This window comes from Platalea leucorodia, assembly GCF_965183815.1.
Source record: "Platalea leucorodia genome assembly, chromosome: Z".
In the NCBI taxonomy this organism is placed as follows: Eukaryota; Metazoa; Chordata; class Aves; order Pelecaniformes; family Threskiornithidae; genus Platalea; species Platalea leucorodia.
Genome location: NC_138858.1, coordinates 56782911 through 56906976, shown reverse-complemented (window position 1 = coordinate 56906976; position 124066 = coordinate 56782911). Strand labels below are relative to the sequence as shown.

Here is a 124066-nt window from a genome sequence, read left to right as displayed (position 1 = left end):
CTCCATGGGTTTTGTGACCTGAAGGATTAAGTGACTTGAGATACGAGTTGTATAACCAGAGGTAATTTAGCCATGGTCAAACCAAGTGTTTGCAGGGTGGAGGTTTTCTGAACTGTTTGATGCCCAGTTCCCTGGATACCGACAGGAAATAGCTGGTTGCTTAAGCACTGGAAAACCTAGCTCTTGGATAAGGTATAGCTGAACACTGCTGGAAATATTCATATGGAAAGACACACACCACGAAAGATTCAGGGGACCAAAGGCAGGAGCCTTAATTCTCTGCCTAGACCATAGGTATCTTCAGAGTATAAATGCTAGATGGCCGTTTCTATCCTGAACCACAGGAAACACCCAGCCATACTGTGTGCTTCTAATTTTATTGCATTTAACCCATTCAGTCTAGCTGTGGCCTGCTTGCAGGCAGGAGTGTTAATATAGGGTGACAAGAGATTTTTTCTAGCCGATTTTTTCTAGTGTTTTCTCGATATGGACAAACCTGCACCATAGCAGGACTGTGATCTTGAAAGGTAAAATAATTTCAGGATCAGACCAGACTTCAATAAACCTCATGGGTATTCATTGTTGGTAGTCTGGATGAAAGAGAGTAGAAGGGTAGAAAATGGTAATCAGTTTCACCACGGATATAACAAGATCACCTTTTCTTTTATTAATTTTCACGGCTTAGATTTTATTTTTTGTGATAAAGGGTAAATGACGTGTTTGGTCCACATTTTCTAGACAACAAGCCACTGGAGAAACACATCTTCTAAAGCACATTCCCTGGTTATCTAAGTAAGAGATTTCAGCCTGATTTCTACATGCTGACTAGGTCACAGTGTTTTAAATAGCTGATCAAAAGGGGCCGTACAACCCACTGAACTATACTAGCTTGTTATATTAGTTATGGAGTAATTGCAGCTTCAGCTCCACTGGGAAGAGAACAGACCAGCCAGAAGACTACCCTCGTGTTTGAAGAGAGGGCTCTGCTCTTTTGGTGCCTGGCTCTTTTTTTCACCAGTTGAAGAGCACCATATCTTACCCTGAAGCCTTGTTGCAGAGTGTACAAAAGGAGCACAGAGGAAAAAAGAAACAAAATGCTTAGATATCTTAATTTCTATTTATTTACCTGCTTTCTGTAACTCCAGCACTTTTCCCTTCTTATCTGTTTTAGAAGTATAATTGTGCTATATGAATGGTTAAAAACAGAAAAAACATCCTCTTTCCAAAGTTTGACAGTGAAAGGAAAGAAATGTGAATCACCGAGCAAGGTTATTTGCATTACTCTGTGTTCTTTTACGCTACTGCACCTGTAAAATAATAAAACCGTGCAAGGTCCTTAAGTGTGTCAGAGGTTACAGTGAGGTAATCTGCACCGTTTATGCATCCCCCCACACATCGTTATAATTATTGCTTAGGAAGAATGTGTACATTTTTAGACCCTATCTGAAGAACGAGATTTTTTTTTTTTTTCTTTCAGTAATTTTATTTTTCCCATCCTAATCTTGAAAGGGTTTGAAAGTAAACCAGCACTGGATCCCCAGCTCACTAAGGGGCATTCACAGTTCACAGAAAAGCTGTGTCAGATAAGAGCACGTTACTGTGTATCAAAGCACATTGAGTGAAGTCATGCCTCCTGCAATGCCTTGCAAGAAATCCCAGTTGCTAACCAAATGTCATATCAGAAAATAAAGCTTCAATGCGTTAAAAGTGACCAGCAGTAGAAAGGAAAAGCTGAAATTGCAGAGGTAGCTGTTGGAAGGTCAACGAAGTTCAAAATAAATGGTGACTAACACCTGGTCCATTTCATCAGCAAATAGAAATAAAGTGCAAGTGCTGACTATCTCAGGAAACAGAGATTTATGAGCAAGCCCTTTTCCCAAGGAGGATGTTTGTCTGCCTTTTCTTCCTAGCTATATACATAAATGTGAAGTTTTATAATAATTAAAAAGCATATATGTAATAACACAGTAGTCCACTAGCAAAGCTTAGTCAAGCAACAAATATTCACAAGAACTCACAATACACTGCTGAACATCAGTCATGGTTATAACCCGTATTCTTCAACATTACTATTTAATACAGGGTGTGTGTGGAATTATCAAACCACTACATTTTGAAGTGGGTAGGTTTTTAATTTCTGCTAACAACTTTGCAAATATCAGCCTGCCAACAGAGAAAGAGAACTCTTGACCACGAGGAACCCATGTTCTGGAACTAGGGAGAAACAATCCGACACAAACCTAGTACTCCCAGTGGTCACTGTAAAAAGCTGAGTACCATTTGCAGCTGGAGTAAGGCTCTGCTCTCCATACCAGCCAGAGTTTCAAGACCTTGGTGTCCCATGGCCAGCCAGCAATGAGTGGTCTGGAAGAAAAAGTGGTGGGTAGGAACCACCAGTTTAGTTCACAGGTATCAAGCCAAGCCCATGAGACCCTCAAAAATACCTTGAAAGAATTTGATTACTTTGCAGAAAGACTCCCAGGATGCAGCCTCTGTAGGCACACAAACTGTCACAGTTTAAGGACATCTCTATTTCCCTGACAGCCAGGCCCTTGGAAACAGGCTACAAAACAAGTTACACCACCAAAACTGAATTATCCATAGTGCTACTTCAGCTATTATTCCTGAGTGGTTTATAATTAGTCTTCCCTCATGTCAACCTAAGAAAAATATTGGTGGCTGTTCCACTTGACTCAGCTCCCCTCACAGAGATGAAGCTCAGGAGCAACCATGGAGGATGGAACAAAGGGAAAAGTCAGCCTGAGGCTATTTTACACAGCAGCTTTAATCTTAAGCTTTCTCTCTTTAATGGAGAAAAGAAATGGAAGCTCTGCCTCAGCCCCTTCTCCCAGTGCTTCTGGAGCCCTTTGGACTTGTGCCCCACCTCATCATGCACTTCTGAAGGACAGAGGGAGGAAAAGCAATACCAATGCATAGGCTAGCAAGTGGTAGAACACACTCTGATGTAATGTTTTTGGTGGTCGTCTTAGATGCACTGGTAAATACACAAGTATGTGCTGAGTTTGTCAGGCCTGCAGTGCATCTTTGTAACTAAACTATACCCCATCTGATCTGCTCCCCTCAGGTCATATTCAGGCCAAGGAAAATAGCTCTGGACCCAGCAGGTCTATGACAGTTTATACCAGTGAAAGATCAACCAGAAAGAGAGTGAGAGACGGGGGGAGCATATCACCAGCCTGGCTGCTGTCTAATGCCAAGCAAGCCAGAACGCATTTGGGACCCTGAGGTATTGTAATATTCCCTATAAGAAGGAATATACCATGACATGGTGCCATCTTCTACCCCAGCCCAGACAGATTTCGTTCCCCACAGTGCTGCTGCAAACTGCAATATTTAGGCTCTCCTTTCTCTGTTTTCCTCAGCGAACTGAGGTTTTGTTCAGGTTCAGTCCTTCTGAAGGGGGACTGAAATTTGAGATCAAGAGATGAAAAGCCTGTCAGGAAAGCTGGAATCATTTGCTTGTCCTCCCCCAATGTGCAGTAGAAGGACAAGAAAAAGAGGTACTTTTTATAGGCAATGAAAAAAGTAGCGAAGCATGTGTACATGCACAGGAAGGGAAACCTGAGGGTTTGTTGTCTCACTGGGGCAGGTGGCTGCTGTGTTTCCAAGGTACCAGGCTCAGCACACTGGCTCCAAGCCCTCCCATGGATGAATCTTATGAGATCTTTTCAGGCAATGAAACCCTCCTAAGAGGAGGAAGGGATATGTTGCTCACAAAATGAGTCTGTGATCACAAGAGGATGTCCTGTACAAACACAGAAAACCATACATCACCACTTCCAAGCTTCCTACATCCAACAGTCAACAGCATGTCCATTTTAAGTAGACAGCAAAAGACTTAAATCAATTTGGGAAGTCTGATAATTTCCATTGAAATTGGTAGAAAACTTGCAAGGATTGCTAACAATGAAGTCTAACTGTGCAGAAAAGGAAAAGAAAGGCCTTTCTCCCCAACAGGGAATCCAGCTACAAAATAACAATATATTCGTGATTTACAAAGAGAGGGAAAACCTGCATCTGGGCTTCTCAAATCACCTCTTGAGAACTTCTTATTTTGGAAGCATCCAACCGTATGATTGTGAAGCTCCCCAGGCAATTTTTTTTTTCTTAAATGTACATTAGTTTTTGCTTACAAGACTTGGTCTGGCCATGGGAGGTTCAGGTGTACCCATCTTACAACAGCACCAAACAGATGGCAGAAACATTCTGTTCACAAGCTTTACTGTTTTATTCTATTGTAGAAGGTGTTGTCATGAACTTCTATATGTAATCTGGAGCCCTAACAAGCAAGAATGAAAAGCATTACCAGTACAGACATAAAATACAAACCTCTCTTTCCCAGTTGTGCTCATATGACCAAAATATTCTGTTCTAATAAACAAGTTAGCGGTGTGTAAATCTTCTTACAAGGCACTGAAGGTGAAAAAAATGTAATTTAGTTGGACTCATACAGCTAAACAACAGCTATGTTATAGCGGCATTAAAATTTCCCCAAAGCATTATGGGATAACATGAAATCATTCTTCTGCAAGAGAAGGATAAATAACACTTTCATTAAAATATCTTCTCCTGTATTGGGCAGGTCAAACCAGTTAATAGTGTTAATGATCCAGATTCAGGAAAAGGAGGCAGTTTAAGAACACCCCAAAGAACAGGTGTCCCACTCAGTCTTCTATTTTTGTTTTTTCCCATCAGTTTCTTTTTTGCTTTTTAAGGCAAGAGCCCTGCAGCTTGGCTCCCTCTGTGTTTCAATGCAGCCTTATGATATGCAAAGTCAAAGTCACTAGCGAGAGGAAGAGTGAACAGGAAAGCTGGTGAGCGCTGCTGGTATCTGCGCAAGCATGACTAGACCGTCCGTGGCCCCGGGGCTGGGGTTCAACCGTGATGTAGCCATTAATGATGCGGATCCTGGGAGCAGGGTCGGTAGCACTGCAAGACAAGAGAACAACATCAGTCCAGACCCAGCCCAGCACCGCCTGATGCCCACAGAGCAGGAGGTGGTCAGCCTCTGTGCCTCACTGTCAGTCTTCTGGGCTCCTGGGAATGGTCTCTCATACTGGTTCCATGCTCACCAATGGACTGTGTCTCCAAATGGCAGAGTGCTGCCTTGTCCCTTCCTCACGGTGTGGGCAGCTCCCATGCCACCCCACACGGATGAGGGCGCTGCCCAGCTAAACTGCAAAGCAGTCTTGAGGGGGAACAGGGAAGAGATTGGAGAGGGTGGAGACAGCACCAGAACACCTGTCCTGCACTCAGGTCTACCCAGACAGCCTGCCCATTGCTCCCACACAGTCAGTCAGGTGGGTAAGACAACTGTATTCCTAGTGCCCTCCAGCCACCCTTTCAGCTAAGCAGAAAATAGGTAAGATGAACAAAACAAGCTGTTGCAGAGGAGTGTCACTGCAGAGACACTTGCTGTGCACAGCAGGAGTGAGGCACCCGCTTTCAGCTGAATCCACCTTCCCCAGCCATGCTTCTGTATGTGCATCTTAGTGTGGACCAAACTTGTTCCTATACTGCCTGTTTGCTTCAACAGGTCAGGAATTACAAAGGGCTTACATGATGTGCTTTAAGGAGAGGAAGAACCCCTTCCAGAAACACATGCTAGAGTCACTGGGAAAAGATCACCACATCCTAGAGTATCTCCCAGTGGCAGTGAGGACTCTGAGGTGGTGATGAACAAGAACTGACTCAGAGCCTACATGATGCTGAACTTCCATTATGGCAACATGTGATGGAGGAGAGAAATTTGTATGCTCCAGGCTGCTAAAACCAACTGTGCTGAACTGGGGGAGCTCCCACAGCATGGCAGGTCAACTCAGGAGGGTCAGATACTACACAGATGTTGTTCTTGTCAGCTATGGATTGAAAGCCATGCTTGACCCCACAGCTGTAAGGCTGACATACACCCCAGGGCCTCATGGTGCTGTGTGGAACCAGAAGACAAATTCAGAGAAAATTAAATGCAAGTCTACCTGCCAAATACAAAAGCAGAGTAATTTCTCCTGCACCCACTCCCCACCTGCTGTGCACCATTCTCGCCTTATTTTGGCCAGCTGCATTAAGCAAAAATGCTTTGGGAAACTGAAGGCAATTAGCATCCTTTTAAAAACCTCCTACCCTTCCATACCCAAAGGCCCCCTTAGACAGTCTGAACAGTAATTGTAGAGAAGCCACCTTGCAGCACATCAAAGAAATACAGGTGACAGCTGATGCATACAGGAGCATGAAGCAAAGCAATTCTGCCAAGCCCACTACATGACTATATTAAATCACTTGAGCTGCACCTTTCACATTTCCAGGCTCACAGGAGGAAAGCTGTGAATGGCCCGTGCACAGGAAACCTGACAGCTTTACCTGTGCCTGGGCACCCCGGGGAATGCTTATAGCAAGGGCTGAGACTCCCAGAGAGACGTGCTCTGCAAACGTAAGCTTGAGCCCAGAGGGGCTGGATTTCCGTGGGGACACATCACGGCTGTGCCACGAGGTGGGGCTGCCAGCTCAGCCCACGCCGGCCCCGGCAGCCCGCAGCGGCACAGACTGCTTGCACAGGCGAGTGTCTGGGCAGAGAGGGTGGTGATCCTCCCTGCTTTAGGAAGACTAGACCCAGAGCACGGGTGGGGGCTGTATGTGAATGACAGCTGCCTCTCTGACACTCGTGGCTTTCCCTCTGCAGTAAGGGCAGAGCCATCTCCCAGGCAGCAATAAGCATCACTTGTCTTTCCCAGTACTGTCATGCAACAGCTCCATTTCCAGATGTTCAAGCTCTCTGCTACTAAGGTCTCAACCCTAAAAAGAATTTGTCACCTAGCACCTGGGTAAGTTTCTAGCACAAAGGATGACTTAATTAGTATGGGAAGAAAGGAAACATTACAAAAGAAGAAAGGAAAGGAGACATTTGCTGCTCCCATATTTATGCAGTAGTTTCCTAAGCTGTCACCATTAGCTTTGCTTTTAGCTCACTATTGCCTTGCAGTACTTGCAATCCAGTGTGTTGCCCTAATGTACCTCCAATTTAGTCACATCCTCCCATCTTCCCTCTTCTTCTGAAGGCACTGATGCTGCAAGTGCACGTGTATCTCACATCAGGGTGCCCACTGACTTCCCTGAGCTTCATGGGAACAACCGCGTGTGAAACACTGAACATGTCAGTTTGCAGGCAGGATGGGAGCTTGAGATCATAAAGACTCCAAATCATTCATTAGTGTTTCAACTAAACAGACTGTCAACAGAAGCTCCCAAAACTCATTCACAAACAGCTGGTATCAACTACAATAACAGAAAGTAAATGATACACTAAAATACAAAATCAATTGTGATCAATATAAGGATTTGTTGTACTGGTGAATCTTGGACTGTATGTAGATCTGTCAGTGGGCATGCAAACTTCCATGTGCATTTGTCTCCTTCCAAACTACTTGCACTTAGGTTGGAAGGAGGAGCAGAGAGAGAGCACAAAACTACTCTAGAAAAGAGGAAAAGGAGTCTGGTCTAAAAAGTTTGCCAATGGCTGAATGCTTGGAACAGAGCAACAGCTGCTGTACCCACTTGCAGCCAGCCTGAGCAATGTATTACTCAAAGCAGTGGTACAGCTGGCACTCAAAGCAGTGGTACAGCTGTGATAGGAGAGGCATAGGAGAACCCTGATATACTCAGTACCTTGGGGAGCAGGAAGAAACACTCTTCAGAGGGAAAAAAAAATAGAATGTCGAGGCTTTATTTCAAGAACTGCTGGACTTTCTCCATCATTCTGACCTGTCTGGTTATTTACAGCACCACAAAAATAAAATGCTTTCAACCTGAGTATGTCAGAGATACAAATAGAGACACAAAGTAAAAAAGAGAGCAGACTCAGGTCTGTGCGTTATCTGACAGGAGGGAAACGTTAAGCTACACATTCAGCCACAGGCCTAAGTATAGCTAGTGAGGGAGAAGTTGGCTTTTTTTGCAGGCTGCTGTAGTTGTTGTAGGTGAGTAAGCTCTTCTGGGTGAAAACTAGGGGGTATGGGTGAACCTTTGCCCCACAACACACTCCATATTTTATATTATTTGTTATTTAATTATTTATATTCAGGAGTTGGACTTGATGATCCTTGTGGGTCCCTTCCAGCTCAGGATATTCTACGATTCTATGATTAATTCCATCATCCATTAGGTTGTCATCCCTCTTTCCGGATCTCCAGTAATGCCATGGGTCTCACATGCTTTTTAAGACTGGAAGAATACAGAAACTGGAAATACTGCATAAATATTGTCCAAATGCAAGGACCACATATGCCAGATATGACCGTTTCCACATATGCAGCAGCTCGGATAAAGTTCCAAGGTTTGATCTGTACCATCTACCACTGGACCCAGCCTTCTGTGATAAAGAGGACTATCATATGCTCACAATCCCTCAAGCCCAAATGCAAAATGGTCTAGACAAGGCTTCCACTCATATTATGCCCAATTTTCCACAAACCTAACCATACAGAAGCAGCTATTTTGTCACTAAAAGCACAAAGAAGCCTTGAGTAAATGTTTCAGCAACAATCACGGTGAGGGAGAAGGTCAGATCTGCCCTCAGCAACTATCTCCCCCCTGAAGAAGTTTGGTGTACCAGGTTAAGCAGTCTAAGTTAAAGACCAGTTTGCATGACAAACCCTCCTCCCTCCCCAGCCATTAGCTACCTTTCTTCAAGGCGAACCCAGAGGTCGTTAAACTGTCGCAGTCTTTGCTTCTTCTGCTGCTTCTTCTTCTTCTTTTTGTACTTCTTGTCTACTTTCTCCAGCACATCAATGACATCAGGGACCAGCAGGTGAGGCAGGAGCTCTTCCTCCTCCTTCGAGGGGTGCAATGGCCGTGGGAGCTCCCGGGATGCGACATAGGGGCTGTGTGCCGGTGATGATGACGAAAAGACTAACAAGGTTTTGGAGGGTTTTCTGCTGAAAGGAGGAGGGAACACAGATAATATTTGAAAGGGCTTTGAGGCAGAATTCTGGTACAGATACCATCAACGCACATATAAAACAGGTATTTCTCCCTGATATATTGGCTGAATGCTTATTTCTCTGCCTTCTGTTCCTGCTCCCTCTTCTGTATGTCAATATTCTGATCAAAGTAGTTCTCTTCAATGAAAAAAGCTTTGGAAAAAGAGGTAATCTGGAACTGAGGAAAGAATGCAGTCTGGCTCAGGGTGGAATAACTTTTGGGAATAACTTTGTGTATCTAGAAAGAGGCAAAAAAGGAATCACCCTCAAAGTCAGAGGAGGTCAAACCACAGTCCTCTAGTCTGACATACTGCAGAACACAGAACAGATTATTCCTTTAGGGCAATTACTGCCCAGACCCAACTAACTTGGGGGGCATGGGGAAGGGGCAGGGACAGGATGACTAAGCCAAACTAGCTGAAGGAGCCAGTCCTAGATCAACAGCTCTCACTGGTGGAGAAGTTAAGTAATGAGCTAGTCACTCAGAGTGACTGTGGTCACGGCTGCAGAAATGTGTCTTGCAAATTATCATCTTTGAAGGGAATGGCTCAGTATACCATTAAGCAATCCTCTGGGCCATCTAGTCTGCAGCAACTGGAAGCAGACTAGCTGCAGCAGTGCCAAGTTCACCATCATCTCATTTTCTCTTTCATGAAGCCAGATGGTACAGCGAAGTGAATGCATAGCCTTTATAAAACATCAGGTCAAGGGACATGTCTTACACATAAGAGATCAGAGCTCAAATCACTATTGTGGCATTGACTTCTAGGGTAAGCATTTACTGCCTCCATGCTGATCTGCAAAAGGAGATAATGCTGTCCTGCCACTCAGATAAGCACCACAAGGAGGATGAATGGTGGTTTTAAAGGGTTGTATCAAACAAATATGGAGGTACACATGGAGGGGAGAAGGCTGAGCAATCACAGCTCTCCCACAACACAGAAGTGAGCTTTGCACATATTTATAGCAAGTAATGAGGGAGCAGGAGTCAGGCCTTCAGCTTTCTGGCTGCACAGATCCTGTATTAGGCTGGCAGTATTATCTGGAATTTCAAAGCAGCTTCAGCATGTGAGATAGCGCAGCGAGACTATGTGCATGCACGAACTCTCTCACAGGCAAATCTTCGAAGCCCAAAGGACCACTCAGTTGACCCCAGAAAAAGCTCTAACGCCTATGCTTATTCAGCTTCATGCGAAGGTGATATATTGAAGACACAAACAATCAGCTCCACCCTGATTACTCAAGCTCTGTTTCATTATACTTAGAGCAAGCAACGTCTCCTCATCCTCCTCCAAGGCAGGCAGACTGCAGCCTCCTATCCACTCGTGGCTTTGCTGGCCCACACTTCTCCTCGCTGTTTGGAACAAAGCGATTCCCACTCTTTACTTGTTCATAAGCATCTTGGACAAACTCACAAACTCAATCCACTCTGTGGATACACAGAGCACAACACAAATATTTTACTGATCTTTATGGCTATTTCACAAAGAGAAGAGATGCAGCAGTTTTCTGTAACAAGACAAAATTGGAGACTGGCTTGGGCTGAAATTCAGAAATGTAACAGAAGATCACAGACCACTGCACAGAAACCTGGTTTCAATCAGTGAAACCCTCCCAGAACTACAGTATGCTTCCTTTCTGCCTTGCAATGGCATCAAAAGGAGGAGGTCTAGAAGGAGACATGCTTCAGCATGGCTGCAGTTTTCAAGCTAGCCTATTACTGTGGCCATATATCTTTGATGGAGAATAAAGAAGGTCCATCCTGGAGAAGGAGAAATGAAGTTGCGGACTGGAACACGAGGGAGAGAGTAGATGGAAAATGAAGAGAATTGGATCTTATTTCCTGCAAGAAAAATCACAGACTGATTATGTGGTGAACTTTATGTGACAGAGACTAGTGCAGAATGGGTCTTGGCCTATCGATCTCTTTCAAAATCCTTGTGATTGTCACACTCTCACTTTATCACCTCTTAAGTGTCATGACCCTTTGTCTCTCCTCTACAACATCTTCACATCACCCACTCTTTAACTCTGCCTTACAGAGTGACCCCCCCCAGTTGTCTCCAGTGACCTGATTTGATCTCTCTGAAGGTCCTTTGCTTATGGTTCCCTTTTCCCCAATTTATCTTGACTGTGTCTATTCCTTAATTGTGAAAGTCAGAGCTGGCACCAGCCCTTCCCTGTAGATTAGACTGTCTTGCTGCCTCCAGCCTCCCCTACCAAACTCATGACCATACCATGCTGGAGCTCAGCATTGCTACAGGCACAGCCAGAACGACCTCCATCCTGCATGGCGAGCCATTTATTCTGATACCTGCAGCCTCAGAACACTATTAACAACAGACACTCATATACATAACCTCCTTTGCAACACTTCCTGCAAGTAATTCTTCCAGGGATTGACTGAGCAACCACAGGAAAAGGCACACAACTGCAAAATGTCCTTCTTCCCCAAGGCCAGTTCCCTCTCCCAACACAGCAGCAACGGGAGGTGTCAGGAAGCACCTTAATTACGGCTGTGATTATATGATGAATATTTTTATATATATATATATATATATATATATATACATATATATATATATATACATGCATTCTAAAATCAGGAACAACAGTTAAAGCCCAAAATAAGACAGTAGGAGCTTGATTGAACTTGTGGCACTATTTATAAACTGTCCTTTGTGCTGCTGTGTGGTTGGAGCACCTCTTTTGCCTTCCTTGCTTTGGTGACACCATGAAGAAGGAGCCCTCTGTGATGGATGCACTCCTTCTGTTTGAACTAACTGAACTTTGGCGCAGGCAGATGCTCAGCAAGTAGGCCTAACTGAAGTTAATTCTATTGTGTGAGGCTATCAGTGAGAACTCAGCACCAACCCCCCCCCCCCCCCCCCAAAATGGTTTGGCTGGAGACTGGGCAGATAAGTGGCCAAAACTGCATTAACACAGCAGAAAATCTGACTACAAATCGACCACCTTACGCTACAAATGACTGCAGCTGTCAGGGCCCATTGAGCTCTCCTTCCATAGCAGATGGCTTTGCAGTGGTGATCTCCCCTTGAGTAGTGACGCCTCTCAAGGTTACCCCTAGAGGCTGAGAGATCCCTTACCTGACACCAGACATCGATGCATTGGTAAGTGACATTTTTTGCAGACATGTAACATTCAAGATACGTCTAGTAAGCTTAAGTGATAATCTTTGTATCGCATACTAACTCTAGGTGTAGTAGAATAACAGTATTGTGGAGTATTGTAATAGTAGAATATTGTAGTAAAGTAATAGTAGAGCATTGACCGCTAGTGCATCTGTAGTTACTATTTTACATACCTAAATTTACTGATTAGAACTCAATAAACTAACTACTAGATCAGATCTGTCTGAGTGATCTCCGACTCTTCTCCTGCGACACCCTCCTGCCTCCACACTCCACTACAGGCATTCATCCCCTTCCCCCTGCAGATGGTCAGGACACCTCTGGCAGCCCTGTCTGCAGATGAAGTTGTGTGAGCACTCAGCAGTTTGCCTGTTACAGGAAAACATGTTACAGAAAATCCTGCAACTTTCTGTGTTCCTACATGCAGATACCTACAAGATACCTCAGAAGGGACTTTCTGTTTTGCCAGGGCACAGGAAGCAGCAGTCTGTGCTGCTACTCCACAATGTCATGTTGCAGGGAAGGGAGACAATTACAGACTTCCTCATCCTCTTGTTTTAGGACCGCTCAGCTAATATCCCCTACTGTATCTGTATATATAGTAGAAGAGCCATTTGAATGCTCTGGCTCACTTGAACCACTTGCCAGTCTTTTCCTCTCTCAAATTTGTCCTCTGAAATAGTCTACGGGTACTGATTGGACTGTGTGCAGCACTGTAATCTATGACAGTAGCTGGATATAGTTCCACATTTATGTGGGCCGGACTGGTTTTATTGACACAGACTGCCCTGGTATTTGCTCCTAGAACAAGCCCAGGATAGGAATCAAGTTAAACCCTCCGTCACCTTTCCCCCAGGACTCTTGCACAGGTCTTTGCCTCACCTCAAACGCTTTTCTCCTTCAGAACTCACATTTTTCTTGAAACTTATTTCATATTTTTAAATCTGTTTCAAAGTCATCCAGAAATGTTAACACCTCTTCTCAAAGAAAACACTAAACTACCATCTTCTTTAGCTTCTTCATTCAGCTTTAAAATCAAGACTCCAGGAAAGATGTTCTGTCCAGTAGGGCTTTCAAAGGCACAAGAGTCACTGCTGGGCACTGAACTCCCATGATGTGGTCAGAGAACTGGGTGCCCAGCTACCCTGAGTATCATTGATACCTACCTTCTGATGGGTGAAGACCTAGCCCTTGTTTCCACAGTTGTCTGCCCTTGATTTCCTCACAGCTACACTTTTACAGAGCAGTATCAGATTTTGGTTATTCTGGTTATATTTGGTTATACATATTAAGCTCTCTTTCTTTAAGCTTTAAGAAGCTGCTATGGCTGTTTTCAGGAATACCTAAGCTAAGAATGTTCTGGGGCAGGGAGGGCGGGGGGGAACCAACACAAAAATATCAGTGCAGGCAGGTTTTTGATTATCCCCGTAAACACTGATACCCTGCATTGCCTAGCATGACTTAAGTGTTACAGGATCATTAAGTCTTGAGCTTAAGCATAAGAGGCTTCTTCATGTCAGACCACCTGCCCATTGGTGGCAACAGGGTTAGGGGTTGCATTCATGTACTCAAGGGCATGAGTCTTCATTCAGTTTGTTTCAGTGCAAGTAGAATTAATGATGTATGCCCATGTCAAGAATCACAGCAAAACCTTGACCTGCCAGAGTTTGAATTTCATGGCCTGAAAAAGGCAGCAAAAGTGGTGCAAAGAGAAAGGTGAAGCAACCAGAGTATGAGAAAAGCTTATTATTATTTTGCACCACATCTGTGGAGCCCCTGGCACAGACCAAGACTCTGCACTGTGCCCCCTGCACAAAAGGTGATTGTCCTGCCTGCCAGCCCCATAGCAGAAATGTGGGGGAGGATGAACATGTAAGCTGTGAGGGACAGCATGCCTGACACACAGGATAAAAGGGAAACGGTACCATAATTGGGATCAAACCTTTTTTCCACTGTGGTCTTTTAGCAGTGACTATAAGGAAGAGTGAGGATATCTGAGAGATATAAAAGCACATGATTGACAAGAGTCTGGAGAAGGGGGAGACAAGGATTGCAGAGCCTAAGCTGGTGGCAAGAAGTCCAGGAAGAGGTGAGTCAAAAGCACATGTAATTCTTGGCAGAGTGTGGAGGAGGAGATTATTTGGTGTTCTGTAGTTACTGAAACTATGGAGATGGATAAAGGCACCCAGTGAGAGATAAAAAGAGGCAGTAAGGGTATATTTCAAAGGACAGCTGCAAGATGAACCAGAACAGCAAGTACTTTGTGTTAGAAATGCAGAGGAGAGCAGGGGACATGAGGGCAATCAGTCATGGGGACGGCTTGCAAAGAGGCTGGGTCGACTCTGGGCAGTCAGATTCCAGGCTGAGAGAGAGAGAGTAATCAGAAAGAATCAAAAAATAGCAGCGTAAGAGGAGAGTGTTAAATGGCAGGACAGTCAAACACTTAAAAGGGAGGAAGGAGGAGCCTGGAAGCCTATGCAGTATGAGACAGCATCCAGATCTGATGAACCAAGCATGCATACTCTATGGCTGTTAGTTTAAGAGTTAAAAACTTACAGGGGGGGAAATATTTTTATTTTATAAAAAAAGAAAACAAAACCAAAAAACCAAAACCCAAAACCAAACCAAATAAAATCCTGTTTCCAAACTGGCTCATGGAAAAGATGAGCAAACTGCTAGGGAGGAGAGAGGGAGCCCAACTCACTGTTAGGTATAGTTCAGCTGCCACTACCTCTTCATGATTGTTTACAAACCCACCCTCCCAATGGCTGCTCAGCTAGATAAAAGCATGCATTACTTGTTGATGGCTTGTCCAGCTGGAGTGTGTTCTACCTCGTACCCTTCTCTCCTCAAAACATCAATGACTGTGTTGTTGCCCATGAAGTGACCTGCAGTTAAGAGAAAAACGACATCAGAACTCAAGGAACACAGGGAAAGAGAGAGAAGAACAACAAAGTCCCTCCTCATCACAGGAGGCGTGCCACACTCAGGGCAGGCAGTGCTTTATCACTCCCCACCAGCATGTCCCAGAAACACAGGATCTCTAACAAACGACTGCTGAACTTTCCCAAGGTCACTTCAGTTACCACATTCTGCCTTTCTAAAATGCAGATGTGATTGAAATGGCTCTGATCCTGCAGGTTGTTGCGTTATCAGGCCACTGTGAATTTCTTGGGGCAATAAGAGATGAAGTTGGGAGACACCTGTTCAGGAGCAGCAGCAAGTCTACAGCTGGTGGTGGTGCAAACCAGATCAGAATCTGGACACAGTGTGCGCATCATTTTAACATACTCTAGCATCATAAAGGCACTATCTGAGATGTTAGTCAACATCATTAACAATTTTTTAATGATTAAGAATCATCCAACTGTAGAGAACGGAAAATAGCTCTGAAAGCCAATGACTTAGATCAACCCCTTTCATTCCTTCCGTATAAGCCACTGGGGACAGAAACTCTAGTTCAGTTGTGTTGACAGAAGTTTTGGAAGGACTTAGCTAGCTCTGCCCTAATTCTGTGATTTCTGTCTCCACTCCATTTTTACAGATGTCGTGGCTGGTCAGCCCATAATTTGGCATCATAGTGAATAAATGACTACTCAAAGGGTGCAGGAGTTATTCCTGAAGCAATACTCTTCCTAAGTACCTGGGAATAAAACCACCAGAATGATTCTAGTAGCCTGGAAAAGCAGGAGATAGAAAGGGAAGTCCAACGATGATGAGATAACAGGGGATGAAACCCAGGGGATTTATCATTTTTCACTCCAAAATGGCTTCAATGAATTGGAGCACAAAATTCCAGTTTCTCATGCCACAAGAGCAAAGGGCTCATGACTACCAGCTTAAGGCATGACAATTGGATGGTATCATTTGAATTTAGGCATTCATCAGATGAAGTTTCCCCAAGAGCCTAAGAACACAAACAGATCTAGCTGAAATGAAACTTTTTCACCAAACACTGCAACACACATCCATTGAGTACCGTATTTTCTCACCTAGGAAATGGGTTTTCCCCCAACTCCTCAGGCTAACTTTTGCCTTCAGAAACAGTAAAGCTTGACCATTAGGTGGACCTGACCTAATACTGTTGGTATCTGTTGCTTACCAATGATTCGGCCCCAGATGCAGTTAACTGAGAATTTTCTCATGTTAGCAAAAAGACCAGATGCAGCAGGGAACAGGAATGACTGTAATTAAACACTGTAATTGAGTAAAATTAGCCACTGGAAGGCTAACATTAGGTATGTAAGATGCCAGACCTAGTTGCTATCTCTCACCTGTAACACAGAAGAGAGGAATGGGCAAAGGGAAGGGGAGAGGGGATTCACTCCTCCTCCCCTGCCTCCAGACAGCAGAGAAAGGGGTGCTTCCAAAGAGTGATCCAGCCCTTGTAAGTGAGAGTGAGGTAGGACAACTCAGACTTTTAGAGCAGCACCTCTCTATTGATGAGGATAGGGACAGTGTATAGAGCAAGTTCAGACTAGCTATCCATCTCATGCGGGCAACGTTGGATGGGCTGAGTCCCATCCTCAGCAGTGAAATGAAGTGCCAAGGCTCTGAACTCGTATTTTCCTAATCTAAGTCCTTCAGGAGGAAAGGGACAAGACATAAAGATAAGCAATCTATAGGGCAATCTATAGTGTTAAAATAATTTTCCTCGTGCCAGTTTAAGAGCTTACAGTCTCACGCATTTCAAGAGTGAGCTAGTGAACAGCTGCTCACATCACACCATCAAACACACTACCCCCTGTCGATCTTCAGTTACCCTTGCTCAGAGCAGTGATTTAGACTGGTGTGTAGGAAACTACTGTAGCACATGCATGAATCCCATTTCAATCAGTCAACCTGCTCGAGTGATTTCCTGAAGCTGGGCCTTAATCTTCTTTTTCATTTGATGGAGTGATAAGAGTATGTTTTATATCACAGTCCCATGTACAGGCCTTCACAGATAGCCTTTGCTCATTGTTGCCGATGCAATGACTTATGTCTGCATGTGACAGAAAAATGGTGTGCTAATATTGTGCAAAGGAGAACAGACCAAATGAATAGATATGTGTAAAACAGATGCATACAAAGAGGCATGTGATATTAGATTGTTCACAAGATGTGATCAATCAGGAGCCATTCAGGCTAGGTACATAAAAGGATTAGGAGATGTCAGTGTTTGCTATCCAAAAGGTGGGCCATGCGTGCTCCATGTGACAGAGCTAGTCTGGGGCCCAAAGGACCTACAGGCTCAACCTGGGCTAGCTGCAAAATGAAAAAAAGACAGAAAGGTGAGGATTCGAGGTACAAGACCCCACCAGGACCCTCTCTACAGTCAGCAGTTTTGCCTCTTTTCTGGGAACTGTCACAGAAAGTGCTTGGTGGTGTGTGAGAGACCTGATCACTAAAAGCAACTGTAAGAAACATAAGAAAGATTAACTCTCCAAGGTTTAAGATCAAGCAGCTATGCTGAAAGGAGACTTAGCCCAAAGTCATATGACAAGGAGTAGGCCTCTTTCACCTGTTTTCTATTTTAGCCTAACACACTTGAATACCCCCCAAAAGAAAAGCCCTGTGCCCTGTCCCATCGGAACGCCTGCTCTTTCCTTTCTGTACACAGCCCTGCATTATCCTCACACCACTAAGTGAAGAGATGCCTCTGAGAGAGGTCAATTTACTCTGGCAGGGGGTGGGGAGCCATGAATCTCTATTCTTCTGTGTTCAAACTCAAAGAGAAACTAAGAAGCTGTTGTGTGCACCAGCTCAGCCATGCACTCTGCTGGAGAGTAAATAAGACCCCAGCCTTTAATCTGTACTGAAAGGAGATGGCATGCAGGGACTGCAACAGGCAATACGCTCAAACAACAATGCTGTTTGACTGATGTGCACTTGCAGACCAGTCCATGCACATGGACATGCATTGAGCAGTCCTGACCTTCCTCAGTAGCAAACCCAATCTTGAAGAACACAGGCTACTACTATTGCCATGAAATCCATGTCTCCTGTTTGCAGCTTTTACTGCCAGTGCATGTAGAGGTATTTTCATCTAGGTAACTGTGCTAGGACTGTGGGTTTCAGCAAAGGCTCCTGAACCAAAATCTGAGCAATTGCGAGGCTGAAAATTTTCTGCATCTAGCAAATGAACAAGGAAATACTGCACAGCAGAACTTCTGATTCTGTTCCTTAATTTTTATTTTTCATATGAAACAAGATTATAAGACTGAAGAAATCTATGTTCCTCTCTGAATTTTAACAAAATCCACAATTCCAAGCTGATACACAAATTTCTTTCACCACTTCTTAGAATCATGTAAAAGGAAACCCCCAAGCCCACATAATTCTTTGTGTCTGCTGTGTTTTCCTTAGTAGAAAGACAGCACTTCCCATCTGCCCCAGAAACACGCCAGGACTTCGCCATCTACAAATATCCCAAGACAATGAATCATTGGACGTACATGTAAAGAAACAAAAATGTTTGTTAGGAAACCTGATCTTGACTGCTGACCTCCAAGAAGTGGTGGGAATAACTACAGCACATGATCGTAACAGTACAACCACAAAATGGCACAAACAATTCTAGCCACTGAGGACATCATAAAGCAGGATATTTATCTCTGACTGGGCTGGGAGTCCTCAGATGGGCTTTTGGTGCCAGAGACTCTATGGTCACTGGAACAAATATTTTCAAGAACATTTTAGAGGTACAGATCTTACAATTATTTTAGAAACTTCCTGGAAACGCCCACGGCAATGATCATCTGCTATCATTCTTCTTAGACTGTTTCCAAGAATTATTTAGATAAATTCATATAACATGCGCCAGACGTGTGAACAGGACACCTGTAGGTGACTGGATTAGAGTTACTGGCCTGTGAAAAAGGCATGACACGATGCTGCTGACTGTGAACAAAGAGAGAGAAACTTTGGCAAAAATTATCACTTAACTGTGAGGCACGAAGGACAGCTCATCCCTCTCTATATGCCTCCCATGGCAGAGTTCTTGTCCTACCCTTTCAGTAATCAAAGTATCCTCCAGTAGCAGTCTGTGACCCAATAAACCCGTGGAGAAGGGTTCAAAGCTGTCAGTGCTCCCTCAAAGGATGCAAACACAAGCAAAGGAGAATTCCTAATGGCCTGGAGAGCAGGGACATGGATGGCCCAAGTCAGTCCGACAGGTATCTGCAGCGAAAAGCTGAAAGTTCAGTGTGGGACAGATCCAGCCAATGACCTAGCAAATGCAGAGTACTGTCTTAAATCATTTCACTGGATGGAAGCCAAATTGTAAAACAGACATCCTACTCCTCCTACAGGTCCAGATCACTTTAGCGTTCATCAGCCCATAGGGTGGACAAAGTGATCCTTATTGATATCAGGTACCTGACGAAGCTAAAATGAGTTCCTGGAAGACAGGTCTTAGGACACAATGACTAAAAAAGGAGACACAGAAAGTAGCTGTGTGGTACCCACACCCACAGTGTCCTCACAGGCAAGAACCCTTACAGAGGAATTTTATTCATCCCACTCCATTGTCTGTAATTCCCTGAAAGGAGCTGAAATGAGTGAAACAGAAGCAAACTTGTGGAAATAAAAGGATGCTCCTCCCTATCCCCAAATCTCTACTTAGTTTAACCTTTTGGCACAAGGACAAGGGAGGGCTCATGCTCTGTGAGTGACAGGCAAAGTCCATTTTTCACACATATCGCAAAATGACCACACTCTGTTCCCATATAGTACTAAATGAGCAGAGAAAGATAACCCTAACCATGTCACACTAGCAGAGCTTGGCAAGCCATATTGGAGGCAGTCATATCATAGCAAGCACAGAGAGAGCCCTCGGCTTTGTGTAACCAAGTTACTGCCAAACTGTTTTTGCAAAAGATCCTGTGCAAAACTGCAGGGGACTTCCTATATGGGCTGACAACACCAGCAGTGGCAAACATTCCCAGCTGAGCACCCGTGAAGAAACCTGTACTTGGTGCTCAAAAATGCAGGGGCAAATTTCATGACTTTGCCTCACGCGTACACACAGTTACACTTTTTAAGTACATGTTGGGATGCAGAACTTGGAGTCATTTTAACGCAGTTAGCAAAATTATGGAGGAAAAAAAGCTAGACAAAATATTTAATATGCTAAAGAACGAAAGTGAGTGATGTGATCAACTAAGTTACAGATTAGTTTCCTTTAGATGCATGCTTTCTGCACACACTGTTCAAGAGGAAGACACTGCTTTCAAGCATGAGCACTGTGCATCCAGATGAGGTGAGCTCGCACTTCACTTCTCCCAGAATCAGAGGAAGTCCTGTGCAGTCACAGTAGATAATCCAAACAACATATGGAAAATAGGGGTCATTGATAAAGTAGCTGGGTTTCCTGATTTGCCACCTAAGTTAAAACAGTTTCTCAAACAGAAAATATGTAACACTAAATCTAATAAAACCTTCTTGCCTCTAACGATATTTTCAAGTCAGGAAAAGCTCAGGTACCAGAACACAAATCAAAGAACCAAGAGCATGGTACTCTCACAAATTTAATGCTGGTGGGAGAAGGAAATGACAAAAATTGAAGGGGATGAGGGCGGCCCTAGGGTATCGTACGTCAACTTAAAGATTCCCCAAATTCACGTTAAGTGCAGGAGTATAAGGATGTTGCATTACAATACTTCTGCATACATGTAGGTCAAATCCCCTTCAAGCAGCCCTCCCATGCCCTCCAATCTTTTTGAGACGGCATACTCCTTCCTATGATTACCTGTAAGATGAAATATTACTCCATAAACATCAAACTTGAAGTTTTACTCTCCTGAGGCCAGGACAAGTGTTTGTCTTCAAAAAACATGATTTCCTTCAAGTCTCTTTTTTAGTATAAAATCTTAGTGGATCATACTTCACCACTCTGAAACCAAAGGGGAAAATCTGGTGGGCAGGACCGTGGAACAGTGGCATTCTCTGTGCCCAAGAAAATATTTTCACTGGACCTAGAGAGACTTAAAGAAAGTGCCTCAAACCTTCATTCATTCAGGACGAAACAAAAAATAACTTTCCATTTCTTTAGAAGTGATGTGCTTTGCTAATTAACTCACCTGCATGGAATTAATAGGATTCATTTTCCACATTTACTTGTAACAGAATCACGTAAACATGAAATCCTTCTCAAAATAGTTGATGATGAAGGCCTTGTGCAACATGGGAAAAATTGCCTAATACCACAGTAAAGAGCCATATGAAGTTACAATTTGCATGAGTCAAAATGAAGGCATTTTTCTTGTGAGAGACAACAAGAAACTCTTAACTTCCAGGTTCTGTCAAAAACTAGGTCTCTTAAATGTATGACCTGAGTATATTTTGGTCCCAGGGATTCCCATTTTTACCTTTGGGTAAGGTCAAACATCCTGATAACTACACAGATTGAAGCTAGAAAAAGTTTTCCACTGATTATAAGGCCAAACTTACAGCAAAGTTAACATAAGGAAAAAGTTTACACCACCATATCGCTTATTTTGTAAAAACTGAGTTAAAAGAAACAGCTTTAGCCACTGGGACTCCATCTGCACTGGCATTTACTGGGAGTTTTCCACTGTTGAAGCCCTAGGCTCATTAGGCAAAGAGACCCTCATGTAGGTGAGTGACTATGCTAGCAGCTAGCGTTACACTACCAGTAAGGGAAGGAAGTACCAGTGCTATTTCTGAGCTGCAGTACTCACAGCCACCTCTGCCGCTGGACCTGCTCCCACTCCACACCTCTGCTTCCTTTCCAGAAAAAAGGTATTAAGGACTTGAAATCCCACTAGCTTAAAACATACATTACAAGACGAAAGTTTTCCTATTGCTGCCCAATAAAGGTAGCAATGGGTAAACCCAAGCACAGATAAGAAGCTGATGGTCACCAGACTGTCAGTCCCTGAGCAGAAACAGCACACAGTTGTTTGATCTGGCTGATTTTGACAGTTGCACTAATACGTTAGAACAGAGTTTTCTGCCTCTAGTGCAGAAATGCAAAGCTTTCCTCATTTCATGTGTCAGAGATGTCAGGAGGAGTGCCCTTCATGTGAACACTGGGGTTTTGGATGTGGGTCCTGCCTCCACACAAGATTATCTATCCGCTTCAGGGGTTGTTGTTCTAATAAACCCTGCCATTAGTATTCTGCAGACTCAAAGAGGCTACTAAGGACAACAGTCTCAAAGCTGCTGGGTTGTGTCTGGCATTCTCAGATTACAAAGGTACAGGCACACCTTCAGGGACTCAGCCTTTCCTCCTACCCGAAGGGGCTAAAATGATGCTGTGTTCCAGAGTCAGAAGAAGCAAGCAGGCAATCAGCAAGCCCTTTGTGCCTAGGGAGAAGCAAGGTGGCCCCACAAGACTCATTTAATCTGTTTTATCATTAGGTTACCTTCCTGCCTCCCCCCACCTTTTGTCTTCTTCCAGGATTTGCCAAGATTCAGCTTCTTGTGGATTTTTCCTCATTACACATTTCAAATCATTTATATAAGGCATAGATAAATTTACACTCCCTGTGCACACCCACATCTCCAGTTCCAAATGTGCTGATGGCAGGTTCAAAATTTCCGTGCCGGGTTCTGAATTCCTGGTGAATTTCAATTTGATATCCCATTTACTTGGGCAACTTTCATCTTCTCATGGCAGGTTCTTGTTTGGTTGGTTTTGTTTTACAGGTATAAACACCTACACAAGATGGACAGAGACATCCTGGCTTAGCACTGTTAATTGTTTTTACGAACACCAGTGAGAGGTCCTTTCTCCAATCTTTTCTTTTCCAGAGATGATAAATCTTGTTCCTCTGGCATAATTTCCCATCCAAAAATGCAGATGGAATAGCAAATTTCAAGAAGTAACAGCAAACAGCTCTACATGGAAACACCACCACCTGATGCACCATTCAGGACAGAGACTCAGCACAATTCCAGTTTCCCCTGGAAATCTCTTGGGTTTTTTTGCTTTTTATGATGTAAGGGGCAAGGGAAAAGGCATCAGACATGCCTGTGGATCCAATGCACTTCGCACCTGCAGCTGACATGTAACTGACTAGTCCCTCACATCCCAAGGACTGCCTCAAAACCTAGAGAAGTTGGAGGAAGCCATCTGGCAGACTATGCCAGACTCTCGGGTAACCATAGGTGGTAGCAAGTTCTCTCTTTTCCTTGTCCAGGTGGCTAAGACAATAGGTTACACACCCATCTTCAGCTCAGACAGGGTCAATTATGCTTCTACAATGATGTCCAAATCCTCCTTCTGTGTGTTGTTGGATCACATGTCAACCACCCAAGAGTTAATTTTAGCTTAGCAAGTATCAGTTGACTCAGCTGCTGGGAGGAAGACAACTAAGATCTGGAGCTCTTAGATGAATTGCTAATTTGGATATTAATTCATCAGTCTGCTCATAACAATTCTTCTTTCTGGGAGGTCTTGCAGGGGGTGGGGGGGTAAAGACTAGGAAAAAACCAGCCAGTCCCTAGAAGTTTGAATCCATACAGTCTCAGTAATGCTAAATAAACACATTCATTATTTCCTTTAGTAATTAGAAGAAATAGTAGCTGATGGTGGCTTGCCAACATGCACTATACTTTAAAGCCTCAGAATGATGCTGGAGCAGCAAAGAAAAAAGAGCTCTGAGAGAAAAAGGAATTTGCCAGTGTTTACAAGATTAAGAGGACCAACTTCTGAAGTTGTCACATCAGCCAGCATCTCTCAGTGATGTCAGTCATTTTGTCCACATGGATATAAAGCATATTAGATCCCTCTATACTTCCTATTCATGAGCTGGCACTTCTGGAGTTTCTCAGCTGTTCAAAAAGGCAGGAGAGACCAGGGGGAATTTAAACTTGGCTCCTAGAATCTCTGGCTTCGCCTGAGGCCTTGCCTATCATAATAAAGTCAGAATCTCATGCCACTAAGTATGCTTCATCTTGCATAAAAAAAACCCCAAACACTCTTTTTTCCCCCTCTCTTATTCTTTAGCCCCTTCAACAGAAACTGTAAGTAAGCTAAAGAAAACAAGCCATGCTCATCCTGGAATAAAAGCGACCATGCAGAAGGAAAGCCCATCTAGAGTTGAATCTGGTGAGAAACATCAAGGGAAACAAGGAATGGTTCTACTGATACCTCAGCAGTAAAATAGATAAATGTCAGCCCAGGGCTGAAGGAGGCAGGAGATCTAGTTACAAAGAATACGGAAAAGGCCAAGGTAGTCAGTGCCGTTGTCACCTTCTTTACTGGTAAAACCAGCCTTCAGGAATCTCAGGTTCCTATGACTAGAGCAAAAGACCAGGACAAAGAAGGTTCATCCTGGGTGGAGAAGGATCAGGTTAAGGAACATTCCTTATCCAATAAGATACACCCACAGGAACTGTGGGACCTTGCCAATGTCACTGTGAGGCCACTCTCAATTATCTTTAATAGGTCGTGGCAATTGGGGAGGGTCCCTGAGGACTGGAAGAAAGCAAGTATCGCTCCTATCTTCAAGAATGGCAGGAAGAAGTATCTGGGGAACTACAAACTGGTCAGCCACACCTGTTCCTGGGGAAGGTGATGGAGCAAATTATCCTGCAAACCATTTCCAAATGTATTAGGGATAAGCAGATGACTGGTCAGTATGGATTTTTATGATGAGGGCTCATGAAGTTCAGCAAACCAAGTCCTGCACCTGGGCAGGAATAACTCGAGGCAGCAGCATAGGCTGGGCACCAACTGGCTGAAGAGCAGCTTGGCAGAAAAGGATGTAGCATCCTGGTGGACATCAAGTTGACCCTGAGCCAGCAACATGCCCTTGTGGCAAAGAAGGCCAATGGCCTCCTGGGCTGTTAGGAGGAGTGTTGCCAGCAGACTGAGGGAGGTGATCTTTCCCTGCTTCTCAGCCCTGGTCCAGTGTCTAGCTCTGGCCTCCCCAGTTTAAAAGAGATGTGGACGTACTGGAGAGCGTCCAGCAAAATGGCCACAAAGATGATGAACTAGAGCATCTGTCATACGTGGAGAGGCTGAGAGAGCTGGGACTGCCTGGAGAAGAGAAGGCTCAGGGGGGTATAATTGATGTACAAATACCCGAGAGGAGGCTGTAAAACAGATGGAGCAGAACTTTTCTCAGTGGTGCCCCATGAAAGGAAAAGGGGCAACAAATACACATTGATATACAGGAAATCCCACTTAAACATAAGAAAAAGCTTCTTTACTGTTGTTCTTTACCTAGAATAGGTTGCCCAGAGAGGTTCTGGAGTCTCCATCCTTGCAGATAGTCAGAACCTGACCAGACTCAGTCCTAGGCAAACTGCTCTGTATGATCCTGCTCTGAGCAGGGGGGGCATCTCCAGAGGTGCCTGTCAGCCTCAACTATCCCATGATACTGTGAAGGTTCAGCCTGTACGCAAGCACCCTAGTAAGACCTATACAAGTGGTAAAACTCTCGGCAGCACAGTAGGACAATGCAGCCCTCTCTACGTCAATGTGCACCTCCTAGACAAACCAGAAACCTATAGTGTTATCTAGCTGGGTGTCTATGGAATCACATGTGCCATCACTTACTTTGGCTTAGCATTCAGATCCTGAACGCTCCACTTACAGTTCAGAGAAATTAAAAATGCATATAGAAGGAACACTGCTTGTGAAAGATTATAGCTGGCTTTGCTTCACAAGTTCTTCCACTGGCAACAGGAAGTAGGTCTGGCTTGTAACTCTAGTGCTGCCACACAAAAAGGCCTGTCCATAATTAAGATAAAATCCTTCCTGAACTTAGTGGAATGCTGCTGGCATTACCATCTTTCTCTTCCCATACTTTCCTCTAATACCCTCAAACAGACTTATTTTGGCTTGAAACTTTCCCTATTTGTACTTTTTCCAGAAGCAAAGCTTTTTGGATAGTTTCAGCAAAATCTGTTATTTTTTCCTCTCCACTTTTGTGCAAGCTTAAATTACTTCCAAACAAAAACAGTTCCAGAAATGAGCTCTGATTGTGAAATGTTTTCAACAGAATATAGAGAGACTTTGTCTGATCTGTTAAAATGTAGTAAAAGCATAAAATACACTGGATCTAATGATCAAATCTATTACAGTCCAAATTATGATGTCATTCCATGTGAACCAACATTCCATGTGAATCAACATCTATAGACATGCAGCTGTATTAAGAACAGGAAAGAGATATGAGCTTTTTTTGCACAATGTATTACACATCTCTAAACCACATCAATCCACTTGGGATATAAAATAAATTATCAATCTTTTCTGATTTTCCCCCATTCAAAATAAAAATACAAAGAGTAGTTTAAATAACAAGAGGTGGTATTTGTAATACCACAGTCACCCACAGACCATGACCTTGTTTGGATATAATTGATGATAAAAGTGTTTTTTTCAATGGTGTTTGGTTAATGGAAAAAATTGAACTTTCCTTACAAAAAGCCTAGCCCTTTTAAAAATAAAAAGCACAGGGTAAAAAAATCTGGAAAGAAACAACTAAAAGTCTTCTTCCCCTTCTAACCTGGAGATCCTTCAATATCCTACTACCATTTTAACACAACCTCATCCTGCAGTTTATCAGCCACTGCTGGGAGATACTTTTTTCACTGGTGGCCAGAAGAAGGAAAACCACAATGCAGTGATGATTTAGTCCCCTTCCTATAGCCTTTCTTTTTCTCCTCTTCTTCTACCTTCTACTGCAGCTCTTTCTAACTTGCTTTGTGTGAGCAGTTTCCTGGAACCCTTTTCCAGTAATTAACAACAGTACAATACTCAAGCAATGCTCAAAACTGAACACGAGACATTTGTTCATCTTCACTGCTTGCTGGCATAAAAATAAATCTTCCACATAATTATCTATCACATACAGCATTCTGGATAAGCAAAAGGTTAAATTAGATTGCTGGAAAACAATAAAAGCCCGCACTCATATTTGTAATGTGCACTCAGAAAACCTCAGAACTGTGTAGAAATGGATGTTTTCTGCATTATATCCTGTGATGTTACTTATCTCATTTAGACAATTAATATGAAACAAATTAAAGAAAAAAGAAACCCCCATGCAGTCAAACAAGGGGATAATGAGGAATTATGCTGCTAAAAGTGGGAAGCTGGCACTGTCCTTTCAGAAGAGTTATTTGGAAGAGCAGATGAGAACAGAGGCCGGACCGGTATCAAAGCCAGGGTGTAATTAGAGACAATTTCAAAGCCAATCTAGAGTCCCCAGAGAAGATAAGGAACCTGTCTGGATTCAAAAGTGTGACGGAAAAGCATGGGAAGAGCATACCTGGTGCTTGGAGATCAAGCCATGTGCACATACACCACACATCAAGGGTGTTCATAGAGGGCCGAGGCTCCAGGCAGTGCCGCAGTATAGCAGTGCCAGGTGAATCCTAACTCTGCTGTACTGGAAGAGGCAATCAAGGGACAAAGAAGGGGGCAACTGGAAAAAGGGAAATCAGAGGAAGGAGGAAAGCAAGAGCTCAGAAAGCCGCAAAGGGTTTTAGGACAGTCATGAAGGTTCAGGACAAGAGAGACTGGGAAGGACAGAGATCTGTACTGCTCCCGCAGTGCTTCTGGGCTCTGGGGCAGAGCTGTGCTCAGTAATGACAATGAAGACATTCTGGGGCAGAAGAGTGGGAAGAGAAGGAAATTGATGGGAGGGAAGACAAATGACACAAAAGCATCTTAAAGACATGTGATTTGCCAGTGCAGCTGCTGGGATGCAGGGTGTGTGTGCAAGGAGAATAAGAGGCTCTCTTCTCTCAAAGGATCCTGCTCCTGGAACAGGGCAGATTCAGAGCAACACTTGCATGCACATCTGTCCATTTGCATGGGCTGCTCATCGCTCAGTTGTGACTCATTTACTGGAGCCCCATATCTGTGACTAGCTCCTGAGAGAAGACTAGTTACCTGCAACTGACGCAACTGGCATTCAGGGCTGACATACCTGCTGGTCAGGAACATCAGTCCAGCAGGGACAAGTGTGATCAGAACATCAGCAGCAGTGGAGTACAGCAAAGCCCTGGTCTTAGTTTACAGACAGACATGACCAAAATCTACATAACCCATGCCTGCTTCACTGTCCTTCATGACAAGGAGTTGCACAGAGCAGCGATACTACAGGAAGACAGCATGTTACAACCTTCACGCATGCCTGCACAGACATTATCAGCCTTTCATTACCTCCCTGCCCTCACATGCAGGACCCTTGTTATGCTAAGTTTGTAACCACAGCTCCCTGCTGCAAGTGAGGAGATTCTCACAGACTTTGAATACCAATGCTTTTAGAGTGTTTAAGTAAATGCTTTCCTTGCCTTGTCTAGATCTTCCATCCTCACTAAAGCAGTAGCCACTGAGACAGGAAACCATCACTTCGATCCTGACACCAGTTTCAGTTCTCCCCCTTTCCCAAGACCCATATGGTTCATGGTAGTGGGGATGTGATACTTCTCTGACAATTAGCACCTGTCGTTTCAAACACCAATCCTCACTTCTTCCCTTCCCTGGAGTTAGAACAAAGGACAGGAGTCATGGCAAACCAATCCTGTTTACACCCTCCACCCAGCCCTAGTCTGAAGTGTGGGTGTTAACCTGACTGAGTTGGATGTGCTGCTGGATGTGCCTATGGATTCCTGCTGCCTGCTAAGAGGCAGAAAATGGAGTAGGGTTTCCCCATCTGTGCCCAATGTTCTCCAAAACAGTGGCAGATAAAATTTCCTTGTAGTTGTGGAAGCGCAGTGGAAGAGGTAAGGAGCTGCAGCAGCAAGAAAAAGGTGAAAGTATGCCTTGCTTCTCCCCTTGCATTTGTTGAGCGCCTTGATTCACACAATTTGGCATGTTATTCTTTTGGATGTGTTCTTGAGAGGTTTACTCAAGCACTGGTGCAACCTCTGACTTGCTTGACCTTTCATCTCACCTCCCTATTTCTCCTACTCTTCTGCGTTGGTTGGCCAGAGCATAAACATGTATGCCTAAGAGCTGTTTCTTTGTGTATGCGCTGTAGTTGGTTCAGTATCTTTGGCTATGCGTATAACAAGTCTGTAACTAATAACACTGTGAGCTCTTTGCATACTGAAGAAAAACACTCTCCTACACTGAAAAAGTTTTCCTACTAGGGTACAACTATCAGGGTAAAGTTGTGTTCTGTGTCCACCATGGCAAAAGTACTGACCCTTCTTTAAACTGAGGCAACCATTTGTAAAAAGATTCTAACAGATGTGGGAAGAATGTGTTCAGGTTGAAGGGCACTTCAATCACATACCAGCTCCAAATGCAAAGAAGAAACTCTTGTCTGGGTACTCTTCCAGCAGGTCCTTCACCCTCCTGCCCATTCGCTCATTTCGCTTGTAGATGAGCTCCTGACGGAAGTAGCTGTCTATCTCTTGGGCAGTAATGCGTTCATGGGCCAGAAGTGTAGCATTAATGAAATTCGGGACCTAAGGTAGAAAAAAAAATGTCTTCATGAAAGGGGCATTTATTTCACAAGAAGCCATCATGCACAGGCATTTTGCTCCATCATTGATTGTGGCAATCGCCTTGTCCCTCAAGGCACATCCAGTAGGACAAAACCCAAAGAAAGCTAAAAAAATGACTCAGCGAACTTCTAATAATGCATAGTGGTTCATTTCTCTCAACATACCATTTCATAAGCCAGCCAACTGATTTTCTTTTGATGCAAAGTCAACAAATACTCTCAGTTTGCCACACCATACATCCCAAATCCTGATTGCTCAGCTGAAGAAAGTAAATATTTGCCCCTGGCTATCTTTAGCTACACACCTCTTCCTTAAATTGCCACAGGTATGACATAACTGTAATGATAATTACACTCTTCTAAGAGAGTTTGACTGGTACCAGACCCCTCAGGCTATCAAAGAATAGCTGTGGAATTTGAACTAGTTAACAAAAACATCCCCAAACTTTCCAAAAGAAAGAGGGCCAGATTTTGTCAGGAAAGAAAGTATTACCACCTCCAGTTCCCCTGTCCTTAAGGTATCTTTTAAAATACTGGCTTCCTCCCCTGGGGCCCCCAAGACAGCTGTGGCTGCACACCACTCTGACCTCTTGCTAGTAGAAAGAAATGTGGGTCTCCAGTTGCAGCCATCCTGGCTTCTTGACAAGTAGCTTTGGGCATTGCAGCTATGGGAACTGCTAAGGAAAGGGCCTGCAAGCAGTGGTTTCTGGGGAGCAGAGCCATTAAGCCAGGTGCTTTCCCTTGCAAGCCTGCAGCTCTAGAGCCACTCAGAGACTATCACCAACTGTTTCCAAAGGGTTCTTAGCCCACAGTGGGTCATTTATTGGGCAAGCATGGGGTCAAATACAATTTACAGAAAAGTTCGGCTTAAAAACATAAGATGATAGTGTTGCAGGCTATTACTACTCAGCTCCACTGTGAGGGAGAGTGCCATGCGGTGGAGCCCCTCATGTAGGTAAAGCACACTTGCTCCATCAGAGACGTGCATGTCTCAGCAAGAGTTGTCCCCTCCAAGGACCTCAAGGCAATGCCATCTGTCTGCTGCCTGTAACACCTCAGCAGAACAGTGATGCAGCTTCTGTACACTCTTACAGTGCTGGCCTCTTTTGAGAAGCTCTTTGAAATCTATGAAAGAAGTGCACTGTGTAAGAGCTGAGCAGTGTTAACAACCAGGTTGCCTGCACCTGCAGGCTGAAGGGTGTACATGACAGGAAGGTAACAACATGCGCAGAAAGCTTGGTGCTGGAGAAGAAAGGGTTAGTATGACAGTATTTCCAGCTCTGCAGCACTACACCATATATATCAAAAGGCCATAGGAAAATGGTTATTCAGCAGGAAAAGCCCAGGTACCAACACGCACTTGTTCAGTACTGCGAGGCTAGAGCCTACATTTTCATTGATGTGCACGGATTGCCAGGCAGTACCTCCCAGACAAGAATAGAGAGGCCTGATGTCTCAGTCTGAGGTTAGCTAATCTAACAGCCCAAACAGGCCAAATTGGTCCCTGCTGGGCATTTTCTCGTGGTTTAAAGATCAGAGCATTGCATTCCACTGTGCTGCTTAGGAAACCGTCTCCATAAACCAAGTCTGTGAGGCCTCAGAAGGTTTTCTTTTCCTTAACATTCAGTCTAAATCTATCTTTTCTTTGTTTCACTCCATTTTGCTTCTTTGGACCTTGCCCACAGTACACAATCATTCTGAAAGGGGACATTAAAAAGCTTGCAACTTGCTCAGCCTTACACACAAGCATCCAAGTCACGACTACATTTCTCTGTCGCTATTTGCACAAAAGAGCCTGCTGCTGCTCTCTGTCGGTGCTAAATTCGCTCATACCTAAACTAGCATAATTCCAAAGAATCTTTAAGAAAATAGAGGATTAACTCATAGAGCTGTGACACTAAAGCAAACACAGCACTCGCCCAAAAGGGAAAGCCAGGTGTGCCTTCACTGCTTGCATGCAGCAAGACAGGGGTGAGATGGTGCAAACTCCTGGGACAGGAAGCACTGGAAAGTGGATGCGCCAGGGAGTCAGCAACGTGCGCTTGGCGTCACCTGCAAAGCGCCTGGTTGAGGAGAGACGAGTGTGAGTGAGACAGGGGTTAGCACTATGGGGACATGTGCGTAGTGCAAGGGCTGCAGTGGCAAGACTCACTTGAGAAGTGTCATGGTTGAAGATGATGGAGCTGAGGTCCCCACAGTTGTAATGCTTGATAAGGTCTTCTGTCGTATAGGGGATCTGGAAACTGCCTGCTCGGAGGCTCTCCTGCTGCAAGAGAGTCTGATTCAAAGCAAAGACCACCTGAGGGAGGGGGAGAGGGAGGAAAAGTGAGTTCTCATCTCGCCCCTTGAGAAGGTCACATACAGCTGCCCGCCAAGGGGTCTCTGAAGCTGATCCCGCTCCAAGTGCGCCAGTCATGCGCCGCCAACCCGCGCCTCCTCCAGGTCTGCAGACACTCACACTTCAGGTCGCACAAGCCTGCTCACAGGGAACTGACTCACCACGCATAACTCCAGGAGGTTTTGCCCATGACAAGATTAATACAGAAGATACAAAGGGGCAGACTGAAATAGGAACAATCTTGTTCCCCTAGATCGTAGTTTGCCTGATCACCATAAAGCCCTAGGGCCTGATGGCTCCTATCCCCACGGATCCTCAGTCACCTACCTAAATTAAGCATGGCCTCTCCTTGTTTGCCCTTTCTTCCTCATCCACAAGGAACATTAATGCTGTTGTTTCCTGCTTCATGACTCCTTCTCTCATATACCCCATTTATTTCAGGCAGGAATGGCTCTTTGGAGCAGGCCAGGGAAGGACGGCGGCTGCCAGGGGATGCAGTCTGAGGGCAGCGGCCCCACAGCAGCCCAGCACTCTCCCCCAGCTGACTGCCTCTGCAGGCATGGGGCCTGCCACTGCCCACGCTCCCTCCTCCTCCTCCTCCATGTTCACCTGGGAATTGCAAACACTCCCATTCCCTTTGCCTCAAGCTGAACCATCATGGCTGCCACAGCTCCAACCCCCAGGGAGACTCTCCCTTGACTGGAAAGGGAGAAGATCAGCAGAGGTCTCCTCCAGGTGTTGCTGCTTCCCCACCTCCAGTACAGCATGGCCCTTCCCAGGGTGGTGGACTCAGGGACTGACCCAGAGAGAGCTGCCGCTCGAGCTGCCTCCCGGCTAGGGCAATGCACACCCCATGAGGATAACTGCTACTTAAAAGACACAGGAGAGCAGTTTGGAGGAACAGTTGAGAAGGGCCTCTGGAGCCAAACAGACCATGCAGCACCTCTGTACGCCTCCCTCACTGCTCCAGCTGCTGCAGCAGGCAGCCACCAAGCCCTGGAAAGGCAGGGAGCCAAGGAAGGACTTGGGGCAGAAACTTCCCCAGCTAAGCAACAGATGCCACTGAGCACAGTGGCAGGGTGCAGAACTGGTTACTCGCCCACGCAGACAGCAGCTCTCTATGAGCATATGGCAAGTAAAACACTGCCATCTCTCCTGAACACAGTGCTTACACAAGCTACCGCTGATTTGCACACCAAGACTAGACAACTGTAACAAGCCTTCCTTGTACCTACTGGCTTATTTTTTTATTTCTAAAGGAAGTAAGCTGAGAGATATTGCTGAGGTCTTAAAACACATTTCAAAAGTTACTTCTGGGAGGGTTATTTTCCAAGCTCTGGTGACTCTCTGCAGCCTGATGAGGGCTCTGTGTAATTAACTCCTCCTGGATATTTGTCTCGAACACCATCAAAAGCACCCTGGAACTGGAGGTATTCACCAATACCATGAAAATCACACATACTCATGCGTATGTGTAAGCGTACCCTTAATGTACTGAGATTATGTGAACCAAATCTTGGGACTACAGGACAGGACACATGTGAGAACGAACAGATGCAGTTTGCCCTCCCCCAGCACAACAATCCGTCTCCTACAGAAAAGCGCAAGTCCCACCAAACTTGAAATCACGCTGTCCCCAACACAGCTAGAGCTGCCTGTCTGGACCCAAACCACCGTGTATTTAACTGAATATGAAAGCACATAACTTAGCATTAGTTCTGGAACAGTGTTCATGAATAGCAACATTCACTCCCATTTCACGTTTTTAAAAAGGGCAAGAATTCATGTTGTTGGTAGAAACTGCACCTGATTAAAAGAATACCTGCAGGTAGACACTCAAGAAAGTTACATCAAACTAACCAGTGGCCATCTTGCAAAGGACCTCTGTTTAATTTGGAAGTAAATTAAACCAAAACAAATTGAAACCACTTTATGTCTGAACAAAAGTTTGCATGCAGGCTGGGGTTTATTGCACTCTGAAGCCATCGTTTTCCATTTGTTTGGCTTCACTCCCCACACAGAGAAGCCCTAATTGATGTTAATGACCAGGCAATATTCACTGAGAGACAAGCTAAATCCATGCTGAAAATGTGGGGCTTCTACAGCCAGGACCACTAGGTCATGCCAGGAAAATCTCATATGTACAATCAGTCCAGCCAAAAGCACTTCCATGGGAATGGCTTATTTTGTAAGTTATTTGACTACCATAGCAGTATCCACTTGGACAACTTACCGTTAAACCAATATGTCCCTTTCTAGACTCTGGAGCCTCTGAAACAATGACCAGACAGTCCCTGTCCACAGAGCACAAACAAGACCTGTGACAGTCTCCTGAGCTGGTCAGGTAGCTCTGCCTCAATGTAGAGTAAGAACATCAAAGAGCTTTTGCAATCTTTACCGTTTGATTTTCATCCGAACCCAAACCAGTGGAGGGTAACTGGCTTTTGTGGAGAAAACACCAGCCTGCTGGGCAAGACGTGAGAACAAAGCAAACCTTCCTCTCTCCACTATACTCCCACAGCCTGCACTCCTGCTGTTGCCTACTCTGCATGCTACCCTCTGCTCCATGCACATCTCTTCCCTCCTCCCTTGCCATGTGCTTCAGATGAAACAGATTCAGTCTCTGCCCCAAACAGACCATAGCAGCCAGGTCAAGCCACACAGGCATCTTGCTTCCTCGTGCCCACCCACTAGGCCATAAGAAACTAGCACACAGTAAACTGCAAACAGCTAAATAAATCTGTCTCAAGACCACAGTTTAAAACCGCAATGACTGCCTGCAGTTATGGAGGATTGCTGCACACGTCTACACAGGAATAGAGGCAACTCACACACACCCCGCCCCCGCCCCCCCCTCCCCCCCCCCCTATATTTCTAAGCTTACTGCTGGCATGACACAAAGCTGTCCTGATGAGGCAGCTTTGGCAGCTCTCTGGTCTTTGCTAAGAGTACATCTTTCTGATGTGGAGGTGAGAGAGTTGATACTGGACACGTGAAGAAATCTCAGGATGGCAGCAGCTGAAAGGGTTTTCCTGCCTAGCTGAGGAAGCACAAAAGACCTTTCAACACGAGGTGGTTCATGCTTTACCTCAAAGAACAAACAAAGTGTCCAAGCTCAAGTGCCCAAGACTTCTACACCCCATCCCGACCGTGACTCCCTGGGGATGGAGCATCCAGCGGGCTGCCACGGACCCTACAGCCCAGTCGGTGGGTTTGCATGGCACTGCACGGGCTGTTTTTCTTTGGCATGGAGGACTACAGAGGGCTGTTCCCTGCCAGGTCAGACTTCACCATGAGCAACGTCTTTCCCCATTTGGATCTAGATGTGCAACCTATCACTGTGCATAGCACCCAAGAGAGGAGTCACACAACCACGTGAAGCTCACCCAGAGACACAACTTTCACCTTTGCGTCGTGAGGGACAGAGGTGGTCTCAGCTCCCTTGATGACAGCAGCAGCACCCGAAGTCCCTCTGCACCATTCTCAACCACAGCCCAAGCATTGGGAGCAAGAAAAGTCAAGATATGACAAATGGGCAGAAACCAAAAGACCACCAACATCCTTGACAATTAGCCCTCCCTAATGAGTCATGGTAACTTGTGTCATCAGGCTTTGCAAAAATACTCTCCACATCAGCTGGTCTGAACAGAAAGGTGGCATCTGCTCAAGGGGGCTCATGGCACACCTTCTAAACAACTACACAGGATTATGATTTGGCATCAGTTGTGTGTGTAGAGTTTCTCAAAGGAATGTAATAGCTTCTCTCCATTTCTGTATCACTTACACCTTGTTGGGGGAAGTGTAACTCCCCAGCAGAAACAAAAGGGGGGTGGGGGTAAAGAGGGAGGAGCTGTTTGCAGTACCAGGTGTTGCTTAAAGCTATGCCATAGTGAGAAGCTTATCTTCAGTAAATAGCAATGTCTAAACACTGTCAGGATCTCAAGAGAAGGAAGATTCCTGAACCTACTGTTCTTAAAGGATTTAATTTGCTGAGGTAGGTCTTGCTCAGAGGCTGATAACTCTTATCTGTCATTATTTCTCAAAGAAAACATTAGACTAGGTGCAAAGTGATACTTAAGGGAGACCACAGCCATCAAACGTTGCAGACTGGATCCCAGTCTTGTTTACCAGATGTGAAAAGCTGAAGAAAGTTGACAGAGCATGAGAAGCAGGGACCAGATCAGCAGCTGATTTGCAACTGCTATACTTGCTTAGCACAAATACTGCTTGCCTTCCCAGCTCCCCATTCAGTCCTGCAGTACTTTCATTTCTAATAAGTCCAAGGAGTTAAGAAGACAACAGAAAAGAAGGAAAGGTTGAAAAGAAATTTTCAATTTTGCTTAGAAATCAAAACCAAGAATTTGTGCTGAGCTGAGCTCCTCCAGCAAGTGGTACAGAAAGCATGCATCTGTCTTCCAGGTATCTCTTGCATTGCACTGTGTTTTACTAATCCCCAAATCTTTCCTGTGTTGGAATCCACAGAGATCACTCCACATTCATCCTCCTTGCAAAACTATTCCTCCTTATTTCACACCTTCCCCCCAGCAACTCTACCCTACTCTGCTCCATTAAGTGTATTCATACTAGCATCAAAGTATCTCCTGAAAAGATGTATTCCCAGAACAAAAGTAACAAGTTTATTAGAGAGGGATTTTTTTTTTCCTCCCACCTCCCATTTCCACTGTGATCCAACTCCCACCTCCCATTTCCACTATCTTACCCCAACGCTCTCAATTTTTGTACTGTGGAAAAAATCGATTAAGCTCTCTGGTATACATATTGCTGCAAGCCTCATTCTCCTCCTGGAGATTTCTTCAGCTGTCAGGAGACACTTGTCCCCTTTGCTAGCATTGTTGGAGTGGCCTTCTAGGCTAAGGGGGTGGAGAAAAGGGGGTTAGAGCCCAGCAGATGCCTTTTTTCTCAAAGACAAAAGACCCCCTGCTATCCTCTCCACTTTTCAGCACTTTCATCCACACTGGATCAAAGTGCTATTCTGCATATGAAAGGAACCTGGCATTATGCGCCTCAAATTAGCCTATCGCCATCCCCGCTAGCCTCCAAGTCTTCCCAACAAAAGCGCTCACATCTGTTCCATCATTTGCCTCATCTTCTGTTTTTTTTCTCTCTGCTCTCAGTTTTTGAGGGCCATTCAGCCCCTTGAATTATAGTCTGAGGGAGCATCTTCCTTGCTCTGGGATCACTCAGCCAGACAATTTGCTTTTAATTGTCTTAAGGAATCATGGGCTGCTTTTGGGCCCTTCCCAGCGACGAACTGCATCCATTATGGCTTCCATTCAGCTTCTTCAGCCAATTCTTTCCCTCTTCCTCCTCCTTCTCAAAAGCGTGTCTTTTTTCCTTGCTCTTCACCTGGAGGAGACCATTGCTTCTCTGGGCCAGCAAATACTACTGCCCCAAATCAAAGCAAGCCTCAAATCAAAGGCATCATTGCTGTGAAAGTCAATAATCCTCCTTTGTCATGGTAATGGTCCAGCAAGCCAAGTGCTGAGAAGAAAGCGAGATTCTTCACTCCAATGTGACGCAGCTCCTTAGATGTCTGGTGCCCATGCCCCAGTTGCCTTTGAGGCAGAAAGCTGGGACTGGCCTTCTCAGAGCCTGGAAACCTGAACCCACCTGCCATGAGGAGCCCTGCAAACACCAGCCTGCGTGCACAGGCAGGAGAAGTCTGATTTTGGCAGGGGCTGAGGATACCAATAGGACATTTAACCCACCATCTGCAGCCTTCAGAGGAGCCTAAGTCACTTCCAGGGCTATGGCCTGTGCAACAAGCTTTTGTAAAGAAGAGAGAAAAAGGAAGCAACTTCCCAAACCTGGACTGCTTTTGTGAGAAAGACTGGATTCAGGTGACTAGAAGAGACAGGTTATCTGAGGAACTCACCGAACTCACCTAAAGGACAAGAGATGAACAGTACAACAAGCCAATGAACCAAAAGGAAATGGAAACTATTCTAGGTTACCTATAAGCTACAAGTTTCCCGTGGGCTTTGTTTTATTTATGGCTTTTGTTCTCAGAAGCCAGCATAGCGAGCAGAGGGAGCACCTCTTCTCTAGCACGATCATCCAAGGCACTTAGATGACATTCTGTTTGCCTCAAATCAGACACACTGGCAGAGGTAATAGCTGTGAAGAATTTGGTCTTTGGTCTGCTGACAACAAACTCACACTGGCACATCTGGTGCTAGATTCTTGCAGTGTGTCTTTCCAGAACTGAACAAAAAGACACTCTGAAGGTTTTGGTTGTTATCTGAGATTTATATGGGAATGCACAAGCCAACCCTTCTCCAACTGGAGCTATAAAACCAAGGCACTTCCATTAATTTATCAGGCACTTTCGAAGCAGTGAATGAATTTATCATCCTCCTCTTGATGCAGGAGGATGGTAGATAATGCTGAATCAGAGGAATGCTGCTTACAGCACTGCTGGAAGAAGTGCAACTCACATACTTGTAACAGACTGCATTAATACATAGCCTTTTGTCTGAGTAATTTACACTGATTTACAGGCTTTTATGTTTCCACTGACAGCAGGAGAAATAAACACCCCACTACGTGCTGTATGTGGAATAAGACCAGCAGTGGAATAGATTGTTCCAATTTCACAGGTCAGCTTGCAGTTCACAGCGGGACACCTTCATGACCTTGCTGGGACTTGCTCCCATCTTTCTATAAGGCTAATAGTGTGGCTATGAACCTGCTGGTGCACCTCATCCCTGAGAGCTCTCCACCTAAGTGCTCACTGGGGTTCATCCTCGTGCTGCAGGAATGCCTCAAGCCTTCGTGAAGTTCATCCTCGTGTAGAAAATCTGTGCTCCGTGCTGGAAATGAACTGGTGATGCACGTTACTAGAGAAAGATTAAACTTTTTTTTTTAATTATGTCTTTGTTAAGGATTTTGTAAACACTAGCAAAGTTTGTTTTTAAAGCCTTCACAAATCAAACCTTCATCACATACATTTTTACCTCATCGAACAGAACTAGGGACTAGGCCTCTGTATAATTTTCAGTTTTTTACAGTCCTGAACCAAAGTTCAAAGAAAAAAAATGGACTTTCAACACATTACACTTAGAACTCCTGCCTGTCTCCTACTCAGCATTTCTTCAGTTAGTAATGTCCAGCTTGTTTTGGATTAGCATTGCCATGTAGCTCCTAAACTCAGGTCTAGATCAGACTTGAAAACAATTAACGAAATGAAAAGGACTTACTAGCAATCCAGATTTCTCTTAGGGTATGCCCACTTTCCAATTTACGGGACTATCTAACCAGTATGCTAGTAGTAAGGGTTTCTTTCTTTTGCATAATTATTTATTTTACAAGACACTTAAGACAGCCATCTCAAAATTCTATTAAAAGAATAACAGAGTTGCAAAGCAAAAAATCCGAAACAAGGATTCCTTGGGCTTAGACTGACTATACTTTTAAAATTCAACACCTGCAATAAATTACTTTTAAAATTCAACACCTGCAATAAATTACTTTTAAAATTCAACACCTGCAATTAATGTTTTGTTTCTTTGTTTTGTTTTGTTTTGTTTTAAAAAAAAGCTTCTACTAAAATAGGAGTTGCCACCTCCTCTTCCTTCTTTTCCACTGGATACTCTTAAATGTAGTGGAAGCAAAACTCCAATACTGAGGTTAACAAAGCAAATTACTTTTTAAAAAAAATTTATTTTTAAACAACTTTCCAGGAAAATTCCCTTAGAAAGGAAACAATTTGGCTTTCCAAACTGTAGAAATGATGTAAAAAAATGTAGAAATTATGAGAACATCATTGTGTCTGCAACTGTAAGGAATAAGCTAGCAACACAGCCAAAGCCCAACCTACCTCCACAGCTTCAAGGGCAACATTTAGTAGTACTTTTTATCTTCCTAAAATGCAATCAATGACACTGAACGAACTTGCTATTGATGACCCGGAATTTGGCCTCCAGTTTTCTTTCACTCAACCACAGATGCTCTTTGGAGTGCTGCTAGATGAAAGAAAAAGTCTCTCAAGTCCCCTCCTACCTGCACTGATTATTTTTTCACTTGTCCTCTGTAGCACAGGCCATGAATAGCTTAGGACTAAACTTCACAGTGGTTTGGAATGTTGCTAGAAGTAGCATGTCTTAGAAATGCAGAATACTGAAGCTTGAAACAACTCTCACCAGCTCTTGTGTACTGTTTTTGGTGGAATGGAATAATTCAGAAAAGAAACCTTTCATTGGGTTGAGTGCTTCCCCCGCTTTCTGCAAAATTGATGTATATTACTTGCATAATTCATGTAAGCATGAGAAAATCAATACAATAAAGTTAACAGAGTAAACGATCTAGCCTTGCAATGTGATGAACAAGCTGAGACAGTTATCGTATGCTTTCTGGTAACCATGCAACAAGATACTTTGGATGTTCTTGAAGTTCTGCCAGCTAGGAAAGCATGTTCCGTATAAAACACTCAGCAATGGTAAAACATTTTTCCACTCAACAGCACAATTAGGCCAGCACTCTGGCTGCTGTTCCAAACAGAACAACAACTTTGAACCAGTGTTTATGTCAAAACCAAGTCAGAGCATCTTTAAGACAGGCTTCTGGCTTCCAAATGGAGCACAGCAGAGCAAGATGACCTTTTCTAGGTACAGGGGTGAAAAGGAGAGTTTATGTTAGTGGTAGACTTGCCAAGAAAAACCTCAAACAAGAACTGCTGAAATGGTCCCTAGCTGGTTTCAGGCAGATCAGAGGCTGGAAGTTCTCAGTGCAAAAGCTTTCCAAGAGGAATAGCTGACAAAATTTTCACATAGTGAAACACAGGCCTAAAGCTGTGTTCTTCATAGTAACTGTGAGCTCAGCCACATAGAAAAATTATTGTATCCCAAGGTAGGGTGTGAATTTACAAGCCACCAGCTGTGCTGTGCAAATTCCCTAAGAGGATGTTCTTGGAATAAGCCAGCTGGCTGCACTGCCAGACAGCACCTCCCCTCACCTCTTTGGCTGTCCGTATTAGGACATGACCAGTGGTCCCACTTTAGTCAACACACCAAGCTGCCATTGTGGCAAAATCTAAAATACTCTGATTTTCAGACTCATGAAAACCCACCTGCTGCCAATGCAATCAGGGGACTGCTGGGCATTTGGCACTTCTGAAAGATAGGCTGTTTATTGTTAAAAAGTATCTGGGTGTTTTTGAATTTTTTTTTTTCCCTCTTTCTGTTTTGTTCTTGAAAGAGATTACTGCACACCAACAAGGACCCCTCAGGAATTTTAAGTGACTGTCCAAGTTTAACTGATTTGCAAGAAATCTCACAGATCAGGTAAGCTATTGCTCTCAAAGTATGGAAGATTTTAACCTGTGGACTTCTGTGCCAGTTTCAATGCATCCGAAGCCAGAAGAAAGCATAGTTATTTCCCCTGCTAACCCCAAGACTTATCCACTGTACAACAGGCCTTTATTATTTTCCTTCCCCTGCTGACTACATTTTAAAAACATGTTAAATCACCAAAAAGTAACTGCAGCCCATCAAAACATTAAGTCAGAAAGATGTCAGCTCAAACTGGATCACAGTAGCTTTGTAATAGGCATCTACCAACACTCATTTGGAATGGATTGGAACAAAAAGCATCACAGAAAAATTATCTGAAGATTTTGTCAGGCAAGAAAGCCACGGAGTATCTCTGAACTCATATCCTTCAGACAAACTGAACACAGATTTTTTTAATCACCTCAGTGAACAGGGTAGACAGCAATCCCAACAAACTGTTAATCCAGACTTCTTTAGCCCTTTTGCAGCTCAGACAGTCAAATTATTTTGGTAAAGGCAGGTCACCTTGCCCACAGCAGTTCCAGTACATGGTCACACACGCTCACTGTCAAGGTAAGTGTCCTGGATGAACATTTGCTCAAGGATCCCTGAGAAAAGCAGAGGTATCTGCCAAGAGCTCATCATTTTCACAAAGTCACCAAGATTACAAAAGTCTGCCTGTTAAGATTAAGATGGCGTAACATAAGCAGGAAGGCCCTGGGGTGTGATGAAATGTGGTAGTAAAACAAGAACAAAGCATGGCAAGATTTACCTCACGGGTATGTTGTACTTTGGCCTTGGAAGAGAACACTTGAGTAGCTTTCCTGGGCTAGGGAGGGCAATGCTTTTCCAGAAGTTATGTGGAAAAGCTGCAATGCAACTGGTAGCAACTCAACCAGCAACTCCATGTATGGAAAAAATGCAAGAATATATTGGCTTGAGGTCTGTAACTTTCAGCACCAAAGCAAAAAGCTCTGGTGCACTCAGAATTGTGCAAAGGATTTTAAAGGCATAATGGGATATGAATTATCATTCTCCAATAACAGACAAACAATATTGTACAACAGCAGTTGCTTGGCGAATACCTGCTAAAACTGCGACAGAAACAAAAAAATAAGCAGGTAATTGGGGCAACCAAATTCAAGTGGCTGAACTGTTCATCCTCCCCAAGCTGGGTAAGTTCTGACAAGCTATCCTTTTAGACTAACGGGATCTTTCCCCAGGACTCCGAAGTGATTTAATTCAATTTTTTGGACAACAAACCCTCAAGAAGGCCTGCACAGCACAGGCATGAAGCTTGTACTCCAAACGACTAGTCTGAAAACTTAAGTTTGAATGAGAACACATCATATACAAAGTCTTGGGTTAAGCTTCATTACTACTATCCACCCCAAATATCTGCAGAAAGATGCCTCCCTCCTGCATCATTACACATTTACACTTCATTACTAATGTGCATCTTCTCTATGTCAGGCAACATCTACTGGAACTCCTTCTGCTCATGTCTCCAGTTAAAATGTGAGATGCAGGTCCACAAGCCATGTGTCTATGCAGTATTGTGACACTGGATTAAAGATAAAAGAATTTAGAGATTACCTCACTCTTGATTGTGACACAGAATAGATAACACAAAGAAGCTATCCATTCCTTCAAATACACTATGTATCCCCCACCATAAAGCTCCTACAGGTTTTTTTTAAACATTCATATACATGAAAGGATTAAAATGCTACCCCCAAACTCATATACAAGGAAAATAAAGTTGGCATTGAGAAATTTGTGTCAAAATCCAACAGACAGGAGAAACAATCTCTTGTAATTGAAGAACTTCTACAAATTCTTCATTTTATCATCTTGGAAAAAATGCTGCCCTGTTGGTATTTCTGATCAGTCTTCATCTTGAACCTTTCTAACTAGAAACAATTCTTGAGACAAAGTTGCCTCCTTAAAAATTTGTGCTCATTCGCCCTTCAAAGCAACCCTAGCTCAAAACCTCCCCTTCCTTTCTAGTAGCTACTCTTTTCCCAGGGACATTAGCTTGCTTTTTTACTCCATCTCATCTTTGGTGTTTTTTGCCTCCTAACACATGAGCGGGACAGAGAACTCACTGAAGACAGAGAAATATCAATATTACCTCTTCCCTAATTTTTCCAGACACAGCAATATTTCAGCCTGGAAGAAAAGCCCGTAAGAGCCCTGCTGGCGTAGGAATCTTCCCAGACATTGCTCTAAGAACACTCATCCAAAAACACTCATCAACAAACACCAGACATTAATTGCTCTCAATGATGCCAGTTTTTCAGGCTCTGCATCACTCATGAGTAAATACAACTAAATACAAACCTGCCAGGACAACAGAGATTTCCTGTTCAGAACATGTCATACTTACTATGTTGTTAAACACCCCTGGTGTTGAAAAGTAAATTCACATCAAACAAACATTTCGTTAGGGAACCTTACATAGCAGAACATCTGTTTGTGACAGATAAAACAAAGAATGAAATCACCATCCCTCAGAACAGCATTTAAAACACTTGTATAAATCCAAAAAAACTGAAATGGGGTCAAACCTCCAAAATCTGCTGAGCAATTTGGAATTCATGCAAAAAGGAAATTTAAATTTCCCAAGAGGTTCCAGAAGCCTCTGGAAGTTTTGCACATCAACCCCACCGTGATCTCTGAGAGCCCAGTGGAGATCTGCAAACTACTGCTGGTACACACATGAATTCCAAGGATAGAGGACACTAAAGCCTTTTGTCATGTGCATGCACACTACTGTCCAAAAAATTCAGTCCTAACGAGCTATAGTCTTCCAGCTGAGCTGTGCTGCAAATTAAGTGTAACAGTCTTGCTAGTGTCTCACTTCACAGTTTCTACACTCCTTCTCACACTCAGAAATAGGATTTCGCACTATATGAGCACACAGAGCTGGTGCTGATATATTGGTTGAAGCCCCTCTTCCTATTGCACAAATCTGAGCTCTACACAAATTCCCTTCCTTTACCATTCCAAGCCCCCTCTTCTAAACTTAATCTTCCCCTTCTGCTTGTTTGTGTGAGACCTCCTGGCATTCAACTTGACTGTGTGACTATCCAAATCATCCCCAGAATCAGTGAAAGTGCCCTTGGTGAGCTGGAGACGTGACAAGCTCATCCATAACTCACTCAATTCAATGCTCTCAGATTTTGCTGCTCCAAAGGTGGGGGGAGAGAAGGGTAGGGTCCATTCCTGATGGTCACACGCTCAGTGCTCGACCTCATATACTAACTGCTGTCACATTTGCTTTTTATAATCAGGCTGTCCATACCTCCCAGACTCAAGGGCAATAGGTGTCAATGTTTCAGTTTCAGGAAATATGAGTTGCAACGCTGATGTATCAGATTCTTCTAACAAGACAGTATTGCTGCTCTGCCATGTGACAAGAAGCATTGCGGAATGAAGTTCTTCCGCACCCATCCTTAAATGGTGACAGTGAGATCCAAGGGAGACTACTCACTCCCTTGGTATGTCCTCTGGTCAGCATCAAAGCTTAGTACTAAACCCAGAACCCCAATCCTTTGCAGCCCCTACTGCAACCCCCTTGTACAACCCCTTTCAGGAGACCTTTCAGATGAAGCGGACAGCGCTGCTCCCAGACAAATGTCTTGCTTATCTCATGTGCACATCAGGAAAGGGTGAGGTCACAAACATAAAAATAGCAGCACCACTGGTTAAGAGGTGCAAACCTGAGTCATACACCAGGCTCACAGCTAGTATGACCAATTGCATATATGTTCCTTAACATTTCAAACCAAGTAAAACACAACTTCAGGGCTGTACACCCTGGTAAATAACTCCCTCATTCCCTATCCCTGGCTATAGAAACTGACAAGCCATCCCAGCTCTGGGACATGAGACTTCTCCCAAGTTCTCTTTTTGCAAGAAAGATAATCAAATGAATGTAAATCCAAATCATAATTCCCTTCTGAGTCTGTCTGCTACAGATATCCAGCCTCTGCTGGCACTATATCATCCCTCTGCAGAAGCCCTTAAAAAATATTATTAGCACCTTTATTTTGCATCCAGGAAGGAACATACAGACAAATTTACTTATGGTCCACTTAATCCAGCCCCATGTTTTCAGTTTACTCAGTGATCACATAATTCTGCTCTAGAGGCTGTCAAGGTTTTGTCAGCACAATCTTTTACCTTGAGTGACCTCATGATACTCAAAAGCCACTGGGGCCACTCTCAGTACATTGAGTCAAGGATGTATTTGGTGCAGCTCAGTGTTTATTTAAATTCTGGGCAGACAGACCAGTCATCCAAGGACATCAGACGATGGTCCATGAAATGACTGCATATTTTAAAAGCCATCATCAAAAAACAGACCCAAGCAATCATGAAATAAAAATAATTAACACTTTAATCCTAGCATAATTTTTCTCTGCTGATGGAATCATTGCAACAGCACTACACAAGATGGCCTGCAATTCTCCACCACCAGAAAGGACTAATTCAATTTCAATTTAAAATAGCTGAAAAACACTGTTTGGTGTAAGTGCTGCCATGTTTGACCTTTTGTTACATTTCAAAATGGTATTAATTCAAACTGTCTGCTTAACGATTTCCAAGGACATGCTTTTATATTGTTAAAGGCTGTTACTACATTTGCCAAGTCCAGTTTTCTTGGATCTCACTTGTTCTCCATGAATGTTCAAAAAGGCTGGCTAGCAGTTCATGGTATCCTGTGCTAGTTCCTTTAGAAGCAGTGGCTGTGTGTCATCTGGTTCTGCTGGTTTTGAAATGGCTAGTTTTACCAGGTATCCTCTCACCCTCCCCCCATCAATAACTTGCTGGCTAAACCAATATCAGTTCTATTCTTTTCCTGATGGTCCATAACAGCACTGTTTCTTCACTAAAATATTTGCTTGCTTCAGCTTTTCCTCCATCCTCAGATACTCCAAAGCTGTTCTTTGAAGCTGTTCTTCTCTCTTTTTATTTTCCTTTCCTACCCTCACAGCTTTTGCCCCCCTGCTGCAAAACTGGTGCAGTGAATATTTCTGAATCACAAGGGTCTTTGCACCAGTGGAGGCCTGCTGGTGGAGAGTTTTCAAAAAATCTGGCCACCAGAAAATCCATTTTAAAACACTTCTTGCTTCTGCCCACTCCATTTTCGTATCACACTCATTAGATTGCATGGCTTTATGTACCAGAGAAGCAAATTCTTCGTTTAACAACTCAAGTAAAAAGTGCTGGCTTTAAATAAGCACAAATCTGTTCAGTCAGTTTGCTTCATTTGGAAGGGAACATAAGCAACAAAGCATCAGCTGCAGCAATAACTGTTTTGGTTAAACCCAAAAAGTCCTCTGAAACTTTTCCACGGTTTTGAGTGGCAGCCAGACATTTACAGGCTACTCGAGAGGGGCAGGAGGGGGCAGTAAAAGGGAAGTCCCATGTCTGCTTCTTTAAAGTTTTTTTACAGTCTTTTAAATTCCTAACTGCTGCCACAAGAAAATACCTCTGCTTTTGTCATGAGGGACTTCATCTTCAGTGCTGTTCTCTTTAAAAAACCCGTAATGGACAATGGGGTGTCCTTCCAAGGTGTTGGCAAGCACTACAGTGAACACACAAACGAAGCTTTTGCAGAAAGCACATGCTCTAGAGGGGAAAAACCCCAAACAGCCCATTAGGTTCGCCTTTCACAAAGAGTGACTGGACAGATGCACCAAGCCTGCTGAAACAGCTCACCAGGAACTACCAGAAACTTGCACCATGGGCTGGCTGCTGGCACTAACGCTTCTAACTGCAAAGGTCCTCCTCTGCAGATGTGAAATATCATGATCTCGGACACACTGCTACAGCTGTTTAGGATAGAGCTCCCAAAACATTTGCTGCTCCTCTTTTCATGTAGCAATGCACACCAAACACAGACTTAGCTACAGTGCACACACCACCCTGTGCTACTAGCCATGGCTGTACCACAGCTTGGGGAGTCCACAGTCTCACACAGCTTGTGACCCATGCAGCACTGTGGAAAGCCAGATACCATGATCCAAACACTCTGTCCAGGATCAATGCACAGCTGAGTGCACTAAAATATCATAATCCTTCCATGTTTCATTCTATTCTTGATACGTCCTAACACTATTTAATAAGGATTTCCTATCCACAAAAGCTTATGGGATTTACTACATTAATGGAACAAATGTGTAAGTACAATTCAGTTGCAACATTTCTGACAAATTTGGGTCTCAAGTCTGCCACATCTCTTGAGCTTCCAAATGAAAAGGGCACTGAAACCAAAGGACTTTTCATACTTACAAGCAGGCAACATGTTTAAGTGAGCTATTTCATGAGGTCTTCCCAGGACAGGGGCTCTCACTGCAAACTGAATGTGCCTTTCTGTAATAGGCTAAGGAGCTCAAAATAACAAAATTGATTGTGAACTCCTGGCTCTCTATCTCAGTACATGGAGATTTATTATGACAAATACATTTTTTGGGTTTTGTTTTTTGTTATTGTTGTTGTTGTTAATTCCAAGGTCAAAAAGGTCCTCAGAACTTCTTTGGAAACAGAGCAATGTTTCACAACAGTTATGGTAAAAGGAAAGGATAATCTCAGATGGATCAAATGAAAATATGGGAAGAAAAAATAAAAACTGATACACAAATAAACGTGAGGAATTATTGGGAAGGTAGCCATACTATCACACAGGATCTGTGGGTGGCAGGGCACTTATGAGTCAACAACAGGATGCTTTTGCAAAAGGCAGTTTCCAAGAGCACAATAGGCAAATGTTGGGAAGTAATTAGCCTGTCCTATCCAGCCCTGTTGAGGCCTCTGCCAGAGTCTTGCATCCAGTTTTGGACGCTGCTGAGACAGAAACAAATTCAGAGTCAGAAGAGAAAAGAAAGACTGTTCAGAGGTTTGGAAAATGAACTACAGGGAAGGGTGAAAAAAGTGGCTTAATTAATTTAGAAAAGAGAAGCCTGACAAAGGAGACTGGCATCACCACAGTCCACCCTGCCTATAAAAGGTGGTTAACAAAGGAAAAGGCCATCAAGTTGTGTTCCACAGCTTGGGGACAACAAGAAGACATCAGTTCAGCTCGCAACAGTGAGTTTTTTAGGTACAGGGGGAAGCTAAGATGGAAAGGACTGAAGCAGGGATGGATTCTCCAGGGTCACTGTACAGTCTCCACCACTGGATTTAAGACACCTCATTTCCCAGGCATCATTTTGGTGTACTTCTGCCTTGGGATAAGAAGCTGAATTTGGTCTCCACAGCTTCAGCAAGTCTTTTTAGCTTTTTAGCCAAATGCCCACAAGCTAGAAGTGTGAGTATTGTCTTCAGGTAGGAAGACAACAACTGGAGACAGAAAGACACACTGATGTTAGGAAAGGCTGAGTGTGCTCAGCAGAGCCTGGATGCAAAGCACACCTGGTCCTCTTGCCACCAAGCTCTCACCATACCTTTTAACTCCCTGTGAGCCACTTGAATGGTTTTTCCCTGATAGCCGTGAGGTTAAGGTTCCTGGTTGTCTCCTGTCTTTAGGACCCAGTGCATAGGGGATGCCTTGATGTGGTCTGCTCATGTTTTTGACTGCATATTTCTGTGTTGCAATGCACATGTGATAGTTTTTCAGCCTTTGACACCTAAACCATCATCTGCTTACCATCCTCCTCAGGCTATATTCTTAAGGAAAGAACACTCAAAAAATGGCTCATTTCAAACAGAAAAGTAAGTAAAATACTAGGTACTACCTGTGTCCAGCCAATCAAAGGCAAAAAGGAAGCAAGCTCTGCCTTTATAAACTGTATTAGAAAGAACGGACAGAGGCAAGCAAGGTGCCTCAAACTGGCATTTCCTACTACCATAGTATTAATTGAATTGTTCAAGCCTGTCTCCATTTTGAACTGACATAATACTTGAGAATTTTCTTTTTTTAAATGTTTGTTGCCTTATTTTCCCAGTTATCTCTGCAATGTTTCCCATCTTCTAGGCCTAGCTACTTTGCCCAGAACTTTCGTGTTTCAAGTGATACTAGAACATTGGATCTTTCCAGCACTGGAAAATTGAGCACTGAAACGAAGCCAACAGTCATATTGACTGACAGGTTGTTCCAATATCTAGTCTTTATTGTGTATTTGTGTCTCCTTATTTAAAAAGTTCCAGATGCTGCTGTAATATGAAACTGAAATTGGCTAAAGAACTGAATAATGTATGCACAATAATTAATTAAGAGCCATCTAGTAGGGGGAAACAAATGTATGCAGAGAGAAAGTCAGTGTCCAAAATAATAAGGTATCTTCCCAAAGATTAATTTCTGAGAAGACAGGGTAAGGAAAAGCATACTTTTCCTGGTAAATTCCTTAAACTCGGTAAACCCGCAAGATCTGAAATGTTTCTGTTTGTTACATGACAGAATAATTTCATCTTGGAGATTGTCCACATAGTGGTGGTTAGGATTTTCTCTGAATCATGACACCTGATGACAATAAAATCATCCACATCATATGAGCTCAGTACCCACAGAAGTGGTCTGCAAACCAGCTCAGTCAGGAATTTTAATAACTGCCAACTGCAGGCAGTTAATTGGTCCTTCAATTTCAATTTTATTTAATTAATTAAATAAATCAGTTTATTTATAAACCTACTTAACACACCAAGTGCTGTTGTTAAATTAGCTGTTAATTTAGTTACTGAACAGAAACCATTCATGCACTGCCACAGAGCTCACAGGCCACTCAACTTTTCGTATATCAGAGACAGATTCACAACGTATTCCTAGCAACCAGGAAAGGTTGCTGAAAGTGTGACTGCAGCCAAGGGACTGCATCAGTCTCTGCCATGCATGAGTCCTATCCACATGTCTTTATGGCAAAGGAAAAAAAAAAAAACCAAAAAACAAGTGCGACCAGAAAACTTATGATTTCTCAGTACTCCAATCCTTCTCGATAAATCACCTCTGCCAAACCCTGTCCCTTGACTCTGTCTTTCTCAGATCCTCTTCACACATCTGACCTCCCACTGTACTGCTGCTTCCCCTTAGCATGCTCATGGGCACACACATGCTCCACTCGCACACAAACCTGTACCACCAACAGAAGTCTGAATGCAATTTCAGAGCAGTGCTATGGAGCAGCTGAGACTGCTCCCCAGCACAGGACAGCTCCAAGACAGATAGATATAGCACGTTCATTCTCTTAGACTCAGACACGGTAGGCAACACACCCAGCACTCATAGCCAGTCTTAATGCTAAGGCAGAACAGCAGCTGCAAGACTTCACCCACACTAGGAAGCTTACACTTACATGCACACACAAAAAGCCACAGCTGCAGCAGCATCAGCAGCACCTGAAGCTGCATCCCTAGCACAGACTGCCTGAGGTTTTTACTTGGAGACACCTGAAAAGCAGAATAAGAATGTGTGCATCATGCAAGCACCTGGATGTCAGTTTTGCCATGCAGCGTGGAACCTGGGCAGCAGGTTCAATAGCGCAAGGAATAATGGTAACCAGCACTTTGCCCATACTTTGCCATGTGCCACAAAGCCAGCTCCCACACATGAGAAGCTCAGTGGCCAGAAGCTTGACACTGTACCAGCAACAATCAGCAGGCTGCAGGAGGAAAGGCTTCTACTGGAGAGGACTGGCAGGAGAGGCTGCAGAGTGGAAGTAAAAATGAAGTTTAAATCTTGGTAGCAGAAGGGATTTGCTGCCAAGGTGTTGTAGCATGCCTAGCCTTACAACATGTGCATGTTTCCTTTGACTGGAATGGCACCATCCGCTCTTACCTTCCCCTGAATCATAGAAGTTCACGTAATTATGGGAGAGAAAAGCAGGTAGAAAAGGATTCTGTGCTGTAGCATTTACACAGACCTCAAATTCTCCACAAAATTGCTTGCAACTTCCAAATATATCCAGAAGTCTTCTTTCAGTGTAGAAGATAAATGGCATATCACCTTCCTTAGTACTGACTTCAGAGCAATCCACAGGCAGACACTTCTAGTCTTTCCCTACTGCCTTACATAACCAATGACTTGAAAGCCCAGAAAAAATTTGCGTACAACAGCTGGATCTTTTAATGACTGCCAAGACAGCAAGCAAACAGGCGCTCTGGGAAATGCTGGGCAGAAGGAAATTGTCCTGGTTTCAGCTGGGATAGAGTTAATTTTCTTCCTAGTAGCTGTATAGTGCTGTGTTTTGGATTTAGTGTGACAATAATGTTGATAATACACTGATGGTTTAGTTGTTGCTAAGCAGTGCTTACACTGGTCAAGGACTTTTCAGCTTCCCATGCTCTGCCAAGTGCACAAGAAGCTGGAAGGGGGCACAGCCAGGACAGCTGACCCAGACTGGCCAAAGGGCTATTCCATACCACATGACGTCATGCTCAGTATATAAACTGAGGGAGTCGGCCTGGGGGCAGCAATCGCTGCTCGGGAATGTGCTGGGCATTGGTTGGTGGGTGGTGAGCAATTGTATAGTGTATCACTTGCTTTGTATATTATTATTGTATTATATTATTATTATTACTATTCTATTTTATTTTATTTCAATTATTAAACTGTTCTTAACCCACAAGGTTTCTCGCTTTCACCCTTCCCCCACCCCACCGGGGGCAGGGGTAGTGAGCCAGCAGCAGTCTGGTGCTTAGTTGCTGGCTGGGGTTAAACCACAACAGAAATCAAAGCTGTTAAGTGTTGCAGAACAAGCCCAGGAAGTCAGCACAAGGCATATCCAGCCAGCTTTCTGAAAGTCATAGTGAGGTTTTTCAAAACTGTTTCTCTGAAGTCAACCTATGTTTAAGTTTCTGTATATAAAGAGACTGCACTTCAAAAATCTGTGTCTTTTTCAGCCCAATTCAAATCACTGGGAATCAGTACCTCTAAATCAAAATTTAACTTTTACAAACAAATATAATGGGATAACAATTTAAAAATAAGTCATTTTGGAGATACCAAAAGGATTTTCAGCTAAGTCAAAGTCTTTCTAGGTCTCCAGTTCTCATAAACATGAGATTACAGCCATACACTGCAATTCAAAAAAAAGACATCTTTCCATAGCCTGGAAAATTCTAATGGAAAAAGAAACCCTTTCCCACCCACTTTTACATGTAACATTAAAAGCCATAGCTGAGAAAATATGATTCCTCGGCTTGGGGCTATGAACAATCCAGTGGGGAGAGAGAATAAGCATCAGCTACCAGGACTGTGCTGAAGGACCATTTAAGCTGCAGAACTCAAGGACATGGCTTGTCTTCTCCATTTGAGGCTCACTCCCTCCTGTTTTATTTCCTGTAAGGACAATGCTACATCCTAACAAAAAGCGTGAACTGTATGTGCAAAAGGTCCAAATTTCCCATGATCTGAGTTACACCAAGGCCATGTCTTCAAAAAGCCAAAAAAAAACCCCACCCAGGATCACTGGAAGATGTGTGCTTGTACCTATCTTTGCCTATCCTGCTGTCTCTGCTGGAAGCATAATCCATGGAAAAGATACTCACCTTGGAAAGCAAGCCACAGCCTTCACCTCTGCTCTAGGCCAAAAAGCATGCTGATGCTTTTCCTTTGCATCCTTGTTACATAGCAACACAGCTGAGAGCTAAGCCAAACCAACAAGAAGCAGAGAGTCTTCTCACCCCCAGAAAGCTGAGCAGATACATTGCACTTTCCTAACAGCTGGAAAAATCACTTGTTCACAGCTCCTTCTGCAGTGACACTGATGATGGGGCTGTCACAACACAGGCAAGGCAACTGTGAGGAGATTCAGACCCAACATCCTCTTACAAAATGTGTCACTGAAAAGAACAAGGGTGCTTTAAATAGCTCCTTCAAAATCCAGTACTACCCAGATTTTGGTCTATCCCAGGCAGCCCAAATGAGCAAAGATTTTCAGACGCAGACAGAAGACATAGGAGCCCAGATCCCTTTGAGACTAACAGGACTTGTTCTTCTAATCCATTTAGCACTTTCCAGAATCCGCTTCAGTGAACACCTATTTACTTATATGGCAAATATCACATCCAGGAGCAAAGGGTATGCTCTGCCTTCACACTGCAAGAAGCCTATAGGAAAATGTACAGGCATTTCAGAAGCACTTTCAAGTTACTTCTCAGGTGACTTCTGCACTGATTTGCCAGCTGGTGTTCAGCACACATTGTCAAATGCTCCTCTCTTCAGCTTTGCATCTGCTACAGCACCAGCAGTCACTGGGCATCACTCCCTGCACTAAGCACAAACCCACCAACATGACCCATAGGCTTGAACTAAAAGTACCATGACCCAGCATCACTCATTTAACCATGTGAGACAAAGCACTGGGGAACATGCCATGTAGAAGCATCTGCCAGAAACCTCCCCTAACTTTCATAATCTGAAGGGACTTACCCTCCTGCTGTTTTTCAACATGCCCATTGGTGACAGAGGTGTGAAATACTGTTCCAGTCTCCAAAATAATTCAATTTACCCTGATTGGAGCCCCGAAAATAGAGAAATCCTGAGACAACACCTACCTCACCCCACCCCACCCCCCCCGAAGTATGTAGAGAGTCACTCTGGTGCAGCACTATGCTCTAAAGTAATTATGTTTTAGAAGATAATCTTCTCAAACATGACAATCTAATTCATGCTAGAGGAACAGAGATCTATTAAGAGGCAAAACATAGTAACTACATGCTACAGCTGTGTCTCTGCAATGCTGGGCCACTGTCAATCCTAATAAAATCTGTGCTAAAATTAAGCCAACGTAAATTAACAAAATCTACCTTCACTAAATTATTTAATAAGAAAACATTTTTTAAAATGGAAAAGATCACAAACAAGAGCAGCGTCACCTGAGGTTAACAGACACATTAACAGAATAGTGGAGAGAGCGAGCAAAACAACCCTATTCTGGTATTTTCTTTTCTCCTAGGCAATCATTTGGTTGTTGCTTACAGAACAGATTTTGTAGCCATCCACAAAAGCACATCTGTTGTAAACCTGATGAATGTTTTCTACTTTTTGCCAGTCCAAAAAGGCATTCTTAGCTATTGAAAGAAAACATTTGAAATCTACTTTATTAAAATAGCTTCAGCGCACGTGAAAAATCTACTCATTGGGGGGCGAAATCCACCTTCTTTAAAAGCAGTCAGACTACCTCACACATTTCTTCAGCTTGCCTTGCAGTAACAACCCCACTTCCACCTCTCTAAAAGGCTACTGAAATGGCTTGTTAAAGAAAACTGCACTCTCCAGGTAGGAAACAATCAGCTTTTCAGGAGTCCTTAAAAAAATGAACCTAGAGTGTGACTAAAGCATGTGGACAGACTATACCCATTTTGGAAAGCCAACAGCAGAAGCAGCATGCTACCATCCCCTCTGTTCCTGTGACTCTTTTGCTACTGCTATTTCCAAGTACTGGATCAGTGTATTCATTGCAACATCTTCATAACAGCTCTGCAGGGTACTGTTAATCCTGATCTTATACAAGGAACAGAAGGCACAAAAGAGGCAGGAGGGCAGTGGCAGGGCTGGCAATTAAAGCCAGGTCTTCGTATTACAAGGTTTCAGCCTAGAGACACCAGGCTCTTTTTCCATCACATACCATGTCATGGCATCCTTCAAAGGAAAAGAAGGCTTTTGCCAAAAAAACCCAAATAACAGTCCTAGAAATTGTCTCTTTCGAACTATCACCAAAACTATATTTGGCATGTTTTTGTTTTTTTTTTTTTTCAAACTGAAGACTCCCTGACCTTTTGACAAAACTTTTGGTAAAAAAGAATCCACCTCAAATCCTCAGAGCAAACCTAGTCAAAGCATTCTACAGAACTGTCAATGAGGAATTACAGTGCTGCCACAGAGCTGGCCCAGAAAAGGCATGGGTGAGACGTGGAGGGCACTACACCACGTTGTCATCCTAAACAAGATATATGTAGTCTGCAGGGGCACAACACCATCTGCTTCCCCTCTAGCCCACAGGACCTGTTTGCAGAGAGTTGCCTCCAGCCACCACTTGCAAGTAAGGCTCTCCATCTCCTTCTCCTGATTATTAAAGCCTGCCTCTGCTCTAGGCCTTGTCTTGCAAGCTCTGCTTGGCGTCTTTGTATGCATCCTCTGGGCTCAGCTTCCTTTCATTTTTATCTGGTGGCAACTATCTGGTATGTGTCAGAACTAATCACTCTGAGGAGACAAACACAGAGAGAGGTAAGGGGGAAGAGACCGTGCAACTGGGTATCCTGACACCTAGAGTACCTGTTGGGAGCATCTGTTCCCTCCTCTCCCACTTCACATACCCCAGTCCTACAACAGCATAGGTGCTCTATGCTCTTCTCTTTTCAAGGGAAGATGCATTTTGCATAGGTAGGGGACTTGCAAAACACGCTACACTGCAGTGCAGGGCCCAGGCCAGCCTAGATTATATGTGAACAGTTAAGCTGGATATGCCAGTGTGCTGTTTCTCTGAATCTATTACAGAGAGCTAATTACCCAATAGCATTTGTTATACTCCGATTCACTTCTTTACTGGACTGCATCTCGTTCAACTTTTCCTCTTGTCTAAACCAGCACAAGATGCTAGCCAGGCCTTGGCTGGATGCACCAGCTGCACTATCAGCTTGCCTGCTGCTGGGAGTTCAAAGCCTACTTGCTGTTCTTGTGCAACCATATTGCATCCCAGCTGCCTAGTGAAATGCTACACTGCTTGCCTGCAGCAGACAAAGTAAAAGCTAGAAAACAGCTCAGAAAGTCCCTATGCCTCTGATAACCAGAAACCGGGAGACCATGCAGGGGGAAGTAAATTTATGCATGTTGTGCTTCATACGCTCGTTCCCTAAGTACCTAGTGGGTGAAATCTAGCTGGAACCATGACTCCTAATTTTTATAGTCAAGCAATGAATGCAGCGCTGTCATTAAAGAGTCAGGCAGAGCTGGGACAGTGGGAACTGCTCTGTTCACTCTCTGTCCAGGAATTTCATGTTTCATGCTCACTGGGAATAACATAAGTGAATAAAATTTGTCTTGTTGCACAATTTGCAATTGTAAACACTTCTAGCCCAGGAGAGGGGAACGGATCTGCAAAGCGGAACAGGAGCACCCCTTACCATATCTGATTAGATGGAGCACAGAACTGCATGTTAAATTCAGCAGAGTCCACAGAGTAGCAGGCTGCAAATCAGGGACACCTGGATAGGTTGTTTCAGCACAAGAGAATGAAAAGGTGAGAAAGACTTTCACCAACTACACAGTAAGAGGACTCTGCTGTCGTAGGCCACACCACTAGTAACTATTGATGCAATGCTAGGCAATCTTTGGCACACTTCTCCAGCCTGCTTGCTGTACAGCGTTATAAGCTTGCACTCCAATACAAACCATAATGTGCTACCCCTGTGTCTGTTTCTGCTGTATGCCCCATCCCTGTCCCTCAACACCACAACTGGACTGCTTCTTCCCAACACATCCCTCTCTTGATGCACTGAACCTACAAAGCCCTACCTAGCCACAAATTAGCACACGGAACCACTGGCTAGCAAAGCCACATGGTGTCCTCACTGTCTCACTACGCAAGTTGTGAGGCTCTCCACACGGGCCTTCAGAAGACCTGGACGTCTGAAACCTTAAGGGATATATGAAGAGCGATGGAGAACATCAAGCACCTGATGTTGCATAACCTGAACCCTGTGTCTTTAATTCTGCAGTTAAGCATTGCTTTCTCTAGTTGGCACTCCATTTGCCAGATGATGCACAGCCCAACTGACTCACCTCTACAGAATTTCAGTGGCAGAGCCTGGTGTTAGCCAAGACCAGCCACCTTGAAAAGCCTTGGACCCAAATTCTGCAAGGTTACACATTGGTTGAAAATCAGATAAAAACAGTATGAATAGATGTGCCTGAAGTGTAAACACTTAAGAGCAACTAAACCTCTACAGGTGGTCTAAGTGACTGCCACTGGCATAACCTGGAGAGGTAGAGGGGAAAGCAGTGATCCCAAAGCTAGAAGCTGGTCTCTTGTGCTATTTTCCCTGCACACTCTCTCAATTACTCGATGACCCTGCAATACCTCTGAGGCTTAGTAGTCTCTGTCCTTGAGAAATTTGACTTCAGCCTTCTCCACTCCTGCACCAACCATTTCACAACCCATCTTCCCACGGCTGCTCATGCAGTGCAGTTTTGAAGCCCAACCCAGTAATCCCTTTGCTGTTTGACTCATGCTGGGACAGAGATGTTTCCTACCACAGTTCTGCTACTCCTCAATAAATAAGATGGCATGTGACTGAAAATAAGATCATCTTCCTGGTACAGGCTAAGGCTGAGAAACGGATTGGCTTCAGTCACCACTATCTGAGACCTAGAGACTTTACCTGATTTTCACTCCTGTGAGTCTCAGCAACAACATAGTACCTTAATTTTCCCCTGCCACTCTTACTGCCACTCTTATTAGAAATCATAGTAGAGATAAGGGACGACTGCTTCTCCTCAAATCAGTCTGAGGCAAGTACAGTTTCTGCCCTTGTTAAAAGTAAATGCAGCACAGCTTTCAGAAAGATGCTTTCCCAACAGCATTAACTCTCAGCTATGAAAGCCCATCAATAAAATCCTCTGCTGGAACCTTCTGTGGCCAAGATAAAGTTCTTGCTATCGGCTAACTAACCTGCAATTATTGTCCTCTAGGGACTGAAGTGGACGGAGGAAAATGTCTTGGCCAGGGCAAATGCAATTAGAATCAGGGTAAGTTATCTACAGGATGTTTGAAAGCCCCACCTAATACAATACCTAAGGTGAAGACTCATACATTGGTGGGTCTCCAGGTTTCCATTACATGATCTGTGGCTAGACCCTGGATGATAAATTGACTCGTTTCTATGGGAGTCAGGATGGATTAAGACACAGTGGGAACAAAAACAAACCAGAGTTCAAGCAGATCAGCAGTGCTGAGGCACACACTCACACTCTGGCAGTGTAGAGGCAGGCATTTGCAAGCAGAGATGCTAGGGCTGAAGAGGATCTTGATCAATCAGGTGTGAGAACCCAGCTTCAATGCAGATGTTCCTCCTAATTCATCAGTGCTGCACCTCTGCCTGGCATGGGTGACACGAGAAGGAAGGAAGGAAAGTGCTCTTTATCAAAAGCCTACAGACAGGCTCTGAACAGAAGCACCGCGTTATCCCCTGGGACAAAAAGGCACGTGGACAACCTCTGGCTCACCGCGGAAGTCCTTGAGAAAGGTAGGTGAGCACAGAAACCCGGAACCTCAGCTGGGGAGGAAATGCAGCAGCACCAGAGCAACTGCATTGTTCCCAGCCTTGCAACAAGTTAGGTTTTTGTTCCCTCTACCAGATAGAGGTTCATAGCTGTCTGTGCAGCTCTCACCACTGCAGACCTTGGGAAGCTCTTTAATCCTCTGTGGGATGGCATTGTCAATGTATAGCACATGCCCTGGTGAACCCATTTCACCTGCTCATGCTCTGTCCTCTGTTTCCCCACTGGAGGAAAGAGCATTCCTTTCTACCTCACAAGGGGATGTCAGTGAGTGGAAACCTAAGTCTTATCCCCCCCTCCCCACACCCTCTTGATGCCTCCCTGCAACTCTGGCTGTGCAACCTGCAGAGCATGCAGATGTATGAATCTGGCCAGGACCATGGTCCTGCCCGGAGTGCATTTTCCATGTAGTCTGTAACAAGGTTGTGGGAGATGGGCAGTCGGACTGGCAGGAATCTGGGCTTCCTTCTTGGCCATCTCCTGGCAGGTAGGGCCACCACCTGGTGCACGCACACTGCAGGCAGGAGCACAGAGGGGAAACTTGCTGCCCCCAGCTCTGCACCCGTCTGCTGGGACATCATGTGCACTTGCACTCGATGCTGGAAGAGGAAACCTCCAAAAGACACCAACTCCCAGGAGGCCTGTGATGCTCCAGCATGGAGCTGAAGCTTCTTGGTGTGAGCAGCAATGCTCTTGCAGAACTGATGCCTGTCACCCACCGGTACAGGAAGCTTTGCTTAATGGCTGCCTTTGTTTTTAAACATAAGCCCATTTGGTGGAGGCCAAAGTGCTCGCTTGTTTAGAGTCAGTCCTTAGGCACTCCACTGGTTTGCAGCAGACCTTTGTAACTGTCTCAGGAATAAATGTGTCTGTGCATTCCAGGAAAAAAGAAATAAAAGGAAAAAAAAAAAACAAACCTCTGGCCAAGTGTTGATATTAAACTGGAAAAAGGAGCTGGCAGGAATGCAGTTAAAAGTCAGTTCTAGCTCTGCCCCCTTGTGCTTACTCCAAAAAAGGGCATGAGCCTGGTATTTGGGGGAAAAAAACAAAATAAAGAAAATCTGCTCACCCTGAAGGGGAACAGGACTGATTTTCCCAATGCCTGTGAAGTTCAGATGCAGAGGGGAAAGGGACAGCGGCAGCATTGTACATAGTGCCACAATACCAGGGTGCCAGGCAAGCCAGACCTGACTGAAAGTTTCTAGAAAACCAAGCCGTGGATCTGAGATAAAGTGCAGAATGACAGCTTGAGGCAGAGACTGGGAGTAACTCAAATCTCCATCCCTTTTGCCTCTTCCCTTCTCCTGCTGCACACACACCTTGGGTGCCAGTGCTGTGCATACAACAATGTGAGTGCAAAGTAACATTTCATTTAGCTTCTGCATCAGCAGCAAAGTCTGCCTGAGACCTCATTTATGTTAAGATGGGAGGAGAGGAAGGAGAAGAAAATGCAAGCCAAGGGAAAGCAGAACGGAGCATAGAGCATTTTTCTTAACACTAGGTCTAAGGCTCTTGAACACATAAACTGGAGAAGGAGTTAAGTTTTAGGAACAGTAGGGAAAAGCTGATTGACCTGAATCCTGGTCCTAATGAGCTGAGATCATTTGGGCTGGTTCTAGCCCATGTAATGCAGTCATTCAGTTCCCATTCAAAACTCAGGCACTGTACGCATGGGTACATATATAAAGACTAAAAAGAGAGAGTCGAGTGTGAAAAACTTCTACATTTCTAATAAAATCAGTGAATCAGTGCTGATTTGCAACCACTGAGCATTTCAATGAGTAAGTAAGCAGTTTTCAGGATGTAAGCCAGTGTGACTAAGGCATGTGACTGCAGAACTAGTACCCTGCAATGTTACAGTGCAGAAATGTGTATAACATGTTTGATATAGGGAATTGGTGCTTTCCCTGGCTGGGACACATCTCAGGAAAGCAGCGTGCAGAGAGGGATAAAAAGTGCAGGTCAGCTCCACCACCTGCACAGGAGAGCAGCTGTAAACTCTGCAGAGCAGCTGTGTTTTCCAGTGAGAGGTACTCTCCGTGAGGCCAATGGCTCCCATGTTCTTATGAAGAGATCTAACATCCGAATTTATTCCTAGGACTTTTCTCACTTCTTCTAAAGGGACTGAAGCAGAAATCCACTGATGTCTGCAGGAGATCCTTTCCTGACTTACACAAGCTTTGCATCAAGAAACGGCAGCTGACTCTTCACAAAATCCATTAAGACAAGACTATCAGTACCTTTCCAATTTCCACTGTCTACCTGCTTCACCCTTGGCCAACTTGGTCTGCGTGCAGAGGGAGCTGTTTGCCAGGCTCTGAGCTTCACCAAGGCTAGTCACAAAGGAGGAAAAGGAAAATGGCACCACAGGCTAGGGCAGCTTCCCTGCAAAATTTAGAACAGATCTGAAGCAGCTCACCTTCTGTCTGGCTATATAGGACCCTCCAAGGACTGCCCAAGAGCTGCAGGACTCCTTTTTCACAGTCTTTCCTAAGCCAAGCCTATTCTGGCTTGGGGGACACATTGTGGATCCATCACTCAGGCTCTACATCACGTGGCAAACCCCCTTATTTAGGGAGATCCAGCACCATGCAGCAGCTCTACAGCCACTTGATCATTTTCTACAAACATGGACAAACAGCCTCTCAAGAGATCTCCAGCACCTTAAGAGCAAGAACAGAAAAGCATGTGTCACATGGGATCACAACTGCATAGGCTAGGCAGATACCACCGAGTCATCACCATCACTCTACCGCATTGTCTGGCGACCTGCTTTACGCCAGCCCACAGTCCTGCACACCTCCTTCCAAACCACAGCCACCAGCACTGAGCTTAGCAAAGAGCCTGCAGCGTGGCTCCTTTCAGACAGACAAGGCTGGCAGAAGGGTATATAGAAGCATCAATTATGGACCAGCACACATCTCTTAAAGACAATGGTGTCTGGAAACACCTCTGTTTCACCTGTCTCACAGTCACACAGCCCCTGATGCACTTAGGTTCCTGAGCTGCCAAAGGATGCAATTCCTCTAAATTTTAGATGTCTGCTTAGCTACTGAACATGCACAATCACACATGATGGCACTGGAAAAAGAAAACAGTGCCTTCTCTCAAGGACATACCCCACCGAGCTCACCACTTCTGGAAGCTATGAAAACATTACAATCCAGCAGCCACAGACAATGGGATGCTGTGCAGGTGACCCGGCTTCCTCTACCAATGACGACAGGAAATGGATATGCTCATGACAGGTCTTCAAAACACCATAATGGCCTTGAAATGCTACTAGCCTGAAAACTGCCTGAGCAAGGCAATGCATTTGGCCAGGTTCCCAGTCCTCACTGAACATGGGGAGGATAGAAGACACATCCCCACCTATCCACGATGCTATCTATAACAGTGGCACCAGAATGACATTTTGGAAACAGTTTTGTGACAGTGAGCTCCAACTCCTGCTTCGGCCAGCTGGTCAGGATTCAGTGCAGACTGAAGAATCCAGCCTGGAAATTTTAGCTCTTAATGTCAAACTGGACTAGCCTAAAACAACAACCAAATTTTAGACAAAGGAAAGTGGATCATTCCCAGAGGATTCATTACAATGCTACTGTGCAGACATGTTGTAGCTTTCCCAGACACCATGAACAAGAGGAACAACTTCCGCTACTTACCAGCATCACTGATGCCTCAGTTTCCCACCTGTATGCATCACAGGCTCCCTGCCACAGCTGCTGTCCCAGTAACTACCGCAAAACACTGCTCTGGGGACCGACTCAAGCCATCTTCACAGGAGCACCCAGGAAAGTGTCTTGTGTTCCAGGATAGCTTTGGACTAAAGGGACCTGGCAACACAACTGCTTTTTAAATAGTTTTTCATCTGCCTGGTGCTCCCTGTGCTCAGTGCCACAAATCAATGGCAAGCTGATGGAGGCAACAGCAAGGGCTGTTGTCACTTACCAAAATCCCAGCCCTCCACTTGACAGCACAGGGCATGGAGAGGGCTTTTGTGAACATGAGGGGAGCAGTGCCATACTGTATGCTCGCAGGGCAGGGCACTCAGTGCCTGCCTGCCACGCATCCCTGACGCAGCCACACCCTGGGGAACATCCCCTGCCCTGCAGACAGTAGTCCCTGCCTTTTAGTCTCCATGGAGATTAAGGGGGGAGCTGAGTGAGATGAAGGAGGCATTGAACTCTAACATTTATCCCTGACTAGCCTGAGCAGGAATGTGGCTTCCCAGGCAGCATTATGGCTTTATGGTCCCACTTCATTCCTTGTTAAGCAGGTAAACAGAGCCCAGAAGAGCTGGCACCTGCTCCTTAGAGATTTTCCTCTGCAGGTAATGAAGCACTAAATGAAGCCCACCAAGTCTTTTGGTCCCTCTCACGTGTACACACAGATTTGGCTGGTGCCTGAGGGTATTTGGAACTGGCTAGCAAAGGCCTCCAGTACTTCAAGCACACAACAGACCCCTCTGCTTGGTGGTGGTGCTTCAGTGTTCCTAAAAGCTCAGCCCATTTGCAAAGGATGTGCACCAGAAAGCACACAGCTTTGACCTGCAGCTGCCCCCCCCAACTCCTGCCTGCCCCTGTGCTAAAGTCACAGTACCTCTGTTTTCTAATTTCTTGTCCTATGTCTCATTGTCAAAAAAAAAAAAGTCTGGTTTCAGATTAGCACAAAGAAAGCGACATTGGCACTGACAACAAACTTATGAAGCTTCAACCTGATCTATACACAAGATCTACAAAAAAGAAGAATCTGGAAGCTGCTTGAAACTGCTTGTCTAGCCTTAATTGCAGATGTCTAAATACGCCAAATTCATATTTCACAGGACGGAACAAAATGTACATTGATTCCATGCATGAATCAGCAGCCCTTGAACACTACCTAGCAATCTTTTCTGTTTCAGAGAGCTATTTGGGGGTGATTTAAAGCCTGAATGATGGCAATTCCACTAGGTCCTCAGGAAATTTTTTCAACTGGCTAATTGCCTTCACTAGAAACCAATTATATTGATTCTGATAGTGCATATCCTCAGCATCTAGGCCACTGGACTTGGGGGTTTTGCTGCATTGTCCCTCTTCCTCAGACAGACACCGAAGCATGCTCATGAAATGACTTGTCAGTTTCTCTACAAACAACTTTGTAGATCAAGTTCCTGTACTCTCCCTGCTGTACAGACATGCTATTCAGGTCCCAAATCAATTGTGTAGCTCTTTTCTGACCTTGCTCCAATTCTTCAATGCTCTCTGAAGTGCTGACACCAAGACTAAGCAGTGTTCCTGCACTGGGCTCCCCAGCACATTTCTCCCCTGTTCCTACCACTCCCCTGAGGACTGCGATCTCCCTCTCAGCTGCAGTACTGGGCTTGGCAGTTTGCTAGTCCTCTTCCAAGCCCTTTGCATTATCAGTGTATTCCAGATAAGGTCTCCAGCCTTACTATCTTGACTTCCATGCTTTGCTCCTACATGTACAGCCTTGCACTTAACAGCACTAGAGGAGACCAGCTTTCCAGATGACTCAGCTTTGCTCAGACAACTCACCCATTGTTTACCTTCCCTCCATCTGCAGGATCTCCATATTTGTGCAAACAATTATTTGGTATTTACACCACTGACAAAGCCACTGGGTAGTGCAGGGCCAAGAACAGATACTTCAGTACTTCTTTATGAGCATCTTCTAGCTTCCTTCCTCCCTGGTGGGGGATGACTTTCCATCTGCAGCCATTTTATGAGAATGATCACTTCCCCTAGGCTGTTTACAATAAGCCACTTTGATTTTGTCTAGTGTGTACTCTATATCAGGGTAACACCAGGAACAAAGTCAGAAGCCTTCAAATCTATGTGTAATTACATCAACACAATGACTTTTATCACCAAAAATCATACTCTTATCAAGAAGTGGGATCATGTTTGTCTGACAAGGCCAGTTTCCCATTCAAGGGAAATTGGCTAGGATCATCTTGCTTTCTCTCAGGTCTTTACCAGCTGCGGAGCCTATCAATGTTTCCATGCTTTGAGCAAACTGAAGTTTGGGTAGCCTGACAAGCTACCCACTCATTGTCCCAGAATAATGCTGATACAGCAGGTTTGTTTCACTCCTTTTAAGTTTTTCAAGTGCCTTTATTAATGATTCAAAGAGCTCCTTGGCTTAGTCTCTAAATATTCTGGACTGTAAGTTAACCATTGTTAATGTTTTGTACATTGAAGAACACTGACATTTAACATTTTTCCTAATTACTGGAAGTAATTTCTTACTGGAGCAGAAAATATTGCCTTATGACCAAGCTATGAATACAGTCTTCTCCTTTCCAAACACCAAGAAATAGTTACTGGTTATTTCTGCCTTTTCTATTTCGTAAGCAACAATTTTGCAACCCTGTTCAGTATTGAGCCTGTAACACTGGTAGGATTTCATGAATCCCTGATACATTTAAAGAATCCCTTCTTATTGTTCCAAACCCACTGCCCAAAGGCACTGCATTGGTACCCTTCAGTTCTCTCATCAATTGTATGCATGTCCTTGCAGATTACTTGTCCGTGTCGCTTCCTCTATTTTTCCATTTGTTGTATTTTGGGTTTTTTATTGCTGCTTTCATCTCCTCTGTTAACCAAAACAGCTTTTTTTAACTAAGGAATTCATCTTTGCAAATGCAGAATTGTGGTTTCTCAAGCATCTAATACAGGATTCTTGAACAACTCTCAATTATCATTCACATTTTTATGCTTAAGTTTTTCCACCCACTTTATTTGGCCTATAATTATTTTCAGCTTGGGGAAATGGAGCCCCCTTAAAGCACCAATCATACATATTATTGGTTGGGACTATATATTCCCTTTTCAGATAGCAAATAAATTTCAGTCACAATTACTTGTATCTACAACCAAACATCCTTTTCAGTTCAGTGATTAATTAATTTTTATTAACCTGGATGAGGTCTGAAACTGCATTACTCCAAGCCAGCTGTGTGATACCTTCTAGATAGTGTTATTCACCTATGTATTTTCGGTGAATACGTTTCTTCCAATGCTGCAAAAACATACCTGAAATACCTAAACGGAAGTATAATTTTTCTCTTTCTTCTCCTCTAGCAGATTTTCAAGGAGCTGCTCACCCAGGCATTCTGCAATATGGGTAACAAGTACTTCCATCCTTTGTGGTGGTGTTGATCAGCTACAACCTTGAGATTTTGACTTAACCAACGGCTTCACAACACATAAAAAGATATGCGGTGTCACCATCTCTTCTCTCTCCATTTCATCCTTCCTAGAAAGCATGGCTGTAGCTACTTTATTTTTAAACATTCCAAACATGTAACTCATCCACCAGACTCCAGCTGTAACAATAGCCCATTTGTCTCAGTAAACAGGCCTTATAAATTCACACAGGCATGAAACTTGTGATCAAATTACTGTAGCCTAACAAGTTACTGTACACTGCCTGAGCAGCAGAGGCTCTCCAGGAGCCCAGACTTAGGCCATACTGTACGAATTGTTTCTGCAGTAATGCCTCTATGAGCAGCTCCCAACCACTCCTTACATGCCTGCGTTTTGCAGAGTCAAGCCTTTGTGCAGGCACTTGGGAAACTGGAAATGCAGTGCCAAGTGCAATCTATTGAAACACTGAAGCTGTCACAGACCATGGACTGGTGAGAAGCTGGGAGCAAGCAACCGGACTGGGAGGAATGGGTCTGCTTAGTCACACCTCTTACCAATGCAAGACTGAAAGGTACACTACCTGTCTACCAGGTACGCACCACGGTCTCAAGGAGATTATAGGTATACCTCACCTCAGGATGTCCGCAACTGCTTGAGTACAGAATTCTCAGCCCTAAAAATTCCCAGAGACCATGTTGCCAGAGATACTAACAGCGACAGGACCTCAGTTCCTCTCTCAAAGGGCTACAGAGGAATTTGGAATGTTTGCACCTTGAGGGATACCCTGAAGTTTCCTGGGCAGGAATTTCCCCAGGCATACCATGGAAGTCAGGGAAAGTTCTTGTATGATTATAGGCATGGGATATCACAACGCTGCAGCTGATCAATACACACAGGTGATCAAACTGCTGCGCACTCCCAGCAGAATGGGTTGCTTTAGCCAGAATAAGGTAAGAGCTTCAAAACTGGGCTCAGAACATCAGCGGCAAACCTCTGTCTGTCTAGAGCTGGCTAAGGGCATGTCTTCCGTGCTGAGACAGCCCTGGTCAAGCGTGCTAGCAACCACAGCGTCAAGACTTCCCAAAGCTGCACACCCTTGAGATGTCTAGTGAAAGAACCAGGAGAGTTAGTTTTGTGCTCATCCTGTGCAACTGTGGAAAGCTAAGCTGCTTTAGCATTATCATTGGATTCTGACATAACTTATCTGTCCTTCTGAGTGCATGGCAGAGGGGTAAAACTGTGGGAAGAGATCGGTGGATTTTGAGTACCTGAATGATTTAGCCAGCTCCCCCCTGCAAAACAAGTAGAAGAGAAGCCCAAAGCAATAAGAAACCTGCTTTTCATCCTGTTTCTTCAGATGTACCAGGGAGCCAGGACTCAGTGGTCTGATGAAACATTTGCAGGTGGAGAGGCAGGGATATGCTTAGGACAATGTCCAGATGAAAGTTCAAATTTTCCCAGCAGTTGAAGCCTTTAAGCCGTTAATCCAGGACCCTCAGCAAAGATAAAGCTCTTGTTTTGTTTTGTTTGGCCTACACTGAATCAGAAGAGCCAAGGGCTGTAGCATCAGTAGCAGGGTCCTCATCAACACCCCGCGCCAGGACACATCCAGCAGCACATCACTGCAGGGCTGCAGCTCTCCTGCTAGTTCAAAGCTTCTGGTGTTATTTACATAATTGGTTCCCACAAGAACAAACACTTCCTCTGAGCTTCCAGGAAGCTCTTCAAAATGCCACAAGGTGCCAGAAAAACAAAGCCAGGGAGCTGTAGTGATGCAGTCCCATGCTGCCTTGCCTCAAGCATGAGTGAAAACAGGCTTGAGCCATGCTTGGAGTAGGCTCCTTGCTCAGTTGAGTGAAGCATACCATGAAACCCATGTCCTTGGTGGGAGTAGGATGGCTCATCCTGTGTGACATCCCAGTAAGCCAACACCTGCCACTTCTGAAAGGTGGAGGGGGCTAACCCTACTTGGGGCACTCTTAAGACAGTGACAAGGCACGACGCTCTCCCCATGAACCACACGTCTCAGTGAGGTCTCTCACTACAGCTATTGCAAGTGGCCAATATGAGGATATCTCAACACCAGACATACCCAGCAAAGGCAGCCAGCACCCCAGCTTTTACCTTTGGGAGAGAGGAACATCCATGGGATGATGCTTGCTGTCTGGAACAAGTAGTACCTGGTAGCACCAATTTATTTGCAGCAAAATCAGCCAGATCTGATGCACAATTGCAAATGCAGTTGATTTGAGCTTTGACAGCCTGATGGTCCATAAAGATGTATAAATATTTTTCTCACAAGGTACTGTTTGGAGGACATGAGGGAAGTGGGACACACTGATAAATTATAAGTAATCCACACAGAAATTACAGGTCTGAGTAAATAAGACGGAAATCAGACTCTAGTACTGAGTTCACTGATGATGTAGTCTCAGTTCAAAAAGAACCATGCTCAGAAAGCAAAACAGGTCAACACAAAACCACATAAAAGCTGCCATTAAAAAAAATAGTTTGCTAGAATGTTCCTGTAACACATTTACCAGAGCTTCATGTAAATCAAGTCTGAAACAGTGTATCATTTTTTTCCAAAGATTAATTTGAGCTAGCAATCCTGCTAATCTTGTTAGAGCAAAGTAAAGAGACTGAGAAATGTACAAGGCCAGCTACCTAAATCTTCCCTTACAGTTATCTGACAGGATTGTGATCACAGTAAATTGCAGACTAAACACTGTTACACATTTGGTTTTAGCTGACAGGACTGTTCCTGAGTTGCATGGATGGATCCCTTCATAAACCTCTCCCTGGTTTCAGACTGCACAGCCAACTGCTCCCCACACGCTTGTCTGTTCACATTTGACCTCTGCATGCTCAGAAAAGATAAGCCTCATGAAAAGGAAGGAAATGTGGACGTCTGAGTGCTCCAACAGGGACACTGCCAAGCTTAGGTCAGCTGACCTGTTCCTTATCAACTTCCAAGCCCACTTCCTGTTCCCAGCGAGCCAATGGAGCTTGAAAGCTGTTGTGTCTCAGCACCAACTTTTAGTGACACTTGTCTCAGGTTGAGTCTCCAAGCATCCGCCCTCACAGACCACATGACCCAGAGTATAACTTGGACTGCAGGCGCTGCATGCAGGACCGTCACACATGCTAGGGTCAGGCTTTGGAAGGAGAAGAGCTGTTGCATCCCCAGGAGCACCATCTCAACTGGTAACCCAGCAGGAAGAGCTGCTGCTTTCCAAGGGCACAACACATGCAGGGGTGGTGGCAACACCAACCCAGAAGCCCAGCGTGCCCTGGCATCTCTCTTCTGAAAGTCAGTGGGACAACCAGGAAGAAGGAGAGTCAGCAGCCAACTACCAGCACTCCCAGCAGAGTCTGGCACCAGGCAAGTCTCATAAGAGGACACCTAGTCAGGCCTAGGTGGATGTATGTGCTCTGTCCCCACCAGCAGTGCCAGCATAACTCAGCATCTCCAGAGAGAAGTCATGCCCTTTGTTTCAGCTGCTCACTTTGGCCACCCCTCTGGGAAATGCAGCCTCAATTACATTTTGGGAATGATCTTCCCACATCTGCCTGGTGGGGCAGAAGCCCAGCACCCTATCTCCAATGACAGCAGAGCACCTGCAAGGCAGTTCTTCCCCTGGCACCTGCCCTCAATTCAAGCTGTCAGGCTGAGGGATGTCCTGAGCCAGAGACGGCACTTGGGACATGTGTGAGACTCCCTGGTGTGACTATCCTTCATCAATCTGTCTAACCCCTTTGAAACTGTTCACGTCTTGGTGTGCAAACATCCTTTATCCAGGCATACTGGAAATGAATGATGTCTTATGTGGACATGCATCTACCTGCCGCCTGATAATAATTTTATTGAGGGACCCAATCTTTCCCGTTATCAAAAACAGTGAAGAATTGTTCTGGCTGCTCCCTTTCTGTATTAGGCCAGATAAATCAATAGACATCTTAAAACTGTGTTTCAGCCTCCTCATCCTACTTCCAATCAACCTAACTTGCTAATAAAAGCCTTCATGAAGATTATAGGAAATAATTATACAATTATAGAAAATTGCAAGAAAACAAGGATAATGGAAACCATACCCTTTCAAAAAATCCTGATAGCTTTTTGCGAGTTTTCAAGTCTACTTGGTAAAGGCAATAGCACCAGTGAACAGACTTCTGAATAGAGTGTATGTCTGTAGGAATTTAGAGAAATACAAACTCAACACATCACATACTAAGACAGGGGAAACAAAAATGGTAGTCAGTAAACCTGAAAATGTAAATGCAGATGGGAAACAACTGTGTAAGCTACTGAAGACCTCTGCAGGTGAAGTTCTTTGCTGTACAGTATTCAACATAAATGTCAACAACCCAGAGGGCAAAAAAAGTCAACAAACCCGAACTCTATCATTAATGGATTTTGCAGATAAAAAAAAAGGTCAGGGGAGCAAACTAATTAGGGGAAGAGTGCAGAGGTGCCATGTAATCTGGATCTCTTTAAAACAAAGATTGTTTACTGTCTTGCAGTTCATCTTGGCCACGGAGCAGACAGGGACTGGACCACAACAAGAAGGGTAACACGCTCTCTTTCTTGGGAAGCACTGAGAATAAAAAGGATTTTGAAACCCCCAAGCGTGAGCTCTCAGAAAACCACTGTGCCTGAACGAGCCTCAGATGCATAAAAAAGGAAAGATGAGGACAGTGACAGTACCACTGTGCCAAGCACACACGTGACTGCCGCGACGCAAAACAGATGCTGCTAGGCCTGGGAAGAGCTGAGGGAACAGTTAACACGTAGAAAATGTGCCTGCTGGGAAGAGCTCAACAGGTTCCCTTTGCATCATTTAACAAGAAGAATATTAAAGGACAAACTGATTACAATTACAGTACCCGCACAAGGTAGAGAAAGTTGGTAGCAGAGGCTCTTTGGTGGAATACAAACCCTCACAAAATCAAACAGCTGAAAGCTGAAGCTGGGCTATATTCTCAGTCTGAGTGTGTCTAGGTTTGTTGAAGAAAACAAAAAAATTAGTCTTTGGAACCACTGCCATGGGACAGAAACCCTGTCACTGGGATGCAGGAGCCAAGTGGGATCCCCATGGACTTGGCAATCCAGTCTGGGCCAAAAAGGAACCATCCTACAGCTGCTGGACGGGAGGGTGACAGCAGTGCAGTCCAGTTCTTAGATCAGAGAGGAAGCTGTCTTGTACAACTCTGCAGGCATGTGCGTTTAGGTTGTCCAGACCGGTTGCAACCTTGCTGTTCAAGAGAAAAGCTGCAGCTACAGTACCACACTTCGGGTTTAGTAATGGGCAATAAGTAGTGATCCCTCGGAATCAGCTGTCAGATGCAGCCACAGCATCAGGCCACCATGACCGATCGCCATAAGTCTGAACCAAGACCTGAGAATGGGCAGACCAAAGCTTACCACAGGGGCACCTGACTGTCTGACCAGCTGAACGAGCCAAGCCCACATCCCTTCCCTGTTCCACACGCCTCACTGTAGTTTGAGTTGCTCCAAAAAGCATGCAGCCCAGACCTTCTGTGTGCTCCCTCGAGCGGCCTCCGATGCCGAGGACCCCTCTCAGCCCACTGGGAGGGCTACACTCCTCTGCAGCAACAGTACTCTCACCCAAAGCTGGAGGATCTCAAGTGTCATGCAGTGTGTCTGCCAACCAGCCCACCAGCCTAGTCAGAGGAAGGCAGAATAACCCAGTCACAAGCATTCTCAGAGCAGTATACACAACTAATCGCCCAGCCTTCGCTAACTGGGAGAAAAGGAAAATGTATTGGCATGCTCACACTGTAACACTGTGAGCCAGCCACAGGCAAGAGGCCATCCATGGGAGCTGTGAGGAGAGACAAGACCACATTTACTGCCTGACATCTTCTGTTTCTGCTGTGTAATATGCTGAGCAAAGGGCATTTTTAATGGGAAAATCCAGCTAGTTGATAGGCAGGCAGAGTGCAAACACAAGGAGCTTATAATGGCACGTGTGCCCACTGCAAAGTGGTGCCACAGCAAAATCCACAGTTTGGGATTTCAAAGCCCTACCACAGAGTCCAGGCTGTTTGAAACAAAGTCTCCACCCTTCTGAATGCAGAGACAGCAGATCAGCAACTGAATTGCCCTTTTACTCTCAGGGAGAGAAGAACCCTGAACTCCCCAGGTAGTTATTAAGATCTTAACTAAACTCAATTATGACAATAGAAATGCGAAGCCTGAGTTATTTTTGTTCTTACCAGCCAGCCCATTCCCCATCCCTGATGTCTAGACCTGGAGGCTGTAGGTGTGTCTACACACAAACTGAAAACAAAAACAAATCTAGGCCACAGACTACAGCAGCCGAAGATGCAAATAGGATTAATTCAGTTGTTTCAGCTCCGGTTCATGTGCAGAAAACCCTGATGTTCCACCACCTGAGGAGGAAGGGCTGTTGTTCCTCACACATACGTCTTGAAGTTACACCCTCAGGGCAGAAGATGCAATCAGGTTACCGCAAGTAGTGTCCCGTCCAACAACTTGTTCAGCAGTGAGTGCTCTGCTCCTCTGTCAGGTCTCTCATCAAGCAACTGCTCTTCACTTTCCTCCAAGTTTGGATCTGAACTGTTCCTTGCAGATCTCCCACCATGTGCCTCTCTTTGCTCTTCCCTTCTCTGAGGTTCTCTGTTACTGCTGTTGTCAAAGGTGACCTGAACCAGGGTCTCATGAATGGAAACACTGCCAGATCTGACCTCATCACCCCAGAAATTAAAGGCAAACATTATAACTGATGAACTCAATGTAGCAAAACAAGCCCTTTGTTTGATATGAGGAGACTAGCACAGTTCTCTCCAATTTCATACCATATCTTTCGGGCCTAATTTCAAGCCATCACTGCTGTTTCTCTAACATCCTTAGAAGGGGAAAAAAACAAACCAACCAACTCCCTCCTCCACATGTAACAAGGCAGTGGTGTCTTGGCTTCCTACATTCCCCACAGATGTGGACTGCTCCTAAATGACAGTTTTATACCAGGGGCTACCAAGGGTGGCCCTTTCACCCAAGTGGATACATAGATTAAGCAAGAAACATGATGTTGCTGTTATGTCAGGAGGCTTCTATTTGCTAAGCAGGAATCTACAGCTCTCACAGGGTCATGTTAGTGGTCCAGAACTTGTAAGAGCTGGGAACCCTTTAGAGAAAAGCAGGAATCTCTCAGCACTTTGTTCCTTGCCGAGGTTGCTCTTTGAGTAGAGACATGAACAATTAATGTCCTAATTAATGCAAAATGATCAACCCCAGAAGCTTTTGCTTCCTTTTCTATCTGCAACTAATTGTACAAGGAAGTGGCTGAAAGATGCCAAAGACAAGGCTTTCAAGTGCTCAGTCCCAGAGCTGGTGCCAGGATTTCAGGAGCAGTCAGTCCTTAGCGGCCCCCTGCTTTCCACTACCACTCAAGCAGCTTTGAAGACTACTCTTGAAGATGTAGCCATGTATTCAGGTAGGAACAGAGTGCTGTGGCAAGGCCTGGACACAGGAAAGCCACGTGGGGAAAACAATTCTCAAATCAAGAACAGCTAACAGGTAGGGTCTTCCATCAAGTGTGCCAAGCCTGGACAAGCCAAAATGGCCAGGGTCTTGGCTAGGAAGTGGCGACAGCTGGACAGTTTACATGCTTTAGCCTCAGTCCCACGCAGAGGGTAGACACAAATCCAAACTTCCTGTGTTCAAGCTCAAACCGATACGTGCTAGAAACACAGCCTGGACACCACCTAAGTGTGCCAAAACACAGCCTGGTTACAAGTGCATGGCATGGTACGGGCCAAGGCCAGTTCATTTTCTGAGCAAATATCAAACTGATGTTCATGACACTACGGCTGGGGCCAAGAGCAAAGCTGCACAGGCTTTAGGCTGGAGCACTAATACCTCCAATCCAGCAAAACAGGTAAGCACATGCATAACTTGAAAGGAACAGTTGGGAGGTCTGAGGGACTGACTCCAGTGCTGGAAGACAGCAGTGGCAGACTGTGTATACCTACAAAGCCTTTTATCTTCTAGAAGCACAGATGATGCTAGGAATGAGACCTGCGTCCTTATAGGGTATTGCAACAAGAGAGGCACTACCATGAAAGAAGGTGGAGTGGGAGAAAAATGTCTCTAAGACAGACTAGGATAGAAACAGCATGAAACAGGAAAATAAACACCATGGCCCTGTCATGGAGACAGACTAATCTTTCCATACTCCCTGAAACTGCATAGATCTTGGAACAAGAGAGAGGGATTGAGAAGGCAGTAAAGTATTTCACAGATTGTGTACACATCATTATGTACCATATAGAAATGATACTTTTATGGCCCGGCTATGTGGGCAGCCAGCCTGAGTTGAGCAAGAACAGAGATATTTGACAGGTAAAATAAGAGAGTCATAAAACAAAAGATAAAGAGGAAACTGGAACAAATATAGCCAAAGAAAAAGAGCACCATGACAGGCAGTGTTAGCTGTTGTATGTGCAGGGATTTTTGTTTATTTTATTTTTTTCCTCTCTCTCTCCTCACAAGGAGAAGAAGGAAGTCTCTAGCTTGGGTCTGTCCGCACTTTGCAGTTACCAAGCATTGTGCAACCCCATGGAGTCAAGCAATGACAAACTGTTCAGACCTTCACCTGCAATAACACCCACACCAACTAGGCCTTGTCCAATAGTATGGATCAAAACAGGGACCTAGCTAACAACAACGTATTGCTTCTAAGTGGCCTGGGAGTCCTCCTCACCAGGTACTACAACCTGTAAATGGAAGAAAGAGCAAATCCTACCCAGAAACATAAACTCACAGCGCTGAACTTGCTTCTCTGCCAAGTAAATCATCTCTCTCTGACTCTGCTGCAACAAGAAAGCATTTCTTGCAAGGATCAGATCATTCCTTATGGTTTTGTGTCCCCATTTTCCCCAGCGGAAGTTTGTAAGTCGTCCCTGTGCGCTCGCTCACTTGAAAGGCAGACACAGAAGTGGTCTGATGCTGGCGGTTCCCAGACAGCAGCAAAATACCAAAGGAAATAATTTTCAAAGAGCCTATTTCAAAGCCTTTGTTTGGTTTATATTAAACACGTAATTAACTCAACTGCCTGAACAAACTGAGAAGAAAGCTCTGAAATCAAAGATTTACAGAATTGCCAACCACGAGAGTTCACAAGTCAGGTTCTGACACAACCGTGAAATCAGCTTAGAAACATAAAAACCATCTGCCGCTGGTTCTCCTTTTCCTTGAGCTGTCTGTACTGGAAATCTAGTAGTGGGGAGAAGTGAGGGTGTGAATTTGTGGCGCACTAGCTGCTCCAGACCTGCTCCCACAAGGGACAGCGTGCTCCTTCCCCCTGGAAGTTAGCAGGTGTGGGAGGAGCAGCAGCTCACATGATGCACGTGCACATCTCCACCCACCGTGGGGTAATCACAGGCTGTGATTTTCCTGACTAGAGCTAAGTTTCTTCTGCAGTTCAGGTTACCCTGACCCCCTCAGCTGGGCTCCCACAATAAATGTCACCATGTTGGGCAACTCGGGATGTTGCAGCTCTGTGTCCCCACCCAGGCAGCTTCCCAGCTCACGTGGTATTTATTGCACCTGCAAAACAGCACAGCAACAGCAACTCTTTGAAGAAAGCTGCATGAAGGCCTTAAGTGTCAACAGTTGCATGAGCTTAACAGGGACATGATTTGTAACCTGTATTTTTCAGCCTCCCTACATGCATGCCCCACCCCCTCTCCCCTTCATGTTAAACCAGAGGGGCAGTGTCAGCAAAAGAAAAACACAGGCAATAATGTTAATAAAGCCTCGACCAGATAAGAGGTGGAGGCGATGGGACTTCCCAGGCCATTCCTAGGGCAGCTGTGAGCAAACAGCAACAGCACAAGTATTCCAAGTACCGTTAAGCAAAAGACTGGAGATGCACATGAGGCTGCCCAGCTCCAAACAAGGAAAGAGAGGAGTGCAGGTGCCCTGCCTGCAGTTAAGTACTACACAAGCGATGCACCCTGGGCTGCCGTGCTACTCCCTGCCCTGTGGCCCCCCACCAAGATTCGCCAGGATAGCAGCACTTCTGATATCTGCCCCGAACTGCCGTCCCTGCTCTTGCTGGGCTGCACCTCCCCTTCTGCTCCTTCCCTTCCAGCACAGGAAACTGCATCAGTGATGGTCTCAAATTCAAAACTCCCCTGCCCCATGACCACAGGTCCTCTCACCTTGGATTACCACAGCATGCTGCAACAGCAGGTCTCACTTATTCCTAAGCAAACGCCACTTCCTCTCGACAAACTAGCACCTCCCTGCAACAAAGGTACCAGAAGCCAGAGAGCAACCTTATGCCTGCTTGTGATCCCACCGGGCAGGCAGAGACAGTGACAGACACTGCTCCTTCGTGTAGTTAGTTCAGAGAGGAGAGCCCATGACCACCCCATCCAACACATGGACAACACAAAGGTCATTCTGCTTGCCTGAACAATGGTGCTAAACTCCAGCTGGTTTACAAACACAAAGAGATTTGCACAAGGGCCTGCACTAGCCTGTGGAGCTCCCTGCAGGAAGCTGTGCAGACCCTCACCTGGTCTCAAAGGAAGGAAAAAAAACAAAACCAAAAAGCACTTTTCCCAATGCAGAGCATGGGCTGCTATTTCTGAGGGCACTGAGAGATCCACTGGGATAATTTTCCAACTAGCAGTTACTTCTTATCTTTACTCACAGTGCCCCTGCTTCCTCAAAGTGATCACACCTTTCTTCTTAACTACCTATTACAAAAGCAAGTTTAGACAGTGAGCACCGGCCTGCCCCAGGCTCCTCCAGGGCAGCCCAGCCAGGGTCAGAGAGCAGACATCCGAAGGTCCAGTGCCTCTTAGGGTGGAGCCTGCTCAAGGCTGCCCAGGGAAGAGGAGAGGGGTCTCCCCAGGCCAGCTCTAAATGAATTTACGACATGGCCTGAACTCCTACAGTTCGCAAACTCTCCTGAGGGCACAGGCAGAGGCATGGGCTGCAGGGAGCAAACACAAGTCTCTGAGTAGAGAGTACTTACCCCATGCTCCAGCCCGTGCTCTTGCTGCTGGGATATCCACCCGAACAGCCAGTCTGGCACCCTGCACACCACTCTGTCTCACCTGGGAGAAGTTCAGCCCATTGAGTGGGTGGCACTGCTCCTCCACTTTCTCCACAGCGCCTGTTTGCTTCCTCAGCCGCTCTGCTTCCTGGGCCAGGTACAGATCCAGGACAGGCACACCTCGCGACTTAATGTCTACCTCCGTCAGAGAGTTCACCATCAGCATCACCCACACCGGCCTCTTCCGCTCCCAGTTCCCAGCAATGGCATTGAAGAGGTAGTCTGCGTACAGCCCTTTGCCTCGCTGGTCTGGGGTCATCCAGGATGGCATCATAAGCTTGACGTACTCCAGGTGCTGCTTGAGCCGGCGGTAGATGTCATGGGGCAGCACGTCCTGGAGGTTCTTCCCCTGTGGCAGGAGCTGGCAGCTGGTGAGAGCTGAGATGGTGTAGGGGTCAGTGAGGTCCAGCTCGAAGTACACAATGTGGCTCTGCTGGAAGGCCTTCTTGGAGTTCTCTGGGATGAAATCCCAGACACGCGTGTACGGGACATGGATGGTGCCAAAGAAGTAAGACGGGGGATCTCTCTTGATGGTCCACAGGAAGGAGTTCAGCTCGCTTTGCTGGGGGAGAGGGAAACACAGCTGAGTAAGTACTGACATTCATGCCAGGCCACTGCAGCACAGGGATTAAGGAAAACATGGTGCCAAGCCAGCAGGTCATCTGGCTCAGCAGCTTGCAGGCACGGTCTTTTCCTAAAGCAGCTTTGCTCACACAGAGTCCTCTTTGACCATCCTTTTTCTCAGGTCGTGAGGTCAAAATTCAAATTTCATTAATTAAAAACACAAGAAGATTGGCCCTGGCTTTCTCCTCCTGAAAGTCAACACTGGGTCTTCTCAATGGTAATGCCAGCCTGGCTCACCATCCAGGTATCTGCCAAAACCAGCAGCAGAGCACAGCCCAAGCAGGCCATGCTCCAGGCAACACGCTTATCCAGCTTCCACCTTTTATCAAGCCAAAAGCTGGCATCACTTTGCTGAAACAGGGCAGGACAACAGGGTTTCAATCACCTTCACCTTGACGCCTCTCACTTCAGCACAGCAAGGCACCTTTCATCAAAGAAACTGCTGTGACACTTAGTCAGAGGGTGCTGCAGCATCTCAGGAGAACTTTCCACTCTGAGCGAGACACCAAACAAATGAGTAACACAAAACACAGCTGGCAGGCAGACTTGCTGGAGCAGGTAGAAATACAGTTTTACAAGGATGTAGCACATGGCAGACAGACACACAGTCAAGACCCCTCAACAGCCCAGTTCTTGTCTTTCTTAAGTAAGAGAGAAGTGCATGCAATACCTTGGAAAATAAGGGAAGAAATTCTGCAGGCCAAATGGCCTGTGGTTCCAGGGTATACTCTTTTAAATACAGAGGAGGAAAAAGCTTCTTTCTTTAGATTAGCTTTTAAAATCTCTCAAAAACCACAGCCAGGAGAAAGTCAGAATCAGACTGACTGTTCTGCTGCAAAATGTGCCTCACAGCATCCACAGGAATACCAGAGTACAGGGCTGTGCTCAAGCTCTAAGCAATCCTGCAGGACAGGGCAGCAGATGGGGCAAAATGGATCCTGCTTGGATCCTGCCAAGTCACTTTACACCACCAGTAGGCATGACTTCCATCACCTACAGCATGCACCCTGCTGGTGCAGTGGTCCTTACCGGAGCAATGGACATGAACAGTTTCTATCTGTCTGCGCAGACACGAAGAGGTAGCTTTCGCTTGTCTAAGTAAGAGGACAGGCTTCCAGATGCACTCAAACATCTGGTCAGCCTTTAGCCAGCAGATAACTCTAACCTCAGCTCCAAGGCTAAGTGTGCATGTGTGCTGATCTAAGAAGCTTGCCTGACTGACAAATGCAGAACAGGCTGCTTGGAGGAATTTATTGGAAGCATACTGCCTATAAATTTCTGATACTAAAGACCCAGGGTCAGAAAGGTTAATCTTAGAGACTGCTCTGCAATGCCTCATCCCAGACCATCATCTCCAGCAGCTCTTTACGTCAAACCCAGGCCAGAGATCAGGCAGTACTTCAGCAAAGTGCTACCACCCATCCAGTTTACCAGCACAGACCAACAAACCAAACACACTCCAAAGAGCTCTTCAGACACTTCTGCAGCACGTCGAGAGTCTGAAGGATACCTCAACCTTGGTAGCACCATGCTACAACTCCGGATCCTACAGGACAGTCCTGGAATGCACTCATGAATTACAAGCTAAAGCAACTCTCCTGAACACCACAGGAAGAAGGGAGAATAAACATGATGCAGCACTGAGAAGATACAGGGCAAAAGATGACTACAAATCTGACACAGACCCAGGAAGAACATAGGAAAATGAATATGCAAAGTAAAACAAGAGGGGAAATGAGACAGTGTTCCCTCCTGTCATTAGTCAGGAGGGAAAAATGGAAGGGGACACCACTGTGGGGAGAAATGAACTGGAAGTAGTTGTCAGCCAGCAAGGAGGAAGGACCAGTAGTGTTGCTTTCTATCTACAAGCAAGCAAAAAGACAGAACAGGCATCTGGGATAGGCATGAGGTCAGGAGGTCAACACTCCTTCGCTTCACACAAGTCTGATCATGTATGTGGCAGCGCACAAGAACAGCCACGACTGCAAGGAATCATAAGGAACAAGTGGTCACCAGCCAGCTTAAAACTTCAATTCAGCTCCTGAATAAGCCCAGCCAGAAGGCCCAAGCCCAGACTGATGGTACCAGGCTTTAATGTAGCCCATCAACGCTGCTCCGGACTACTGCACACAGCCCAGCTAGAAAGGTGTTCAGCATTGCACTCTTACCTTTTTTGCTCTGCAAATCCCCCTAGCTTTCACAATTGGAAACTGAAAGCAGAGTAATACTGCCAGCTATTAGTGGTACCTCTGAGGAAATCACACAGGTCATCAGGCACAGAGTAAATAAAGTCTTCCATTAAAGAGCCTGTAGCACATGCAGAAGAAAGCAGACTAAGACCTAGAAAAACTTCTCACACAGTCCTAGAGACTGAGACCTTACAAAGCAGAGTGGCTGGGCACTCTTGCTGGCACTTCCATGCCAACAGGAGCAGTCATGAACTTGGTAACCTACCCCAAGCGCCATTCAGACCTCCCTTCTCAGAATTGCTTGGAACCAGTGTGAGGGGCCAGAGAACAGGCCTCAGTTTCCCACCATTGATGGGAAACCTCCCCAGACGCTGCAGAGCCAGTTTCTGGGCACCAGCAGTTGGGTATCATCACCAGGTGATGCTACAACGGGAGCTCACAAAGCTTACTTTCCCTCCAAAATGCAGTATTACAGCTGCTCAGGACATGCTAGTGCCTCACATGCCTTTGGCATCTCCTTTTCCTTCAGGAGGGGGAGACTGCAGTCCTAGCACTTTTCTGCCTCCATGCCAGACCCCTGCAAAGAGCCCAGTACTGCTTTGCGTGAGAGGGGATGGGGCAAAATCCTTGGTGTGCCCAAGCAGGTCTGTACCTACTGTACCTTCTGGCACTCCCATGTCCCTGTGCACCTCCTGGAGCTCACACGTGTTTCACTACAGTTTCAGAGAGGGAAAACCAAGGGTACAATCTCTCCCCAAGACCATAAAAGGGAAGCCGTTAAACAATGCTCTAGGTGGCTGTGAGATAGCACAGGAGCAGCACTGAGACTTGTTCAGCATCGCAGTACACACCATCACTGGCAGCGCCTCTCTCTCACCTCCCTTCCCTGAGAGCATGCAGTAGATAAAGGTGCTACAACCCTATTTTCCTTTGCAGTAGGATCCTTCTACACAGCTGTTACATCAGAAAGAAGTGCTTTAAAACCAGCATAAATTACAGTCACAGTGGTGTTCTGGAGGCTTAAGACAGTTGGGTTGTATAGCTCCAGGAATTTCACTTTCAGCAGTGTAACAACAAAAAAAAATCAGGTTCACATATTTCTGTCTCCACTCTCCAATTTATGGGTGGTACTCAATGCATTACTCATGATGTGAAAAACTAGGAGCAAGGGGAAAAAATGGAGGGGCAGCCTAAGGAAGAGAGTGGCAGTCCTACATAAGAACACAGGTCTCCCAATTTGCTGCTGCACCAAGAACTGAGGCAGTGTCACACTAGCCATGCCACACCTTCTCTGTGCCTCAAGCTTAACCTCCCACTACATAGTCCCAGATCAAGGTATTTCTGAATGCTCAGCACTATGGCACAGTGCCTTTTCCCCCACCTCACCTCCCCAAGGTGAACAACAGCTGGCTGTGAACTGATTGCAGGTATCAGCCCAGCCAAAAAATTGCTTGGAACAAAACAGGCTTTTCCCCAGCCAGTAGGAGAATGAGGGAGAAAGAAAAGGAGCTGCTCAAGCCGACACTGTCACAGAGACAACGCACTGGGACGTATGGGATCCGCTCCCTGACATGAGACTGGGAAAGCCTCCCTTCAGGAAGGGCTGCACAGGGGACTTCCCACCTTGAGATGCGATGGGGGCACATAAGGCCAGACAACGCTTCCCCAAAAAGAGTAGACAAGTGTCAGGCACTGCAGATATCCTGGAAAAGCATGGTGCACATCAAGGGGTTTTCCTCAGGAGCTGAGGGAGGGTCTAGGCAGGAACAAAAAAACCTTGAAGAAAGGGAGAGTAAAGTGATGTATTGCACATCAATAGCTGAAATCAGAGCATGCTAGTTCCATATCCCAACATCTGCCCTCTAATCACATAGCTGGTTGTTCACAGGTGGCACTGGAAACTCCCACAACCTCCTGCCTTCCTTCCATCTGTTTCAGCAGAACACAGGCTCTGACTGAGAGGTATTCTCATTATCTTTCCTACAGGCTTACTTTTTTAAGATTTCAAAAAATGAAAGCCTCGGATTCTGTTCATTTTAACTACCCCTAGCAGCTTCCTTTTCCAGCAATATTTATAGGTCCACCACAGGATGCAACCTGTAGTCTTCATATACACAAATACTACTGTGTTTGTCAGACATCATACATCATTTCAGGTGAAGCAGCAATGATTCTGCTGCAAGAGTGGTGCCAAAGAGGATCAGGGAAAGTGTCATCTTCTGAGAAACTAGCTCAAATTGGGCCAAACGATGTAATGACTGTCAAAGAGTAAAATTATGGTAAACATACAAAAAATAACGTGGTAAAAAACAGGGGGAACAAAGAATGCATCTAGTGGCAGCACTCTGAACATCTAGAAGTGCACGGGAATTTAAAAACCAAAAAAATTCAAGAGGGAAGGTTGTGGTGATACAGGGAAGGGAGGCTCAGAGGGGAAGGAAAATTGCTGTCCAAAGACTGAGGAACTGGATGTGAACTCCAGACATGGAAAACCTACACCTGGCCTCCTTCCTTCTACATCACTTCTGCTTCCTTCCATCTTCTGTCTGTCTCATCTATGTATAGATTTTCCAGCACAAAGTGTGTAACTCGCTGTGCAGGCAGGTGCTCTGTGTGGCTTCAGTGTCTTTCAGGACCCCTAACCCTCATACTCACCACTTGGCCCCACAACCACATCTTCCAAACCTCAGCCCAGGCTTGCACTGTTTCTCAATCCACAATATTCTCTTAATTTTTTTTGCTTGCTACAGAAGCCAGAGTATGTGGCAGCAATCTTTCACCGAGGCAGGCAGCCCTATAATCCTCCCTATATGGCTTTCTCCCTCCTTCTTATCTATCCTGCTGTCATGTCTTGTCATGTTAATTTATACCTAATTGAGGCAAAGACTGTGCCTTTACTCACCACATAAAGTGCCCCATGCATCTATGGTAATGCACACAGAAATGCTAGGCACATTTTTAATAGTCATTCCCTTGAGCTTTTGCCCTCCTGCATTACTGACACTCTCAAACTCAGCTTAAGAGTGTAAGCAGAACTTGCCTGGAATAAACACTGCACTGGGTACAACTATTAAAAGAACACACATTCAGTCTGTTTGCCAGAAATGAAAAATAAAACCCAAATTTTTAACTAAAAAGCCAAGGGTTGAGAGTAGGCAGATTACTTGCTCTGCTGAAGTGCATATATAGGGAAAGGTAGCTATTTAAATCAATTGGCCCTCTATCAGGAATAACACATCATAAAATACTAACCAGCTACAACCACAAGCATTCTGCTGTTAATCCCTGGATTCTGGCTTTAAATTTACCAATATACTCCAATGTTAAGCAAAAAGAAAGCACCACCAGACCACATTACTTAGTAACTGGAATATAACCCAAAGGATTCCAGCATACTTTATTTTAGATTAGATGTTTTCAAAGCCTTTCTTTTTCCTATTAAAAAAAGAATGATGGGGCACGTTACTGGTTGCAGCTTTAAGTATGATTTGGAGTGATGCTGAGAAAGCCCTCTAACGTATTGTATGTTCATTCCTTAGAATATCAGCTTCTCTCTTTCAGGCACTGATGCACATATTTCGTGACAGAAGCTTTAGGCAACTTGACAAAAAAAAGAAAGGTATATCTGTAACCTAGAGAGGTAAGAAAAGAGTTCCCATAAAGAATTAAGATAAAAACAAACGAAAACGCCTTCCCTGATGATGCAGGGACAGGGAGGAATATTTTTTTTCCCAAGGGGTTGGTGTAAATATTCATAAGGATACACTCGACAGCTTTGCAAATAAGGCAGATGCTGCCATTCCTAGTCAGTGTGGCTATCACCACTGATGATACTAATGACCCTAGGAAACAACCTGCCAATACCAAAACTACAGGTGGTCTCACATTTTAATGACAGAGTAATCAGCAGATAATGAGATATCATTAACACATTTCACCTCGTTTTGCTGGCAAGTCCAGTCAATGACTCCTGAGGAAAACTCCCTGCATGTCCCACCAAATCAGTGAATTACTCATTTCCATAAGACTCCTGCTACTCAGGCTCTCACAGGCTGTCCCCTTCTTTCTTCTTGCTCTCACTCTTTGCAGTAGATTCATGCCAGCCCACAGCTTCTGCACTTCATGCCCTCAAGGGGCAGGGGGGCACCCACTCCAGGGGCTTGACCTGGCTTTATGGCAGTGTTATGGTTAGCCACCTATAAATCCAGTTGACAAACTGAGTCCAGGCACAAATTGATAAGGCACTGTCCCCCAAGGTAGGGTTAAGCTCTGTCTAACTGAAACTCAGGCAGGCACCTCTAGTGAGGAACACGTAGCTTGGCATACGGTTGAATTGGCAGTGCCCTAAATCCTAGGAGGAGATATCTCAGGTTCTATGGCTGCACAGGGGCCGGCATGCTCGGCTGGAGGCAGCAAGGCACCAAGACCAGGGGCTACAGTGCAGGTGAGAGAAAGAAGGTAGGTCACAGAGCAGACCTTCTTCATAGTTGCAAACCTTTCTCACACGTACCCTTGCATGCCTACCCTGCAGTGAGCCCACCGTGGCTTTTGCACCTCCCCAGTGCAGCAAGTCTGCACTTAATTCTCAGCGTTTCCAGTTCCCTTAACAGCTGTGCTGGTAACCCTGCCTGGGGCAGATGATCACAAATGGCGAGACACATGTCCCAGGAACATCTCAGGTGCACAGCACCCCCCATCAGGCTGCTGCCAGGTCCAAGCAGATGCCAACAGACAGCACGGATGGTCTGTTAACACTAACAGACACATTAACACAAAGTAAGTTCAGGAAGGCTTTTCCTACATGATTTTTGGTACTTTTATCTCAGAAGCTTCAGCAAGAACTGCTTTCTCTCGGCGTCTGATTTTTAATGGAAATGACACCCTGCTCAGAAGCTTCACACTGGCCACATCACCCCTAACTTGCAGCAGGGACCCTCAGCTGCTCTTGCCACCCACCGGAGCCAGGTCAGCCCATGCTGCTCCCGGTTACTACAGTCATGCTGATGAGGTTAAGAGGACGAGCAAAACCTAACACGACGTATAACCCTGTTTCCACTTTAGGGGGACGGCCATTTGCTGGTCCGAACCTGTTCCCACCACGCTCGGCGTTCAGCAGTAAGGCAAGAGGCTACCCCCACCGAGGGATACTGGCAGCAAGTTACTCCAGCGGAGCCCGTCCGGTTGCGAGCGGCGTAACTCGTCCCGCACAGCGCCGGCAAAAGGTCCCAGTGCTGGGGCTCATCCCGGTGTCTTCCTCCTCCGTCACGCTTCTCCGTCAGCGCCCAGCGATAGCCGTCCTACCTGGCGCACAACCCCGAAAAACCACCTTCCCCTCCACGCCCCGCTCCCGGGCGGCCGCCGCCCGCGCCCGCCGCCAAGCGGGCTGAGCCGCGGCCGGGGCGGCCCCGCACACCCCACCCTCTCGCCACCGCCCCCGAGGGAAACCGACCGAAGCGGCCGCCGCGCCGTGACCCCCACTCCGCCCGGCGCTGCGCTGCACTGCCGTGGGGCGGCCGCCGGACCCCCCCACGCCGGCGCTTACCTTTCCGCGGAGCGGGCAGGCGCCGGCGGGGCCGCGGCTCTGCCGCGCTCTGGCCAGCAGGAGGAGGGAGCCCTGCAGCAGGCAAAGCCAGCCGGGGTGCACCATCCCTGGCTTGGCAAAATTTGGGGACAGCTTCCCTTTTCTTTTTTTTCTTCCCCCTTCTCCTGCTTCCACACCTTTTTTTTTTTTTTTTTTTTAATTCGCCCTCTCGCTCTTCCCCCCCCCCCTTTTTTTTGCCCGTCGACCCAATCCTGGAGCCTTCGCAGAAGCAGCCCCGTCCCCTAGCCAATCTCTCCAGCCGCTGCCCCCTCCTCTTAAAGGGTCCCGTGCCGGGCGGGGGGAGGAAGGGGAGGGCGCGGAGCCCGCCGCACCGGGGGCGGGCGATGGGGCGGCAGCGGGGGGGTCCCGCCAGGCCTCGCCGCCGCCTGGATGAGGCAGACGGCGGCGAGGCAGACGGCGGCGGGGCGGGCGGGCGGGCGCCGCGCATAGCGAGACCCCGGCCTGGCCCCGGGGGGCTGCGACGGCTGCCCCCCGCGCCCCGGCGCACCCCGCCGCGCCAGGGGCCCGCAGGGAACCCAGCGCCTCCGGGCCGGCCCTGCCCCGCCGGCGCTCTGCCTTGCCGGGCCCTGCCCTTCTGTGCGTGGCCCTGCCCTGCCCTGCCTGCCTGCCTCTGCTTCCCTGCTCCTGCCTGCCCCCTGCCCAGCCTGCCTCTGCTTCCCTGCTCCTGCCTGCCCCCTGCCCAGCCTGCCTCTGCTTCCCTGCTCCTGCCTGCCCCCTGCCCAGCCTGCCTCTGCTTCCCTGCTCCTGCCTGCCCCCTGCCCAGCCTGCCGCTCTCCTGAAGTGCACATAAAATTGAATATTGTGATTCTTCCCAAGCGTCTTTATTGTCCATCAGCTTCAGATCGAGGAGCTATTACTTTTGACTTTGTGAATTAGAAGAGTGAACTTTCATAGCTCTCAAAATATTCATAATAGGATCTTCCTGATAATTTTAATATGCCATGTGTAATTCACATATAGCAAAACCATAAGCTCTTTTAGGGCTTAAGCTAAGAAAACCTGTAAAGTTAGAATACTAATTCTTCATTGCCCACTATGATGCGTGGTGCTATCACATGGTACCTTCCCTCCTGCACCATCCCCAGTTGTTTTGAAGAGTTCCAAAGCCAGAAGAAGCCAAAATCTGTTGAAACCATAAATAAAAAGACAACAGAGGTCAAATGAAGGGGAAAAAGTTATGCCACTGTGAACTGGCATCTGCTTGTTTAAGTAGCAGAATAAGGCATTGCTCTTAATGCAGACCTTTCTCCACAATGCATTTCTCCATATTTTCTCATCATTCAGTAATAGTATTTTTACCATTTCTACTTTAGTACTTACCGTTATGCCCACTGGTCAGAGACAGTTAAGCAGCTGTTCCAAACAAATACCACTCTTAGCAGCCAGGTGTAAAACATAGCAACAACATTTTTCTGCCCTAGAATGCAGTAAGCCAGACCCACATTTGGTCCTATGTATTTCTGGGCATGGAAGCCCGAGAGCATTCATACAATACCTAGAACAAGCTACAGAGAATAAGAATAAATCTTTCATGGCGCAGAGATGTGCTGCCAGACTCATTAGGTACCTTTTGTGTGACCATTTTTAGCTGCTTTTGGTTCTAAAGTAGCAAAATACATAACAACCCTTTCCGAAGCGCACAGCTTGCAGGCATATAGGCAATGCAGATTAAGATGCTGCTTGGCTTTATTTTTGAATTGGTGGGAAATGCATTCTTTGTGGTGAACTGTTGATGGAAAATAGGGAAGAAGGAAGGACAAAGAGAATGTTTTATAGAGACTTTTGAAGTAATTTATATTTTCACTGCAACATTTTGGTAGAAAGCCACATCCTAGACCTATTAACAGAAACCTAAGAGATAAACCTAACATTTTTATTTAATAAAGTTCTGTCTGTAGAGTGGCTGGGATTTGTTTATCCCAGTCCCTTGCAAAATGATTTCAACAGGACTTCAGTATGTGCTTAAGTCTAAGCATGTGCTTAGGTACATTGCACATAAAGGGTAAAATGAAGCACGCACTTAAATGCTTTTCTCAATCAGGGCCTTAGACCACATAGAGTCTGTGACCTGAGCTGTCTGGTTGGTAGTTAATTCAAGGTAACTGAAGGGGCAGGCTCCACAGCTGTGTCTCTTGAAACAGCAGAGTTTAAGTACCTAGTTTAAGCAGCTGTCATGCACAGGCAGTTGCTAACACTCACATGCCACACTTTTAGGTGTGCCTACAGGTGGGGCGAAGTAGTGACCTAGGTTGTGTGTAAAAAATAGCTACTTTTTTTTTTTTTTTTTTTGTCAGCTAATGTTTAACTTCTGTCAGTTTCCCAGGCCATAGGAGCAGTTACATGGAAATGGCTGAGAGGCTGTCAGAGGCGTAAGTCTCCTCAAGTGGGTGTTATTGTTGACAGATCTGCAGAGGATTACAGTCCAAAACTCCTGCACATGCTAATCTAGGTGGCATGTGTCTGTGTGCACATGCGGCACAGTGCATGTACAGTGCACACACTCGTGACGGTCCTCTCCAGCTTGTGCATGTGCCTTTGCTACCTAACATTAACCCACAATGGGAAGCAAGCCACCTCATACAGCCAAACACAGAGAGCCTTGAATGAAAGAAACTGCCACAAAAGAGATTTGCACAGACTTCAGGACAGAATATATTCACACGCTGTTAGCAGGCAGGTCAGCTGTTATTCACTCACTATCGAACATGGTTCAACTGATTTTGAATTCAACATAGATTTTAAACACCATGAAAGTTAAGCATAAGGATTTCTTATCATTTAAAATTATGAAACCAATATTATGAAGCAGATAATAAAGGAGGTAAAGGAGCTTTCTTCATAAAGTTGAGACAAAGTACTCTATCTGCATTTGAAAGGAAGTTTGCTTAGAAGGATTGATGTGAACTCAGAGATTCAGGAACACAGAGCCCCAATTATGCCTCTAGATAAAAAGGGTTAGTGAACTTTGTAGTATGTTACTGTATGAAAGTGTTAGGTCAGCTGGAAGGGAAATATGGGGAATATATTACAAAGTGAAGTGGTTACATGTAATTATCAAGCATAGTCAGCCAGAAGCCAAAAATAAGAGTAAAGAGTGGAATTCTGTTCTCTAAACACATCTTAATAATAGTAATCTCAATTTGAATGGACAGAGAAAGCTAAACAAAAATAAATCTCTTAGGCATTGAAAGGGAGTGAAGAGAAAGTACATGACCAGAACAGGGAGCTCTGAATTGCGCTAGGCCCCAGCACTTTAGAAATAAAGGAGAGGATCATTTGAAGCCAGGCTGGAAAGAGGTAAAGGATGGCTTACAAACCTTCTCCCCATTCTGAAAGTATTCTTTATAAGAGTGCAATCAAAACCCAAACTGTTTAAAAGCTGAGAATAAAGTGCTAACAAAACAGTAAAAATAGTGTGAATTGTTCAGCTATTAATTCATAAAGTCAGGAGTAAAAAATGCAAAGGGTTGTAAAAATAAATACGATTAATGCATTACTTTATTAAATTCAGTAAGTAGGGACCCCATATCTCATGCAGATAGAAAGCACTGTATATATCTTGAGGCGTTTTAAAGGGGTGGCTGATTTACATTGTCATTATACTGCAACTGGAGAAGCAAAAACAGACTGTGCCTCCATGGTGAAGCTCAAGTAGTCTGAGTGAAATTAACTGATTTTCTCCACCAAAAGGTTTGTTCCATCCCAATCAGCCCATGACTCACCCTCTTACCTGATGCTTTGGTGCTCCTCTGTGTTGAGCACGGCTGTGTCATGACATCGCATACTGGACAGTAAGCATATTGGCTAAACCTGCTCTGCAGGGCTGGAAGGGAAATGTAGGTCCCTGAAGGCTAGTCTGTCTCTCTCTCTGGGAACTGTAGCCCCATCACTAACTTATACATGGCCCTCAGCCCCGCTGGCTGCAAAACAGCTGCTTAGCAATTAGAAAGGAGGGACGCAACAGTCCCTTTTCTCTTCCCACTTCCTTCTCAAGCCCTTCACTGAGTTGGAGGAAAGATGCAGGAGCAATCATCCCTGGAAGCCCAGGTGGATCCTGGTCCTGTGCACATAGGTGTCCATCTGGGAAGCAGCTGGGAAGTCTGAGCCCCCCAGGAAGGATCCACAATCTGTAAAACTTTCAGTTTACTTAGGTAGATTTCTGATGTCTTCCAGGAAATATGAGGACAATTTCACTGTGGAGCAACTGAAGAAAAAATCTAAAATGGATAGAAATGCATTGAATTCAGCTTATCCATTAAATTAGCATGATTTTTTTCAGGATGTCTTTGGGGGCAAAAAGCTATCCCAATTTTTTAGCAGCTGTAATTAAAGATTTCCACAAAGAGAAGAGGAATTTTCCAAGAGAAAATGCTTATTTTGTCCTGGTTTTCTAACTGGCTTTAAAAAAATATTAGCAAAGCTGTCAGGATTGAAGACACAGTGTAGGCAATGCTCTTAACTTGTTACAAAATGTTGTCTTAGCAGTGTGTAAGATGCCTTTTTTTGTAAAACCAGATAAATATGTGGTGAACATCTACCTGCAGTTACTAGGGCAGAAACAGACCCACAGAGTGTATCATGGAAGTGAGGCTCCAGCACAAGGGAAATGGCATAGTTTTGATACTGGCTTCAGTGGGGTGGGATTTTTCCTCGGGGTGCTGGAGCTCAGGTCATTTGCCTCAGGTCAGGCACCACAGAATTGCTGTGCATGTGCCAGCCCATTCAGACCTGACTTCTGAGAAGCGCTTGAATGTGCCCTTCCACAGCAGTAAGCCACTGGTAGTGCTGCTGGCTTATTTGCTATATAGACATGCACAGCAAATGACCATCCCTGTCTCAAGGCATTTAAAGCTCAAACCCTGTGAGAATTTACATGGACAGTTTGCTTCATGCACTGCAAAATGCCCCAGGAAAATTAAAGAAACAGCATACTGAAAATGTTTCATACAATTTTGGATTAGCTGTGAGCTCTCTCTCGAGATGACATAGCTGGATATGAACCTGTCTGATTATCCTTTACTCACCTGTAGAGATTCTTCTTTCTTGTCAGCCCATCAGTGCAGCAGAGCTGAAATCAAGTTTTTGTTCTAGCTCTATTTTCATTGGTAATTTTCTTTTAGTCAGCACTTGCTTTGCTTTCAGTCAACTGGGAATTTTCTTTCTTGCCACTAAATATTGAGGAAAATTACTTCACTTTCTCATCAGGATTAAAAAAAAAAAAAGCTAATAAATGTGCTTTCTACTTGTTCCAAGAAATGGCACAACTCTAGCTTGACAAACAGGGCTTGCAATTTTTAATGCTGAATTTGTATGCTGAAACAGCATTTTGGGGTGGGGAGGAGAGATAATAATTGCCCTTTAGTCATGGCTATTGCACCTAGCTTTGCAGAACAGGTAATCTCGACGAGATGGAAGAATGTCCAACCCTTATTGGGTAGGATGACCATTTCTGCTGGGAAAGCTGTGTAACTTTCTTAGCAAGTCTGGATCTGATTTACATTCTCTCCACTGAGAGCTCTGTCCAGGACTTCAGTGACCACAGGATTACTCCCTAAATCCTGTGTTAAAGATGTGCTACGAACAGAGGCCCAATTACCTCCTCTGTGCCCACTATGATGACATAAAACAATTTTTTTCATCATTGTGGTGTCTTTCAAGTAAATGAGTTGCCAGGGACATGAAAGCAGCAGGAGCATGTTCAAGCTGCAGACTGGGAGGGTTCTTGGATGCATGCTTAACTTGAAGCAGATGGACAGTACCACAGCTGAACCAGATCTCCACTTTGAGGCTGAGATCTAGTCAAACACCATGTTATGCAAAAAATAAACCCAAACCAGAACAATCAAAGGAAGCTGAACCCTTCATTGCTCTGTGTGGTTAATATGAATACATGTGAAACCATTTAGGTTTTAGAAGTTTCTGGGGAGACAGTTCTTCCCCAAGGATATCTCCCCATCATGTGAAGGTGAAAGACCTGGTACTGAGCCATCTGTACCACACCATTAGCAAGCCAGGACCTGGTACCAAACCATTAGCAGGCCAGCCTGTTCTTCCCTGGACCCCAGGCCCATGCACTAAAGCTACTCCACCCTGTTTCTTTGCCTTGCAATGGTGGGCAGGAATCCTGCCTAATTGCCATGACTGTCTGCAACTATTTTAAACCAAAACCTCATTTTTTAAACCTCAGAGGCGTTTGCTAGGATGAGCTTTCACACTTCAGGGTGAGATTCTGGATGGAAAAGCCTAATTCTAACATATGAAGAAGAAGGACCTGTGTAGTTCATCTATCCTCCTTTCAGCCAGACAGGGACACTTATCTCATAGCTGGAAAATGCAAGAAGGTCCAAAGTAGGACTTCCATGAATCTCCCAGGCCTCTTCATCTCTACAGCTGAGAAGCAGTTGAGCTAGCTGCTACTCCCTTATTCTCCCCGTGCCACGGGGCTGCCTTTTATCAGTGACGGAAGCCCACACACAGGCTTATCTCATCTGCTTTCTTGAAACTGCACACAAAGGGTCAGAGCTATTTGCCTGACTCAGACTGCACAGGATTGCAGCCCAAGTGCATACCCATGCAAAGGCAAGATCTGCACAAGATACTGAGGGGGATTTTAAAGAGCATTCAACATTGACTCCAGTCTTCAGATAAAGGGATTTGGGATGTGTTGATCTTTGCCCCTGCTCCTCTTCTGACCCATAAAGACAATCTGACCAGAAAATGGCATCATGATTTCAGTGGGTGCATCCAAAAGGATAGGACTGTACTTTTCCTAGGCTGATCTCTTCCCCCTTATCCATCTTCATGAGATTCAGGCCACTTTAGCAGGCCTGAATTTTTTTAGCAGGCTTCAGGCCTCACTAGGTGCCCCAATATCTGTTAAACATTATGAGCCATCTGCCTCTGAGTCCTCCGGCTCAATAGCTGCTAACATCACAGGCCAATAGCAGGGCAATGTATAGAATCCACACAAAGCATGCAGACTGGTACCAAGCATTCAGTGCCATGGTAAGCCAGCTCTCACAGCTCTGCACAAAAGGCAGGAGGACCATAGGCTCAAATAAAACCAGCTGGGTTCAGCACAGGAAGCAATCTTGCCCAGTTCTACTAGAAGGAATAAGGGAGGTACTATTTTTTTCTGGACTCTAGATTCCTGATCTCAAGTGACTGATTTATAAATGCCAGACAGTTCAGTATAAAGCATCAATAAAAGTTACAGGTAGCATTTTACATCCAGTTAGAGAATGTTTCTTTCCTCTGCTGTCATCTTGATTGTGGCTCTTTCCATTGTCAAGAAATAAGACAATAAAGCAAGAATGATCAGTACCTAGGTATGTCAGGCTGTCTCTGGACAGGTACAGCGAGATGGAGTGACGTTCATGCAACTGAAGTGGACAGAAAATGTTTTAATATCAACAATACAGAGACTGTGTTCTAAAGAGCAAGATTTTGGGGAGAACTGGCATCAAAGACAATAACATTTCTTAACTGTCTAAAAATTTAATAAAATATTTTCAGCTGAATACCAAATCTTGTAGGATATATCCTGGTCATTCTCAAGTCAGAAGATGAGAAAGATGGGGAAGTTAGGTCAGGAAGAGATTGCATCATTTCTCCAAATGTTTGACTGTGAATAACTCATTAAAACGGAACAACATTTTCATTACCTATCCTGCAAAGTTGGGCCTTTAAAAGCCATATACAGGCTGGAGCAGGGAACCAGCTGAATGGTTCCCTTCTCCAGCCTGTGTATCGCTTTTGCCTGAATGAGAACCCGGGCAAATACACCCTAGCAGAATTTCAGTTCCTGATGAGGAAAGGGGAAAGAACCCAACACACCCATCCTGCATTTTGGGACTGTGGTGCAAGAGTTTTTCTGCATGTCACAAAACCTGTGGCACCAGAATGCGGCTTTGTTCACCACCTCTTTTACCCCCTGACTGCTGTGCACACTGGTTCAGCAGCCTTGGTGCATCTGCTGCACTTCCAGTTTTTGCATTGCCATGTTATATCTTTCGCGTCACCCACATAATAGCTTTCCTGGAACTAGCTGGCAAAGGAGAAGTTTTCTGCCTGGTTGTACTTAGCACACTCCCAAGACACTCTGCTAATAAGGACTTCTCTTTCCCAACCTCTTGCTCCTTCCTGCTGCCTGGCAACACTGCCAGAATGCCAACTCAGGCCTGGTAGGGCTTGTGAATTTGCCTTGCACACACAGCAAAATCACTTCTAGTCCCTGGCTGGCCATGTGGGGCCCCCTGAGGTGACTACTCACTGGTAGGGTTTAGCTGCAGACTAACTAAACTGCAGTAGATACTGGAGGATCAGTTATGTATGGAAGGTGTTTTGCTTACCATATGCTTACACCAAGTCAACCTTTTCATCTAAGATAATCACTTTTAAAAAACATCACTTAAAGGATAGACCTCTGATGGGGGGTGGCAGGTAGGGCACAGAGGGTGAGGCCAGTGCCTTGGGAGGGGAGCAGGGAAGATGATACTGCTCTGGTTTTGATGGTGAATCCTAGGAGTGTCAGAATAGCAAAAGGTGACTGCGTCCCCCTGCGTCCCCCATGACAAATTCATCTGCAAGGTGGTGATGTTAGAAACACAAGGGCTCATTCAGCGGTAACAATTCCAGGGCTGTGCTAAAAATCATCCTGCAAGGAAACTCTATCCACTTGCTCATCAGGAGCAGCTAATAGGGGAGACCATGACAAGGCTCAGTTTTGCCAGGACATATTCTTCCTGTGCTGGCTCAGGTCAAGCTCCTAGCTGGTTCTAAAAATGGCCCGCAGGCTGTAACCCTAAACGCAGGGAGGAGATCACACTTCCTCACAAAATGTGCCCCCGGGCCTCCATAAATTACAGAGAGATCCTCAGTAAAGGCTGGAGTGCTGGCTATTTGTTTTTCCTGTGGAGCCTGGGCTGGTGTTGATTCATGATGCTTGCTTAGAAGTGCTGTTTTGGCACATTTGCATGAGACAGCAGCCATGCGTGGGCCCTTGCAGATAGTAAAAGCACCACAGAACCTCTCCTAAGCAAACAGGGGTGTTAATCCTTGGCCAAACCCCAGGAGAGGAAACAGGATAATTTACACCCTGCTTCCTGGGATTCTCCCCATCATTCCTGGGGACACAACTATATCTTGTCACTTCCTGCCTGGGGGTCAAGTCCTCCTAGATTTAATGAACCCTTCTCTCACCTCAGCACCTACCCAGAGGTCAGTTTCTTGCCGGACTCCAGCAGATTTCCATGGGCCTGCTCTCTCTCATCCCCTTCAAGAAAATTTGCAGTGTAGGGATGGAGACTTAGTGTGGGTTTTCCCCTTGTCTGCTAATAGTAAGGCAGTGCCTGCACACCCCAGAGGAGGCTCTGGTCTCCAGAAGCATTTTCACAACAACTTAGCCCACCTGTCTGTCCTCACAAACCTGTTCTGGCTTCTGAAGGCAGGTCTTGTTGCAGATAGTGAAAAGCTGGGGCAGTGAGTATGTGCAAACTGCCTGATGTGTCACAACAGTCTAACCAGCTTTTGGGATTGGTCACCTTGCTCTAACCAACAGAGCACACCCTGTGAAAAAAATTGGATCATATTTTCAGAAAAGTTGAGGGATGCAGCTCAACACAGTGGTGTTCAAGTTTTCTTGAAAGCTACAGGGGTTTAGGGTCCTTGATAGACAGTGGGATGAATATGCTATTACATGTAGCAGTGTGCTGAGATAACAAAGTTAGTTCAAAGGCTGGTAGGGCTGCAATGCTCAGTACTGCAGCATATGCAGGGACCGGGTTGTGTGATGTGTCCATGTCACACTGTGCTGAAGCAGCTATGCTTCTTCTGGGCTTGTCTCTGTGATCCATGCTCTGCTTTGGTGGCCAGGGTCATGGAGCCATGCTGAGTGTGGATGAAAAGTGCCCCCAAGGTAAAGCGTTGCAATCAAGCATGCTGATACATCTATGGCAGCCACCACTGTCACAGATGTTATTATTCAGTGTTGGTGAAAGCAGAACCAAGAGTTTAGGACTAAGACTTTCTTACGGTCCTAACTGAGACGAGCTGCCCACAAGACTGGGAAGCCTGACAGAAAGGACAGGAATGTTTCCATGGAGCTTTAGGGTTGGATCCAATACCTGTCTCTGTTTATATGCTAACTTACTGTTTCTATAGTAAACTCATTAAAATATTAGCAAGAGAGAGAATGTTCCGGTCACAGCTGATAACAAGAACTATGCAGAAACTCTCTGTACTAGTTTCCTCTTATGTTCCAGTAAACAAGACATGTTTACTCAGCTAACTAGCTTGAAATCCTATGCACCTAAACATTTGCCTTTTACTGTAGCTGCATCACCAGCTGTGATAGAAGAGATCACTTGCTGCAAATATTGCACAAATCAGCATTGCTGAATTACTGCCTGATCCAAATCTATATTGAAGTCTTTCTCACAAACAGACTAGCTTCAGCTTACATTAAGATGTCCCCTTAAACTGATTACATAAAGACATGAGGGCAACTCAGTCTTAGAAAGCTATTTTTGCTTGGCTTAAATAAAATGAGTAAATCCAGGAAAGTAAATTCATTTAGTCTGACATGAATGCCCTTCTGTTCCTTCGTACAGAAGTTCCCACTGCTACATTCTGTGTTCTGACTATGTTATGCCTAGTTTGCAAGGTGAATTAGTTCCAGCCTCTAAAGGCACAACACTGCAAGAAGATGGGCCAATGCTATTGGAAATCTAATGGCAATTGCAATTTCTCAGCTTGTTCATGGCACATTGTGCACTGGAGTAGTGGAGTGCAGGTGGATCCCTGCATATGTCCAGTTTTCCTGAGCTGTTTCCCAAAGGAACTGAAGAAAAATGCTGCTTTCAAAGTCCTGGAGGACAGAAGGCTGCTTCTCTCTGCCTACCACCTCCCTTTCTGTGATGACTGCTTCAAAACAAGGATTTTGGATTGCTGGATGCTTTTTCATTCAGGTGAGACATTGTGCAGAGCTGCTTGCTGCTTTCATGTTCACTTTCTCTGAAGCTGGATTTCGCTATGGACTAGAGAGCCCTTTACCATCCCTGGTCCCAATTCAGAGAACATACACTTACAGCAAAGTTAGACCATTATTTTTTACCCCCAGAAACAGCTTGAAACTTCCTTCCCACCTACACAAGAAAACTCTCTGCCCTAATCTAAGCAGTTCTTCAACAAAACCTAGCTAGGAAGAGGGGGTAGCAGGCCAGTTGGAGCTCACATAGTTGTCACTGAAGCTAGTAATGACCATTTCATTTAGCAAGGACAAGGACTGAGAAGAAATTCCTCTGGCTTCAGGAATAAATCTTTGGCTGAGAGGAATCATCTTCTGGCACTATCTCTATCTGTGCCATGTACAAAGAAGCTCAGAGGCTCACAGTAGCTCACATGAGAAGATTGACTTTCAGTTGGTAAAAGCTAGGCAAGGCAAACTCTCTGCCTTATGTGGCTAAGTATTCTAATGTCTTCCCAGCATTCCCCCAGGGCAACTGACATTTTTTTAACATCAGAATTACTAGGTCATAACTATAGTACCAAAAAATTTCACACCTCACTGAAAACTATGGCTGCACCTCCACAAGCATAAATAACACAGGTGAGAGCAGCTGAGGTCAGTCGCCACAGAAACCAGTGGAGACATGGGACATCCATGCTGCAGTGGTCAGCTCAGTGGTAAGAGGACTTTTCCTCAGCCGAAGTCACCAAAGTGCTCCATGTGCACATTTGCACGTATTCTAGCCATAATGCCTCTGCTAACTCTGGGGCATGGTTATCTCAAAGGTAGTCTGTAAATACCAACAGTGAGAATAGAGGATCTCAGGTAGGGTCTTCCTATGCAACTGGTTATGCACAGGCTAGGTTGACCCTGGCACCAGAATCCCAAACTAGCTCTGCTGTGGCAGCAGAAGGGAGAAGACCCCTCCAAAATGGCATTGGTGTCTCACATAACATGTGCTCTGAGGCCAAATTCACTTTTGGATCAGCTTCAGAGACTCCATGTCTTTAGATGCTTTGCACTGTTCTTCTCAGTGCCTGTGTTCTTCCTCAAGAATAGATTATTGTTGCCGGAGAAGATCCCAAAAGCTCTCACAGAGGCAAGGTTGACTTCCACGGGCAGCAAACTGTCTCTGCAGTGATGTTGCTCTTCGTCATTTCCTTTCATTTCTTTCATTTCATATTTGCTGCATGCTCGAAACAGTGAGTAAGATTTAGACCAGACAGACACTGGAAAATTACCCCTATATGTCTATCAGTACATCTAGAGAATGAATCATTCAACATTAGGGGTTGGTTTTGGGTCTGGCCTCCAAAAATTTCCCCCAAATGAAGCACAGTGAGAGCCATCTCTGAGGCCTGGATTACAATCTTCCATTTTTTATTTCTACCTAGCCAGTTGCTGGACATTTTATCATTACTTTTTCTTTAGGTCAGTTAGAGGCATCATTTCAAAATCCATTCAGTCCATCGCAGTGCTGTTTTTTACCAACAGACTGCAAGCATCTGGAGCACGTTTCCCCCACATATTGGAAGGAAAACATTCTTGCTGGCTTTTCATTTTGTTTATACTGCAGAATTACGTAGTTCTGAAACAAAATTGATGAAATCTTTACTTGTGTTTCAAGTTTAATAGCTTGTAACAAGTTGTTACTACTGCTGATTACTTGAGGACATTTCCGGTTCTGTTCCTCTCTACTTTTATATGATTTATTAGATCTGAGCTGGGCATGCTTTCAGCAATCTCAACTTTGTGAGGTACTAGTCAAACTGTCCCCAGGCATAAAGGGCCAAAAGCAAAAGGAAGATTTCTCAGAGTTTTCCTGGGAGAAAATGCTGGAATGCATTGCTTCTTTGTTCCCAAGGACGGCATTGCAAAACCACCTCATGCACTGAGTGGTATTGCCTAGTGCATTGGCCTGTGAAGCTGTCTTAGATCTAGATGACCCCATGTCAACTTCCCAGTGCCTCGTTTTTCCATGGTTGTTAAATGTGGGTAGTCGTTAATGTGCTTCCATGTCTGTAACAGAGAGGAGCTGCACAAGAGTAAACACCACTACTAACACAGTATCATGGCTAAGGCATTTCACTGCCATGTGCCCCTGAGGTGATGGACTTTGCTCCCAGTACCTGGGTGAAGACCACGCTCACATCAGACTGGTCTGAAGAGATCCCCTCGCTCACTGTCATGGAATCACAGACTGGGTGAGGTTGGAAGGACCTCTGGAGGTCATTTGGTCCAACCCCCCTGGCCCAGCAGAGCCACTTAGAGCCAGTTGCCCAGGGTCATGTACAGGTGGCTTTTGAAGATCTCCAAGGATGAAGATCCACCACCTCTCTGGGCAACCTGTGCCAGTGCTTGGCCACCTTCACAGTGAAAAAGGTTTTCCTCATGTTCAGAGGGAGTCTTCTGTGTTTCACTCTGTGCCCACTGCATCTGGTCCTGTCACTTGGCACCACTGAAAAGAGACTAGATCCAACTTATTTGCACCCTCCCTTCAGGTATTTATATACATCGATGCGATCCATGCTTTTCTCCCCATCTGTGTTTTTCTGTTGTTTGTTTTTTTTTTATGCAGAAAGGCCTTTCCAGCAAAGGAGATTTCTTCCTCCAGCTGACATGATACAAATAAAACAGCTCATGCACACTTACCTGAGCCACAGCCTTTGATGAGAAGATTGCCTTTCTAATGTAGACATCTGTGATCTCATGCAGGGGATGGCTACAGAAGAGGGGATTCATCCGCTAGGGCAGCCAGCTGCTGAATGACTGCTCTGCTCCTACCGGGATTAAAAGGCAGTCTGCAAAGCACTTACCCAGACATCACAGTCATACTGGGAAGTTTGAACTACTGTGCTAACAAGCTATCCTTGAGTTGCAGAGGGAAGATCATTAAAGGGGTGATGGCTCTGATTTTAAACTGTGTGGCAGATCCCCTCTGTCAGCTATAATAGTCACGGAGTCCCACAAGGCTGTTAAAACATGCCTTCATCTCTCTCTGTCTCAGAAATGTTGGGGTTTTACCAATACTGCCTGTGAGGAAAGACTCCATTCCCATTGCTCTCAGAGCAGCATAAGGAACTAGAGCATGATATGATCTCAGCAGAGGATTTGGTTACTGGCGTTCCAGATGTGGCACATCAACAGCAGTTAGAGTCAGAAAAATGTCTGTATAAAGCTGTCACCCTCTAGCTTAATACCTGCTGCCTGTATCATGTGTGGGTGATCACATCTGTCTGAAGACCTCACAGCAACATGTTGCTGTCACTTTCCACGGTGATGCAGAAGCAATGTAGAGGTAAGTGAGCGAGACAGATTTTTGTTTTGCGCTCTCAGGCACTGATAGGAGACCTGATACTGAAGTGAGAATGGCTGAATCCTTCTCTAATTGCCGGAAGGGCAGAGATAAGCCCCAGGTCCAGGCTGACTTTGCAGTCATGAGTGATACAGTGCTTGCTGTGACAGATAGATATATAAAGCCATAAGCCAGTGCTCGTCGCCTTGCGCATCACATTACTAACAAGTCCTCTTCATCACCATCATGCATTTCTGCACTTCCAGAGATCACTAAAGAAGGAGCCAGAAGAGCAAGAATATTTTTTATGAAGACTGCAACAACTGCATGTGCATGTGACCCAGGGAAGTGGGCAGTAGGAAGCAATGACGAGTGAGGGTAATCGGCATAAATGCCGTAAGGGATTAGCGAGACAGAAAACATTACTTCAGCTATAAACAACAAACTCTAGTATCACAACTGTGTTTGATTCAATGTGATTTAAAAGCCAAAGGAGAAGACACCCAAAAGTGTTCAAATCTCTGTAACAGAAACACACCGAAAACCCTCTCCAGTATTCCTGCTGAGATCCCAAAGCAGTTTCTAGAAGATTTCATGACATGTTTCGTTTATGCTTTTGGTGATAGTAATCACAGATACGGTTATTTTTGCCAGGGACAGCTGTGTTCCTGCCTTTTTGAAATGCGGGCTTTCACTCTCCTATCCATATTCAACACCATAACTGCACCATGTAAGAAAAACAACTGCAAAAACATGAACAGAGGAATAAAAATGTAGAGCTAAAAAGAAGGAGGGGTGAGGGGGAACAATTCTTACCGTGCTATGTCGTTTCTCTTTTCCTAGTCGTTGGTTACCCAGCCCAATCAAGTGCAAGTCAATCAACTGATATCTGATGTGTTTTGCAGATGGATCAGCAGTGATGCATATCTGACACACAGATGTTTCAACTTGGATTTGCTAGCTATCTGGCAATCAGACAGAATCCTGATGCTTTTTTTTTCACCAAAAATGAAGCTAATCTTCAGCCCGGCACAACCTGCATTCATGCTGCCATGTGGAAATTAAATCATTTCGGAGAACTGTTGGATAATCTCCTTTTAGCAGGGACCAAGTCATCTGAGTTCTTCTTCCCGAACTTCTAAATAGCATTTGAACACTTGTTGACCATCAGACTTCACCTGTTCATCCCAGAGATGTCCCAGAGGATGAACTAAAGCACTCAAACTCCTTCCTTATGGAGGAATGCATGGTGATGAGCACCCATGCCTCCACCCCTTGGTCCTTTACAAGCAATTCCTGCTTAGTGATTGCCATTTAGAGGCCCCTTTTCAAGTCTGGCATGTGACAATGTACCCACAGCGATAAAGATCACAAAAAGTACATGAGGGAGCAAAGGCGTGTGGGACCAGAGTGAAATAAGAAGGGACTTAAAATAGGAGGGGATTTCTTAGTCCCCCTGGTTTCCACACACACCTATGATCTCAGAGCAGGAGATGAAAACACCAAAGCCATGTGCATACTGCGTGGTGCTCTCGGCTTGACAAACCTCAAGACAATGCATCCCTGCAGGATTATCCCCACCAGGTCCTTCCACCCTGTGCCACTTCCGCAGACCTCTGCGGAACTCACATACTAGGGTTTAGTTTCTGAGGAGGTGTCACCTCCACAGTAAGAGTAACAAATCCATTTCCAGATTGTTGTACCTGGACGCAGACAGGTTGATGGTGTGAATCAGTCTGCAGGCATGGAGCTGACATCCCAGAAGGGAAATGGGCACTCTTTAGCTCTCAGATCTGAAAAGCACAGAGAGCCCTTTGGCTTTACCTTGCCTTGGCCCTTGTTCCCTGCAATCCTTAAATGTGCAGAGTAGCCACAAGGGTTTTCATGTGCTGAAAAGCTAGACATGGGTGCCAATGCTTTGCTGAGGCAAAGTTAGAAGCCTGACCCCATGATAGTGCAGTCTCATATCACTGGGTTCCTCAGGACTCCTACAACCAACCTAGGCTGCTAAACCCCATGTGGGAGGGCAGGGGAACAAGGGCAAGCAGCTGTTTTGCCCTGTTCGAGACACAGACAGGGAACTCTTTCCCAGAATATGAAGGCTTTGCAGGCAGTAGCAGCTGCAGGAAGCAAGCGTGGGACATGTCAGGGGCCTGGGCCCTTCTCAGTTCCATCAGTACACTGGCAACAGCTGGGTGTGCAGTGACAGGCAGTGCTGCCCTCACTAGTGAAGAAGGAGGATGGAGAAGATCCTTGAAGTCATTTTGCAGTTAAGAGAAGGAGTTGCTGCATCTTTACAGCTAGGTCTAGCTCCCCCTTTCCCTCATTCACACTGGAGGGCATGAAGGACCACCAGCTGGCATGAAGATGGAGGAGGCGGTGGAGACATTAATGCATAGTAAGAGCTACAGGAAGAGAGGACCAAGCACTCACTGGAAGAAGAGAGGCTTCACATGAAGGTGGAGTTTCATAGCCAGGCATCTTCACAGCCAAAGGAGACCATAAGCCACTGCATCTGAAACAAGGCTTATCTGCCACTTGAACATAATACTTACAAATTGGTCCCGTGATGCTGCTAACCTGAATTTCAATTTCCAAGGCACCCACCTGATCCAGTCCTGCCAGAAATCACATCGCAGGGTCTCCAGGGTGCTCTGAGCATGGCCAGTTGGGGAATGGGCAGGACTGCCTGGGGCTCCACCAAAAGATGTCATGTGGAGAAGAAGGGGCAGGGAAGGCTTTAGGCTGGGACGTTCCCACTTCTCTTTAAATTATGCAAATACTTACTGTGCAGAGGTACCAGAAGGCACAGCATAATTTACAGGTACAGCATGGAAACGTTGCTAGTCTGACACAGCTTCACATAGGCTTGCTGAGTGGTGGTTCTGGTTCCAGGAAAGTGTATTTGGGGAAGGACAGCAGATAGATGTCACCAGCCTCCCTTCCCCTCTGTTGTACCATACCCAGTATGTAGAGTTACTCACCATCCGAAGGGGGAACACTTCCGAGGTGTGTATTATATTACTGTCAGTCTGCTGCTCCTTTGATCACAAAAGTCCTGCATGTCCTTTTCTGTGCAACTCAAATATAGCATTTGTGTTGTTGTTGCACTCTGCCTTCATCAGTTTTTCCCCAAAGTGGTGCCAGCAGTGAGCAGGTTCCAGAGAAGCCTTGCCAGTCAGAGAGGGCACAGGTGCCACCCACAGTCAGCAGTGGGAGGGAGTGTGTGCAACCTGTGCTGTCATTTGCCATGACAAAGCATGTTGTTGAAACAGGGGGCCATGCACTCACTCAGCTATCTGCTTGATATCCCTTCAGTCACCAGATGAGGAGGCTCCTGTGGCAAAAAGCCTGGCCTGTGCATGTGTGAGCAACATGTGAGCAGACCCCCATGCACAGCAAAGTGTATCTCATTCTCCAACGAGGCCACCTTCAGCAAAAGCCTCCATGAAAGCAGCCACAAAAGTCACATCTCAGGCAGAGTCAGGAGAGGGAAGGGAGATAAATACTGTGCTCCCAGACCAGGCAGGACCAGCCAGGAAAGACATATGGTCCTCATGGCCCAGGGAGACACAGAGTTAATAATTCATTTGAGTTAGGGCACAAGGGCTTTGTTAGCACATGCTTATAACCAGGCTCCTGCTGAAAAGCACTGTTGCCTGCCACACTGGCAAGGCTTCAGCATGCATGCAAAATTCAGCCTGTACTGGGCTGACTTAGGTCCTTGGCCCCAAAGCACTTGAAACCAGTACAAGTCTCCCCATTGCTCCTAATACTCTCTACCATGTTTTTCAGAGCTGATCCACTCCCCTCCAGCAACATTTAGTAAAAGTTATTCCTCACAGAGGGGAAGGAGGAGGCAATATCCCCCTCTGACTCTAGCAAATCCTCCAGGGATACATAGGAACAAACCAATGTCAGCAAGTAAGTATTACCACTGCCTCTGTGAGGCAACTCTGACAAGTCCAGCTCTAGTCTCCTTGGATCATAAAAAGAGGAGAAAAAAAAGAGCCTCAGCTGCTTATTCCATCTGGTACTAGAGGAAAGTTTGACTTCTCCCTTCCCAAAGCACTATTTCAAGGGCTATTTGTAAAGAAAGCTCCATGGTTATAAATCTCCCTGGAGCCACTTGCATGCACAGCCTTCATGTTAATGTACCATGACAATCTTTTCCCTTTCCTTTTAGCAAATGAATGGTGAAGGTGTATAAACCAGAGTTTCTGAGGTCACTGGCTCATGGGGCAAGGGATATGACACACGCTTTACATTGCTTTAAGCTCCAGCTCTGAAGCCTGTCGGGACATTCTTGTTTGGTGCTGGGCTCCCTCCTGCTCCTCCCCTTTAAGTCTTCTTACTCTCTTTTTGGGTGGGATGCTGGACACTGGTGCAAATCAGGAGCAACTTTGTCAGAGCCAATGAAACTATTTTCACGAATGTGAAAGCTGCATAAACAAGAATGGGACCAGGCCTCACAGTTCAAAAATAAACCACTTCTGGCAGAAAAAGCCAGTTCTTTTCTGAGACTACTTATCCTCTTGAAAGAAAGCACACAAATTATTCAAACATGTTTTCACTTAAAATTCTATCTAAAGAGGCTTTGTGACACATAGACTGACATCATGGTTAAGCAGGAAATCATTTTAAGTGTCATGTCCCCACTTGCCCTCCCCAGCCTTCTCACCCCCTTGACTTCCTCTCACCCCTGTCCCCTTTCCTTCTTACACATGATTTTCAGAAGAGCAGTGTATTTCTGCTTCCTACGGCTGGGAGCATTACATTTCTTCTCCAAATTAAGAATTTTTCCCAGCTCTTCAAGGGGGCACTTAAACCTTCTCAAAGTCAAGGATTAAGAATGGGAGGAACATTAAGGGGGTTTACGCACACCGGAATATGCATTTGGGCGTTCCTAAGATGGAGGCTACAAGTTTCAGTATTTTTAAGGAAAACCAGTCTTAGGTATAAAAATCCCTGAAGCTCTCAGAACAGCCTGGCAGCAGGAATCGGGACAATATTGCCTTCTTCCCATTAAGCAGCCATTCACATCACACAGTTGCAAAAGAGATCCAAAGGCAATTTTCCTACAGGTGCTTTTGGCTTCTTCCAGAAACAGCAGTATTTCAGGCAGGGATTTTGAGGTAAGAAATTTTGAAAGGGCTGTTCTCCCACCTATACATAAAAAAGTCACAAGACTGAAAGATTTACAGACCAGGAAGCTGCTTAGTTTTTATCTGGGCTGTTGAATGTGTGACGCTTGTCTCAGAGAGAATAAAAAAACCCACCTGGAGTCAAAGAAATTTAATGTGGTTTTTAATTTTCTTTTTCCTGCTCAAACACATAACCGCCTCTTTGACATCAGAGGCCTATTTCAGGAACGTGTAAGAGCAGCGAGGACGGACAGCTGGATTAAAAACAAAAGCCTAACAAACCCATCAAAACAGAGAGCAGAAGGATGAATGGTCCATCTTTAAATAAGAGTCCATCAATGAGGAAATCCAGCTTCAAGGTCCTGTTCTGGTGAAGGGGCACTGAACATGGCAAGAAGCTTGCCCATCGCAGCTCACACCAGAGCAGCTTGGAAAGGGATGCTCTCAAGCCCCTCCATTAACAGGACTGCATTTCACTTAAAGAGAAGTTTGCTAGACTGGAGTTTGGAGTGCACCTTCATACCTCCGTGCTGTACCTGCCTTGAATCATAGAATCATAGAATAGTTAAGGTTGGAAAATACGCTTAAGATCATCGAGTCCAACCATTAACCTATCACTGCCAAGTCCACCACTAAACCATGTCCTCAAGCACCACGTCTACCCTTCTTTTAAATACTTCCAGGGATGGAGACTCAAGCACTTCCCTGGGCAGCCTGTTCCAATGCCTGACTACCCTTTCGGTGAAGAAGTTTTTTCTAATATCCAATCTAGATTTCCCCTGGTGCAGCTTGAGGCCATTTCCTCTCGTCTTATCGCTTGTTACTAGGGAAAAGAGACCGACCCCCACCTCACTACAACCTCCTTTCAGGTAGTTGTAGAGAGCAATAAGGTCTCCCCTCAGCCTCCTCTTCTCCAGACTCAACAACCCCAGCTCCCTCAGCCGCTCCTCATGAGAATTGTGCTGTAGACCCTTCACCAACTTCATTGCCCTTCTTTGGACACGCTCCAGCACCTCAATGTCCTTCTTGTAGTGAGAGGTCCAAAACTGAACACAGTACTGGAGGTGCGGCCTCACCAGTGCCGAGTACAGGGGCACTATCACCTCCCTGGTCCTGCTGGCCACGCTATTCCTGATACAAGCCAGGATGCCATTGGCCTTCTTGGCCACCTGAGCACACTGCTGGCTCATGTTCAGGCGGCTGTCAACCAACACCCCCAGCTCCTTTTCTGCCAGACAGCTCTCCAGCCACTCCTCCCCAAGCCTGTAGTGTTGCATGGGGTTGTTGTGACCCAAGTGCAGGACCCGGCACTGAGCCTTGTTGAATCTCATACAGTTGGCCCTGGCCCAACAATCCAGCCTGTCCAGGTCCCTCTGTAGGGCCTTCCTACCCTCCAGCAGATTGACACTGCCACCCAGCTTGGTGTCATCTGCAAACTTACTGAGGGTGCACTCAATCCCCTCATCCAGATCATCAATGAAGATATTGAACAGGACCGGCCCCAGCACTGAGCCCTGGGGAACACCACTCGTGACCGGCCGCCAACTGGATTTGACTCCATTCACCACCACTCTCTGGGCTCGGCCATCCAGCCGGTTTTTAACCCAGCGCAGAGTGCACTTATCCAAGCCGTGAGCAGCGAGCTTCTCCAGGAGAATGCTGTGGGAGACAGTGTCAAAGGCCTTACTAAAGTCCAGGTAGACAACATCCACAGCCTTCCCCTCATCCTCTAAGCGGGTCACCTTGTCATAGAAGGAGACCAGGTTAGTGAAGCAGGACCTCCCTTTCATAAACCCATGCTGGCTGAGCCTGACCCCCGGTTGTCCCACACATGCCGCATAATGGCACTCAAGATGATCTGTTCCATGACCTTCCCCGGCACTGAGGTCAGGCTGACAGACCTGTAGTTCCCCAGATCCTCCTTCTGACCCTTCTTGTAGAGGGATGTCACATTTGCTAACTTCCAGTCATCTGGGATCTCCCCGGTTGACCAGGACTGCTGATAAATGATGAAGAGTGGCTTGGCAAGCTCCTCTGCCAGCTCCCTCAGCATCCTTGGGTGGATCCCATCTGGCCCCATGGACTTGTGAGCATTCAGGTGGAGAAGCAGGTCGGTGACTGACACCTCTTCGACAACCGCGGCTTCATTCTGCATCCTATCTCCATCTCCCAGCACAGGGGCCTGAAAACCCCGAGGATGACCACTCTGACTATTAAAGACTGAGACAAAGAAGGCATTAAGTACCTCAGCCTTCTCCTCATCCTTCGTGGCAATGTTTCCCTCTGCATCCCACAAAGGAGAGAGATTCTCCCTGGCTCTCCTTTTGTCACTGATATATTTGGAAAAACATTTTTTGTTATCTTTGATGGTGGTGGCCAGTTTAAGTTCTAGCTGGGCCTTCGCCTTTCTAATCTTCCCCCTGCATAACCTCACAAGATCCTTGTAGTCCTCCTGAGTCACCTGCCCCTTCTTCCAAAGGTGGTAAGCTCTCCTTTTTTTCTTGAGTTCCAGCCAAAGCTCTCTGTTCAGCCAGGCCAGTCTTCTCCCCCGCCTGCTCGACTTACGGCACATGGGGCCGGCCTGCTCCTGTGCCTTTGAGACTTCCTTCCTGAATAACATCCAGCCTTCCTGGACTCCTTTGCCCTTCAGGACTGCCTCCCAAGAGACTCTGTTAACCAGACTCCTAAACAATCCAAAGTCTGCCCTTCTAAAGTTCAGGGTAGTGGTTTTGCTGACCCCCTTCCTTACTTCTCCAAGAACTGAAAACTCTATCATTTCATGGTCACTGAGCCCAAGACAGCCTCCGACCACCACGTCACCCACCAGGCCCTCTCTGTTCATAAACAGCAGGTCCAGCGGGGCACCTCCCCTGGTTGGCTCGCTTACCAGCTGCGTCAGGAAGTTATCATCTCCCGCACACTCCAGGAACCTCCGAGACTGCTTTCTCTCTGCCGTGTTGTATTTCCAGCAGATACCTGGTAAGTTGAAGTCTCCCATGAGAACAAGGGCTAGAGATTGTGAGACTTCAGCCACCTGCTTGTAGAATACTTCGTCTGTTTCTTCATCCTGGTTGGGTGGTCTATAACAGACTCCCCCCACGATATCTGCCTTATTTGCCTTCCCCCTGATCTTCACCCATAAGCACTCAACCTTATCATTACTGTCGCTGAGTTCTAGACAGTCAAAACACTTTCTAACGTACAAGGCTACGCCACCACCTCTCTTTCCTTGCCTGTCCCTTCTAAAGAGCTTGTAGCCACCCATTGCAGCACTCCAGTTGTGTGAGTCATCCCACCATGTTTCCGTGATGGTGACCACATCATAGTCTTCCTGCCACACTGGCTTCCAGCTCCTCCTGTTTATTGCCCATGCTGTGTGCATTGGTGTAAATGCACTTCAGTTGGGCTATCGATCTCTTCTCCAACACAGGCATGCCACCCCTAGGCTCATCCCTAGCAAGCCTTGTTTTATCCACTTCCCCCTGCGCATCTAGTTTAAAGCTCTCTCAATGAGGCCTGCTAGCTCCTGAGCCAGAATCCTTTTCCCCGTTTGCAACAGGTGAACCTGAAGATCCAGTCAAGATCCAAACCATATATTAATCTGTTGTTCTGAAAATATCTCAGGTTTATTTTGCAGGGCATTTAAGCATTTATATGGCCCTGATGAATTCCTGTGTATAGGCCAAACTGATTAATTTGTGACTTTTTATAGAGAGCAAAACAGAGGGCTGCAGCTCTAATAAAGCAAATAGCTCATCTAAAATAACTTCTGAAGACAGCATTTAAAATATTAGGAATTAATTACTTTCTTTCTAGAAAGAGACAAAAGCTGCTGGCAATACATAGAGTCAGGGAGGGAGGCTCCAAACATTACAAAGAGAGAAAGTTCTAGTTCAGAAGGGGTTTTTCTAAGGCATTCGTCATAATTCTCCCACAGAAATCAGAGATGAAACTCCCACTGAATTAAATGGGGACAGACTTAGGCCCACGGCAAATGGTTTGTTAAAGCTTCTATCTAGCTAGGGATCTGACAAAATGGCAGCGTGCTGCAGCAAAGTCTGGCTCAGTGTTTGGCTATGTGTACTATGTAGCAGAAAACATGTATCTCATTGAACAGCAAAGAGAAATTGCTGCTCAGAAGGACACAGGGGCTGCTGAGCAGTCTGAACCAATCTGTTTCATAACCAAAACTACGGCCACATCCAATATCCCAGGTGTTTGGACAGGGGGACTCCAAAAGGTCTCTCCCCAGGCTGCAGAGCTCCCTGCTCCTTGGATGCTTTAGGCTCTGAGGCATAGGTTAGTGACAAAATTATACCCTGTTTTGTAAGAGTGTTCTGTCAAGCTTTTGGGAAAACACCTTGGGTAAAAACACCACCGAGAATCTCTCCAAAAGGTCTTTTGCAAGCTCAATGCTTTCCCCTGCTATCAGCCCTTCATAACACCCTGGATCTGTCTGTTACACCTGCAGGGCATTTAATCTCTACTCTGACACAGCAAGATGAATATTTTCTTCCCCTAGGTCAAAAAGCCAGAAGCAGTTCTTCCTGGCCCTTTCATGTGCTCTTGCATCAGTAATTTGTGGTCATGAAACGCCACAATAGAGCCCCACTGAAATTTCTACGCAGACAGACTGAATTCGTGTCCTGACTTGTAATGGTGCCAGTGGGAATGGTTTTTGCCTCCTGCCCATGAACATCTTGCTGCAAAGATGCCAGGTAAAGCCTGGAGGGAGTCAGACTGATGGCATTAGATTAGATTCCATGGTCTTGCCTGTGAATCAAACAGAAGTAAAAATCTCGATTCCCAGTAGATGGCACCACCTGTTTCACTGAATTTTTTGTGGTTAGTGTGACAGCAGCTCACAGGCAACTGAGCCTGCAGAGCAAGAGCTTAGTGGTCCTTGAAGCCATCAGCTCTGGCCTTTACTGGAGACTGGTGTGAGAGCATAGCAAACCAGGATCAACACAGGGATACCACACCTTTGAAAGAATGAAGATGCACCAGCTTTTGAAACAGCGTAGCCATAAAGAAGATAACGGCATGTAGAGGCAGCTGTCCTCTGTGTACCACAAGGACGGCTGCATGGGCAGGGCTCTGTCCTATGCTCTTCAAATCCACCCCTTGCAGATCAGTTCCTTGCCTGGGGGCACCATGGGCTGCATTGCCCCTGCCCATGGGAGGATGAGATTAAGGCTCCGGGCAGTGCAAGGCAGCATTGTATTTGTTTGTTCTGGTTTGGTTTTACTTTTTGTCCTTAACTACCTGAATGAAGCTGTGACTGTATTCTTACAACTTGTGTGTTCATATGTAAATTGGAATAGTCCTATAGTCTCCAGTTGCTAGCTTAAACTCACTAACCAAAGTAAAGCCCAGAGTCTAACCTCTCTCTGCATCTCATTGTCATCCAGTGGATGTTACTCAGGCTAGTTATTCACTGGATTGTCCTTAATTCAGCCCATCTGTCTCAGTAGCAGCTTCATTTTCTTCTTCCTGAAACATACAATCTGATCACCACAAGATTTTAGAATTTCTTTCTGCTCCCTTTCTCATGATGTTGCAACATCCTCTGTTGATGGCAAATTCCATCTTTATCCTGATCTTATTCACATCTTTGCTACTTACCCACAGCTTGATTATCCATATATATAATACTGCAGATGTTCTTTACTTGGCTTCTTGCTTCAGTCACATCACTCCCAAATTGTACATTGCATGAGACATGTTTAAAAAAAATTCTCTGTAACTCCTTGCATCTGTAGTCTCCTGCTGACACGCCATATTTTTACACTTTTTTGTGCTCTTATGTCTGTGTTGCACTCTGGTTGGGGCAGGTGAGTGCTTGTACAGTAGCGTCCGGTACAGCTATTACAGTTAACAGTGAAACTGTTTGGTACTGTTGAGGGTGCACCTCAAATACTGTATTCAGTTTTGGGCCCCTCACTTCAAGAAGGACATTGAGGTGCTGGAGTGTGTCCAAAGAAGGGCAACAAGGCTGGTGAAGGGTCTAGAGAACAAGTCTTATGAGGAGCGGCTGAGGGAACTGGGATTGTTGAGTCTGGAGAAAAGGAGGCTGAGGGGAGACCTTGTCGCTCTCTACAACTACCTGAAAGGAGGTTGTAGCGAGGTGGGGGTTGGTCTCTTCTCCCAAGTAGCAAGGGATAGGATGAGAGGAAACGGCATCATGTTGCACAAGGGGAGGTTTAGATTGGATATTAGGAAAAATTTCTTCACTGAAAGAGTAGTCAGGCATTGGAACAGGCTGCCCAGGGAAGTGCTTGAGTCCCCATCTGTCCTGGTTTCATCTGGGATAGAGTTAATTTTCATCTTGGTAGCCGCTATGGGGCTGTGTTTTGGGTTTAGGATGAGAACAATGTCAATGATACACTGATATTTTGGTTCTTGCTAAGTAGTGCTAAACTGTCTCTAAATAGTTGCTAAGTGGTGCTCACACTGGTCAAGGACTCTTCACCTTCCCCTGCTCTGCCAGGTGCACAAGAAGCTGGGAGGGGGCACAGCCAGGGAGGTGCTGACCCAGACTGGCCCAAGGGCTATTCCATACCATATGACGTCATGCTCAGTATATAAACTGGGGGAAGAAGAAGGAACCTTCAGCTGGGGCTGCACGGCTAGAAGGCGCGTCCCCTGGGTGGTGGATAGGGGATCCCTCTCTGGAGGGTGCACCGGATAAAATTGAAGAAGGTGCCGTGAACCAACGCAGCCTAAGGGAAGGCCACCCTGACAGAAAAACCACTGGCCCTCCAAGTCATGGGGGTTGGGCAGGAGGCCAACTACCTCCTCCCGGAAAAAAAAATAAAAAGTTGCAGAAACGACGAGCATCAACTCGGAGATGGAGAAAATCAGTAATGAAGTGAGGAGGAGGAGATGGAACTGGATCGGTCATGTCTTGAGGAAAAAACCAACAGAAGACTGCGCTGTGGCCCTTGGGACTCCAGAGCATGCAGCCGCAGACCTATCGAAGTGGAAGAACGATGTTCGCGCCTTGTGTGCCTCCTGGCACTGAGAGAATTCAGATCAGATTCAGAAGAAGAAGGAAGGGGGGACATTAGGTATGATGGCGTTTGTCCTCCCAAGTAACCATTACGCGTGATGGAGCCCTGCTTTCCTGGGGATGGCTGAACACCTGCCTGCCGATGGGAAGTAGTGAATGAATTCCTTGTTTTGCTTTGTTTGCGTGCACGGTTTTTGCTTTGCCTATTTAACTGTTCTTATTTATTTTACTTCAATTATTAAACTGTTCTTATCTCAACCCATGAGTTTTCTCCCTTTTACCCTTCTGATTCTCTCCCCCATCCCACCGGGGGGGGGAGAGAGCGAGCGGCTGCGTGGTGCTTAGTTGCTGGCTGGGGTTAAACCACGACACCATCCCTGGAGGTATTTAAAAGATAGGTAGATGTACATGGCGGACTTGGCAGTGCTAGCTTAACGTGTTGATCTTAAAGGTGTTTTCCAACCTAAATGATTCTATGAATCTACGATTCTATAGCAGAATATCCTTGCCTGCAACGTGATAAAGAAATGTATGATGCCAGCAAGGCACCAGCAGCCCTGTCTCACCATCTGCAAGTCCAGTGCCTATTCAGGGCTAACAGCTCTCATCTTCCTTGGGGAGGTGTTGAGTTAATAGACACACACACACATAAAAACTGTAATGGTTATTTTCCATAAGGATTTAAAAAATCAGCATAGTCATTGTATCAATTTATTCAGGAAACTGACAGTTGTCTAAACACACAGCAAGCTGAGAAAGATAGTTCTTCTGTCAGAGAATAAATTCTTTCTTGCTAATTCATTACAGGGCAAATGGGAACATGCACTAGTGTTTAAGCAGAGAAAAGCCAGGTTAAGGGTGGCAGGAAGGCTGGTATTGTTGAGATGTGGTGTCCCAGGGGACTAGGGCACCATTTCCAGCTCAGACACACATCCTGTGTGACCCTGGGCAATGCACACAGCCTCTCTGAGGCTTATGTCAGTGCCATTTTACAGCACAGGGTTCAGAGGTGGGGGTACATGACATGTCAAAGCCAGTCTGTGCATGTGCTGATTTGCACATGCTGTGTCTAGTGCCTCCCAAACAATTGCAACAGTCTGGCGTTGGCTCCCCTTTTCCAAAGCAGGCCTGAAATTGTGAATGGTTGCAGCCCATCTCCCAAGAGTACTGGTCAAGACAAGCATACATTGGCTCTTCTGACACAAAACCCAGTTCAGAGTCTGTGTCCACCTATTTAAAAAGCCCCTCAGGAATATTTTTTAAGAGTCTAACAAGACCCCTTCATCAGCTGGTTTGATCTATGAAGGGGAAAATCCAATTGTGACTGCTCAGCAGTGGTAATTTGAGACTGAAGAATGATGTGGCATGGAGGGCAAGAAGGCCCAAGTACAAGAAGGGGTTAAACTGGCTGGAAGCAGGAATGCCAGAGACAGAAGGACTCCTTGCAAGGGAGTGAAGTTTCCCTTGGTGATGAGATAAGAAACAGCCTCAGCATTGTCTTGTAGCCACCCTGGAATGGGAACGGTCAGGGGCCCAAGCTCAGGGGCCACCTTTGGGCAACAGGGGTGGGCTGGGGAATGGACCCACAGCTGGGCTGAGGTGCCTGGCCCATGCAGCTGCTCTTGGGATTGGTGCTGGTGCAAGTGAATATAAGGAATCTGCTTGTGATGCATCTTTGCGGATTCCATGTTTCTTGTTGCCATAGGACTCTGCCCAGTGCATTGTTCATTAAATTTTTATTTTATATTTAAGCACAAAAGTGTGTTTAATTTTCCTTGAGGGGTACCATAAAAATTCCCCAACATCTACCATGATAATTCCTTTTCCAATGAGTTATCTGATCCTGGCTTATCAGAAATAAAAGGCAAACTCATGAGGCTGATGCCAAGTTCTGGACATAAGCACAAAACATACTATGAAGAAATCACATTCACCAACTGGGAAGGAAGAGAGCTACTTGCCCTTTTGCAAGTGGAAAGAGCTCATGTCTCATGTGAGAGTGTGCAGGACCATTGATAACCTCTGTAAGTACAGAGGAGTGTCTTATCAAGTCCAGCTCTTGTCTGACTTTCCCTCTCGCACGTGGAAACTTTAAAGCCTTCTCTAAGGAAGCTTTATGGCATATGACATGAATTAAATTCCCTTTCCTACCTGTGGTGATCACCAGGCCTCCAAGCACATGGTCAAGACTTGCCAATGCCACACTGAGCAGCAGAGACAGCAGAGACAGTTTGCTCTATCTCCTTGCCTGTTAAACACCCAGAAAAATTTCATCCAGCAATAGCATTTTCCTTAGAGGCTAGATTACAGCTGATTTTTTTTTAAAGAACTGTCTAATCTCATTTTAAAGCCCTCGAGTGCTGGTGAGTCCCAAACCTGCTCTGCTGCACTATTCAATTACCCTCACAGCCAGGTGTCTGCTGAGACCAGCGCCTGCTCCCTCTGTGCTGAGGGAAGGCTCCTGGCTGGAGGTAGACTTCTGGCGGAAAATCTCATTTCCAGGGGACAACAAGTCAATAACATACTTTAGAAAAATAACCTGGCTTCAGCTGCATCATTTTTGCTAACGTCTTTGGAGCAGTTAATGGGATCCCCCACTTTGTTTTTGATATGGAAGCCATATTTGCGTTGACAGCCTACCTTTGGTTTTATTAAATATTTGCAGGATGTCTCTGTTTTACTCTGAATCTCTCCAATGGATCCAGCAGTTAATTCTCTAATTTCACAGCTTGCATAGAGGCAGCTGAATGTTTGCTGGAGCTGAGACTGCAATTTATGCAGTCCTGGTTTCCCCAAAGGTCAGGCTGCTGTACTTTTTCCCCTGCCCTTCTCGCAGTCCACAAAGAGTGCTTTTCAGTCCCTTTCCTTCTAGGTTTGGATTTAACTCCACCCAGGGACTTGTGTCTTTTCCATCTAGAGTAGCTTGTGCCAACTCCCACAGTCACTCATATACCTTTTTATAGGTCCCTCCTTCAACTGGCAAGGCAGAATCCATTGCTTTCAGTGGAAGCCCTCCCGCCTCATCCAGTTACAAGCCCAGGATCAAAACCATCACTTGGATGAACAATGGTAGGCCTGAACCCAGCTCTCTGCTAGAGGGACATAATGACATCCATCAGCCCCCAGATCCTGCTTGATCTCAGGGTACATTCTATAAGCAGGATAGCTCTTACTGCTGAGCCCTGACAGGAAAAGATGAGAGGTAGCAGGACAGTAAGAACACTTTGGTAAAAGCTGGGGACAAAACAGCATTGCTCCCAGCATCTCCTGCCTTCTAAGTCTGTATATCCTTTCTGCAATGGCAAGCAGAGCCAGAGTTTTTCCAGACCTGTATATCTCAAAAGGCAGATATAACCCCCTTCCACATTATGGGAACCCTGCAGTAGCCTGTCATTTCCATCCTAGCACACCTCTGCCCCTCTGTGTCACAGCTGTGCCAAACCCATCTTTGCATACAGACACTAGTCATGCTCCCTTTCAGGGTGGTCTACCCTTTTGTGTCCGGGGGCCTGCATTGCAATACCGACCCAAGGGTTTTCTGATCAGTGAACAGCCCTGTGGTAACTGCTGAAGTTTAGCATGGTCATTTTCTGCATGCTAGTTTCAATGGGCATTGCCATTTTTTGCTTCTCAGCTCATCCCTTGCTTTGTTCAGGTTATGTCACTGTTCACGGGCTTCATCACGGTGGACTGGTTCTTTCCTCACCTCATTTGCCTCTTCCCACAGGACAATAAACCTCACACTGTTTGCTTTCTCCTTCTGTGTTCGACAATGTCATTTTCTACTCAGTAACAATGAGGATCTTCTCATCTCCATTTTGTCTATACCTTTATACCTTTCCCTCTGACTGCAGAGTGCCCACATGCTATCACCCCCTGCCCTTCCTACTTATGAAACCCTAATGAAACCCTGGCCTGAGCTCAGGGCAGCCCCGTCACCACCAGATGAATCCGTACCTTCTTTGTAACTTCAGCAACTCCGAGTGGCCAAGCTTGCTCTCACTGACAAAGGAGAAGGGGAAGTTCAGGATAGCCAACTGCCTTCTAACCCCTGAAGTACAGCCACGATGAAACAGAGGGACTGAGCTTCCTGGAACAAGGAAAACTGCTCTGATGCTCTTTTCAGTTACACAAACTTCATAAGCATACAGCTCCACTGGGTTGAGCTGTGGTTTACCCCAGGTGAGATAAATAAGATTCTTATCCATGCCCATGACTTCATCTCTCCATTTCACCCCAAACAGAATTTATGCTGTGCCACAAGCCTCCCCTCTCCTGACTCTGCTTAATGGGTATGCACCAGATGACAAGAGAGAGACAGCCCTTTGATTCCTTTTGATCATGTTTGGTTACCTTCTCAGAAGATGAGAAAGTTATATGTCCTCTGGAGGACAGGTCAGAGCTGAGAATGAATGCAACCTGGCTTCAGTAAGAAGAGGTCACTTCTAGTAAAGCAAAGGACTGTTTTATTTATTGGTTCTAGCATTTGATGGGCCTTCTACCATGTGATGAGGATGCAGAAGGGAGAACAAACTTAATCCTTTTAAAAAGCTACAGCAACAAAATACCCAAGAGAAGGGGAAAATGGAAGAAAAAACTATCAAAAGAGTCAGTTCAATCTTGGGAGAGGACAGGCAGCAGTAAAACTGCAATAGGGAAAAGCAAATCCTTACCAGTATAAATAAAAAAACGCAAACAAACAATGAAGCAAAGCAAAGATAACAAAAAAGCAGTCTAAGTTGAGGTCCCCCTACTCGTCAGTTGGTAGCGAAGGAATGCAGCCCTCCAACCATTATTTCTTGCATGGGGTAAGGTTCCAGCCAAAGTAGAGTCCAGCGCCATGAACGACAAAAAAAAAGAAGGAAAATATGGAAAAATTCTCTGTCAAGGAGCCTGCCATCTAAAAGCACAGGGCCAGTGGAAGATTTTTATCTATCTTTTGCAGACAAGAAACTGAAGCATCAAACAACAACGTGCTTTGACCATGATGATGCAGAGAACACATCTACAGTCATGAAATAAGTCATTTAAAAGTTAGCTCAAAATAGCATTTTGAGATAAGGAGAAGGTTTCAGAATCGTGAAGCTATGCCAGTGGAGACCATAAGAATAACCACAAAAGTCCAGCCTACAACATGTCTTCCTAACACTGTTTTCAGCTAATGCAGATGTTAAGATCCCGTTCTTTCCTAATGCCAAGATAGTGCAGGCTTATAGTGACACTTCCTTTCTCTGGAGAGGCTTTGAAATTACTGAGCCATCTGTCTGCTGCCATCTGTTGTTGCCTTGGCAGTGAATTTGTCAGGTCAGTTGGAAACAGGTTTCAAATAAACCACTGCTCTGAAAGATAATGCACAGTTGCGGTTGGTGGTGTGACCCTCCCATCGCAGTGCATCTGCGTCCCAGGAATTCCCAGCTGGTGCCTGCTTCTTCTGTGGGGAAAGTGTTCTACTTCTCCAGCAGAACCACTGCTGCTTGTGCTCATCTCCCCCTTGGAGTGGGACTGCTTGGCATGTGGGCGCACTTTGCATCCCACCCACCCACACTTCCCTGTGGCCTTCTCCCCACCATCTGCCTGGACATTACACACAAGCACATCTCATATTCAACTCTGTATGCAAAGGCCAGGCAGGTCCCTCCAGCTCTCCACCAGAGGAGAGGGAGACATGCTGCCAGGGCCAGAACATGAGTCTGCAGCCAGGGTGGCCAGAGGACAGGCCAAGGGTGCTGTGCAATGGGGCACAGAACACTTCTGTGGCAACTATGAGCCTGTGTGCACAGCCACTTTTACTGTGAGCAGCCAGGGCACAGTTCTGCGGGGCACTTCTGGGGAGTGAAGAGTTGAGCCCTTTTCAGCCCCGACTAGCCATGTCCCTTCCTCCCCAGCCCCTAATTGCAAAGTCATTCTGCAAACCCTCCATTACTATTACACTCAGTGGCTCCTCTTGTGTTGTCTTTGTTCCCCACGTCTGCAAGCCTTTTTCTTGGGGAAGATGGAAAAAGGGTCATCGAACAGCACATGCTACTGTTCCAGGTAGACACCTTGTCTGGTGCTTGGGCATTGGAGTCTTTCTAGCTGTTGGAGAAAAGAAAGGCACATAGAAAAGCAGGAGGAGGCATGGGACTTGCCTTTCCCTGCAGTTTATATAGCCCTGCACTTAGAGCCGAGTCACAGAGTCAGCTCTGTCCATGAGGGTGCTCTCAGGACAGGGATTCAGCCCCTGTGGGATGGTGTAGGGAGCATTACAACTCTGACTATCCATGTAAATAAGCAACAGTATATTTAGATAACCTGGGGCTCACAGAGGACATGAAAATCTGCTTGGGAAGATGTGTAGGCTGGAATGTGTTCCCTCAAGGCTTCATAGTGTCTCAGAGCACTGCCAGCAGCACTCACGCTACCTCAGGTATTACATGTACATAGGCTTGGAGTCAAGCTCTGCACACACTTGCTGCATAAAACTACCTGCACCACTCAAATTCACTTGCTGGTGAGTGGCAGGACCAATTCATGTCCACTACGGCATAAGGAATGTGGAATCATGTGTGAGCTAAGCCCTGACAAAGACGCCCCTTTACTGCATTTGTAGGACCATACCAAATGTTTTTTCTGTATACACATCCTTTGCAAGAGTGAGCTGTCCCATAGCTACTGCATCTCTTCTCATATGATGGTTAGATTCACAAAAATGATTGGCAGACAGGGAAACTTTCTAATTTTCTAGCAGAATATTTCCTCTGTGCGCAGATCAGACTACACAGAAAGTCTGAATTTGAAGGTTGCTTTGGGTACAGTCATAAACACACAGCAGCAGGTAGACAGCCACTTTCTGGAAAATGGGTAACTGCAGGTCCTTTCTTACCAGTGGTATTGCTTCACTGTTACCCAACAAAAATCCAGTGCACTGGGGCTCCGCTACCCTGTCTGTGAGGGATGAGAAAGAGGAGCCGCTCTCTGTGCCTGTTCCTCCCCACCTGCAGCAAGGAAACAGGAATCTTTCCTTAATTGCCTTTGCCCAGATGGAGGATCTGAGCACAAAAGGCAGCAGGAGTGATCAAGGTGGGGACATATTACTGTTTTGCACAGAAATCAAGTCCTAGGCACAATCCCACCATGCTGCAAATGCAGAAGGGCCATCTGAGGTGATCATATAAAAATATTAACTGCATACCTCCTGCAGAGGAGAGCAGAGTGGAGCAGATGATTCCTAGAGAATAATGTGAGCAGAATATTTTCCAGAGGGCCACACCACCTGACCGACAGCCCACTTCCCCAACACTGGCAGGCAGGATTCCCAAGGGAGAGGTGCTTTTCCACAGGAAGGTGTGGAAAGGAGGCACTACCTTTTATGCAGAGCTAGAACAACTTAAAGCTGCACTTCTATGCCTTAATTTACACTTATAAATCAGAATGCTCCACTTCCCTCCCCCAGGCACACACTGAATAGATGAGCTAGCTATGGGCAGAGCAAGAAGGGGACTGAGCAGTGAATAATGGAGAAAGACATTGCTCAGCCAGGATCCCACTGCACGAGAGAAGCTGTGTCAGTTTGCTCCAGTGGAGAGCATGGGCTATATTCTTCACAAATTGCAAGCAACTTGGAAAACTAAAATCCCAGCTTGAAGATGACAGGGACACCCAAGTCCTTGAAGCTGAGGCCTCAGAAAGCTACATATGCTGGAGCTGCATGCCCACCTCCAGCCTCTGGTGCCAGAGCCTGCAGATGCAGGTCCCGCTGCCTTTGGCAGCGGCTACAGGACCGAGTTGCTCAGCATTGCACAGTGTGGCCAGGCACCGGTGTACACAGGTGCCAATAGCCCTGGGTGGGATGGAGATCAATTTTCAAACTTGTCACCTATGTTATTTGAAGATGAGGTCAAAACAGCATGGTCATCTCCTGCTCTGTGCAAGTCGGGGCCACTCAGGAGGATGATCTGCCCATCAGGCCAGAGATCACAAACATGTTTGTTTTTTTCTTTTTCCAAAGGGAAGGACCTAGAGTACTGGCAGAGGAAAACCAGAGCAGCAAGAAGTGCCCAAGTACCTTTTGCATCAGGTTTTAATTCTACCCAGCACTCTCTGCTTGCTGGTTTGCACCCTCTGCTCTGCCTGCCAGCCGCGAAGGATCCCATACCTGTGTACCCTGCTCTCTCCAGTAATTACATGGGTGTTTGGCTCAGTGCTGAAGAGCCACAGGCCACTATACGCCCTCATTGTGTGACTTTGGAGCTTTTGGGAAAGAAAACCTATTTTACTTCGGAAATAGGAGGTATGTCAAGTTAAAGAGGTTCCAGTAGATAGAACAGCTTATGCTGCTGTTACCCAGAAGAGAGTGGGTATTTGTAAAGCAAAATGAGAATGCTATCCAGCTGAAGCCATTTCATCATACACATGAAGAGCTGCATTGCTCGCTTGTGTATACTGATGGGACTCTGTTGGAGTGAAACAACATCAGTTTTACACTTACTGCCAACACAGATGAGCACCTCTCTGCCTCAAACTTTATTACCCATCTCATCCTTTTAAGCAAAATAGTTTCATCCCCCTTGCAAAACATCCCCATTCTGTTACTGAATTGTTCTGTATCCTCTGTGACTTGCCATGGCTCCTTTTCTTCAACACACATGACTCAGTTGCTTCCCTTTCTTACTCCCTTAGCAGCTGACAAACCATATTTAATTCGCTGTTGACACAACGTGCCAATATTTCTCAATGCTTTGCTACTTCCAAAGAAGTGTCCTGCTCTGCTAAGTATCACTGAATGTCTTTCATTTTACTGGGTCTGATCTTTTGTTTGTATTCTCCCCCTGAGATACTCTTTAGAACATCTTCTTTACAAGCCATTTGGAGTGTGGAAAATCCATCTTCCAGAGAAAGGCTTAAGAACCTCTTGCAGCTTAGCTTACACAAGAGAAGACAGAGTGACTCAGTCACAGTCGCGAGCTATGTACTTTGGGATCAGACTTCCAGAATCTGAGGTTTTGTTAATCCAACCGCCCCCAAAAAAACCCTCCCACCCACAAACCCCAAACCACAAGCTCTCCCAGCCGCCCCCACCCCCAAAATCAGTAAGCTTGAACCTGAATTCAGAGAACAGAGTACAAATATGTAACTGCTGTAATTAGTGTCTGGGACAATGCCCCTGGAATATAGAGGAGTCTGTATGTCTTGAGGATTTTAAGACAAAGATGGGTGTTTCAGAGGTGCCTTCACTCAGGCAGAAGGTGTGGGCTTCCTGTGGGATTTTCCAGGTGCACTTTTGTAGCCTGAGCTGTGCAAGTTCAAGATGCAAAAGGATCGGTCCTCTACAGCGGCCTGGTGAATGACATCTCTACACTTGCCTCCAATGGCATTCGTTTCCCTGACTATGGACACCCAAAGTGCAACTCCATTGTCCCTACACTCAGAGGTTTCTACCCTGTACCAGACGGTAAGCAAAAAGGCTGTTTTCATTGACTAGGTGGTAGCTAAAGAGTCCCTCACCCAAATGTGAATGAGGCTGGTTGGCAGCAGCAATAAGGCCAGAGCAAGTATCCCAGCTCTCAAAGAGTTACCCATTTGCAGTAACAAACTTCAGGAGGAATTTCAACTGAGACATGCTTTATAGTAGCTTTTTCTGTTCCACAATTTGCAGTGTCAATTGAAAGCCAGAGATGACAGCGATGTTGGGCTGAACAGCTCAGAGGTATAATTGGATATGAAATGAGAATTAGTTTTGATGTAAAAGGATATCTCAGCTGCATGCCCTCATATACTTACCATGCTCTCACCCTCTCTCCAGATCTCTTTATTGTTGCCTTTTATGGAGGAGCTGAATCAGAGCTCCATCTTCATTATTGTGTCTGGGCACTGATTGCTTTGATCATGTTGAAGTGTGGTATTGCACTAATGATCGCTAAACCCCACCTTTGATGTTGGTTGTGAATGTGCTGCTTTGCCAGTGGAGAGAACTTAAATGCTTTTGTTTTCTGATTACTGTCTGTCATGTTTAGAAACAACAACAGCAAGACAGGGGAAGAAAGTGTGAATACTTAATGGAATGAAAAATTCCGCTGCTGCCTCACTCCCAGCATCAAATGTCAGGCAGTTTCTGTAGAGGCAACGCTGAATGCTTGGCTCTGTGCTGAATTGTGGGGAGAAGGCTGCACCAGGCTACATGCAGCATTGCCCCTGGGGAGCATGACCAGCACACTGGTGTGGAAGACCACTGCAAAGGGAAAGCACAGCAGTTCCACTGGGGAGGGACACACTTAGCTGGCTGCACCCTACCCTGGGGCACTGACAGGTATAGAAAGAACCAGGAGCTATGGGTCTTGCCCTACTGCTCCCCAACACTGATATGCATTGCCAGGCCATGGACCAGCCCTTTCCAAACTGTCTATTTTGCTGTAATCTGTCTTGGTGTTTAGACTATGCTTAGTCTCATTGTATCCCACTGCGTTACAGTACAAGAAAGTCCACTCTGTGGCTAGATCTGTCACCAGTGAAAAACAGCATGGTTACAAGAGCACCCATTGCTTCTGTGTACTTAAATAATCCTGATGGATGGACCTCCAGAAGGCGTAGCAACACAGTCCTTAGGTCTGCCAGGACCAGCAAAGTCTGGGCTCTGTGAATGGCTTACCTGATGTAGCTCTTTCCTTTGGTTGTGAGTCCTGCAGTCTCCTGATCACATTTACAATAACTGAAGTCTGGCCTGAGCTTCTGTTTCTTCCATGCCCTCTGGTCCTGGAGCTTTTGTATGTTAGTCACAGGTGGCTACAAGGAGAAATGGTGTTTTGGATGGTGTTTGGTGACTGGGAGCTCATGTTCTGTCTGAGCCTTTCCTACAGCTCTAGCCAGCTAAACAAGCTCAACATCTCACCAAACCATAAAGACCCTTGTTTTGGAAAGTAAGGGCCCATCTTCCTACTTACACCGGGAGCCTTCTCCATCATCTTGTTGCTGTAGATTTACTTACATTGCCACGATCATTTGAACAGTCACATCCATGTCAGACAGATCTTTCAAGTTAATTGAGACTCAGACTTTCCCTGCCACTGCCCAGCTGTTTCTTGCGTTGCAGGAAGGATGTTTGTTACAGAACCCAATGCAGTCAGGATGCAGCAGTCAGTCACCTTAGAGAAAGCAGAGCCTTGTCATATGAAAGTGCAGTGAGTCAACAGTAACAACCAACTGAGAGATCTAGTCTGCCTGACAGCTCCGTTACATGCCACAGTAAATCCTTTCAATAATTTTAAATGTGCTTCACCTCATTTGGTTGTTTCATTTTCCTGAGTCCTGTCACATCACCACCACCCCCCTCCCCCCAACTTTTAGATTTGCCATCTCAAATAACTTCTTTCAAACCCATGAAGGGCAGTACTGGTGTTCCCATATGCCTATAAATATTTAATGCTAGAAAATTGTTAACTTTTTGCTAAAGATATCTTTAGAGAGACATTGGCAATGGCTGGGATTTTTTTCCATCTATTTTAAGGACAGTAGTTTTGCTTCACTAATATATTTACAGCATCAAATATCAGGAATGGTTTCTGTGCTGTCCTTTCCTCGGGATGATATTCAGCATGTACTTCAAACCACTATATACACGTTACATGTGTGATGTGCTCATATTACAGAAGCTCAAACCTTTCAGGCAGAACATTTCCATAATATAATTATACCAGTTATAAAAAAGTAAATATTTCCAAAAGGAAAACACTGATTTCAATGACACTATGTCATGCAGAATGACAGATTGGCTGAGGTTGGAAGTGGCCTCTGCAGGTCATCTTGTCCAACCCGCCCTCTCAAGCAGAACCACCTAGAGTCAGTCCAGGCGGCCTTTGAAGATGTCCAAGGAGGGAGACTTCATCACCTCTCCAGGTTACCTGTGCCAGTGCTTGGTCACCCTCACAGTGAAAAAAGCATTTCCTGATGTTCAGGAGTAACTTCCCATGTTTCAGTTTGTGCCCTTTGCCTCTGGTCCTGTCACTGGGCACCACCAAAAAGAGCCTGGCTCCCACATCTTTGCAGCCTCCCTTTATGTCTTCATATACATCGATGAGATCCCCCCTGAGCCTTCTCTTCTCCAGGCTGAACAGTCCTAGCTCTTTCAGCCTTTCCTCACAGGACAAATGCCCCAGTCCCTTAATCATCATAGTGGCCCTTTGCTGGACTCTCGTCAGTATGTCCATATCTCCCTTGTACTGGGGAGTCCTGAACAGGACCCAGCACTCCAGGTGTGGCCTCTCCAGTGCTGAGGGGAAGGATCCTTTCCCTCAACCTGCTGGCAACACTCCTTCCCGTGCAGCCCAGGACATCATTAGTCTTCTTTGTGGCAAGGAGACATTGATGGCTCATGTTCAACCTGGTGTCCACCAGGACATGTCATGGTGGTATCCAGAAGACCTCCAAGTCCAGTCTCTAGGGAGAAGATGCAGGGAACTGTGCTTTTCAGTTGTTCTTGCAATACTCAGAGCTGTTTATTCTGTGCAGATACTTAGAGCAATGTAAGGTTAATAG

At 45.5% G+C, this 124066-nt stretch overlaps 1 protein-coding gene across 1 annotated transcript; it reads right to left on the bottom strand.

Annotated features, from left to right (window-relative positions):
* Positions 1-4769: 4769 nt before the first annotated feature.
* TRABD2A (TraB domain containing 2A) lies at positions 4770-85160 on the bottom strand (the record flags this gene model as incomplete). The annotated part of the gene is made up of 7 exons (XM_082336052.1): positions 85041-85160; positions 76687-77247; positions 31721-31867; positions 29356-29530; positions 14943-15033; positions 8694-8948; positions 4770-4950 (listed from the first exon to the last, which is right to left on the bottom strand). Exons 1-7 carry the CDS (start codon positions 85143-85145, stop codon positions 4770-4772), a joined length of 1515 nt encoding a protein of 504 aa, XP_082192178.1. The 5' UTR covers positions 85146-85160.
* Positions 85161-124066: the final 38906 nt, after the last annotated feature.